The 144,179-nt window shown below is 38.6% G+C and overlaps 6 protein-coding genes and 5 pseudogenes across 11 annotated transcripts; 1 reads left to right on the top strand and 10 right to left on the bottom strand.

The window, feature by feature from the left end:
- Nucleotides 1-19,305: 19,305 nt before the first annotated feature.
- On the bottom strand, nucleotides 19,306-19,863 carry LOC308424839 (interferon alpha-12; the record flags this gene model as incomplete). The annotated part of the gene is made up of 1 exon (XM_080922027.1): nucleotides 19,306-19,863. One exon carries the CDS (start codon nucleotides 19,861-19,863, stop codon nucleotides 19,306-19,308), a length of 558 nt encoding a protein of 185 aa, XP_080778153.1.
- An 8,694-nt stretch (nucleotides 19,864-28,557) lies between these two features.
- Nucleotides 28,558-29,130, bottom strand: LOC308424951 (interferon alpha-12-like; annotated as a pseudogene). Its single transcript has one exon. The product of its transcript is annotated as an interferon alpha-12-like (transcript).
- A 17,596-nt stretch (nucleotides 29,131-46,726) lies between these two features.
- Nucleotides 46,727-47,299, bottom strand: LOC308424949 (interferon alpha-12-like; the record flags this gene model as incomplete). Its single annotated transcript, XM_080922122.1, has 1 exon — nucleotides 46,727-47,299. The coding sequence occupies one exon, from the start codon at nucleotides 47,297-47,299 to the stop codon at nucleotides 46,727-46,729; it is 573 nt and encodes a 190-aa protein (XP_080778248.1).
- A 7,884-nt stretch (nucleotides 47,300-55,183) lies between these two features.
- Nucleotides 55,184-55,756, bottom strand: LOC308424946 (interferon alpha-1-like; the record flags this gene model as incomplete). Its single annotated transcript, XM_080922119.1, is given in 2 exon segments — nucleotides 55,184-55,600; nucleotides 55,604-55,756. Coding segments are annotated over 2 exon segments (570 nt in total).
- Nucleotides 55,757-61,343: 5,587 nt separating this feature from the next.
- Nucleotides 61,344-108,525, bottom strand: LOC308424003 (interferon alpha-12-like; annotated as a pseudogene). Its single transcript has 3 exons — nucleotides 108,343-108,525; nucleotides 104,657-104,937; nucleotides 61,344-61,442 (listed from the first exon to the last, which is right to left on the bottom strand). The product of its transcript is annotated as an interferon alpha-12-like (transcript).
- Nucleotides 90,902-91,450, bottom strand: LOC308424894 (interferon alpha-1-like; the record flags this gene model as incomplete). The annotated part of the gene is made up of 1 exon (XM_080922100.1): nucleotides 90,902-91,450. One exon carries the CDS (start codon nucleotides 91,448-91,450, stop codon nucleotides 90,902-90,904), a length of 549 nt encoding a protein of 182 aa, XP_080778226.1.
- On the top strand, nucleotides 93,925-94,752 carry LOC308424173 (transformer-2 protein homolog alpha-like; annotated as a pseudogene). The gene has a single exon. The product of its transcript is annotated as a transformer-2 protein homolog alpha-like (transcript).
- Nucleotides 108,526-112,267: 3,742 nt separating the features above from the next.
- Nucleotides 112,268-112,821, bottom strand: LOC308424004 (interferon alpha-12-like; annotated as a pseudogene). The gene has a single exon. The product of its transcript is annotated as an interferon alpha-12-like (transcript).
- Nucleotides 112,822-121,557: 8,736 nt separating this feature from the next.
- LOC308424619 (interferon alpha-1-like) lies at nucleotides 121,558-122,106 on the bottom strand (the record flags this gene model as incomplete). Its single annotated transcript, XM_080921683.1, has 1 exon — nucleotides 121,558-122,106. The coding sequence occupies one exon, from the start codon at nucleotides 122,104-122,106 to the stop codon at nucleotides 121,558-121,560; it is 549 nt and encodes a 182-aa protein (XP_080777809.1).
- A 5,816-nt stretch (nucleotides 122,107-127,922) lies between these two features.
- On the bottom strand, nucleotides 127,923-128,478 carry LOC308424945 (interferon alpha-12-like; annotated as a pseudogene). The gene has a single exon. The product of its transcript is annotated as an interferon alpha-12-like (transcript).
- Nucleotides 128,479-139,497: 11,019 nt separating this feature from the next.
- On the bottom strand, nucleotides 139,498-140,043 carry LOC308424944 (interferon alpha-11-like; the record flags this gene model as incomplete). The annotated part of the gene is made up of 1 exon (XM_080922118.1): nucleotides 139,498-140,043. The coding sequence occupies one exon, from the start codon at nucleotides 140,041-140,043 to the stop codon at nucleotides 139,498-139,500; it is 546 nt and encodes a 181-aa protein (XP_080778244.1).
- Between the last annotated feature and the right edge of the window lie 4,136 nt (nucleotides 140,044-144,179).

Genomic DNA, 144,179 nt, shown 5'->3' with positions numbered 1-144,179 from the left:
ACAACTCTTTAGCTAAGCCAGAGTCACATGTGCTGCTTGACCGTTCAAACTGCCGTATTCGATCTTGAGCCGACACCCCCAGCAGCTGTGAGTTCCTGAGTGCAGTATTCTGCCTCGGTCCTCCCTGACTTCTGGCTCTTAGTACTTGCCCCCCCCCCCCAGAGGTGTTTCCTGAGACTTTTAGGAAAGGTGTGTTATGCAGATGTCCCATTAGTGGGTAAGCATTCCACAAACAGCTTTGCTTGCAAATGCGACAAGTTCAAGGCCTCTGGCTTCTACTACACTGTCAATACTGGATCCTCCATGGGACTCCTCTCAGATATCCCATTGTAGCCTTGTGCCATGAGATCTGCAGGACCGGCCCCTTCATGCGTACCGGCAGATCATAGATGGGGTTAGACCTCTCAGAGCCCCGGATTAGGCCTGGGTGGAAGCTGAGCTGGTCAGGCCTTCAGCTCTCCTGTACCTGCAGGCCAGCAGCAGCCTGGCTTTGCCCAGAGAAGGGAAGGGCCAGCTCTCCTGCGCTCAAGCCTCAGGCCTTGGAGCAGACTCATTGACTCCTTCTTCCCCATCTCCACCTAGGACCAGCTCTACTCTGCTGGTTAAATAAGGTGCAGTGACAGCTCCCTGGAGTGCTGCAGGCAGCAAGGGGCAGACAAGGAGCAGGACTAGCTTTCCTGCACTCCCACCTCTGGAACCAGAGCCAGCTTTCTCACACTGCCAGGCAAGTGGAAGGGCAAGCTCTGCACAGTGCTAGGACATCCACATAGCCTCAGATCACAGCCTGGACCAGGCACATCTGCATGGCCTTTGGCGCTGTCACCGACGCTGGACATCAATGCAGACTCTGGATCCAATAGGACCATAGGGCCCGACATGGCTCCAGATGTGACCTGTAATGGAAACATGGGACTTGATGTCACCGTGGCCTCAGGTGGCAACACAAGCCCCTCATATCAGTATGTCCCTAGACATCAGCATGCTCTCAAGCAACACTGACATCCAGATGGCCTGCAAGGTAACAGAGGCCACAGACAACAGCACAGACCCTGGCTGTGGTAAGGGCCACAGACCCAGACATTGCTCCTGGATATCTAGTTCCAGCTCTTGCCACAGGGCAGTGAACTCTTGGATTCTCCTTCTCTCCCATCTCTCCAACAACACACTCTGTCTTCCCCATCTCTACATCACAAATTTGCTCATCTTAGTGGTTCTCCTCCAGCCAGGGCAGGTGCTTGAGTATCTTCCCCACCCCACCCTTTAGTTACTTTTCTATCTCGATGATAGAATACCAGAACCAAAAGCAACTTTTAAAAAGAAGGCTTTATGTGAGCTATTTACCAAGGGATAAGAGTCTATCATGATGAGAAGCATGTCAGCAAGTGGCAGGCAGGATGACGGTAGCAGGAAGCTGAGGGCTTACATTTTTAATGACTCAGAGAGAGCAAACTGAAGTAATCAATAACTCAAGAAGTATGCAGATTGTCCCAAAGCTGTTTGTATTTTAATATTAATTTCACTTCCCCAAGAAGGGCTGCCTCATCGGGTACTTTGGACTTCATCAAAACCTTCCCATTTTAATGAGTAAAATAAAGGTGAGAGCCAGTGATTGGGCGGGGGTGGGGAAGAAGAGAGAGAGGGTCAGAGGTCAGAGGATGGAAGAGGACCAGGAGAGGAATTCCAAGATGAACCTCAGGAAGTATGAATTAAATCCAGGTGGAGTTAATTGGCGTTAAGTAGCTATGAACATTAAGGATTTTATAGGTCTTATATCTCATATAGAAGAGCAGTTTGTATCTTTGTCTATTTGATGCAATCTTGTTGTGTAGAGGGTTTGTGGATTGAGAGTTGAACATATAAACCTGAGTGAAAAGCTAACTGGCCTTAGAGTTGCGTTTGTGTTGGGATTTGGGGTAAAGAAACACCCTGGGACAGAGGCAGTAGGGCAGGCGAAATAGAACTGCCAGGGAAGAGAGTTGGGCGGAGGGAGCGAGAACGTGGGGGTTGCTTGGATCGAGCCACTGAGTCTGCGCACAGCTCTGTACCAAAAGCCACGCCTTCAAGCTCACCAATTTGCTTAGGCTACTGGACAGATCATTGTGTCTGATTGCCTGCCTCCCAGTTACTGTGTTTCTGGGTCCTGCTCTACATCAGTGCTTACTGGCCACTGTAACCCAGGAATCAGCAGATACAAGCAATTTGTGGCCATGTTCACGTTACTAATCCCGAAGCCTGACAATCTTGCCCGTCTTCAGTTTGCATTGTGTGCACCGCTATATCTCGTGGACAGCTGCATGGTGCACCTTTGACACTTACGGCTGTTCTCTCATGGACCAGATGCTCCTGTGTGGACTGCGCGTGCGGTGAATAGTCTGGTCACGTGTGAAGGAATGATAGCTCAAGACGTACTCTCCACACCCTATGCTTCTGTCTCAGTTCTTCCATTTTGTCTCTTGGTTCTCAAAATCTGTTGTATGAAAGCGAGTTATTAAATTTGGTTCTGAAGCACATACCATACATATTTTCTGGATACGGTGATAGTACGGAGCTGCTTCATAGCGTGTGTTTCATTATATAACCATAAAAGTGATAGAAATTACATTAAAAGTGATCACCAGGGAAAGAATATAGGAAGTCATATCTGAAAGATGTTGAGCAGTCACACAGAGAGACAAGTTTATCAAATAATCACAATCTCCCCATCCAGAGTCCACTTTAGTTATAAGATCTGAAGGTTACCTTGGCATCATTCGATTTTCCCCAAATACACAGATCACGTATGTCTGTCCCTATATAAAACATTAAAGTCTTTTACCTATGTCTGTACTCCCTTGAGAACTCAGAGATGGGAACGCTTAGGTAAACATATTTCTCATTCAAATTGATGGTGACAACTTTCTCCTGACCATGGAGTCAAGAGACAGGACCTGAAATCAGAGAGGAATTTGCAATCGACAGCTAACTCTTAGTAGCTCGTAGTAGAAGCTGATGAAACTCTAGGATTTCTTTGGCAGCTCTACATACAGGCGCCCATTGTCTTCCTCCCTTCAATGTCCTGCTGACTCAAAGGGGCAAAAGGGTCAAGAGTCCATAGCTACTGAGCTATGCCCCCTATAAAGCACAGGTATCACCCCAATAGGAATAAGAACCAGGTTATTCTTCACCAGTTGTGACCATATCCTGGTACCAGGGTTTGCATTACCCCATGTGGCATGGTCTATTTTGGAAGTCATAAATTAGTGCACTTACCAAGCTTATTGTCCTAGCATCAACGGGTGGAGATGCTGTGAGTTTGGATGCTGTAAAACAGCATCCTACTCAGCATTGGTTCCCTCAGTTTGCTCAGTTTTAGGATGTATGCTTGCTGATCCAAAAGATATAAGGTCCAACATAGAACTTGGTTGCTGAGCAAAATAATGTGAGCTTGGTTGTGAATTGCTCCTAACAGGACTGTACATAGACCCCACCGTCTCTGGAGAGCGTTCCTTGTAGAAGCCTAGAGGAAAAGGACACACAGTGACCTTTTTGCTTACATTGATCTCCTCATTGTTCAAAAGACATGGCCTGTTGGACCTGAGGGAATTTCCTCTCTCTCACATGAGAACTGCAGGGAATGGAGTTTTCCAAATGGAAGGAGTTTCCTCTAGGGAAAAGCCTGGTTTAGTGTGGAGACGACAGAATTCTGTAGAGAACTTGTCAGAGTTGAACTCTGTTTGTTCTTCGCAGGCCATGGCCAGTAGGGGGCTCTCTTCTTCTTTAATTGTTTCTCAGTATTGAATATTTAGTCCCCTCTCCTTTTACTCTTTTTTGTTTGTTTGTTTGTTTTGTCCTTCCTTCCTTCCTTCCATCCTTCTTTCTTTCTTCTTTCTTACTTTCTTTCTTCTTTCTTTCTCTCTTTTTCTTTTTTGGCACATCATTTCATCATTACAAGAACATTCTTTAAGTTACAAAAATAGGCTGGTGGGTTCTCAGAAATTTGTACAGTGTACTATCTGAAAACTCAACCACTCCACTCCTGGGCATATATCCTAAAGATGCTCCAACATATAACAAGGACTCATGCTCCACCATGTTTATAGCAGCCTTAGTTATAATAGCCAGAAGCTAGAAAGAACCCAGATGTCCTTCAACAGAGGAATGGATACAGAAAATGTGGTACATTTACACAATGGAGTACTACTCAGCTATTAGAAACAATGACTTCATGAAATCTTAGGCAAATGGATGGAACCAGAGACTATCATCCTGAGTGAGGTAACCCAGTTACAAAAGAACACACATGGTATGCACTCACTGATAAGCCCCAGAATGCTTGGAATACCTAATACCCAAAAAACAATTCACAGACATTATGAAGCTCAAAAAAGAAAAAAAAAAAAAAAAAAAAAAAAAAAAAAGAAGAAAAAAAAAAAGAAAAAAAAGAAAGGTCAAAATGGAGATGCCTCATTTCTTCTTAGAAAAGAGAACAAAACTCTCATGGGAAGAAATGCAAGGTCAAATAGAGGAACAGGAATTGAAGAAAAGATCACTCAGAAGCCGCCTCACCTGGGGATCCAACACATATGCGGTCACCAAATCCAAGCACTATAGCTGATCCCAAAAAGTACTTACTGGCAGGAATCAAAGAGAGATGCCCCCTCAGGGACTATGTTAGAGTCATATAGATACAGCTGAGCATGCTTGCAGCTAACCATCGGTCTGAACTCAGGTATCTCAATGAAGTTGCTAAAGAAAGGACCTAAGGAGCTGAAAGGAGTTGCAACCTCATGAGAAGAACAACATTATCAATCAACCAAATCCTCCAAAACTCCTATTGAGTAAAACACCAAAGTTTGTGCACTTTGAGACACCTATTGATTCAGTTTTGTATTATCTTAAGATAGCAGTGTCTGGCACCAATGTGAGAAGAGGCTTTGGTTCTAGAGAGGGCACTTTGTCACATGCAGGGGAATGACAAGGCAATGGGGTGGAGAGGGTGATTAGAAGGGAGTTCACCTTTGTGAAGGCAGTTGGAGGGGGAGGGGGATGGGAGCAGGGATAACATCTCAAATGTAAATACAGAGTATCTAATAAAAAATAAAATGTTATAAGAGTACAATGTTAGCTTCAAAAAAGTTACAAAAATAGGAATAAACTCTCTCATATTAGAGTTTTTAAAAAAGTAAATTTTAAACTGCTTCATTTTTTGTTTCCATTAGTGGTTATGTATTTTCAGGGGAAAAACTCCCACCAGGAGTCCAAGGGTGATAGACAGCAGTGGGACAGTGAGAGAGATGTAATGAGGAGAACAAGGAGCACACACTGGGGCTTCAACATCAGGGATGGGGAAACGGGGCTTTGAGACTGGAAGATGGGGTCTGAGACAGCAAGAAGGCACTGGGAGTCTATCAGAGATAAAGCTGTGTGTGCGTGTGCATACACACACACACACACACATATAATTAAATGTATGTACATTACATACTTTATTAATGTAATTATAAATGTAATTCTATCTATGATTCCATTTTCAGTTTCAGTCTAGGACACCAATTTAATATGAAGTATTTGTCACCAATCAATTCTTATTGAATATTCAATTCAGTGATTAATGTCTAGTGTCCAATGTGTCTAGTGGCTGAAATGTTCAGGTAATAGTGACAGACAGCAAGGGCTTTCAGAGCTTCAATGTCTGTAATTTACCCTTTACGTTTTCATCTTTCCTGAGGTGTTGGTTTGATGGTTGAAGTCCCAATTCTGTTTTATTTCTCTTCTTTACTTTCCAAGAAAGAAAACCCTGATGTTGGTTTGTGACACTAAACCAAAAATATGATGTCTTCGAAAGGAAAGCTAAAAAAGAAACTGATGTGTCATCCAAACAACAAAGTATCAGCAGCAATATTAGATAAGGTAAAATGGACACGATCTATAATAATTAAATAAAAGAATGTTATGAAAATGACTGTTTTTCAGTGATCTTCAGGTTCAACGTAGTCAAATAAAAACTTTCAATAATGTTTCTCCCAGCGGTATTACTTTTAAAATATATGTAGAACCATGTAATACCAAAGAACCAGGAGTGTTGCATTTATAATGTAGTAATACTTGATTTCAAATTACAGTTTACATCTGACAAAATGTTCCTGCACTGACCAACCCTTAGCACAGAAAGCTTTTGCAGTCCATGCCAATAAACACAGAGACCCACAACTACTAACTGAGCAGGAAATAGAAGGCTGACTACCTGGATTCAGGGATCATTGCAGAAGAGAGAGTGGAAGAATAAAAATTGATAGAGGCAGTGAATGACTATAATAAAGCTATGTTATTAGTCACAACATGACATGAATGATCTGAGAGTGGCTGTGACTGAACCAGAATAACCAAGGAAGACAAAATATCAGCTTGGAAAATAGAGACAGTTCCACCTGTAGCTGAGGACCTATGGGAGCCGGTAGCTCCTGGGAGAGAAAGATGCAATCATCCTCAGGGATGAGGCTCTTGAGAGAGGCTACCCATGCTCCAGAAGATGGTACTGTACCATGCACACCTGGAGGACCAAGAAGAAGGAGAAAATGGAGTAGGAGGAGCAGGAGGAGAAGAAGAAAGATGAGGAGGAGGAAAGGGAGAAGAAGGAAGAGGAGGAGGACTAGGACTAGAACTAGAAAAATGAAGGGGGGAGACGAGGAGGAACAGAAAGAGTAAGTGGAAAAGAGGAAAAAGAAGGAGAAAAACCCATGACATTCAGAGTGAATATTGGTGTTTAAAATAATTAATTTTAAAGACATTTCACTCCCCTAGTGGGATTTATTCTGAGGACTGGTTCTTGAGGCTATTATGAATGTGGTTAAACCTTCATTATTCTTGGCTGGTTTGTCTGGGCTACTTAGGCAATCTGGTCATGTTTTAAATCTATTTTGTATTGCTGTACATGATCTCAGCCAGGTGTGGAAACCAAAATTGTTAAGCTCATCAAAGTTGAGAGTAGATGATGCGTACCAGAGGTCAGGGAAGTCAGATGGGGATTACTCTAGGGAGTTCTGGGTCAGAGAGGATGGAGACACAATGAGACCTGAGCAATACTCTGTAGCTTTCTACTGCACAGCATTATCCAGAAGGCACCTTATAGTGGAGAGAAGTAGAGCAAAGACGTTAGGGGTTTCTAAACGCTGTGCAGTATTCATGTGTATGAAGCCTGATTCTTGGACACAGTTCACTTGTACAATTTTTATGGTGTAGCGTATACTGTTAAGAACACTTAAAAAGAACAAAGCATTTTATAAAGCAAATTTATTTGAACAAGCAATTGTTTTAATTACACATGATGGTTTGCTACATTAAATAAAATATAAGACTGTAGGATTGAAAATAAATACCTTAAGAAAATAAATAAATATATAAATAGGTATGACATTATTACAAAACAAATGTCTTTAAATACAGAAAAACTTTGCTGAAAGATCTCAGCAGGTTGGGGGTATTCATACCAAAATAAATGGTACTTTGTAAAGGAGAACTTATGAAGGGAGATGGAATGTCCTCACCCAGGAGAGTCCTTTCTGCTCTCAAACTTTAGCACTCATTTCCCTGATGGCTAAGGATGTTGAGCACTTCCTTAGATGTTTCTCAGCCATTCGATATTCCTTGATTGAGAACTTTTTGTATAAGTCTGTACCCAATTTTTAATAGGGTTGTTTGATTCTCTGGTATCTCGCTTTTTGAGTTCTTTGTATACCTTGGATATTAGGCCTCTATCTGATGTGGGGTTGGTAAATACTTTTTCCCACTCTGTTGGCTACCATTTTGTTTTCATGATAGTGTCTTTAGCCTTACAGAAACTTTGCAATCTCATTAAGTCCCATTTGTCAATCTTTGACCTTAAAGCTCGAGCTATTGGTGTTCTGCTTAGGAAATTTTCTCCTGTGCCTATGAGTTCTAAGGTTTTCCCTACTTTCTCATCTAATATTATCAGTGTACCTGGTTTAATGTGGAGATCTTTGATCCACTTACACTGGAGCTTTGTACAAGGAGATAAGAAAGGGTCTATTTTCATTCTTCTGCATGCTGAGTGCCAGTTGGACCAACACCATTCGGTGAATAGGCTGTCCTTTTTCCATTGAATGTTTACTGCTCCTTTGTCAAAAATCAGGTGACCATATACTTGAGGGCTCATTTCTGGATCTTCTATTCTATTCCATTGATCCACATGCCTATTTCTGTACCAGTACCATGCAGTTTTCAGCACAATTGCCTTGTAATATAGCTTGAGGTCAGGAATAGTGATTCCCGCAGATGTTTTCTTGTTCTTGAGGATGGATTTCGCTATTCTAGGTCTTTTGTTATTCCAGATGAAATTGCACATTGCTCTTTCCAACTCAGTGAAGAACTGGGTTGGAATTTTGATGGGGATTGCACTGAATCTGTAGATTGCTTTTGGTAAGATGGCCATTTTTAAAATGTTGATCCTTCCAATCCATGAGCATGGGAGATCTTTCCATTTTCTGAGATCTTCCTCAATTTTCTTCTTTAGAGATTTGAAGTTCTTGTCATACATGTCCTTCACTTGCTTAGTTAGAGTCTCACCAAGGTATTTCATAGTTTTTGTGACTATTGTGAAGGGTATCTTTTCCCTAATTCCTTTCTCCACATGTTTGTCCTTTGAATATAAGAAGGCTACTGATTTGTTTGAGTTAATTTTATATCCGGCCACTTTGATGAACTTTTTTATCAGCTGTAGGAGTTCTCTGGTGGAATTTGTGGGGTCGCTTAAGTACACTATCATGTCATCTGCAAATAGTGATGTTTTTACTTCTTCCTTTTCAATTTGTATCCCTTTGATTTTCATTTGCTGTCTAATAGCTCCGGCCAAGACTTCCAGTACTATGTTGAATAGGTAGGGGGAGAGCAGACAGCCTTGTCGAGTCCCTGAATTTAGTGGGATTGCTTCAAGTTTTCCACTGTTAAGTTTGATGTTGACTGTTGGTTTGCTGTATATTGCTTTTATTATGTTTAGGTATGGGCCTTGGATTCCTGTTCTTTCCAATACTTTTAAAATGAAGGGGTGTTGAATTTTTTCAAATGCTTTGTCAGCATCTAGTGAGATGACCAGGTGTTTTTTCCTTTGAGTTTTTTAATATGGTTGATTACATTGATGGATTTCCTTATGTTAAACCATCCCTGCATGCCAGGGATGAAGTCTACTTGATCATGGTGAATGATCGTTTTGATGTGTTCTTGGATTCGGTTTGCAAGGATTTTGTTGAGTATTTTTGCATCAATGTTCATAAGTGAGATTGGTCTGAGGTTCTCTTTCCTTGTAGGGTCTCTGTGTGATTTAGAAAAGAGGGTTATTGTAGCCTCAAAAAATGAGTTAGGTAGTGTTCCTTCTGATTCTATTTTGTGGAATAGTTTGGAGAGTATTGGTATTATATCGTCATTAAATGTCTGATAAAATTGTTCACTAAACCCATCTAAACCTGGCTTTTTTTTGGTTGGGAGGCTTTTGATGACTGCCTCTATTTCTTTAGGTGTTATGGGATTATTTAGATTATTTACCTGGTCCTGATTTAACTTTAGTATCTTGTATCTCTCTAGGAATTCATCCATTTCCTCCACATTTTCCAGCTTTGTTGAATATAGGCTTTTGTCGTATGATCTGATGATTTCTTGAATTTCCTCAGTTTCAGTTGTTATTTCTCCACTTTCCTTTCTGATTTTGTTAATTTGAAAACTCTATCTTTACCCTCTAGTTAATCTGACTAAGGGTTTATTAATCTTGTTGATTTTCTCAAAGAACCAGCTCTTGGTTTTGTTGATTCTTTCAATGGTCCTTTTTGTTTCTATTTGGTCTATTTCTGCCCTAAGTTTGATTATTTCTTGCCGTCTATTTCTCTTGGGTATATCTGCTTCCTTTTGTTCTAGAGCTTTCAGCTGTGCTGTCAAGTTGCTAGTGTATGCTCTCTCCAGTTTCTTTTTGGAAGCACTGAGAGCTATGAGTTTTCCTCTTAGCACTGCTTTTATTGCATCCCATAGGTTTGGGTATGTTGTGTTTTCATTTTCATTGAATTCTAGAAAATCCTTAATTTCTTTTTTTATTTCTTCTTTTTACCCTGCTATCATTTAATAGAGCGTTGTTTAGTTTCCATGTGTATGTGGGCTTTTTATTGTCTTTGTTGTTGTTAAAGACCAGCTTTAGACCATGGTGATCTGAGAGGATGCATGGGAGTATTTCAATCTTCTTATATCTATTGAGGCTTGTTTTGTGACCCATTATGTGGTCAATTTTTGAGTAGGTGTCATGAGGTGCTGAGAAGCAGGTGTATTCTTTTTTTTAAGATGATATGTTGTGTAGATATCTATTAATTCCAGTTGGTTTATAACCGCTGCTAGTTTTACAGTATACTTGTTCAGTTTTTGTTTCCATGATCTGTTCATTGGTGAAAGTGGGATATTGAGGTCTCCCACTATTATTGTGTGGGGCACAATGTATTTTTTGAGCTTTAGTAGGGTTTCTTTAATGAATATCGGTGCTTTTGTATTTGGAGCATATATGTTATGGATTGAGAGTTTCTCCTGACAAATTTCCCCTGTAATAAGTAAAAAGTGCCTTTCCCTTTTTTTTTTGGTAACTTTTGTTTGAAAATCTACTTTGTTCCATATTAGAATGGCGACTCCAGCTTGCTACTTGGGGCCATTTGCTTGGAAGTTTTTTTTCCCAACCTTTTACTCTGAGATAGCGTCTTTCTTTGTCTCTGAGATGAGTTTCTTGTGTGCAGCAAATTGCTAGGTTTTGTTTATGTATCCAGTCTGATAGTCTATGTCTTTTTATTGGGAAATGAGTCCATTTATGTTAACAGATATCAAGGAATAGTGGTTCCTGTTTCCTGCTATTTTTGCTTTTGGAGGTTGAATTGTGCCTGTATGTCTTTCTTCTTTTGGTTTTCTTGCTTAGGAGTTTTCTTGTTTTTACTAGGATGTAGTTCCCCTCAGTGTATTGGGTTTCCCTCCTATAATTCATTGTAGTGCTGGGTTTGTTGTCAGATATTGTGTAAATTTAGTTTTGTCTTGAAATATCTTAGTCTCTCCATCTATGGTGATTGATAGTTTTGCTGGGTATAGCAGCTTGGGCTGGCACTTGTGCTCTCTTAGGGTCTGCATGATGTCTTTCCAGGCTCTTCTAACTTTCATAGTCTCTGTTGAGAAATCGGGTGTGATTTTGATTGGTCTGCCTTTATATGTTACATGGTCTTTTTTCCTTACTGATTTTAATGTTTTTTCTTTACTTTCGGCACTTGGCGGTTTGACTATTATGTGTCGGGAGGAATTTCTTTTCTGATCCAATCTATTTGGAGTTCGGTAGGCTTGTTTTATGCTCATGGTCAGTCATCTCATTCTTAAGGTTAGGGAAGTTTTCTTCTATGATTTTGTTGAAGATATTTACTGTGCCTCTTAGTTGATATTCTTCGCTCTCTTCTATTCCTATTATCCTTAGGTTTGATCTTCTCATTGTGTCCTGGATCTCCTGCACATTTTGGGTTAGGAGCTTTTTGGTTTTTGCATCTTCTCTGACTGTTTTGTCTGTATTTTCAGTGTTGTCTTTGGCCCCGGAGATTCTCTCATCCATCTCTTGTAGTCTATTGGAAATGCTTGCATCTGTGACTCCTGCTTTCTTTTTTTAGGTTTTCTACCTCTAGGGTTTTCTCTTTTGGTGTTTTCTTTATTGTGTCAATTTCCATTTTAAATTCCTTCTTCCATTCCTTCATCTCTTTGTTTCTGTTTTCCTCTAGTTCTTTGAGTTCTTTGAGTGTTTTTTTTTTTTTTTTTTTTTTTTGTTTAAGGATCTCTACCATCATCTTGAAGTATGATTTTAGGTATGTGTCTTCTGTTTCTGGAGTGTTTGGCATTCTGCTGTTTGCTGTGATGGGAGAGCTGGGTACTGGTGTTGCCAGGTTTTCTTGGTTTCCCTGGGGTACATTCTTTCCCTTTTCTCTTGCCATCTTGTTGTCAGTCTTGTGTCCCTGGATCACTGCTGGCTCACCACTGGTTCACCGCTGGCTCACTGCTGTTCCAGACCTGTGTCCCTGGATCACTGCTGGCTCACCGCTGGCTCACCGCTGTTCCAGTCTTATGTCCCTGGCTCACTTCTTGCTCACTGCTGGCTCACAGCTGGCTCACCGCTGGCTCACCGCTGGCTCACCGCTGGCTCACCGCTGGCTCACCGCTGGCTCACCGCTGGCTCACCGCTGGCTCACCGCTGGCTCACTGCTGTTCCTGGTGGCAGATGATCTGATTGTGCGTTCTGCACTCCGTGTTGTCCAGCTGGGAATAGCCGGATGTGGGGTTACTGGTTCCCTGAAGCAAGCTGGGGCGGGGAGGGGGAATTGGGGGACCGCAGTTTTTTCTGGGCTCGGCAGAGATCTCTCTGCACCCAGGATAGTCGGAATGAGAGTCCTGTGTCCCTGGCTCACCGCTGGCTCACCACTGGCTCACTGCTGTTCTTCAATTTTACTATTTAAACTTGTAAAATTTAGTTCTTCATTTTGCCTTCATTAGGTGTAATATAAAGTTATATAAGAGCTTAATTTAATTATCACTGTATTTTATCTGTTAATTCCACGATTTTCATGCAATTCTCTGGGCTTAATGTATAAAATGGCTTGTTGTTCAAGCTTGATAAGCCCAGTTATTCCTTGAACCCTGGTTACAGTAAAGATCAAACACCTGTAAGGTAGCCTCTGATCACAATATTCACAACATTGCAGGCTTGTGTGTGCTATCTCTCTCTCTCACACACACACATACACAAACACATTGACACACTCACTTATTTGAGACAAAGACGCCTTGTGTGTGCTGTAAACCTCTTTCTGCATTTTTTTGACATATTGAATTCTTCCATCCTAAGATCTTTCTGTATTTGTGGGACCCCTTCACTGATTCTCTCTTTCATTGCATGGATAGTTATTCTGATTTTATTTGTTAGAGTTATACGTGATCTTGTGGCTACCTGTGTCTCTGACTACCTGTGTCTCTGACTACCTGTGTCTCTGACTACTTGTGTCTCTCTCTGACTACCTGTGTCTCTGACTACCTGTGTCTCTGACTACCGCTTCCAAATCTTTTTCAAGTAATTTAGTATTTTGCCTTTCCTCTCAGAAATCTGCCAGGCTGGTGCACTTTCTAGACTCCAGAGGACCTGACAAATGAAACCTAGGCTGATTTATAAGCCCACTTAACAATGATCAATACCACAGTGTCTGTGGCAAGGCCATTTTTTCCTTTCTCTTCTCTGTCTTTTAATAGGTTGAAAATAAGGCACAACTAGTCCCACTTCTTTCCATCTTATTAACAACCACAACTTCTTTCCTGACTCATTTCATCTCCTGGAGCAAACTGCACAATCCCCCTTTATTCAAGTTCAACATCATTGTAACTATCTGTCATCTCTTTTTTCTGAAAACCATTATGGCATATATCAGTTTTCAAACACAAATATTGTAAAGTTTTGGAGACTTACTTAATAAATAAAATATGCAATTGGAGATATTTTACAAGTTTTTTCTTAATAGAGTTGTCATTAACCATTACAATACAGATATTTAACCAATAATTAAAATTTTCATATTTATGTCTAGATTAGTTTTATTAAACAGTATATTTAAAAGTTATTGAATTTCATATTCAATTAATTTTTGTTTTGTGTATATCAATTACATCATTATTTAGCTTATAATCTATTGTGTGTTGCTAATTAAAATTTTCTAAATTTAAAATATTGATTTAGTGATATTCTTTAAAAATTTTAAACATTTAAAGGTTGAAAATTATTTTCTTCCAATTTCATTCATTATTTTGTATTGATTAGCTATGTAAAACATTAATTTAATAATCACTGTGTGTTAGCTCTTCATATAATAATTTTTATGCCATTTTGAGGGTTCATTTGGGTAAAATATTTTGTACACCTTAGACCACAAGTCAGGTAGAGGTCTACTGCTCTACAGCCTCCCATAAGGTAATCCCAGCCAAGACCCCTCCCATAATTCTTCAACACTCTTTAGAGCCAGACCAGTTCACCCAACAGCACCTCATCTCCGATATCCCTTCTAAATCCTACAACACAGGTAGGAGCTCCCTGTTCTATCAAAGGCCATGCTGGCACCTGGAACCCCAGAGTCCACACCTGTATCTAGAACTCCAGAGGCTATGCCAGATACCAGAACTCCAGAAACCCAGAACTCAAAGGCAATGCTGGCAATCCCAAACCCAGCAAAGACAGGGATATGTTGATCACCAGTAGCACAGGGCACTCAGGCCAGAAGAATAGAAAGAAAACAAGAGAAAATCATCCTTCCAACAAAGATAAACCCAGAAATCAGTGCTTAAATGTAATAGTACCTCAAACCCATGGGACTAGAGGCTACCATAACAACCCAATCAATGATATCGAGAGCAATTTCACATCACCAAAGCCTAGCTATCCTACTATAACAAGCCCTGGATATTCTAACACACACACACATACACACACACACACACACACACACACACACAATGACCTGAAGTCAATTTAATAAAGACGATGGAGGCCCTCAAAGAGGAAATGAATACATCCTTTAAGGAAATCCAGTAAAACACAAACAATGAGGAATGCACGAGTCCCTTCAGGAAAGCAGAGAAAAAAACAGTTATACAGGAGAAGGAAGTGGCTCAAGAGAGAGATCAGACACAGATGCAATAAAGAAAACACAGACTGGGGGCAACTTTGAGATGGAAAATCTAGTTACACTAACAGAAAATACAGATGCAGGCATTGAGACTAGTGTACAAGCAGCGGGGCAGAGAGTCTCAAGTGTGGAAGATACCATAGAAGAACTTTATGCATAATTTAAGGAAAATGATAAATCTAAAAAAATTCCTGACACAAACATCCAGGAAATATGTTAAAATAATGAAAATATTAAATCTTAGAATAATAGGAATGGAAGGAGAAAAAGCCTGGTTCAAAAACTTAGAAAATGTATTTTTATCTATTTATTGATTTTTTTTTGTGGGTGTCACATCATACACCCCAATTTCACTCATCTCCTCTTCCTTTGTAACTGTCCTATACCCCTTTGGACCCTCCAAAAGAAGATACAAAGCAAAAATAAAAATATAAAGAAAACTAAACTAAGAGAACATCTCATCACAGATGCTGCAATGTATCATGATATGTCCCATCGTGTCTAATTTCCAGTTTTACTTCCAAATGTTCACTGCAATGAGTCACTGGTCTGGCCTCAGGCCTCTGGTTTCTGCTATACCATCAATACTTAGCACACTTAGGACTTCCCTCAGACTGTATCATGGAGACCCTACAGCTTTGGATCTGCAGAACAGCTGCTTTCCAGTAGTTCATAGATGAGGCAGGTTTGGAGTAGGAAAGCTAAAGACTTAGATCTGCATCTGGGTGGTAGCTATGTTGGTCAGCCTGCAAGCTCCTCCACTCCCACACCAACAAGGTGAGCTGTCAAGAATTATCCAGGCTAAGTCATCTTACAGCCCGCAAGGGGCAGGAAAAGCTCTCTTGCTTATGAACTGAGGCCAGCTTACCCACACCACCGGAGGCAGCTTCGCTGTACTGTTCTGATGAGGTAGAGAAACTCCCAAGTGCTGCAGCCAGCTAGGAGCTAGCCCAGCTTTCATGACTTCGGGGATGGCTACTATGCTGTTGGGGAGGCACAAGTCTCATTTTCCTGAGGGCTGCACAAATGAGGGGCATGGCCTGTTCACCCACTATCTTGACCCTAGAGACAACTCTCCTTACTGCTGCAGATGGTGAGAGGTGAGAAGGCATTTTCACTGCACCCTCACCAACTCACAGATGGAGACATATCTCCATTGTTCATACCCTTGATGCTGGCTCACCTGAGTTGCTGCCCTCAGAGCCATCTCTTCTGTGCTGCTCTGGTGAGGTGCAGGGCCTGCTTTCTTCAGGCGATGAAGCTGGGGACAGGTGAGGTCAGCTCTGCACAGCCCTTGGATGCTAGCATGGTACCAGGAGGCAGCACAGACTAGGAATGTCAACGTGGTCTTTAGTGATAATATGAGCCATGGAAATCGACAGATTTCTGCATGGAAAAGTACCCAGACATCGCCTTCAGTGGCAGCATGGGCTAAGCCTGCCTCATGGCCTCAGGTGGCAGGGCGAGCTACTCACAACAGGTTCCTCCTCTCTTTACAGTACTCAAACTGTTCTCTTTCTTTCCCTTCTGTCCACCATATACTTAGACATTCCAGTTACTCCAGGTACCAGCAGGTCATGTATCTGGCAGGTTTTTCAATATCTTCTACCTGCCCCTAATGTGTGGTAGAGTTGCTGGTGGGCCTTTGGGTTCCCACTGTCTGCCTGTGCTGCATGGTGGTGGGCTGGTCTCTGAGTATCTTCCATTCACTTGTGCTGCATGATTTGGTGAAGATCAGGTCTCTCAGTGCACACTGCACACCCTCCACTTGCACCTTACAGTGTGGCATCAGGCAGGCCTTTGGCAGAACACATTTATAACAAAACAATAGAATAAAAGGTCCTAACCATAGGTAGGGCATGCCTATATAGGTACAAGAAGCTTGCTGAAACCCAAAAATATTGGGCTAGGAAAGAAAGCCCTTATGTTGCCACGTAAAAATCCAATCACTAAACATGCAGGACAGAGAAAGAATATTAAAAAGCTGCAAGGAAAAAGGCCAAGTAACATATAAAGGAAGACCTACAAAAATTAATTCTAACTTCTCAACCGAGTCGTTAAAAGCCAGAAAAGCCTAGAGAGATGCACTAAAGTGAACAGAGTCTTCAACAGGAGAGCCATGAAATAGGCAGTCATTCCTGAGGCTGCCATGGCAGCGACCCATCGTGGGAACTAGATGAACAACTGCTGATGGAGCTATCCATGGCAGCAAGATTGCCCATAGGTCCAGAGAGTAGCCAGAGGTAGCTTGGCATGGTGATCTTTTATGTTATTTAATACTTACTACTACAGATGACTATGTGAATTTGATTCTGTTTAAGTTTGGCATAGATTAATAAATCAAAAGTTATTTTCTACTATTTATATCAAACTTGGCATTCTATAAAAGTTCAGTTCTGACCCTTATTTAATTCTTCCTTCCCTTCCTCTATATTTCTTATATTTGTCATAAGACCACCATACATTTTCTTTGATTCTTAAAATATTGTGCAGCCCTTTGCTTAAGCAAAGGAGGTCAACCAGAAAAGTTCTGGTCTCACAACTCTGTTCAGAAAGGCAGGCCATTCACTGAGCAAGGTTGTCTTCCTCTGTGTCTCTGTCATGATCTTTAGTTTCAATACAATTTCTATTTTTATTACAATTCTGTAAAGAATAGAAGAACATCAGGATTCCTAAAATTGCTTACTTTTGCCTTGAGGAAGGTACCAAGGCTTGTCATTAACTATATGTCCAAAATATTTTCCTATTAATACATCTTCCTAAAGTCGAACATAAAAACAAAAAATCTAGCCATTCAATTACAGTTGATCCACTCCTTTCTCCCATTATATTCAGAGAAGAGGAGTCCCTCTTTGTTACCACCATACTGCAGGATATCTAGTCCAACCAGGGCTAGGGAGAGATGAATGTGTATTTATATGATAAAATCAAACCATCTAGGAGTGTTTCCTGAACTTACAGAAGATGACTCAAAGAATGTTCAGAAGTAGAGAAGTCAATAATGTACTTGCATTTTTTAAAATTAATTTGTGAAAGATTTTACATGTATTTTATAGTACATAATGTATAGCAAATATGCATTAACTCACCACAAAGTTATTTTTTAAATGGAAGATAACACACAAAATTGTGAGGGAATGTAGTATTCCAAGGGATTGCTTTTATTCACATTTCAACTCCCTGGTGAGGTTTGTTACAAGGGACATTACTTAGGCTGTTGTGGTGGTGTCCGATTGCCAGATTGCATTCTTAGAATGCATGTCAGTTGTCACTACATAGACAGGAGAGTTATTACAGTGTGCTGTAATTACATACTGAATATATGAATTCACTGATATTTGTTCTTCTAAATACTTAAATTCCTATAAGTTGAGTGTAGGAACCAGAGTCAGTGGCTGCTAGCAACTGGGGAAGAGTTGGTCAAGGAGTTCCAAGTCACAATGAAGGGACTCTAGCAGGCCTGGGCAGCAAGACTGGGCATGGCAGACCTTGCCCTACTCTTTCATGCCTTGCTGAAAAGCATTAGGTTACACTCCTAACTCTGGTTACCAAGGGCTATTCCTTTATTTAGCTACTTTGTTCACCTGAGGCTGATGACCAAGATCTAGCTATCAAAAAATTAAAAATCAGCAAACCAAAGCCTCCTAGTTGCTATGGTAATTAAACTGTCCAATCAAAATTAAACACCTACTCCTAGCACAGGGTTCTATCTTTTATCTGTATAAATTGAAGTTTGCCTATGGGCTGTGTCTGCTATCTCTCTCTTCAGAGATAGTCCTTTTCCCTCATCCTCATGACAAGTATCTCTCTATGTCCCCCTTATTGTATTCCTTGTCTCCCTATCCTCTATGATCTCCTTGTGTCTCATATCTGCCTTTTGTTTCTCCAGGTCAAATAAATCACCTTTGTGCTGAGTACTTGGTCTTGAAGTATTTTGTGCCAACACCAGCCTCTTTACACAGTGTAATAGGAGCATGTAATTCTGGCTTACTACTGTACATCATTCTGATTGTGTTTACAGAAGAATGTGATACAATGGAGAAAAAGAAAGAGTCAAAATTTTACCACCAGTGAATGAGAACACGACATGAGTGTATCTTCTCTCTGAACACTATGAGATGTCACATAAATAAGCAATACTTCGCAGCCTAGTTATGTATATTATTAACTTTACTTCAGAATATCAGTATAGCATTATAAATTTAAAAAGAAGTAAGAAATGAACAATTTAAAGAAAAATCATTTAGCAACAATTTACAGATAAACTATTCCAAATAATGCAATTTATATTACATCACACAAACAGTTAAATAATAATGAATTAAATAAGCAAACTATTAAATAGATAGATAGATAGATAAATAAATAAATAAATAAATAAATAAATAAATAAATAAATAAATAAATCTGAACGGAAGCAAGACAAATGTCTTTACAGATAGACACAGCATTGTTTGTTGTTGTGGAAATATTTGGGTAACTTGATTGAATTACTGCCAAAATGAGTGACAGTTTTAAGATGTCAGAATCTGAGCAGTGAGCTGCAGTGTCCTAGTTCAGGAGAGTCATCTCCACTTTGGGCCAGGAGTCACTCTTCTTTTCACAGTCTTGCCAACAACTTGTCTGAGGAAGACAGGGCTCTCCAGACTTCCGCTCTGACCACCTCCCAGGCACAGGGGCTGTGTTTCTTCTCCCTCAGGAAAACAGTGATCCTGTGGAAATATTTCCTCACAGCCAGCAGGGAGTCTTCCTGGGTCAGGGGAGGTTCCTGCATCTCTTTCTGCTGCATCAGACAGGCCTGCAGGTTGTTAAGCTGCTGGTGGAGGCCAGTGCAGAATGAGTCCAGGAGAGTTTCCTCCCAAGCAGCAGATGAGTCCGTTGATGTGAAGATCGTCAGGACCTGCTGGGTCAGCTCACTCAGGACAGGGATGGCTTGAGCCTTCTGGATCTGCTGAGCATCCACTTTCTCCAGAGGGAATCCAAAGTCCTTCCTGTCCTTCAGGCAGGAGACAGGGGAGAGTCTCCTCATTTGTGCCAGGAGTGTCAAGGCTCTCCTGTTCCTGAGGTTATGAGTGTGAGGCAGGTCACATCCTAGACAGCAGGTTGACCAGTAGCTCATCACTACCAGGGCCATCAGGAAAGCACAGAGCCTAGCCATGGTGAATGTTGCCAATGGTTCTGGTCCTCAGAGCTGTTTGGTCCCAATTCCTTCCCTCTAGGTTTTCTGAAGACCATCCTGTGTGGATGTGTCTTAAATAGGGCAAACACTAGTTTTCACTTTTGAAATCTCTTCCCTTAATTCCCAATAATCTTTTCACTTTCTTTAATTAATTTTCTGTTTATGTCTGGGCAATTTTTTTTTGGAACCAGTTTGGTTTTCACTATTGCTTCCTGTTTCACTGTTCCTCTCTGAAAGCAGTTTTACATAGTCTTTGTTAAGAATCATACACAGTTATTTTAAAGATAAAATTTCTTGTAAAACACATTTATAAAATTTATTGAAATTTATTTCATATTTAATTTCTTATATATTTTACAAATTTTTATATCTTTTAAAATATAAAAACATTTATAGTTGAAGGTATAATGAGAGTTTTGAAATTAAAATATATTGAAGTAATTGTATACTTTAAACATTTCTAGTAGTTGAAGTCCTAAAATTGAGTTCTTTATGTTGCCTCCATTAAGTATAATATAAATTATATAGAAAGATAATTTAATCGTCACTATATATTAGGTTAAAAGCCTTAATATTCGTGTTTGATGACGTGAGTTTGATTCCCTAGAATCTATAGTTGCAGTAGAGAACCAATTTTCTCTCCATCAATCCCTCTCTTTCTTCTTCTCTCCCTTCCTCCCTTCTGCCCTCTTTCCCTTCTCTCTTTTCTCTCTCTCTGTTTCTCTCTCTCTGTTTCTCTGTCTCTGTCTGTCTCTGTTTGTGTCTGTCTCTCCCTCTGTCTCTCCCTCCTTCCCTTCCTCCATCCTATCCTCCCTCCTTTCCTTCCTCTCTCCCTCCCTCCCTCTGTCCCTCCCCCCCCACCTCCTCTTTCCTCTTTCTCTCTGTCCTCATTTTGGACATAGTCAGCATTAGGTCCTTAAAAGAGCATTCACTAAGTTCCAAAAACAAAAGTAAATTCTCTTACATGAGAATTTTTTCAAACCTCGAACTGTGTCAATATTTTAGTTCAGTTGGTGGTTATACTTTTTCAAGAAAAACATCCAGTCAGTAGTCAAGGTGTAATAGATAGCAGTGGTACTACATACAGTGAGCAAAGTTGGGGAGTGAGGAGAGAACAAGGAGCACACACTGGGGCTTCCTACATCAGGGAGAGGGAAACAAGGGCTTTGAGGCTGGAAGATGGGGTCTGAGACAGCAGGGAGGTTCTGGAAGACTATGAGAGAGAAAACTGTGCATGCACACATATGTACAGAATTAAATATAGTATGTATTTCTATTATACATCATATTTACAGTAATCATGTATAACATATGCATTTATCTGTAATTCTAATTTCAGTTCTAATCTAGGACACTGATCCCTATATAATATTTGTTTGTTGTGGTTTCTTATTGAATATTGAGTTCAGTGGTTAATATTGAATGTCCAGTGTTTACGATGGCTGAGGTATTCAGGATATTCTGACAGACAGAAAGGGCTTTAAGTGCCTCAACTGTCTGTAATTTTTCATTTACTCTTCTATCTTTCCTGAGGCGTTGGTTTGATGGTCCAAGTCCCCACTTCTGCTTTATTTATCATTTCTACTTTCCTAGAAAGTAAACTCGGATGTTGGTTTGTGGCATGAACCAAAAAATAAAATGTCATTGGGAATCAAAACTAAAACAGGAACTGATACGTCATCTAAATGACAAAGTCGTAGCAAAAGTGTTAGAAACTAAGACAAAATGACAAGATCTATGGTAATTATAGAAAAAAACATCATGAAAGTGACTATATTGTCAAGTGATTCTCAGTATCAGTACAATCCAAGTAAAATATTCAACAATGTTTCCCTCAGATGTAGCACATTTAGAATACATATGGAACCATGTAGATACCAAAGAATAAAAACAATGTTGTATTCCTAATGTAACAATACCCGATTTGAAATTATAGCTTACATATAAGACAAAGTTACTGCACTAACCAACCCTTACCACACAAGGCTCTTGCAGCTCAAACCAATAAACACAGAAACCCATAACAGGCATAAAAGTTTTATTTCCTGACCCCAAGGATCATTGCAAGAGAGGAAGCAGAATTGTAAATGCCAGAGACAATGGATAATTGCAGCAAAGCCATGTTCTTGGACACAACAGGATAGTTACTCAGTTACTCATGTGAACTGAATGTGGCTATAACTGAATGAGAATGACCAAGCCAGACAAAATATCATCTTGGGAAATGGAGGCAACTCCACTTCCATCTGAGGAACTATGGCAACTGATAACTGCTGAGAGACAGAGATTCAGTTATTCTCAGGGGTTGGGCCCCTGAGAGAGTATACCCATGTTCCAAGAGATGATCCTATACAATGAACAACTAGAAGGACCAAGAAGAATCCAAATCAGATGGAAGAAGAGGAGGAGAAGCAAATAAAATAAAATAAAATAAAAAAGAAGAAGAAAGACAACTATTATGATAAAGAGGAGCAGAAGAGTGAATACATGGGAAAGGAGAAGGAGAAAAGCCAGTGAAATCGAGAAAGAATAGTGGTGTTTCATAGGATTAATTATAGAGGTATTTCACATCCCTGGTGAGATTTATTCCAAGGGCTGGTTCTTGGGCTATTACAAGTGTGGCTGATTTTCAGTTTCTTAGTATGGTTTGTGCTATATAGGCAGGCTAGTCCATTTTTAATTGGATATTTTATTTATTTACATTTCAAATGTTATCCCCTTTTCTGGTTTCCCCTCTGGAAACCCTTATCCCATCCACCCTTCCCCTGCTGCTATGAGGATGCTCCCCCACCCACCCACCCACCCACCTATCCACTCCCACCTCCCCATCTTGGCATTTCCTAACACTGGCACATCGAGCCTCTACAGACCCAAGAGTTGTATCCTCTTTTTTTTTTTTTTTTTTTTTTTTTTTTTGTTCTAGAGCATTCAGCTGGGCTGTCAAGCTGCAGGGCCAGCTCTATCAAGTTTCTTTTTGGAGGCACTCAGAGCTATGAGTTTTCATCTCAGTACTGCTTTCATTGCATTCCATAAGTTTGGGTATGTAGTGGTGTAATTTTTGTTAAATTCTAAAAAATTCTTAATTTCTTTCTTTATTTCTTCCTTTACCCAGCTATCATGGAGCAAAGCATCGTTCAGCTTCCAAGTGTATGTGGGCTTTTTGTTGTTTTTGTTGTTATTAAAGACTAGCCTTAGTCCATGGTGATCTGATAGGATTCATGGGAGTATTTCAATCTTCTTGTATTTGTTGAGGCCTGTTTTGTGACTGACTATATGGTCAATTTTTGAGGAGGTACTATGAGGTGCTAAGAAGAAAGTATATTGTTTTGTTTTTAAAATGAAATGTCCTGTAGATGTCTGTTAATTCACAGTTGGTTTTTCTGTGTCTCTGTTCAGTTTCTGTCTCTATGATCTGTCCATTGATGAGAGCAGGGTGTTGAAGTCTCCCACTATTATTGTGTGTGGTGTAATATATACTTTGAACTTTATGTTTGTTTGCTTTTCTTCTTTTGTTTTTTTTTTTTTTTTGAGTGATTATTATTATTTATTTATTTATTTATTTTTGTTTTTCCTTCAGTATAGTTTCTGTCTTTGTGTTGGATTTTTCCATTTATCATCTTTTCTAGGGCTAGATTTATGGACAGATATTGTGTAAATTTGGTTTTGTCATGGAATATCTTGATTTCTCCCTCTATGGTGACTGAGAGTTTTGTTGGATATAGTAACCTCGGCTGGCATTTGTGTTCTCTTAGGGTCTGTATGACGTCTGTCCAGGATCTTCTAGCTTTCATAGTCTCTGCTGAGAAGTCTTGAGTAATTCTGATTGGTCTGCCTTTATATGTTACTTGTTCTTTTTCCATTACAACTTTTAGGATTCTTTCTTTTTCTCTCCCTCCCTCCCTTCTGCCCTTTTTCCCTTCTTCTTTCTTCTTTCTCTCTGTTTCTATCATTTTCTGTCTCTCTGCCTCACTCTCTGTCTCTCTCTGCCTCTCTGTTTCTCTCTGTCTCTCTGTGCCTCTCTCTGCCTCCCTCCCCTCTCTCTCTCCTTCTCTCTCTCTCACACACACACCCCCACACAAAGAGATTTACACACTCACACATTTGTGACAAAGGCAACTGATGTGGCCTGTAAATCCCTGTTAGCAATTTTTTTTGACATATTGAATTCTTCAATCCTAAGACTTTTTTCCTGTCTTTTTAAAAATTAGATATTCTCTGAATTTACATTTCAAATGTTATTGCCTCCCACTACTTGTCTCCAGGGAAGGTGCTCCCTCTCCCAATCACCCTCTTCACCTCAGTGCTTTGGCATTGCCCTACATTGGGAAAATGTAACCTCACTAGACCAAAGGCCTCTTCTCACATTGATGCTAGACACTGCTATCTTCTGCTACATATGCAACTGGAGCCATGGTTCTCTCCATGTGTGCTCAGTGGTTGGTGTTTTATTTCATGGGAGTTGTGGAGGGTTTGGTTGGTAGATAACGTTCTTCCTATGAGGTTGCAACCCCTTTCAGTTCCTTCATTTTTTTTCTATCTTTATAGGGCATCTTCACATGCAATGATTTTCTATTTCATTGCATGGGTAGTTATTTTAATTTAATTTGTTTTGTTTGTGCATGATCTTGTAGCTACCTGTGTCTCTGACTATTCCCTTCAAATTTTTTCTCAAGCAATTCAGTGTTTTGCTTTTCCTCTCAGAAATCTGCCAGGCTCATGCACTTTTGTAACTACAAAGGATCTTACAAATGAAATCGAGGTCGATTTATAATTCCATTTTACAATGAGTAACACCACAGAGTCTGCTGAAAGACCCTCATTTTATTTCTTTTCTCTTTTTTGTTATCTAACATAGTTGAAAATCAAACACAACTAGCCATATTTTTTATTCTAACTCAAGAAACTAAAAACCACACTCTTTGCCTGACTTAATTCATTTCCTTAAGTGAACAACAAAGTCTGCCTAATATTCAAGTTCAATATCAACGTAATAATTTGTCACGTCTCTTTTCTAAAAATTACTCTGGCTGTTATTTTCTCAAACATAAATATTGTAAAGCTTTGGAGACTTGATTAATAAATGAAATAGTCAGTGGGGAGTTTTCCAAGGCAGGACCATGCTTTTAGTAAATGCAGAAAGACACAATTGTTTTCCCAGGTTCAGTGGTAAAGCCTGTATGAGGGTTGATTCTTAGCTGGTAATGAGTATATGTGAGAATCCAAAAGGAGTAGAGTCTAGAGTGCTAGCAAGTGGAGAACACAGAGGCAAAAAGGAAGAAAAGCTTCCTACATTCATATACCTATGTAGGCTTCCAGCAGAAGGCCTGGCTCAAGGTAGAGGTGAGTCTTCACATCTCAAATATCAAGAATACTGTTGTGCCTTCCCATCTTGAAGTGGATATTCCCTCTCTAAATTAAGAGAAGCTAGCTCACAGGAGTGCCCTATCTTTTGGGGTTTCAGGTAACGCTGCATGTAGTCAAGTAGACAAGCAAGAATAAGAATCACATTCTCAAGGGCCAGTCAATCAAGCCGAGAGCGTGAGGCCTTGCTTAAGTGAAGAACCTGACACAGAAAATGAGGTAGAGTGACAGATAAAATTCTGTCACTGATGGACATATGGTACCTCTGTGTGCATATGCCAATAAAAGCACACAATTATGTGTACACATAGGGATTTTACAAACAAAAGTATCTGCTATTAAAACTCTGAAGGGAAACCTTGTCAGAGTTGGACTTTGTCTGCTTTTTGCAGGCCTTGCCAGTAGTTGCCTCTTTTCTTCTCTAAATATTCTTTAGCACTGAAGATTCTACATCTTTTCTTTTTGCCCTTCTTTCTTTTCATCAACACAATTAGCAGACTCTCATTAGAAGGACATTCTCTAACTTCTAAATGGGAGGATATTCTCAAGCGTGAGAGACCATTAAAAACATTTGAGCTACTTTGTTTACGGTGATTATACATTTTCAGGAAAACGGACTCAGGCAGAAATCAAGAAGCAATGGATAGCATCTGAGCAGTGGGCGGAGCTTGTGATTGAGCAGCACACGCTGGGACGCTCTGCTTCAGGGAGGGGCAACTGTTAGTTTGTGGCACTGAACCAAACATACGATGTCATTGGAAAGGAAAGCGAAAGAAATAGATGTGTCATCCAAATGACAGAGTAGTAGCAACAGTGTTAGCAATTAAGAAATGGACCAGCTGTATAGTCATTAAAAGTGACTGTTTTCAAGTGATCCTCAGGTTCAGTGCAATTTAACCCAAAATTTTAATCATGTTTCTCCTAGATGTATCACTTTAAAAATACACGTGGAGCCATGAAACTACCGAAGAATAAAGCAGGGCTGTGTTAATAGTGTCACAATGCCTGAATCGAACTTCTAGGGACACGTCTAGGAGAGGGTTACCGCACTAGCCAAGCTTTACCACAGAATCCTCTTGCAGCCTATGCCAATAAACACAGAGACCCACGGCTGTTCACTGAGCAGAAAATAAAAGGCTAATTTCCTCAACTCATGAATGGTTGAAGAAGAGAGAGTAGGGAATAAGACACAGAGACAGCGGACAACAACAGAGAAGCCGCATTCTTGAACACAACAGGGTGGTTACCCATACGGACTGAGAGCTGCTATGACCCAATGAACAAGACAAAGCCAGACAAAATCCAAGCTTGGAAAATGGAGGCAATTCCACCTGTATCTGAAGAACTATGACACATGACAGCTGCTGTGCAAGAGCGATCCAGTCACTCTCAGGCCAGGGACCCCTGAGAGAGGCTACCCAGGCTCCAGGAAATGCTGTTATACCATGCACAACTAGTAGCTCAAGGAAGATGGAGCGAAAGTAGTAGCATAAACATAAGCACATTAAATTATATTAATAAGAGAATACACACACAGATATGAACATTTACATGCAAAACAAATGTTTTTAAATGTAACCAAAATTTGCTCAGTCTTGCTGAAATATCTAGGCAGGTTTATTGTATTCATGCCAAAAAAATTCGAGTTTTTAAAGGAAAGCTTATAAAGTGAGGTACAATGTTCTCATCCAGTAAATTCTTCTTCACTTTGGCTCAGGACTAACTCCTTCCTGATTATTTAAAGAACAAATAGAACTTCTTATATTTTGCTTGTCTTATTGCCAAGAAATGGAAACATGTCTCTTAAACCATTTTTGTTAACATAATTTTTTTAATGAAATTCCAAGGCTTTCTACAGAGTTCCTATTAACAATTGATCAATCTCTTTATTTTTGCCCAGGAAATTTATTTGAGATAGATAGAATATGGTATATATATATATGGTAATTCTGTTTTGAATTTTTTTGTAGTTGTCTAATTAATGATACTAACTCCAAATAATCAGGAATAAGTACAGCACATGTGTATATTTGTAACAATCCTCTCTGCATATAGTCAGTCAGTAATTGTATTAATAGGTTCATACAATTCTAATAAAATGTGAGAATTGCATATAGTTCATACTTTTGAAACAAAGCATATGAGCTTTGAATTGCTTTCCCTATATTTCTTGACTTATAACTTGGCATTTCTGATTTATTTGCATCAGGATAAAATTAAGAAACTTCATAAATCAGGGTCCCTTTTATTATAAGAAGAGAGTCAAAGGCCTTGCTAAAAAGTATTGGCTTACAATTGTTAGTCTAGCCTGCAAGGGCTATTTCCTTATTTAGCCACTTCATTCACCTGAGGCTGACTACCAAGGTCTACCTAACAAAGTGTTACAGATCATTAATCAAAAACCAATTTGCTGTTGCCTTAATTAAGCTCTTCATTCAAAATTAAACACCTCATATTTACACGGATTATCTCTTTTTAACATTGTAAATTGCCATTTGCCTATGATGGTCCATGTCTGTCTCCTCTCTATCCAGAGGAAGTCCTTTGTAACACCACCCACAGGACAAGTATCCTTCCCTCTTCTCCCTAGACCCTTCCCCCATTCCTTAGTCTTTTATTTTATATATTTGTTTCTTATTCCTTGCCTTTTGCTCTCAAGGGCAAATACAGCTCCTTTGTGCCAAGAACTTAGTCTTGTAATGTTTTGTGCCAATACAAGTCCTCATAAATAAGATATTCTGGCTTACTACTGCATAACATACTAGTTGTCAATACCGAAGAATAATAATACACTGGAGAAAAAGAAAGACACAGGATTTTACCATCAATGAATGAGAAGAACAAAATGGGTTCATGTGCTTGTCTGAACACTATGCAATATCACATCCATATTACCGTGCAGCCTGATTATGTACATATTTTCTTTACTGCAAAATACCATGTTAAACATTAAAACATTTAAAAAGAATGAAAAATTGAATCAGATTTATTTGGTAATAATTTATAGAAAAGCTAAACAATACCAAATTGTGATTCAGTGTATGTTACATCAAATACTTAGTTACATAATATGTGAATAAATAAATACATAAATACACAAATGGAAAACAAATAAATACATGAATAAATAAAACTGAATGGAAGGAAAACAATTGCCTTGGCAGAGACATGGCATCGCTGATTACTGCTGAATCGTCTGGACAACTTTTAAAAATTTATATAAAAATGAGTAACACTTTTTGAGATAGCTGAATTTGACAGTGAGGTGTGGTGTCCTAGTCCAGGAGAGTCCTGTCCACTTTGTCTCAGGACTCACTTCTTATCCTCACTCATTCCTGCCAGCATCCTGGCTGAGGAAGACAGGGCTCTCCAGATGTTTACTCTGACCACCTCCCAGGCACAGGGGCTGTGTTTCTTCTCCCTCAGGTACACAGTGATCCTGTGGAAATATTTCCTCACAGCCAGCAGGGAGTCTTCCTGGGTCAGGGGAGGTTCCTGAATCCCAACCTCCTGCATCAGGCAGTCTTGCAGGACATTGAGCTTCTGGTAGAGGCCGGAGCAGAATGAGTCCAGGAGAGTTTCCTCCCAAGCAGCAGATGAGTCCTTTGATGTGAAGATGGTCAGGACCTGCTGAGTCAGCTCACTCAGGACAGGGATGGCTTGAGCCTGCTGGATCTGCTGAGCATCCACTTTCTACTGAGGGAATCCAAAGTCCTTTCTGTCCTTCAGGCAGGAGACAGGGGAGAGTCTCCTCATTTGTGCCAGGAGTGTCAAGACTCTCCTGTTCCTGAGGTTTTGTTGCTGAAGCAGGTCACATCCTAGACAGCAGGTTGACCAGTAGCTCATCCACAGCAGGGCCATCAGGAAAGCACAGAGTCTGGCCATTGTGGATCCTGCAGATGCTGCTGGTCCTCTGAACTATGTGGTCCTGATCCTTTCAGTCTAGGTTCTATGAATACCATCCTGTGTGGATGTGTCTTAAATAGGGGGAAAACTAATTTTTACTTTTTGAATGCTCTCTCCTTACTTTCTATTGTCTTTTCACTTTCTTTACCACATCCTCTGCGTAGGTCTGGGCTTGATTTTCTAATTCACTTTGGTTTTCACTATTGCTTCCTCTTTCTCTGCTACCCTCTGAAGGTTGTTTTATAGATTTTCATTTCCTAATTAGAATTTTCATGAACTGTTACATCATAGGTAAAAAGTCTTTGTTTAAAAGTTTACACATCCATTTGGAATACTATTTTTGTAAAAGTATCCTATAAAAGTTACAATTAAATTGTACAATTAATTTTCATTTTATGCATATCATTTATAAATATATTTAAATCATGATGTAAGGTTTGTGGCAAAATTTTCTAAATCAAAATATATTAAAGTAACGGTATATTTTAAACATTTTCTAACATGTAAAGTCCTAAAATTAAGTTTTGCAAGTGCCTTCAGTAACTATAATATAAACACACTCTGTAAAAGGCTTGCTGTTGACACTTGATGAGGAGAATCTGATTCCTGCAAGCATGGTTGCAGTATTAAACCAAGCCTGAAAGGTGGTGTCCAGGACAGCATTCACTGTGTGGCAAACTTGTTCATTCTCTCTGTCTCATTGTCTCTGTCTCTCTGTTTCTCCCTTGTCTCTTCCTTCTCCTCCTCCTCCTCCTGCTCCTCCTCCTTCTTCTCTCTCTCTCTCTCTCTCTCTCTCTCTCTCTCTCTCTCTCTCTCTCTCTCTCTCTCACACACACACACACAAACAACACACACACATACACACACACATTCACACATACCTGCACTAGCACACAGACTATACATGCACACACACATATTCATGATCACTCATTCATATACTCATTGATTTGCGACAATAACACCTCATACCTCATGTGTGTTGTGAAGCTCTTCCTGTATTTTCCTTTGACTTTCTGAATTCCTCAAGTTTAAGATATCTTCTCTTTCTTTTACTGATTTCCTGACATGGCATAGATAGTTTTTCTGATTTTATTTGTTATATTTGTACATGATCTTGTAGCTACTTGTGTCTCTGTCTATTCATTCAAATCTTTTTTTCAAACAATTCAGAACTTTGTTTTTCCTCTCAGAAATCTACCAGGCTCTTGCACATTCTTGAATTCAAAGCACCTGACAACAAAAGAGATCCCGGTTGACTTATAATCCCAACTGACCAATGTGAACACCACACTGTCTACTTGCAGACCCTCATTTTCCTTCTTTTCTCTCTATGTCATTCCATGTGGTTGAAAATCGAGCTCAACTAGTCATATTTTTTATTCCATCCCAGTAAACTGAAGAATCAGAAGCTCTTTGCTTTACTTATTTCGTTGCCTTGTGCAAACAGCACGATCTCCCTGTTTTATTCATGTTCAATGCCAATGTCATTATTTGGCGTCTCTCTTTTTTGAATGAGACTGTAGGTAGTTCTTTTTTCAAACATGATTGTCTTAAATTTTTGGATACTTACCTAATAATTTAAAACAAATGTGGAGAGATAGACAAGTCAGGAACATACTTGCAGTAAATACAAAAATAAATAGCTGATTGGTTTCCTAGAATTTGTATAAAGCTAAGTACATGAATATATGCCTGAAATCTGGACAATGAGGAGACATAGACATGTACCTGGAGTACTGTGTTTATCAGTGTTATTTAGAGTAACAGAACTTATCAAAACACACACACATGCTTTCTCTCACTTTATATATACATATATGATATTAGATATAAGATATAATATTAGATATATCTAATTATATATATATATATATATATATATATATATATATATATATATATATATATATATATATATATATATATATATATATATATATATATATATATGAGGTATTAGAAAGACCTATAAACTATGGTCCAACTAATCGAAAAATAGCTGTCTAGGTATAGAAGGTCTAAGAATACAGTAATTGTTCACTTTATAGGGGTACATTTCTTAGCTGGTATTCAATGTATGCTGGAATCCTAAATAAATAGGCTCTAATGGGAGTAAAGGAGTAAACTTAATAAGTGGAGAACACACAAGAAAACAGTAAACAGTTCCTTCCTTCATGTCCTTACATAGGCTTCTAGCAGAAGGCCTGGCTTAGAGTAGAGGTAAGTTTTCACACCTCACAGATACAGATTAAAGTTCTGTCTTTTGATTTTAGATTACAATTCTCATTAGAAGTGGATTTCCCCCACTCTAAGTTAGCTCACAGGTGTGCACTTATCTTTTGGACTTTTAGTTAATCCTACATATACTCAGGTTGACATCCAAGAACAGCCATCAGAAGCTCATAGGCCAGACAGTCTGGCTACACTGGTGATCCCTTGCTTAAGTGGGATCCTGCCACAGAAATTGAGGTAGAGAGTGGCTGAGGTAAAAACCTGACATTGGTTGACATCTAGCCCTACTGTATGCATATGCAAATTTGATTACACGACATGTACAGACAACAGGGATTTTCTAATCTAAAACAATATAACAATTATATGTTGTGGTTAATTAAAATAAACTTTATTATTCATAGGGTGAGTACAGGGTCTACAGCAAAATACTGGAAAATAAAAGAAATGGTGTAGGTATCACCATCTCAAATCTCACAATGCAAAGAGTAGTGATAAAACAGCATGAGTTTTGAATAAAAACAGATATCTAGTCTATAAAATAGAAATCAATACCCAGACATAAGACCTCACATATAAAAAACATCTCATATCTAACAAAGAATATGAAACTACACACTGGACATACTGGTCATCTTCAAAATATGGTGCATATACAACTAGATGATTATTTGTAGAAGGATGAAAAAAGATGCACATTTATAATCTTGTGAAACTCAGCAGCATAGGGTCAAGGACCTTGACATATGATGAAGGACACTGATTCTGATAGAAGAGAAAGTGGCTTCAACTCATTGGCAAGTGCAAGCCCTCTATACAGGATACTGAAACAGAAGCATTAAGACCAGCAGTCCCTAACCTAGAAGTCAAGAAGCTAAAAAACTTCAGTGTGAGAAAGGATGCCATTACTCAGGTAAATTGCATAAGCATGCTACATTGATTTTATAAACACAGTTAACTGATGTCAGAACATGGTCATGGTAAGATGCTAGCTTACCTGTCTATGTTTACAAATACAGGGTAGCTCAGTGCTTTTCCTCCGGCCCCACACTGCATTCTCACTTTCCATGTGTATGAAGAATCACACTGTTTAGGAAACATGGCACTAAGCAGGATCCATGACTGTGGATGATATTTAAAATAGTTCTCCAGAGCTGTTGTGGGTACTGTTAAAATGTTACCTAATTTTTAAATTATATTTGTTAACTTGAAAGATTTATCCTTATACACATAATATTGTGGTGTGGTCCAGTACCCATACAAATGTTTCTATCAAATGATAACAGAAGCAGTTCTAGTTTATCAACATCTCTTCAAAGCAACTAGGGATTTGCAGTAACTAGGTTCCATGACCTTCCATCTACCCAGAATCTCAGCATGGAGAGACTGTGGTGACCATCTAAGGCTCCACTTGTGTTCTCTTCATCAAACAATAAAATTCTCTGTCTGGTCCTCTCTCTCCCCTCCTTCCTCCCCCTTCACCTCCTCTCTGTGGGGGTGTATTTAGATGTGCTGGCACGTGCACATGCATGTGTATATGGAAGACAGGGGTGGGTGTCAAGTACCTTCTATGATTCTCTGCTTGATGGCTTCTTGACATTGACTCACACTGATCTTAAAATTCACTGGTTTGGCCTGATTTTGGCCAGATCATTGAGGTTGACTGTCTCCCTTCATTAAGATGTTTCTGTGTTCTGCTTTACATAATTTGGTACTGGTCACTGCAACTCAGGAATCAACAGACATGGAGAGCCAGATATGACAATGTTTACTAACACTCTCAGTTCTGAAGCTCACAAACTTAGCTGTCTCCAGCTTATGTGGTATTACTGTACTCAATTATATTCTCACGGACAGTTGTGTGATGCTCTCTAACTCTTACAGCCTTGTCACATGGACTAGATATTTCTGTGTAGACTGGTTATGCATTGAGTAAAGTCTGGTCATGTGTACAGGAATGATACCTCAGTGTTTGTCTCCTCTCCCTATGTTCCTGTCTCAGTCTTTCCATTCCTGTCTCGAATTCCCAAATTCTGCTGAATAAAAGCAAGTTCTTATATCTAAGATGTAAAACATAGTATGACAATACCAATTTTCTGATCAAGATGATATATGGAGATGTTTCATCACATTTTTTATTATATAACCATAAAAGGGATGAAAACCAGGTTAAAAATAACTAATAAGAAAAGAATACAGGGAGTCATATTTGAAAGATGTTAATCAGTCATACAGAGAGCCAAATTTATTCACTAATCACAATCTATCCCAGTCTACCTCAATTACAAGATCTGCAGGTCACATTAGTATCACTTGATTATCCCCAAATGCACAGATCACAGTTGTCTGTCCATGAGGACAGAAACATGCCCACACCCATATGAGCACATTTCTCATCCAGAAAGACAGTGAGAACTTTTTTCTGACTCATGAGGCAGGACCCAATATCGGGAGAGAATTCTAATTGACAGCTTACTCATTAGAAGGAGCTGATGAAGCTCTGGGATTTCCTTGGGAGCTCTACATACAGATGCACATTGACTTTCTCCTTTCACATGTCCTGTAGAACCCAAAGGGGTTGATGGGTCAAGAGGTTCTGGGCTCTTGAGCTGTGCCCCCAGGTAAAGCACAGATCTTGCTCCAATAGGAATAAGTACTTGGTTACTATGTATCATTTAAGAACACCCATGACTTAGAACATAGACTCGGATCATATTAAGTAGCATTTGCTATTGTGGAATAGGTTAACTGAAGTCTTGACGTCACAAATCATTTACCGAACGCTGTTGCTGGTATCAGCAGAGCATCAGGTGGAGAATCTCTTCTGTAGGTTCAGATGCATTCTTAGAGCATTGCTAGCTCAGGGGTTAGTTGGTCAGTTTCATGATTCGTACCACATGTTTTACACAATCATCAAAAAGTTGTGAGCATGGCTGTGAAAAGCTACTAAGGGGACTGCACACAGACTCCTCTTTCTCCAGAGAAATCGCATTATAGAGGCTATAAGGAAAGGACACAAATGACCATTTTGTGCACATTTAACTATCCATTGCTCAGGAGACATGATCTCTGTGGATCTGAGGGATTTTCCTTATGTATGATGAAAATTGATGGGAATGGAGTCTTACAAACTGATGTTTGCATGTGGAGAAAATCTGCCAGGAAACAGAATTCTGTAGAGAACTTGCAGCGCTGGACTCTGTTTAATCTTTAACATTCATGGTCAGTAGGTGGCTCTCATCTTCTCTAAATTTGCCTCAACATTGAAGATTTGGTTTCTTTTTGCTCTCCCTCCCCCCCCCTCTTCCATACAGTCATCTTTAGACCACTAGAAGAACATTCTCCAAGTTCCAAAAAGAAGAAGAAAATTCTTACACCCGAGAGTTTCTTTCAAACTCTGAACTTCTTCATTTCTGGCTTTAACTGGTAGTTATTTTCAGCAAAAACCTCCAGTCAGGAGTTAAGATGTAATAGACAACAGTCTCACAGTGAGCAGAGCTGGTAGGAAGGAGTTAATAAGGAGCACACACTGGGCTTTCTGCATCATGAAGGGGGAAACAAGGGCTTTGAGGCTGGAAGATGGAGTCTGGGACAGCAAAGAGGTACTGGGAGTCTATCAGAGAGAAAGATCTGTGTGTGTGTGTGTGTGTGTGTGTGTGTGTGTGTGCACATATGTACATAATTGTATATAGAATGTATTGCTATTATACATCACATATGTAATACATCATGTATAATATATGCATTTATCTGTAATTCTACTTTCAAATTTTAGTCTGGAATACTGATTCCTATAAAAAAGTATTTACCACCAACTCTTACTGAATATTTCATTCAATGGTTAATATTTAGTTTCCAATGTGTCCAATAGCAGATGTGTTCAGGTAATTGTGATAGACAGCCAGGGCTTTTAGTGCCTCAACTGTCTATAGTTTTTATTTACTCTTTCATCTTTCCTGAGGTGTTGGTTTGATGGTCAAAGTCTCCACTTCTGTTATATTTCTCTTCTTAGCTTTCCTAGAAAGAAAATCCTGATTTTACTTTTTGGTATTGGACCAAAAATATGATGTCATTGGAAATGAAAGTCAAAGAAAGAAACTGATGTGTCATCCACATGACAAAGAATGACAAAAATAACACAACAAAGATATATGCACCACAATGTTCATTGCAGCTCTATTTATAATAGCCAGAAGCTGGAAAGAACTCAGATGTCCTTCAGAAGATGAATGGATACAAAAATTGTGGTACATATACACAATGAAATACTACTCAGCCACCAGAAACAATGACTTAACCAAATTCTTAAGAAAATGGCTGCATCTAGAGAATATCATCCTGAGTGAGATAACCCAGTCACAAAAGAACAGACATAATATGCAGTCACTGATATTGGGATGCTAACCCCAGAGGCTTGCACTCCCCCAGAAACAACTCACAGACTGTATGAAGTCCAAGAAATAAAGAAAACAAAAAAATATACATATATTTACAAAACAAGAAGACTTTGACTATTTCCATGTTGCGTTTTGTTTTGCATGTACTTTATGCTCATTGTAACTATTAGGTTTTCAATGCATACTGTCAAGCCTTTGAAAAAATCAAGTACTGACTAAAAAATATATTCACATAGTTTTATGTAAAAATTATTTTAATATCTAAAAAAACAGTACTGACAAAAATGTATAATTTTAAGCAAAAAATGTTTAAAATCTGTACATTTATCTTTGTTTTGTAAAATAAAGTTGTTTAAAAAAGAATATATACATATATATAACATATATATGATTGCATATAATATATGATATGATATATAATAAATAGAATAATAGATATAAAAAAGAATGACAAAAATGTTAGCTACTAAGCTAAAATGGATAAGATCTATGGTCATTATATGAAATAATGTTATAAACATGACTACATTTTTAGTGACCTTCAGGTACAATACAATCCAAATGAAACTTTTAATAATGTTTCTCATGGAAGTAAGAGTTTTAAAATACATGTGGAACCATGAAGATATCTAAGAATAAAAGCAGTGTTGTATTCATAGTGCTAACTGGCTAGCTCTTTGTGGCTTTTTCAACTTGCTTTCTTATAGAATCAAGGACTGATTTGGTGGCCTGAGATGGTGCCACTCACCAAAGGCCCTTTCAAATTGACCAGTAAATGGAAGAGCCTTAGAGCTGGAATCTCATGGAGACATTTTGCCAACTAAGGCTCCTTCCTCCCTGATGACTCTAGTTTTTGTCAAATTGACACGAAGCACAGCTAGTCCAGTATCCAACATCTTACAATACATGTTGGACCCTCTTCCTATGCCTGTAGGAAGAGGTAGAGAGACTCCTCCAGCCATTATGACCCCTCAGTGCACTTGCATAGCTGGAAGCCCTTCTCCAGATGACTTAATGGCCCAAGATTCTCTAGTGGTCTTTTTCCAGAACCTTCTCTTCTGCCATTTTCCAGTACTCTCCCTAAGACAGGAGAACATGTGATCCACTTTTGATTGTATCTCCCTATTTTGCCTCAGTGGGCCTAGAACACCCAATTCTATTGCTTTCACTTTGGATTCCAATCCTAACCAACCATACCCATCAAATTTGGTTTTGATTTTGGTTTGTGTTTTTCAAGACAGGGTTTCTCTGGGACACTTGGACAGCCCTAGGTATCCTAGACTCCTTTTGTAGACCAGGCCTGGGCTCATCAAATCCATATTGTAACATTTGTTTTTAGTTTTATTTTTTTTTTTGTATTTTACTCAAACCAAATGTTAATGGTTTTTATCTGGGGAGACAAAAGAAATAAATGTTCTGTGCACCAACTTGGGCTACTGTAATCTCTAGATATTGGCTGAGGATGGACTGGGTTTCTTTGGGGATCATAAGTTATCACATATGGACCAGATGGCAGGACATTCAAACCAGCACAAGACTGCAGCATCCCTCACTGTACATGGCTGATGGCTACAGTGACTAGTCCAGGACTCTTAAAAACCATTGAAGTCATAGCTCCCCTAATCAAACACTGATCTCCAGTCCCAGCATGCGACAGATCAGATCTGTCGACACTCACTATGTTTATCCACATGGAATCCTAGATGGTCTTAGATGGTATCAAATGTGCCATCACTAGGTGACAGATATTAGGGGTGTGGTAAACTAGGAGCACCTTGAACATACACATCATGAGCGCTGACTGACTATTACTGACAAGTGGGTAAATGATTATACAATAGACAAGTTGTTAAAGTTTTTTTCCCTATGCATGCAATTGCTGTATTTATAGATGGTTCATCTATGGAAAATCAGTATATACATTTGGATCACATGTTCATTCTCTTAAATTTTCATCTGCTGCAACATAGATTTTTAGATTACGTTCTATAGCCACTGTTTTTAGATGTTAAAAAATTAGCTAAACTTTAAATGTATATACTGATAGCTGATATATAGCTTATGGTTTAAAGTTGCTTGAAATTGTTCTGTTTTTAAATACTGCTAATTCTTGAGTTTTGCAATTGTTTGTATAAATACAACTTAATTTGAGATAATGTACTGTCCCTTATTTTATAAGATATTTAAGAAATACTGGGTTGCCTGGATCCCTTAGTAAAGGCAATGCCACAACATATTTGTATAACAGGCAGACTATAATCTTATTTTTTTACCATCAAAATAGTAATAGCCTGAGACAACAATTTAATATTTCTAGAAAATGTACATGTCAAATTATAAAGATTTGTCCTAAATGTCCTCAGTTTCTTTCTATACTACATAATGGTGTTCACCCTCAAAAACTTATACCTAATCAATTATAGCAAATGGATATTACTCATTTTTTATTTTAAAATTTAAAATATTTATTTAAATATTAACACCTTGTCAGGCTTTCTAGTTGCAACTGCTTTAACAAAAGAAGCAACTAAAATATAATTTTCATGTCCTATGTTGTTTTCCTATGGCGGGTGTTCCAAATCAGATTATAACAGATAATGGAACTGGCTATTACAGTCAAGCATTTGAGATGCTTTTTAGACAATTTAATATTACTTATATTACTGAGATTCCTTATAATTCTCAAGGACAAGATATTGTAAAACAAATGCTATAAAACTTAAAAAAATCTTCATAAAACAAAGAGGGGGAGTTACATTCCCATTTTTTTACTTTTTTTATTTAAAAATTTTACAATTTAGATGTTAAGGAGCTCTTTGCTGAGTGTCTATAGCATTCTACAACTGGGCATACTTATGCCTAGGTAAAATGAAAGGATTCACATACTGACATATGTTATGGTCCTGATCAAGTATTAATAATGGGAAGATGGTGTGTTTGTGCTTTTTTCCGTAGAATGCTGCAAGAGCATCCTTGCTGCAATTACATGAGTTTTTTTTTTTTTTTTTTTTTTAATGAACCAGTGCACTGGGGCTGAGACTCATATTCCACGCAAGGTAGAGGAGCCTGACCCCAAGTGGCTTGAGAGACGAGGTTTTTAAGAAAAACAAATTACAACCCGGCAGGGGCAGGGTAGGCATCATTGGAGAATACCAAAAATACCAGTGAAGAGTCATAGGGAAATAACTGGTTTCTCAAGATTGCCTGTAAGGTGAAAATTACCACTGAAGAATCGTGAAGGGAACATCGGTTTCTCAAGATTGTTTATAATGTGTTATTTAACTTTTATGTTTTTATGGACGGTCAGTTTCTGAAACAGAGTCACTCTGTCCTTAGGGCCATAAATTCTTTTGTGGTCAGCCAGTTCCTAGAATAGAAGGATAGTATTGCAGAACTGGCTAGCCTACATTTTTGGATCTACTCTACCTGCTAGGTGTCTTCTACTTTACCTGTCAGGCTCTATCCTGGTCTTTCAAATTCTGACATGTTTGTCATGGTGGTTTATCAACCAGCTTTTGTTTTATTGTCAGTGAGTATTACAAGACCCTGATATTCTAAAAAATGGTTTGCAAATACTAAAATTTAGTCAGGCTTTATACAGAAGCAAAAGGGTGTTGGGCTTGATTATTGCTGGTATAGCCACTTTAATTGTATCCATAGCTAGCACTACTGCTTCTGGTATTGCCTAGACAGAAGTTAAGACAGCGACTTTTGTTAATCTAGCAAAAAATATTACTAATGTTTTGAATATTCCAGAGGACATAGATAGGCATTTAAAACAACAGATTGGTGTTATGTATAATACTATTTAAATTATTAAAGAGGAGGTTTCAAGTTTAAGAGTAATAACCCATTTCAAGAGTCATGCTAAGTACTAATGGATTTGTGTTACTTCTTAACTTTACAATGATAGTTACTATTATTAAAAAAAGATTCAGAGATACTTACAGGGTATTTGACATAGTTCTAACACCTCTAGATATTTTAGCCTTGCACACTGAGGTTATTAATTTAAAAAATGCTGCCCTGCTGAGCTTTGATTCCGCACATATTGCTGATACATTTATTCCTGGCCTGAAGTCAGTATTTCCTTCTTGGTTCAGCTTCAAGAATGGCATATATGGCTTGATTTTGCTAGCCTTTGTAGTCCTGGAAATACTTTTATTCCTCCCTGTTGTGATAAGGCTTGCTTTTAACAACAACTTGCTGGCTGTCAAAATACATGGCTTAAAGCTGAAAATGGACCCCCATACAGAGTTATTAACAGGCTGATAGTCTACGATGGGCAACTTCTGTACAGTACCTTACTGACCTAATCCAGAAATGCATTGATATTAAATATCAGACATTGACTTTAAATATCAGACACAGACTACATGCAGTCACATGGTCACTCATTAACAGCCCTGCCTGCTACCTCATTCTCCTGATTAGTATAATAGTGCCCAGTGTCCCACAGTACCTTCCATTTCCAAATGGAAATGAGATTCAAAGAAGTATGGTTTGGTACCTATGGGACAAAGGTTAATTGTGTCTGTGCCAGTTTTGTGAGAGATCCCATATGCTGAGTGATGAGTGTTTGGACTTGAGCGCACTAGAGAGTACAACAGGGCACATTGAGATTTTACTATTGCAGAGAGATTCTGGCCTTCTGGTGGTTCCTGGGATGAGACTTACAGTTCCTAAGCTTTAGCATGACACCTGAGTGCTTTATCAGGTTCCTTCTGACTAGGGTGTGTCCTTGTGGACATCTATGCTGAATGGTGTCCTTGAGAGAGCACAGTTTTGGGTTCAGACTTCATCTTAGAGAACCTAAGTTTGAACTTGGGTAAACAACCAGCCTAAGGCAAGGCCACTGCTGCCAGAACATCACTAGCAGTTCTTGACATGTTTCTCTCAATGGTGGCATTATTACAAGTTGAGCTCAACAATGGCATGAACCAATACACGCATGCTGTTAGCGAAGAACAGTGAGGTGGAGAAAAGCAGACCATGTTCAGTGCTCACCGCCCCCTGTCTGTGGGTCACGCTTACCCCTTATCAAGAGTTTTCTTTTTTTTCTCACGTGTCTGCTATATCAAAACAGTCCCTTAATCTGTGTCTGCTTCAGGAAAACATTTTTTTTTTTGTGTTGTGTGTCTGCTTTAGCAAGACATCTTTCACCTGTGTGCCCCTGCAAAACATAATTTAATATAACTAACTTTAGAAAGAAACTAGAAGTTTCCATGTCACTTGGGAAGCAGAACTCTTTGCGTTCAAGGCCAGCCTTTTCTACAGTGTTCCCAGATAGCCAGTGCTACACAAATATACTGTTGAGAGAGAGAGAGAGAGAGAGAGAGAGAGAGAGAGAGAGAGAGAGAGAGAGAGAGAGCAAAAACAAAAACAAACCAACAACAACAACAACAACAAAAACATTTCTAAATGAAAGGCCTTTGTGAACATTTAATCAAAAAGTTGCACCAGACTGCTTCACATAAAATACTGCTTAGAAACCATCTTCATTTTAATTTTAGTGCATTTCTTCTTTAAAGGCCTTCATCATCTTTATAAGACTGGATTTGAAATCATCTTCTTGTGCTTTAGTTTTGTTAGAAAATTGTTAGAATAAGTTAGGCCTTACTGTACTGGGATAACTGGGCTCTGGTGGTGCCATATTGCCCTTACCCTTGTTAACTGTGATTTTTAAGTTGTCTTTTAGCCACCTGATTCTTCCATGGTGTTGTCTAGATGATCCTGATGCCAGAAGAAGGCAGAGGAAGCTCTGGGCTAGACAATGGATGTCAGGGGACCCAACTTTGCTGGCTGTGCCTCAGGCTGACCAGAATGGGAATGGATTGGTGGAGGAGGGTTTCAAACTGATTGTTCTTGAGTTTCTGCAGGCCTCCATAAGAAAGCAGAATGAATTTTGGCATCCTAAGGGACTCCTTTAGATAGCAAAACAAGCTCAGAACAGGACAATAGAGGTCAGGGGACCATGAGTGGGCAATTCACCTCTGCTGGCTATGCCTCCTTTGTTGTTTTGAATCAAGCTTAGTCTATGCCATCTTGATGTCCTGGAGCTGACTTTGAACTCACATAGCTCCTGCTGCTTCTACCTCCAGGGAGAAGGGATTAAAGGCTTGTGCAAACATGCCATGCTAATTTTTATTTTGAGATATAAATTTATTTTAATTAAATAATAAACTTATAAGTGTATACTAGCTCAAAAAGCTTAAATACCCAAGAAACCATCCACAGAACTTTTGAAGCTCAAAGAGAAGGAAGGCCAGAAAATGGATCCCTCAGTCTTTATTAGAAGGAAAAACAAAATATTCATGGGAGGAAATAAAGGGACAAATAAAGGAACAGCAACAGTGATTGGAGAAAAGATCATACAGAGACTGGCTCACCTGGGGATGTACCCTATATGTGCTCAGTAAACACAAGCACTATTACGGATTCCAAGTAGTGCTTACTGGCAGGAACATAATATAGAGGCTCTTTCAGAGTCATACTAATACAGAGGAGGATGCTTGCAGCTAAACATCAGACTGAGCACTCAATGAAGGAGCTAGAGGAAGGGCTGAAGGAATTGAAAAGGTCTGAAACCCCATGGGAAGAACAAAATTATCAAATAACCAAACCCACCACAATTCCTAAGGACTAAAACATCAACCAATGAGTTTGCATGGAAAGGCCCCATGGCCCTAGGTACATATACAGCAAAGGATAGCATTTTCTGACATCAATGGGAGTAGAAATTATTGGTTCAGTGAAGGCTCATTTTCCCAGTGTAGGGGAATGCCAAGGTACTGAGGTGGGAGAGGGTGATTGGGAGAGGGAGCACCTTCATGGATACAATGGGATGGGGAAAGAGGGTGGATGTAGAAAAGGGATAACATCTGAAATGTAAATGTAGAAAATTTCCAATAAAAATTGGGGGAAATATTTTAAAGTAATATTTTATATAATTTAAGTTAATTTCAGATATAAAACAAAGTCTTTCCTGAGAAAAGATCCTTATTCCCAGCCTGAAACTCACATAAATACCCCCTCATCCCAGTGCTGAAATTAAAGGTGTGCACACATTAAAGGTGTGGATTCCTGTGGCAGGTTTTACTCCATGAATATAGACATAGACAGGTCCAGGTCCCAGCTTCATCTCTTTTTGTGTTGGAAGAATTGTTACTGGTCCATAGATCTCTTCCAGCTGTTCAGAAAATTATGGGTATAATTTTGAGCTTGATCTAAGTCTCTGAGATGCATTCATCAGTAGCCACAGCATAAATAGTAGGTTCTCCTGCTCCTTATTGGTGGGAAAAAGCACCCAATGTGTGTCCTGGCTTGAGGAATAGCTCTGCAGCTGCCACCTACATATTACAATGCTTAGACTCATCTCCCGGGGGCCATGGCAGAACTCTAACTTTGTTGTATGTAAGAAATAAAGTATAAACTATGACAGCACTTTGTGCATTTTCCTGTTTGTGTTCAGTTGGTTGAAAGCATAATATGTGTAGTTTAGGTGATTAGTATCTCTGTTACCTATATTTGAGGACACTGTGGTGTAGTGGATATCCCTTTGCTAGAAAAGGCAAAGTTCATTACCAGGTTCCTGCATAGGCCTGACCAGTGTGGAATGGCTTGAGAGGACCAGAGGTTGGGATTGGATGGGAGATCAGGCAATGTGTATCCATGTAGGTGCCTATGACACTGAAGACTGTGTGTCAATCATTCTGCCAGAGAGGTAATGAGGGTGAACTGAAACCTTCTCCATCTAGAGAGCAGTATCTATGGTGTTGAGTGCTTTCTATGATAGGAAGAAATACTTTCTAAACCTTTGCTTTAAAATGAACTCAACAGGATACTTCGATTGGATCCTTCTGACTGAAATTCCCTCAGGATGAGGAACCAGGCCTCACCCTCACTCAAGTAGATCCTAGTGAGGGATAAGCCTTTGAGGAGATAAGGCTTTGATTATCACTGCTCTGTCAGATTTCGCCTGTGCTGTCTACCCACAACTATTCAAGAGAAAACTTGCTTCCCGAGAGAGATGGTGGTAACCTTGTGCTTCTTTGACGTCCCTCTGGTGTCTCTGATGATGATCACCTCTCTAGAAACCTTGGCATCCCTGCTGAAAGTGTAGACATTTCATGGTCACAGAAGGTACAACTCAGGTTAGCTAGAGGAAAGTAGGGTCAATCCAAAGATTGGTGTACAGCTAACACACACACACACACACACACACACACACACACACACACACACACACATACAGACACACACACACATATATGTAGATTTATATTAAGTCAATACATGATTGGACATGACAGAGATAGGTGGAGAAAGGTCTAGGCAGGTGGAATAAGAGGAGAGGAGTAGGCGATTGTGGGAGGAACGGAGATGGAGGCAGATGTGTATTTTTCTCTTGGCACATATCTAGCTTGATGAGGTTGTTATTATTGTTTTTAAGGGTTTTCTAAGGGTCTTTTTATCCCATAAAGAAGGGCAGTTTGTATCTTTGTCCATTGGTTGTATAAGCTTATTGTGTAGAGGGTTTGAGGATTGAGAATTTGCCATATAAACCTGTCTGATAAGTTACCGGGCTTTGGAGTCATGTTTGTACCAAGCGGTGGAGGAAAGGAACACACTAGGGCAGTGGTATCAACCCGGGACAGAAGCAACAGGGCAGACAGAGTGAATTTCCCAGGAAAGAAACCACATCAGAGTTCCTAGAGGTGTCATGGAGCACCAAGAGGAGAGAGACCATATGGTGTTTCCTGGTCTCCGCACTACTAGAGTGGTGTCTGTGGAGTGAGACTTAGGGGTCCAACAAAAGGTTACACCATCATTTAATATTTGCCACTATATATATATATATATATATATATATATATATATATATGTTTAGGAGGGCTGTGATTAAAGGTGTATCAGAGCCTTCTGGTGACACAACGTAGAAGAATGTAGGTGCTCTGATCCTAATTAAGCCCTAAATAAAGAATAGACAGACATGGATGATAGTTTAAAGCAACTGTAGACACAGTGGGTTGAGTTTTATTCTCGTTCTTCCTAGAATAGAAGCAAAAAAAAAAAAAAAAAAAACGAAGCTTGAAGAGTAAGTTGATGTAGCAAGTCTGCTTTCAGACGCAGCTCAGGCAAAAAGTCTTTGCATGACAGTTGTGTGATGCTTGAAGCAGACTGAGCACTGGGGAAGATAAACATGTACTAGACAGAACAGGGCAGGGAATAGCTGACATCACAGATGGGGTGGAAAAGTTGGCTCTATGTGGGATCTCATCTTCTGTTCTAAGCACTCGCTATTTACTGGTCCCTTCTAGTGTCAGGAATTAGGTCTTGCTCATGGATGGATCTCAAGTTGGGCCAGTCATCAGTTGGCTATTTCCTCAGACTCTACTCCATCCCCCATTCCTGAATTCTTCTTTTAGACAGGATAATTTGGGGTTGGAAGTATTGTGGGTAATCTGGTGTCTCTATCACTCCACTGGGATTCCTGTCTGGCTATAGAAGGTGGCACATGGCTGTGCTTTACTGGTCCCCAAATGTTGAATCAATGAAGAAACCATCTTTCTGCACACCAGTTTCTATTGGGTTCTACCGTGTCCTTCAACTTAAAACAATCACCACAAACCTCAGTACTTGTTCTTCCTTGGAGTGAGAGTGTGTGGAGTCTGATACCAATCTCAGGATGATGTTACTGCTGCAATGCCATGGGACTGAGGGAAGTCAGAGGCTGGTAAGTCTGGGGAAGAGTTGGTGAAAGAGGACTAAGGCATATTTTGACAGGAACTTTCCTGCTTTCCTTCTGCACAGTATGCTGGTTGCATACACATGCAGAACACTATACTGGAGAAATGTAAAGATACAGACTTTGCCATCAATGAAGAACAAGTATGGGTTGAGTAGATTTACTCATGGAAAAATCTAGGCAATGTCACATGCAGCTATAACATTTGCAACCTGGCCAGGCAGATAATTGTTGTACTGCAGAACATCAGTTTAAAACATTAAAATTATCTGAAAAGATGAAAAGAAGGAAAAACTTAAGACAGATTCGTTTAGGAATAATTTATATTCCTAAATAATAGAAAATTAACTAGCTACATGTGTATTTGTTACATTAAAGTAAATACAAAAATACAAAGTAATGGAAGTACAGAAACAGTACACTAAATAAATGAATGAATGGATAGATGGATGAATGAATGAATGAATGAATGGATAAATAACCAAATAAATAAATCTGAATAGATGGACAACAAATGTCTTTACAGATAGACAAAATATTGCTCATCACTGCTGAAATACTTAGGCAGCATGTTTGAATTTGTGCCAAAATGAGTGAGAATTTTGAGATGGCAGAATCTGAGTAGAGAGGTGCAGTGTCCTTGTTCAGAAGAGATCTCTGTCCACATTCTGGCTCACACTGTGACATGAGCAGCATTCTCTAGCTTTCTGTCGCAGATACTTTATACTGGAGAGAAGTAGAGGAAAAGCTTTGTCTAAACCCTGTGCAGTGTACATGTGTATGAGTGTGATTTGGAGCACAGTTCATTTTTAAGCTGTGGAGTATACGTTTACGAACATTGGAAAATTTGAAGAGATACTGAATTAACAAGCAAAGTGTTTTATAAAGCAAATTTGTCTTAATACACAATCATTTTATTTACACATGATGGTTGCTACAATAAGGAAAAGATAAGACTGCAAGACTGAAAATAAATACCTTAACTTATATTAATAAAAAAATAAATATATATATGTATAAATAGATTTGACAAGATTACAAAACAAATGCTTTTACATACAGAAAAACTGCACAGTTTTGCGAAACATCTAGATAAGTTGATTGTATTCATATAAAAATAAATGAGACTTTTAAAAGAAAAGCTTCTAAAGTGATATTCAGTGTCCTTGTCCAAGAGAATCCTCTCCACTTTAGCTCAGGTATCCTCCTCACCCAGATTGGCCAGCAAGTTAGCTGAGGAAGACAGGGCTCTCCAGACTTCCGCTCTGACCACCTCCCAGGCGCAGGGGCTGTGTTTCTTCTCCCTCAGGTAGACAGTGATCCTGTGGAAGTATTTTCTCACAGCCAGCAGGGAGTCTTCCTGGGTCAGGGGAGGTTCCTGCATCTCTTTCTGCTGCATCAGACAGGCCTGCAGGTTGTTAAGCTGCTGGTGGAGGCCAGTGCAGAATGAGTCCAGGAGAGTTTCCTCCCAAGCAGCAGATGAGTCCGTTGATGTGAAGATGGTCAGGACCTGCTGAGTCAGCTCACTCAGGACAAGGATGGATTGAACCTTCTGGATCTGCTGAGCATCCACTTTCTCCAGAGGGAATCCAAAGTCCTTCCTGTCCTTCAGGCAGGAGACAGGGGAGAGTCTCCTCATTTGTGCCAGGAGTGTCAAGGCTCTCCTGTTCCTGAGGTTATGAGTGTGAGGCAGGTCACAGCCTAGACAGCAGGTTGACCAGTAGCTCATCACTACCAGGGCCATCAGGAAAGCACAGAGCCTAGCCATGGTGGATCCTGCAGATGCTGGTGGTCCTGTGGGCTATTTGGTCCTGAACCTTCCTCTCTAAGATCTCTGAAGACCATCCTGTGTGGATGTGACTTAAGTAGGGCAAACACTAGTTTTCATTTTCTTTAGATCATTCTCTGCCTGTTTGGGTGGTTTTTTTTTTTTTTCTAATGAATTTTGGTTTCCACTATTGCTTCCTCTTTCTCTGCTACACTCTGAAAGTTATTTTATAGGTTTTCTCTTTTTTCAATTTTATTGGATATTTTGTAGGTATTTACATTTCAAATGTTATCCCCTTTCCAGGCTTGCTGACCTAGGCATATGTATGTTTAAGTCAGATGTGTATATATGTATCCTCTATTTCTCTCTGCCTAATGACTTCCTGAATGTGCCTTACACTGGCCTTGAAGCTACAATGTTGGCCAGATCATTGTTGCAGATTGTCTCTATTATGGACTATTTTTTCCTGTGCCCTGCTCTGCAGCACTGGGTCCTGGTCATTGCAACTCAAGTTCTTAGAGGACTGGATATGGCCATTTTTCACACTCTCAATGCTGAAGCTTGACAAACTTAGTTGTTTCTAGCTTACATGATATTACTCTACACAGTCTTCATTAATAGTTTTGTGGTGCTCCCTGATATTTGTGGCTGTTCTTATATAGACCTGTGTGGAGTGGCTGTGCCTGAACTAAAGTCTAGTCATGCGTGCAGAAATGATAGCTCAATGCTTGGTGTCCTCACCCCTTGCTCTTGTCTCAGTCTTTCTATTCCTCAACCCCTGTTCCAAAATTCTGTAGGATAAAAGAAATAACAGATGTGAAACACAATATGACAACATATATTTTCCGAAAAAGATGATATCTGAAGTTGTTTCATAAAATTGTTCTATCATATAACCCTAAAAGTGATGAAATTTACATTTAAACTAACTACCAATACAGAGAGTCATATCTGAAACATTGTAAACATTCACACCAATAGCCATTTACCCAATAATTACAATCCCTGGCAAAGTCTACTTCAATTACCAGATCTTAAGTTCACCTCAATAGCACTTGGTTTTCTGCAAATACACAGATCACCAATATCTGTCCATGTCATATCTAAAATTCTTTACCTATTCCTATGCCCCCTGTGAGGAATCAGACATGGCATCACTCATGAGAGAGCATGTTCCTCATCCAAAGAGACAGAGACATCTTTCTCCTGATCATAAAATCAAGAAGCAAAACCCAACAACAGGGAGAAATTAATAATTGACAGCTGACTCTTAAGAAGGAGCTGATGAATCTTTAGGATAGATGAGCATTGTCATTCTCCCTGTAATTGTCCTGTAGAAGCCAAAGGGGCTGATAGGTTAAGAACTCTTTTGATATGTTGAGCTATATCCTTGTATACACGCATCTGCCTTCAAAAGGAATAAGAACTAAGTTACTACACATCGATTAAGAGTGACCTTGGACTGGAGCACAGATTTGGAATACACCATGTGGTATGTGCCAGGGCAGAATAGGATACTTGAACTCTTGGAAATCACATTAAAAACAGTCGTAAGATGGTCATAAATTAACATATTTACCAAACACACCATTGCTGGCATCAGCAGGCCAGTCAGCAGGTGGAGAATCAGATTCATCCTTCAGCAGATTCAGATGCTATTTTATAGCATTCCTAGCTCAGGGGTGTTTTTCTCAGTTTCACAGTGGATTCCATATGGTTTATCAACTGCTCAAAATGATGTGAGTTTCATTGTAAATCACTGCTATGGGGACTGCACACAGACACCCTCTTCTCCAGAGAACTTTTATTGCAGAAGACTAGAGAGAAAGGACACAAATGAATATTTTTTACACATTTAGCTGTCCATTATTCAGAAGAAATGACCTGTGAGGACTGGAGATGTTTTGTTTCTCCCTTAGAGAATTGAAGGAAATGGAGCTTTCTGATCTCAAGTAGATTCTTCCCCGGAAAGGTCTGTCCTAGTGTGGAAGAAACTGCCAGGAATCAGAATTCTGTAGACAACTATCAGTTAGACTGTTTGTTCTTTGCAGGGCATGGCCAGTAGGTGGCTCTCTTCTTCCCTAAATTTTTCTAGTAAATTGAAGATTTGGTTTCCTTTTGCTTCCCCCCACACCTTTGTTTCTTACTTTCGTCATTCTTTCTTTTCTTTTCCTTTCCTTTTCTTTCCTCTTTTTTGAAACAGCATTAGGTCATTACAAGAACATTCTCTAAGCTCTAGATATCAGGGGAAATTCTTACACATGGGAGTTCCATTGAAAACTTAAACTCCTTAATTTACGGTTTCATCTGGTGGTTATGCGTTTTCAGAAAAAAATTCTAAGATTTAATAAAAGCAGTTGCACAGTGAGCAGATATGATAATGGAGAGAGAATGAGGGGCACACACTGGGACTTTCTGCATCAGCAAGGATGAAACAAGGGTGGTGAGACTGAAAGATGGGGTCTGGGACAGCAGGGAGGTACTGGCATCCATGAGAAAAAGCTGTGTGTGCACTCATATGTGCAGAATTAAATATAGCTTGTACTGCTATTATACACCACACATACACTATATCATGTATAATGTATGCATTTATGTGTAATTTCACTTTTAGTTTCGGGCAAGGATACAGATACCTATAAAATTTGACAGCCAACTCTTCTTACTTAATATTGAATTCAGTGATTTGTCTTCAGTGTTTCTAATGGCTGAGATGTTTAGGCAGTTCTGATACACAACAAGGGCTTTCAGTACCTCCACTATCTGGAATGTTCATTTACTCCTTTATCTTTCCTGAGAAAAGAAAAGTGTTAGTGATAAAAAAAAAAAAAGTGTTGATTTGATGATAGAAGTCTCCACATCTGTTATTTTTCTTTTTTTATTCTTTTTTTATTAGATCCTCTGTATTTACATTTGAGATGTTATCCCTTTACCCTGCCCTGCTCCCACCCACCCCCAGTTGCCTTCACAGAGGTGCACTCCCTTCTGATCTCTTCTCTACCCCATTGCCTTGTCATTCCCCTACATAGGGAAAATATGCCCTCTCTGAAACAAAATCTCACATCGATGCCAGACACTGCTATCTTCAGCTACATACTCAACTGGATCAATAGGTTTCTCTAAGTGCACACAGAGGTTGGTGTTTTACCCCATGGGAGTTTTGGAAGGTTTGGTTGGTTAGTAGTGTTGTTATCTTCCCATGAGGTTGCAACCCTTTTCAGCTCCTTAGGTCCTGTTTTTAGAAATCTCATCAGGATGGTTAGCTGCAAGCATGTTCAGCTGTATCTATATGACTCTAGCGTAGTCCCTTAGGGGTATCTCTGTCTGGTTCCTGGCAGTAAGTACTTTTTGGGATCAGCTACAGTGCTTTGATTTGGTGACTGCAAATGTGGTAGATCTCCAGGTGAGGCACTTTCTGAGTGATCTTTTCTTCAATCCCTGTTCCTCCATTTGACCTTGCACTTCCTCCCATGAGAGTTTTGTTCTCTGTTCTAAGAAGGACTGAGGCATCCCCATATTGGTCTTTCTTCTTTTTGAGCTTCATAATCTCTGTGAATTGTTTCTTGGGTATTGGGTATTCTGAGCTTTCTGGAGCTAGTATTCACTTATCAGTGAGTGCATACCATGTGTGTTCTTTAATGACTGGGTGTCTGTTCTATTTCATTTTTACCTTCCTAGAAAGAAAACTGTGATGTTGGTTTGTGGCACTAAACCAAAAATATAATGTCATTGGAAATAAAAGCAAAAAGAGGAACAGATACATCATCTAAATGACAAAGCAGTAGCAACAGCTTTAGGTATTAAGATAAAAAGTACAAAATCTATGGTAATTATAGAATAATGTTATGAAAACTGATTATATTTTTAGATAATGTTCAGGCTCAATACCAACCAAATAATGCCTTCAATAATGTTTCTCCCAGAAGTATGACTTTAAAAGAATACATGTGGGATTATGAAGACACCAAAGAAGAAAAACATTTTGTGTTGTATTAGTAACATTATAATACCTGATTTGAAATTACAGCATATATCCAAGACAACGTTTCTGCACTGACCGACTTGTATCACAAAAAGCTCTTTGACCCATGCCAATAAACACAGAGACCCACCGGTGGTCACTGAGCAGAAGGTAAAGGTTGATTTTGTGGCATGAATGCTCATGGCAGCACAGGTGGAAGAGTGATATACCAGAGGCAGCGGATGACCACAGCAAAGTCGTGTTCCTTACCAAATCAGGGTTGTCACAGATGTACTGAGAGTCACTATGGTGGAATAAACAACACCAAGACAAAAATCACAGCTTGAAAAATGAAGGCAGAGAGCTGGCCCACCACCATCAAAACTCACGGACTGCCTACAGAGAATATCCAAATTAACAAAATCAGAAATGAAAGTGGAGACTGAGGAAATGCATGAAGTCATTAGATCCTACTACAAAAGACTATACTCAACAAAACTGGAAAATCTATTTGGAATGGATGATTTTCTAGACAGATACCAGGTGCCAAAGTTAAATCAGGATCAGATTAGCCATTTAAACAATCCCATAATCCCTAAAAAAGAAGCAGTCATCAGAAGTCTCCCAACCAAAAAAAAAAAAAAAAAAAAAAAAAAAAAAAAAAAAAAAGCCCAGGACTAGATGGGTTTAGTGCAGAATTCTACCAGAACTTCATCGAAGACCTAATACCGGTACTCTCCAAATTATTCCACAAAAGAGAAACAGAGAGAACACTACCTAATTCATTCTTCAAAGCCATAATTACCCTCATTCCTAAACCATACAGACCCTACAAATAAAGAGAACTTCAGAACAATTTGTCTCATCAACATCAATGCAAAAATACTCAATAAAATTCTTGCAAACCGAGTCCAAGAACAGATCAAATCAATCACTCACTATGATCAAGTGGCTCCATCCCTGAGATACAGGGATTGTTTAATATATGAACATCCATCAATGTAATCCTCCATGTAAACAAACTCAAAAGACAAAAAATCACAGAAGATCATCTTATTAGGTGCTGAGAAAGCACTTGACAAAATTTAACATCCCTTCATGTTAAAAGAGCAGGAATCCAAGGTCCATATCTAAACAGTAAAAGCAATAAACAGGAAACCAGTAGCCAACATCAAACTAAAGGGTGAGAAACTTGAAGCAATCCCACTAAAATCAGGGACTAGACAAGGCTGCCCAATCCCGTACTACCTATGCATTATAGTACTGGAAGTCCTGGCCAGAACAATTAGACAACAAAACGAAGTCAAAGGGACACAAATTGCAAAGGAAGAAGTCAAAATATCACTATTTGCAAATGATATAATAGTATACTTAAGTGACCACAAAAATTCAAGCAGAGAACTTTTACAGCTGATAAACAACTTCAGCAAAGTGGCTGGATATAAAATTAACTCAAACAAATCAGTAGCCTTCCTCTACTCAAAGGATAAACAGGCAAGAAAGAAATTAGAGAATAGACACCCTTCACAATAGTCACAAATAATATAAAATACCTTGGTGGTACCCTAACCAAGTGAGTAAAAGATCTGTATGACAAGAACTTCAAGTCTCTGAAGAAAGAAACTGAAGAAGATCTCAGAATATGGAAAAATCTCCCATGCTCATGAATTGGAAGGATTAATATTAAAAAAAATGGTCATCTTGCCAAAAGTAATCTACAGATTCAATGCAATCCCCATCAGAATTTCAACTCAATCTTCATAGAATTAGGAAGAGTAATTTGCAAATCCACTTGGAATAACAAAAAAAAAATAAGAATTAGCAAAAATTACTCTCAACAATAAGAGAATTTACAGGGGAATCACCATCCCTGACCTCAAGCTGTATTACAGAGCAATAGTGGTAAAAACTGCATGGTATTGGTACGGAGACAGGGAGGTAGATAAATAGAATAGAAATGAAGACCCAGAAATGAACCCACACACTTATGTCCACTTGATATTTGACAAAGGAGCTAAAACCATCTAGTGGAAAAAAGACAGCATTTTCAATAAATGGTGCTGGTACAACTGGCAGTCAGCATGCAGAAGAATGCAAGTCAATTTATTTTTATCTCCTCATACAAAGCTCGAGTCCAAGTGGATTAAAGACCTCCACATAAAACCAGGTACACTGAAACTAAAAGAATGGAGAATGGGGAAGAAATTACAGAACTAAACAAAGAATTCTAAACTCTGAGGAATACTGAATGGCCAAGAAGCACCTAAAGAAATGCTCAACATCCCTAGTCATTAGAGAAATGCAAATCAAAACAACTCTGAGATTTCACCTCACACCAGTCAGAATGGCAAAGATTAAAAACTCAAATGACATCAAATGCAGGCAAGGATGTGGAGAAAGAGGAACACTCTTTCATTGTTGATGGGATTGCAAGCTGGTACAACCACTCTGGAAATCAGTTTGGCAAGTTCATCAGAAAATTGGACATAGTATTGAGGACCAAGCTATACCACTCCTGGGCATATTCCCAAGAGACACTCCAACATATATAAGGACACATGTTCTACCATATTCATAGCAGCCTTATTTATAATAACCAGAAGATGGAAAGAACCCAAATGTCCTTCAACAGAAGACTGGATACAGGAATTGTGGTACATTTTCACAATGGAGTACTATTCAACTATTGAAAACAACAACTTTGTGAAATTCTTAGTCAAATGAATCGAACTAGAAGCTATCATCCTGAGTGAGGTGACCCAGTCAGAAAAGAACATACATGGAATGCACTCATTGATAAGCAGATACTAGCTCAAAAAGCTCAGAATACCCAATTCAATTGGTATTCACAAACCTTATGAAGCTCAAAAAGAAAGAATGCCAGAATGTGGATGTGTTGGTTCTTCTTAGAAGGAAGAACTAAACACTCATGATAGGAACTACAGGGACAAATCAAGGAGCAGAGATTGAATAGAAGATTATCCAGAGACTTCCTCACCTGAGAAACTAACCCATAAGCAACCATCAAACCCACAAACTATTGCTGATGCCAAGAAATACTTACTGGTAAGATCCTGATATAGATGTCTCCTCAGAGGCTCTGCAACAGCCACACTGATGCAGATAAGAGTGCTTACAGCTAACTATTGGACTGAACACAGGGACCCCAATGAAGGAGCTAGAGAAAGAACTGAAGGAACTGAAAGGGCTTGCAACACATGGTAAAAACAAAATTATCAACCGATCAAACCCTCGAGAGCTCCCAGAGACTAAAACACCAATCAATGAGCACACATAAAGAGACCCATGGCTCCAGCTGCATATGTAGCAGAGGGAAGCATTTTTTGACATTAATAGGAGGAGAGGCCTTTGGTCCAGGGAAGGCTCATTTTCCCACTGCAGGGGAACACCAAGGTGCTGACATGGGAGAAGGTGGTTGGGAGAGGGAGTATCTTCATGGAAGCAAGGGGAGAAAGAAAGAGGATGGGATTGGTTGAAAGGGTATAACATTTGAAATGTAAATACAGAGGATATCCGATAAAAATTTTAAAAATGGAAAAATGAATAAAGAAACAAAATATGTTAGATTTAGTTGTAATTTATGGAAAAACATATCTATACCAAATTATGCTACAATATATGTTACATCACATAAATAGTTAAATAAGTGAATAAACACATAATAAATAAATAAATGGGTACTTGCATACATACATATATGTGTACATACATACACACATAAACACATACATACAGGTGTACATATATAACTGAATGGAAAGAGAACAAATACTTTTATAGAAACATTTTGAAAAATTGTTTGAATTCCTGCCAAAATGAGTGACAGTTCCGAGATGGGGAAATCTGAGCAGAGAGCGACAGAGTTCTAGTCCAGAAGAATCCTCTCCGCTTTGGCTCAGGGTTCACTTCTTCTCTTCTCTGAGTCTTCGCAGCATCCTGGCTGAGGAAGACAGGGCTCTCCAGACTTCTGCTCTGACCACCTCCCAGGCACAGGGGCTGTGTTTCTTCTCCCTCAGGTAGACAGTGATTTTGTGGAAGTATTCCCTCACAGCCAGCAGGGAGTCCTCCTGGGTCAGGGGAGGTTCCTGCATCTCTTTCTGCTGCATCAGACAGGCCTGCAGGTTGTTAAGCTGCTGGTGGAGGCCAGTGCAGAATGAGTCCAGGAGAGTTTCCTCCCAAGCAGCAGATGAGTCCTTTGATGTGAAGATGGTCAGGACCTGCTGAGTCAGCTCACTCAGGACAGGGATGGCTTGAGCCTTCTGGATCTGCTGAGCATCCACTTTCTCCTGAGGAAATCCAAAGTCTTTTCTGTCCTTCAGTCAAGAGACAGGGGAGAGTCTCCTCATTTGTGCCAGGAGTGTCAAGGCTCTCCTGTTCCTGAGGTTATGAGTGTGAGGCAGGTCACAGCCTAGACAGCAGGTTGACCAGTAGCTCATCACTACCAGGGCCATCAGGAAAGCACAGAGCCTAGCCATGGTGAATGTTGCCAATGGTTCTGGTCCTCAGAGCTGTTTGGTCCCAATCCCTCTCCTCTAGGTTCACTGAAGACCATCCTGGGTTGATGTGTCTTAAATAGGGTAAATACTTATTTTTACTTTCTGAATGCCTCCCCTAACTTTTTAATTGTTTTTTTTTTTTTTTTTTTTTTTTTTTTTACTTTCTTTAACTCATTCTCTACTTGTATCTGGATATTTTTCTAAATTGTGGTTTCTGTTATTGCTTCCTATTTCACTGCTCCTCACCAGAAGCTGTTTTACAGCGATTCTTTTTAGAATTTTCATTAACAATTACATCACCCTTCATTTGAAATTTACACATTTAATGTAAATCAAAATTTTTCACATAATATTCTTTAAATGTTAACTAAATTGATTTTACAATTAATTTCTGTTTTATTTATATTACTTACAAAGTATTTAAATCAAAATATAAGATATGTTTGCAAATTTCTCTTAATTAATATTCATTGAAGAGAAGGTATACTTTAAAATATTAAAAGTCTTAAAATTTGGTTCATAATGTTGCCTTCATTAAATGTAATATAAATTCATATACAACTTGATTTAATAATCACTGTATATTAGTCATTTATTTGATAATTTAGTGCCCTCAGGAGGATACAGGGTGCAAAAAGGTTTGCTGTTAGACTTGATGAACTGAGTGTGATTCCTGGAACCCACAGTTGCAGTAGAGAATCAATGCATGTGCAGGAGCCCTCATCACTGCATTCACAGCACTGCAGGCTTGTGCATCCTTCTATCTATCTATCATCTATCTATCTATCTATCTATCTATCTATCTATCTATCTATCTATCTATCATCTATCTATCTATCATCTATCTATCTATCTATCTATCATCTATCTATCTATCTATCTATCTATCATCTATCTATCTATCTATCTATCTACCTATCCATCTATCCACATTTCTCCCTTTCCCACACATAAACAAACACACAATGACATATTCACACACTCATTTGTGACAAAAATACCTCAAATGGGATGTGAACCTCTATCTGCATTTTTCTTTGACATATTGAATTCTTCTACACTAAGATTTCTTCTCTGTATTTATAGCAACTTCTCCATGATTTTAACTTTCACTGCATGGAATGTTGTCTGATTTTATTTGTTCAATTTTAACATGATCTTGTGTGACCCACTATTGCTTTCAAATTTTGTTCAAGGAATTCATAACTTTGCTTTTTCTCTCAGAAATCTACCAGGCTCTTGCACATTATTAACTTTGAAGCTCCTGACAAAAGAAATCCAGGTTGATTTATAATCCGAACAGATCAATATGCACACCACAGTGTCTGCTTGGAGATCCTCATTTTCCTTCTTTTCTCTTTGTGGCATTTCACAGAGTTGAAAATCCAGCACAACTAGTCTATCTCAATAAACTGAATAATTCTAAACTCTGTCTTCCTTATTTCATTTCCTGAAGCAAACAGCACAATTTCCCCTTTTACAATTTAAATATCAGTGTCAATATTTGTCACTTTTTGTTTCTGAATGTCACTGTATCTTGTGTGACACTTGGAGATTTAATAATTAAAATGATCAGTAGGGAGATGGCTGAGTCAGGAACTTTCTTGCAGTAAAAGCAGAAATAGAGGATTGGTTTCTCAGAATCTATGTAAAGGCCTGTAGAGTAGCACATGCCTGTAATCCTGACATTGAAGAGGAGACACAGAGATGTACCTGGAATATTCTACCAGTCAGTCTTTTCAAGAGAAGTTGAATTTATAGAAAGAAGTCACTCTTTTACTCTGCCTATGAGTGCAAGTTCAAAGAATCCAGTAATTGTTCACTAGGGTGGATTTCTTAGCTGGTATTCACTGTGTGCCACATTGCAATAAAATTAGGCTCTAATGCCAGTGAAGGAATTAATTGCTAGCAAGGAAAAAGCACACAGGCAAAGAGCAAAAGCATGTATTCTTCATGTACATATATAGGCTTCCAACAGAAGGCCTGGCTCAGAGTAGAGGTGAGTCTTCACACCTTAAAGATCCTACCTAAAGTTGTGTTTTTCCATAGTTCTACCTGAGGACCCAGCTATAACATTCCTGGGCATATTTCCAAAAGACAGTACAACATAATAACAAGGACACATGCTCCACCATGTTCATAGCAGCCTTATTTATAATAGCCAGAAGCTGGAAAAACCCAGATGTCCTTCAATATAAGAATGGATACAGAAATTGTGGTACATTTAACAATGGAGTACTACTCAACTATTAAAAACAATGACTTCATAAAATTTTTAGGCAAATGGATGGAACCAGAAGCTGTCATCCTGAGTGAGGTAACCCAGTCACAAAAGAACACTCATGGTATGGACTCATTGATAAGCCGATACTAGTCCATAAACCTCAGAATATTCATAAAACTATTCTCAGACTTTATGAAGCTCAAGAGGAAGGAAACCAGAATGTGGGTGTCTCAGTTGTTTTTAGAATTGAGAAGAAAACACTTATTGGAGGAAATAAAGAAACAAATAAAGGGATTGAAGAAAAGATCATCCAAAGAATGCTTCAGTTTGGGATCCAATTCCATATTCAGCCATGAGACCCACGAACTATTGCTGATGCCAAGATATACTTACTGGCATAATGCTGATGTGGATGCCTCCTCAGAGGCTATGCCAGAGTCATACTGATACAGACGAGGAGGCATACAGCTAGCCATTGGACTGAACACAAGGACCCCAATGAAGGAGCTAGAGAAAGGACTGAAGGAGCTGAAAGGGTCTGCAACACCATGGGAATAACAAAATTATTAACTAACCAAACCATCTACAGCTCCCAGGGACTAAAACACCAACCAATGAGTACACATGGAGAGACCCATGGCTCAAGTTACATGTGTACCAGAGGATAGCATTGTCTGAGGTCAATGGGAGAAGAACCCTTTGGTTCAATGAATGCTCTGCACACAGACCCCTCCTTCTCCAGAGAACTTCCATTATAGAAAGCAAGGAGAAAGAACACAAAAGACTTTTTTAAACAATACTCATCTTCTTTTAAGTTTTCTCATAATTGAAGATTTGGTTTACGTTTTCTTTCTTTCTTCCTTTCTTCCTTTCTTTTTGTTCCCTACTTTATTATTTCTTTTTTCCTTTCTTTTTCTTCCTTCCTTCCTTTCTTTCTCTTTTACTCCTGACTTCTTTTTTCTTTTTTCTTTCTTGACACAGTCAGCATTAGTTCATTGGAAGAACATTGTTTAAGGTCTAAATTAAGAAGAAATTCTTACACATAGAATTTCATTCAAACCTTGAACTCCTTCACGTTGGTTTCAATGGTGGTCATATGTTTTCAGAAAAAAAAAAAAAAAAAAAAAAACCTCCCATCAGAGAGCAGGGTGTACTCTACAGCAGCGGGACAGTAAGCAGAGCTGTAATGAGAATGAGGAGCACACACTGGGGCTTCAACTTCAGAGAAGAAACAAGGACAGTGACACTGAAAGATGGGGTCCATGACAGCAGGGAGGTGCTGTGAGTCTATCAGAGAGAATATGTACATATGTATACAGACACACACACATATATATACATATATAAAAGTAATCGTATTATAAATCATACATTTAGGACATCATATATAATATATACACTTATCTGCAATTCCACCTTCAGGTTAAATCTAAGTCACTGAAGCCCATATATTCCTCAGCCATCAGTTCTTATTGAAAATTGAATTCAGTGATTATCTTCCGTGTCCAATGAGTCTAATGGCAGAAGTGTTCAGTCACTGCTGATAGACAGCCAGGACTTTCAATGCCTCACTGTCTGTACTTTCACAGTTACTCTTTCATTTTTCCTGAGGCGTTGGTTTGATGGTTGAAGTCCACAATTCTGTTCTATTTCTCTTCTCTACTTTCCTAGAAAGAAAACGCTGATGTTGGTTTGTGGACTGAACTAAAAAATATGTCATTAGAAATGAAACCTGAAAAAGGAACTGATGTGTGATCTAAGTGACAAAGCAGTAACAAAAATGTAAGAAACTAACACAAAAAGGCCCAGATCTATGGCTATCAATAAGATGACGTTGTGGAAGTGACTGTGACCAGATGATCTTCAGTGAAAATGTAATGCACATACAGCTTTCAGTACTATTTCTCTCAGAAGTATCTTCTTTAAAATACATGTGGAACCATGAAGATAACAAAGAAAAAAAGCAATGCTGGACTCAGACTGTCACATGACTGATTTGAAATTAGAACTTACATCTAAGAGAGGTTCCTGCACTGCCCAGAGCTTACACAGAACTCTCTTGCCATCCCTGCCAATGAACAGAGACTCACAGCTGGTCACTGAGAAAATGAAGGCTGATTTCGTGGCCTCGGGAATCACTGAAGAAGAGGGAGAAGAAGAAGAAGAAGAGGAAGAAGAAGAGAAGAAGAAGAAGAAGAAGAAGAAGAAGAAGAAGAAGAAGAAGAAGAAGAAGAAGAAGAAGAAGAAGAAGAAGAAGAAGAAGAAGAAGAAGAAGAAGAAGAAGAAGAAGAAGAAGAAGAAGAAGAAGAAGAAGAAGAAGAAGAAGAAGAAGAAGAAGAAGAAGAAGAAGAAGAAGAAGAAGAAGAAGAAGAAGAAGAAGAGTTGTAAGAGCCAGAGGCAGGGCATGATGGCAGCAGAGCCATGTTCTTGACCACAACAGGGTGGTTACTCCTGTGGGCTATGAGTGACTATGAGTGAATGAGACCAAGTCAGACAAAATATCAGCAGAGAAAAATGGAGGCAACTCCACTTCCAGCTGAGGAACTGTGGCAGCAGATGGCTGCTGGGAAAAGAGATTCAGGGATCCTCAGGGATGGGGCCCCTGAGAGCTGATACCCATGTTCCACAGGCATGGTGCTGTGCCATAAACAACTAGTAGTTCAAAGGACATGGAACAAAAGTAGAAGGAGAATGACAAATAGGAGAAGAAGCAAGAGGAGGAGGGAGAAAAGGAGGAGGAGGAGGGGGAGAAGGAGGAAAACAAAAAAAAGGAAGAGCAAGAGAAGGAGGAGAAAGTGTAATAGAGAAATAGGAAATAGGAAGAGGAAATTTCCAGGAAATAGAAAAGCAATACTGGTGTTCCAAAGGATTAATTTTAGAATCATTTTATTTCCCTACTAGGATTTTTTTTCAGGACTGATTTATGGGGCTATTATGAACAGAGTTAATTCTCAGGTTCTTCTTGTTTTGCATTTCTGTCCTATATAGGCAGGCTAGTCATTTTCTTGATCTGTTTTGTGTTGCTATATATGTTCTCACTCATATTTAGAACCCAAAGCAATTAAACTCATCAACAATAAGTGTAGATGACAGGTATGTGAGATCATGGAAGTCAGATGCTAAATAATCCAGGGCATATTTGGTCAAAGTGGACAATGCAATGTGAGGAGCAAATTTCTCTGGCTTTGTACTGGACAGCACGCTGTCCACACATTCAGAACAATGGTATATAATGGAGTTGATTGTGTTCATACTGAAAGTAATGAGCATTTTTAAAGGAGAGCTTATAATGTGAGAGGCAGTGTTCTTGTGTAGGAGACCCTCTTCACTTTCCCACAGGACTCATTCCTTCTCACTCAGTCTTGCCAGCAACTGGACTGCAGAATACAGGGCTCTCCAGACGTTTACTCTGACCACTTCCCAGGCACAGGGGCTGTGTTTCTTCTCCCTCAGGTAGACAGTGATCCTGTGGAAGTATTGCCTCACAGCTAGAAGTTCCTGGGTCAAGGGAGCTTCCTGCATCTCCATATGTTGCTTCAGACAAGTTTTGAGGTCACTGAGCTGCTGGTGGAGGTCATTGCAAATTGTCTGGACAAGAGTCGACTTCCAAGCAGCAGATGAAGACCTTGATGTGAAAATAGTCAGGATATGCTGGGTCAGATCCTGCAGGACAGGAATGGCTTGAGCCTTCTGGATCTGCTGGGCATCCATCTTCTCCAAGGGGAATCCAAAGTCCTTTCTGTCCTTCAGGCAGGAGACAGGGGCGAGTCTTCCAACTTTTTCTAGGAGTCTCAAGGCTTTCCTGAAGTTATGAGTCTGAGGCAGGTCACATCCTAGACAGCAGGTTGACCAGCAGCTCATCACTATCAGGATGCTGAGGAAAGCACAGAGCCTGGCCATTGTGGGTCTTGCAGATGCTGATGGCTCTCTGGGCTGTGAGTTTGAGTCTCCTCCTCCTGGTTCTCTGATAATGCTTTGTGTGTATCTATTTTAAATAGAGACAAACACAAGTTTCTCTTTTCTGAATGCCCTTCCCTTGCTTCCCAATTTTCTTTTCACTTCTTTTACCTCACTTTCTTCTGTGTGGGTATTTTCTTCTCAAGAATTTGGTTCCATCATTGCTTTCTCTTTCACTGCTGCCCTCAGAAAACTACTCTCCAGGGTTTCTCTTTATTTTACCCTTAAACTGTCATTAATTACAATTACACAGATATACAGTCTCTATTTGAAATTTACACATCCATTGCATCAAGTTCCTCTTAGCTTATATTTTAAAATTATTATAATTCATTTTCCAAATATTTTAAAATTTCTTTTATACTGTTTACATTAATATTTGTATTAAAACATAAACTATGCTGTAAAATGTTTCTAAATTAGAAGTATTTCTGTGGCCTAGTAGTGGTGCTGTCCAGGTTAATCACAGAAGAGGCAAAACAGTATCTGAGTTCAAGTCCAGCCTAGGCTACAGAACCATTTCCAGGACAGTCAGGAGTCCACAGAGAAACCCTGTTTCTGCAAAAATCATACTGTTGTAATGGTATACTTCAATTTTTTTCATTGTCTATAGGCTAAAAATTAAGTTTTTTTTCTACTTTTAGGGTAGACACTGTCAGACGCTCTGGAACCATATCCCCTCACCATCTACGTCTGCTCACACTGGTGATGGTTCCCTTGGCTTTGCAGAATTTCTCAGTGCTCTTCCATCTGCTGGGTCCCTATAGCCTTCTAATGCCTCTGTTTCTGTCATTCCTGTGGATCCACATAGGTGACCAAAGTGTGATTTTCAAATGAAAGAAATGTAGGAATCCAGTAAGCATGTTCATGGGGCTAGTACAGAGAGAACAGGACCCTTTACCTTGTATCTCTGTCTGAAAAGTCCATTACTCCTTCTTCAGGAGAATATATCATTCCCACACACACAAGCACACACACCACAGATATACCCATGTATATTCACACACAGTCATTTAATTAATTTACTATGTGTGCATTGTTCTTTAAGAGACAATTCAGCCTCAGCTGCGTTTTTTTTTTTTTTTTTTAACTTTAAGTAGAAATGATACCCATAGCTCCTTGTGCTTATATAACTAGGCAATGATGGAGAAGAAACTTTTTATCATGGGGTCTCTTCAGGATGGAGAATCAGAGGGTGCTTTTCCTCTTTCTTTCCACAGGTACTCATTACAGACAAAATGGTTTCTCTGACATTGCTCTATTTCTAAGACACAGATTCCTGTGGGTCCCATGGCTGTGCTCCACTGGTCCCTCAAATTCAGGATCAATGACTCTCCCTTTGTGCCCACCACTTTTGTAGTGCAGTCTGCAGACTTCTTCAGCCTCTAACTAATACCCTGACCCTCATCACTGGTTCATCCTTGGTGTGAATGTGTAGGGAAGTCACAGGAGCCTGCTGGACTTTTGGGGTTAGAGCTGAAGTGAAACACAGGGTTGAGCAAAGGCTATAGACAAAATTATCCTTGGCCTTATAATCTTACTTTTAATGCTTTATTAAGCATTGCTTTATTTTTTTTCTTTAACCCTCTGTGCTTTATTGAATGCCCTGTCTTTATTTTATAAATCACTGTGTCATATGCAATTCTGTATTTGTATTTTAACTCTTAGCTTTTATTCAACTCTGGGAACTTGTCTCTTTACTTTTGTTCTGTGCTTAAGTGAGCTCTGAAACTGTGTATTGAGTGTTACTGCTCTGTGTTTCAATAAGGGCTACAACTTAACCACTTATGCTTAAATAAGCCCTGGGGAAACTTAACTTTATCTCTCTTATTATTTGTGCTTAAGTAAGTGCTGATATCTGATGGTTAACACATGCTGTTTAGCAGCAGGGAATCACGTAAAAGAATTTATGGTCAGAGCTCCTTTCTTTGGCAAGTAAGCCAGGAGCCTCTCACAGGCCAGGCAGGAAGCTCAGAACTACTTAACTCTTTTAGCCAGGGAGAAAAGGGAAAGAAAAGAAGTCAGTCAGATAACACACACACACACACACACACACACACACACACACAGGCTGCACCACATTTTTGCTTGGTTTTTTTTTGTTTGTTTGTTTATTTTAGTGTCTTATAATTTTTGACGAAATGCTACAAAAATGAGAGACTTACTGAAAGGTATCAGTATCAAGTCCAAAGTGCTGTTGCACACATAAGTTCAGAGAAACAGTTTTCTTGCTTTATCAAACTACACACCCTTGGCTTAATCCTAATACCTGAATGTTTTTGGGTTTTGTTTTGTGTTAACACAAAATTTTCCCAAGCCTATTTCCTCTTTAGTGTACTTATGAAAGCTCATTTTGTTTCTTATTATGTAGCCTTTACTTACTTATGATGAGTAGGCACATTCTATTCTTGATTCTAATTACTACATCTTTCTAGCAAAATAACTAAAACCATCTCTTAAAATGTCTTTCTGCAGTCCCTACCTCTTCTGGGAGTACAGCCCTGGTCCTGGACCTGATCTCACACAGCCCACACCCAGGTACAGCTTAACTCACTAGGTATTCTGACACATCCAGGATCACAGCATCTCAGGATCAAAGGCTCAAAGGAAGGACAGGCTTCAGTCAGAGACAGGGAGGCCAGATAACACCAGAGATAACCTGATGTGGAGGCCCAAGCTTAATAACATAAGCAACAAAAACCAGTTTGACGTGGCAACATCAGAACCCAGTCCTCCCATTACAGCAAGTCCTGGATGCTCCAACACACCTATAAAGCAAGATTCAGATCTAAATTCTCATTGCATGAAGATGATAGGGGGCTTTAAGAAGAACATAAATAAGTTCCTTAAAGCAATACAAGAGAACACAAATAAACACATAGAACACCTAAAAGAGAAAATAAATAAATCCTTAAAGAAATAAAATAGAACACAACTAGACAGGTGAAGAAATTGTACAAAACATTCCAGGATCTAAACATGAAAATAGAATCATTAAAGAAAAGTCAAAGGGAGACAGCCTTGAAGATGGAAAACCTAGGAAAGAGAACAAAAGTCACAGATGCAAGCATTACCAGCAGAATACAAAAGATAGAAGAGAGAATCTCAGGTGCAGAAGATAGAATGAAAGGAACTGATAAAACTGTCTAGTAAATTCAAAATGCAAAATACTCCTAACCCAAAACATCAGGAAAATCCAGGGCACAATGTAAAGGATAAACTTAAAAATAATTGGTATAGAAGAGAACAAAGATTTCCAACTCAAAGGACCAGTAAATATCTTCAAAAATTATAGAAGAAAACTTTCCTAACCTAAAGAAGGAGATGCCCATAAATATACAAGAATACTACAGAATACCAAGTAGATTGGACCAGAAACAAAACTCCTCCCATCACATAATAATCAAAACACCAAATGCATAAAACAAAGAAAGAATATTAAAAGCAGTAAGAGGAAAAAGTCAAGTAACATATAATGGCAGATCTATCAGAATCATACCAGACTTCTCAACAGAGTCTATGAAAGCTAGAAGATCCAGGGCAGATGTCATACAGACTCTAAGAAAACACATATGCCAGCCAGGCTATAATACCTCAATTACCATAGATGGAAAAACCAAGAAATTCCATGACAAAAACAAATCTAAACAATATCTTTCCACAAATCCAACCCTACAAAAGATAATAGATGGAAAACTCCAAGTCAAGTAGGAAAACTATACCCTAGGGGAAAAAAGAAAACAAGAGTGATCTTCTCACAACAAACATAAAAGAAGATAACCACACAAATGTAATTCTACCTCTAACAACAAAACTAACAGGAAGCAACAATCAGTGGTCCCTAATACCTTTTAATGTCAATAGATGCAATTCCCCATTAAAGAGACATAGTCAAAAAGACTGGATATGTTAATAAGACTCAACACAACTCAGTGAAAAAGATAGACATACCTCAGAGTAAAAGGCTGGAAAAATATTTCCGATATGATGTGTACATAGTACATGTGATATGTGGGGCAAAGTACACAGATTGGGAAAAGGCAAAGCCATAGACTGGTCACCCTGCAGAGTAGCAAGACAACAAAAACCATGACCAGAAAGTGTCCTTTTCTTCAAACCCTATGCTCCTCCTGGCTAGGATCACCCAGTGGATTGCTTTGAGATGATAACAGCTGTAAAGCTCCAATTGAGCCTTACCTACCTGGAGAGTCCCTTAAATGAGAGGTGAGATCAGAGATGGATGCAAAAGCAAGTGGTTTATTGCTGTTCCAACATGCTGGGGTTGACCTACATCCAGAGGAGAGGCGACCCTGAGCTATTCATTAGTACAGTTTTTATACATTTTGTAAGGGAGGGGTTTAGCAATGGTGACTGGGCATGTAAGCATTGGTGGATTCAATTGACCTTTAAGATAATTGGCTGCCACCAACATTTGCTACATCAGGGCCTTGAATCTACATTTCAGGAGCTCTGTTAGATAAGGATGAGACACTACTTCCTGGAAGTAAGGCCTTCTTGGCACCCTGGAGACATTCCAGGAACTGTGGCTACATCAGATTGAAGCATCCCCCTGGAGGGTTTGGTTACTCCTTGGAAGGGTTACTCAGTGCCCTAAGGTCAGCAGAAATTTTCTAGCATTTTTCTATCACAGCAAGGCCCAGTCCTGTAAGGATGGATGCAGGTCCAAAAAAACAGAGCAGAGCACATTTTGGTCTCTTCTCTTGGGATTGAAGCTCCCAAGTGGCATTAAATATTGTCAGCAACATGATATCTACATAAGTGACCCTAAAAATTCCACCAAAAAACTTTTAAATCTGATAAACAACTTCAGCAAAGTGGCTGGATATAAAATTAACTTAAACAAATAAGTAGCCTTTCTCTACTCAAAGTATAAACAGGCTGAGAAAGAAATTAGGGAATCAACACCCTTCACAATTGTCACAAAGAATATAAAATGCCTTGATGTACCCCTAACCAAGCAAGTGAAAGAATTTGTATGACAAGAACTTCAAGTCTCTGAATAAGGAAATTGAAGATCTCAGAAGATGGAAATATCTCCCATGCTCATGCATTGGAAGTATCAACATAGTAAAAATGGCCATCTTGCCAAAAGCAATCTACAGATTCAATGCAATCCCCATCAAAATTCCAAATATCTCATAAGACCAAGTCCTATGCCCACCCATGCTCTTTCTTCTCTGCTCCCTCAAAAATAACCAAACAAGAAAAAAGAAAAGCTGGGGGATGCCCCTTCGCGCCCCCCCCCCCCGTGGGTTTTAGGAAGGAAATAGAAGTTTCTCACCCCGCAGGGTCTTAGAAAGAAAATGGAAGTTTCCAGCCCCTGCAGGGTCTTAGGAAGGAAATGGAAGTTCCCTGCCCTCTGCAGGGTCTTAGGAAGGAAATGGAAATTTGTAGCACAAAGTGCTTTAACCTTTCTTTCCAGTTCTCTGATAGTTCTGTGGACTCTCTGTTTCATTTGTGGTAAAGACAATGATTCTGGCCCAGCCATGTCTCTAGAGAAAGCTGTGCAGAGACAAAGACAGACACTAACTCAGAGTAAAACGCTGGGAAAAAAAACTTCCAAGAAAATGGTTTCAAGAAACAAGGTGGAGTAGGCATTCTTATATCGAATAAAATAGATTTTCAACCAAAAATATTTAAAAAAGACAAGGAAGGACACTTTATACTCATCACAGGAAAAAAATCTACCAAGATAAACTCTCAATCCTGAACATCTATGCTCCAAATACGAGGGTACCCACATTCAAAAAAAAAACAAAACAAAACAAAAAAAAAAAAACCAAAAAACTACTAATGCCCAAAACCTATATTGCACGACACACAATAATAGTGGGAGACTTCAACACCCCACTCTCATCAATGGACAGATAATGGAAGCAGAAACTTAGCAGAGACAAGGTGAAACTAGCAAAGGTTATGAACAAATTGGAATTAATAGATATCTACAGAAAATTTCATTTTAAAATAAAACAATATATCTTCTTCTCAGAACCTCACAGCACCTTCTTCAAAATTGATCATATAGCCAGTCACAGAACAAGCCTCAGCATAAGAAGATAAAAATACTCCCATAAATCTTATCAGATCACCTTGGACTAAGGCTAGTGTTTAATAACAACAAAGACAGCAAAAAGCCCACATACATATGGAAGCTGAACAATGTACTACTCAATAATAGCATGGTCAAGGAAGAAATAAAAAAAGAAATTCAGGATTTTTTAGAATTTAATCAAGAAAGCACAATAAAACCAGACCTATGTAATGCAAGGAAAGCAGTGCTAAGAGGGAAACTCTTAGCTCTGAGTGCCTCCAAAAAGAAACTGGAGAGAGCATATACCAGCAGCTTGGCAGTACAGCTGAAAGCTCTAACACAAAAAGAAACACATGTACCCAAGAGGAGGAGACAGCAGGAAATAATCAAACTCAGAGTAGAGATCAACCAAGTAGGAACAAAAAGAACTATACAAAAAATCAACAAAACAAGGAGCTGGTTCTTTGAGAAAATCAACAAGATTGATAAACCCTTAGCAAGACTAACTAGAAGATACAGAGAGGGTACCCAAATTAACAAAATCTAAATGAAAGGGAAGACATAACAAGAGACACTGAGGAAATTCAAGAAATCATCAGATCCTACCACAAAAGCCTATACTCAACAAAACTAGAACATCTAGAGGAAATGGACAAATTTCTAGACAGATACCAAGTACGAAAATTAAATCAGGATCAGATAAACTATCTAAACAGTAGTATAACACCTAAACAGATAGAAGCAGTCATCAAAAGCCTTCCAAAAAAAAAAAAAAAAAGCCCAGAACCAGATGGGTTCACTGCAGAATTCTATCAGACTTTCATAGAAGACCTAATACCAATACTATCCAAATTATTCCACAAAATAGAAACAGAAAGAACACTACCCAACTCATTCTTTGAAGCCACAATTACTCTCATACCTAAACCATACAAAGACACTACAAAGAAAGAGAACTTCAGACCAGTTTTCCTCATTGATTCAAAAGTACTCAATAAAATTCTTGACAACTGAATCCTGGAACACATCAAAACAATCACTCACCATGACATCCAGCAACATAATTTAACACATAAACAAACTCAAAGAAAAAAAGTAGCACATGTCATCTCATTGAGAAAGCATTTGACGAAATTCAACACCCATTCATGTTAAAAACCTTGGAAAAAGCAGGAATCCAAGGCCCATACCTAAACTAGTAAAAGCAATATACAGCAAACCAGTAGCCAAGATCAAGCTAAATGTTGAGAAACTTGAAGAAATCCCACTAAAATCAGGGACTAGACAAGGCTGCCCACTGTCCCCCTACCTATTCAACATAGTACTGGAAGTCCTGACCAGAGCAATTAGACAACAAAAGGAAGTCAAAGGTATACAAATTGGAAAGGAAGAAGTAAAAATATTTGCAGATGACATGATAGTGTACGTAAGTGACCCCAAAAATTCTACCAGAAAACTTTTACAGCTGATAAACAACTTCAGAAAAGTGGCTGGATATAAAATTAACTCAAACAAAACAGTAGCCTTCCTCTACTCAAAAGATACATGCTGAGAAAGAAATTAGGGGGAAAAGATACCCTTCAAAATAGTCATCAACAATATGAAATACCTTGGTGTGATCCTAGCTAAGTTCTGTATGACACAAACTTCTAACAATTGAAGAAGGAAATTGAAGATCTCAGACAATTTTACGATCTCCCATGCACATGGATTGAAATGATCAACACTATAAAAATGGTTATCTTACCAAAAGCAATCTACAGATTTAATGGAATCCCCATCAAAATTTTAACTCAATTTTTCATAGAGTTAGAAAGAGCAATTTGCAAATTCATTAGGAATTGTTGCATCTTTAATCAGCCCTGCTTGCTTGGCCTTCGAGAAATTTCCTTCCTTGAACATGAATTTACAGAGAAGCTCTGCGCTCACTCCCCTGAGCCTCGATTCTCCTAATCTCCTCTCATTTTCTTACATCTGCCCAGGTCACCACTGAACCAACCACCCACATGCTGCAGTCAGGATCCTGGGCTTTCCCAAGGATGTGGAAGTTAGCATGTAAATCATCAGTATAGAGACAAGGCCAGGCTAGGATACGGAAAGCCCCTTTGGAGGTCACAAGTCAGATATGATACTGAATATCAGATTTGACACTGTGATTCAAAACAGTAGCAAAATTAGTTATGAAGTAGCAACGAAATAGTTTCATGGTTGTGGTCACCGACCAGTCAGCCCTTCTTAGAAGGGAGAACAAAACAGGAGAGAAAATACAATCCCAAATAGAGGAGCAGGAATTGAAGAAAAGATCTACAGAGACTGCCTCACTTGGAGAACCACCACATATGCCACCAAACCCACGTACTATTACTGATGCCAAGCAGTGATTACTGGCAGGAACCAGACATATATGTCTCCTCTGAGGCTCTCCCAGAGTCATACAGATAAAGATGACGATGCTTGCAGCTAAACATCAGTCTGATCATGGGGACCCCAATGAAAAAGCTAGAGAAAGGACTGAAATAGCTGAAAGATTTGTACCTTCATATGATGAACAACATCATCATCAGCCAAGGCACTGAGGTAGAGAGGGTGATTGGGAGAGGAAGCACCTTCATGGAAGGAACTTGAGGGGGGGGAGGGAGGGGAGTGGTAGTGGGAAGAAAGGTATAACATTTGAAAAGTAAATACAAAGAATATCCAATAATTTTTTTAAGATGCAACAATTATCTTGATTTCCTTAAGGGATGATTGAAACTTCTCTAGTCTAGACAAATGTTGAATAAAACTTGTTTTTTCTATAGTATCATTAGTAGAGAATGAGGTTGCAATCCTAACCTAAACATATGCTGAAAACACTTTTCTAGTTATAATGTCAAGAGACCTCTTACACAAATGAATTTTTAATGCTTAGAAGTTACTCTTAAAAGATATTTTATGTACCATCAAACTTGAGGCTTATTGAAAACTCCTTACAATTTCATCTCTAGGTTTTCAGATTCTACCTCTGTCCCAGTTTAGTGTAGATAGTCATTCATCAGGGTTCTTGGTTCAGTGGAGCAGACTGCAGAAAAGAAACTCATTTGGAGCCCTCATATCTGCATGTGCAGGAGCCCTCATCACTACATTCACATCATTGCTGGCTTGTGCATCCTCTCTCTCTCTCTCTCTCTCTCTCTCTCTCTCTCTCTTTCTGTGTGTGTGTGTATCTCTATATTTCTCCCTTTCCCACACACACACACACACAATCACACATTCACACACTCACTCATTTCTGACAAAGTTGCGGCAAGTGAGCTGTAATCCTCTATCTCTATTTCTTTGTATAATGAATTCTTCAAGTCTAAGATTTCTTCTCTGTATTTAGAGCAACTTTTCTATAATTTTATCTTTCATTGCATGGAAAGTTGTTCTGATTTTATTTAAACATGATCTTGGTGCTACCTGTACCTCTGACTATCATTTTCAAATCTTGTTCAAGCAATTCATAGCTTTGCTTTTCCTCTCAGAAATCTACCAGGCTCTTGGCACATTCTTGACTCCAAAGCACCTCACAAAAGAAATCCAGGTTAATTTATAATCCCCACAGACCAGTATGCACACCACAGTGTCTGCTTGGAAACCCTCATTTTCCTTCTATTCTCTTTGTATAATTTCACAGAGTTGAAAATTCAGCATGACTAGTCCATCTCAATAAACTGCAGAATCAGAACTGCCTTTCTCATTTCATTTCCGGGAGCAAACAGCATATTTTTCCTTTTTACAAGTTAAATACCAGTGTCATTATTGCCTATATTTTTTCTGAATCTCACTATGTCTTGTAATTTTTCAAACACAAATATTGTAAAATTTTGGAGACTTAATAATTAAAATGCTCAATGGAGAGATGGCTGAGTCAGGAACTTTCTTGCAGTAAAAGCAAAGATAGCTGATTGGTTTCTCAGAATCCTTGTAAAGGCCTGTAGAGGAGTGCATGCCTGTAATCCTGACATTGAATGGAGACATGTACCTGGAATATTGTATTAGTCAGTGTTTTCAGGAGATGTTGAATTTATAGGAAGAATTTCTCTCTTTTACTCTTTCTAAATATGTATATATGCATACACACATGTATATGTGTGGTATTAGAATGGTTTACAGAATGAGGTCCACCCAATTCAGAAAATGTCTGCCTATGAGTGTAAATTAAAATAATCCAGTAATTGTTCACTAGGGTGGATTTCTCAGCTGGTATTCACTATGTGCCACATTACACTAAAATTAGACTTTAATGCCAGTGAAGGAATGAATTTCTAGGAAGGGTGAAGCACACAGGCAAACAGCAAAAGCATCCTTCCCTCATGTACTTAAACAGACTTCCAGCAGAAAGCCTGGCTCAGAGTTTAGGTGTCTTCACACCTCAATGATTTTACTTAAAGTTTTGACTTCTCATTAAACAGCTCCTGATTAGAAGTAAAATTTCCCACTCCAGATTAACAATATGAGCTCATAGGTGTGCACCTATATTAGGTCTTTCAGTTAATCCCACATTTACTCAGGTTGACATCCAAGAACAGTCATCATTAGTACTCAGGACAGTCTGTCTAGCAACCATGATGAGCCCTTGCTTAAGTGGGAGATCCTGTCACAGAAAATGAGGCAAAACCTGACATTGATTGACATCTTGCCCAACTGTACACACATGCAAACATGGACACATGTGTGTAAAATATGTGTTCGAGACCAGCTTGGACCCCAAGAGGTCCACCAGGAGCTGGAGCAAGGATTGAAAGAAAAAGACAAGTTAGTTAAAGCTGCAACATGACTTCAGCCTGACTTGAGGCCTAAGCCTCATGACCGAAGCAAAGCTTTTTTATTATTTGCCCTCTCTTAAACCATTTTAATTACATGCAAAAATGGTACCAACTGTTCAGAGACAGGGATCAAATGAGTTAACAATCTTGGAGATCAGGTGACAAGATCAGAGATAAAAATGGATACTGCTGTGCTTACATTCTGAAATCCACACTGCCCTGAGCTGCATTTCTAAGGATGCTGCCTAGAGCTACAAATATGAATGTACTTCCCTGTGCCGCATTCTAAAAGGCTCTGCCCTGAACTTCAGATATAGATGTGCTTCCTTATAGCCTTATTCTTAGAGCCTGCCTATAGCTACAGATGTAGATGTACTTCCTTATAGCCTTATTTTTAGAGCCTTCCTAGAGCTACAGATGTGGATGTGCCTTGGCTCGCCCCAAATGTCCTGGAATAATATTAATATTACTCTGCCATCAACTGTTCAGAGGTGCCAAAATGGCTCTCCACATCTCCCACTTTTTAATTATATAAACCAGAGTGCATCTGTTTTAGGTCGTCTGACAGAAACACTTCCTTTATCTGAAGTTTTTTGAATCATATAATTTCTATTAGTATTCCCTATTAATATTGTGAATTAACATGGAATATAATATCAATGCAATTCTGGCTCAGGTCGGTAAGGTACTGTTCAGAAGTTGTCCATCCTTGACTGACAGCCTGTTAATAATTCCGAGTGGAGGTCTGTTCTCAGCATCAAGCCATGCACCCTGGCAGCCAACGAGTTGATGTGGCTAAAGGCAAGCCTTGCCACAACAGGCAGGAGTAAAAGTATTCCCAGGACTAGAAAAGCTAGCACGATTAGGCCATATACTCCGTTCTTGAAGCTGGACCAAATAGGAAACTCTGACCTCAGGTCACGATTAAATTTACCAGCAACATCTGCAGCACTGAAGTTCAGTGGGGGCAGCATTCTTTAGTTTAATAATCTCACTGTGTAAGGCTAAAACATCTAGAGAGGTGTTAGAACTATGCCAAACACCCTGCAAGTGTCTCTGAATCTTCTCCCAATTATGATGACTATCAATGTAAAGCTTAGAAGTAACATAAATCCATGGGTACTTAGCATGGCACTCAAGGTGGCTTCTTATTTTTAAACTATGGACCTCCTCTCCAATAATTTGAACAGTATTATAAAGCTCATCAATAGGTTGTTCTAAATGCCTGTCTAAATCCTCTGGAATATTCAGGACCTTAGTAACGTTTTTGGCTAAATGATTAACAAAAGTGGCAGTCTTTACCTCTTGAGACAAGGCAATTGAAGAAGCAGTGGTACTAGCAATTAGTGTGATTAGGGCAGCTATAGCAGCAACGATCAAGCCCACCATCCTTTTGCTTCTGCTTAAAGCCTGACTAGCTTCTAGTATCTGCAAACCTTCTTTCAGAATATCAGTGTCTTGTAATACTCCTTGGCAATAGAACAAAAGCTGTTTGATAAACCACCATTACAAACATGTCAGATCAGAATTCAACAATAACACAGTTGGAAAGTGTACAATACAACTTACAATAAGTATCAATAAAGACACATAAGTAGTTTTAACATGACCAAATAATAAAAGATTAGGAGCTTAAATATATGTCCTAACATTCAAAGTCTAGATCTTCTCCCAATTTTATCCAATGTAAATTTAGCTTCACAATGTAATTGTGAATTTTAAAATGTCCTTTAAAATGCCCAGAATCCATCTTCCCAGTGAAGACTATTATTTCTAATATTGATTTCTAAACCAGTCCATGCTTGAGTCAAAATAACTGGTCACATTAAAGTTAAGAGAAAAGTCATTACAACTTCTCTATTTGATTAATTTTTCTAAGTCAGTTTCCAGTCTCTATTTTCTCTGTCCCACAAGGTCTAAAAACTTGAGTCAAAGCTGCTTGTCCAATCTGGGTTAAAGACAAGCAAAGGTGGGCCAGGAACAGATGTTCAATGCAACTTCTTGGTCACCATTGTCAGGGCACTCAGGAAGCATGATTCTTTATCTCAGCATCAGCATGTCTCACCAACCACTCTGGCAGCTAGCATGCTCTTGCAGCATCCTGTGGGAAAAAACAAACACACCCTTTCCCGCATATTAATTGGTCCCCTTGATCAGGACAATACCATATGCCAGGATGTGGATCCTTTCATTTCACCTTGGCATAAGTTTGCCCAGATGTAGAATGCCATAGACACTCAAAGAGTTACTTGACTTCCAAATTTTAAAAATTTTAAATAAAAAGCATGATTCAAGTTGTTGGGGATGTAATTCCCCCCCCCTTTAATTTATGAAGATATTGTTTTAAAGTTTCACAGTATCTGTATTACAATATCCTGTCCTTGAGAATTATGAGGAATCTCAATAGTATGGGTAATATTAAATTGTTGGCAAAGCATCTCAAATGCTTGACTGTAATAGCCAGTTCCATTATCTGTTATAATCTGATTTGGAATACCAACCACAGGAAAACAACATAGGGCATGAAAAATTATACTTTTAGCAGCTTCTCTTGTTAAAGCAATTGCTACTAGAAATCTTGAAAAGGTTTTACAATTTGACCTGTATATTCTTTAGAAGTATCAAAATTGTTGTCTCAGGCCATTGCTATTTTGATGGTAAAAAGATTATAATCTGCCTGATATACATATTTGTTTTGGCATTGCCTTTACTAAGTGATTCAGGCAACCTAGTATCTTTTAAATATTTAAGTATGGTAAGTTCTCTTAAGTAAGTTCTCTTAAGTTGTATTTGTATAAACAATTGCAAAACTCAAGAATTAGCAACATCTAAAAGTGAAACAATTTTAAGCAATTGCAAACTATAAGCTATATATATCGGCTATTAGTATATAAATTTAAGGTTTAACTAATTTAACATATAAAAACAGTGGCTATCGCATGTAATTCAATAATCTCTGTTGTAGCAGGGGGAAACTCAAGAGAATGAACATGTGATCTAATTTTATATGCTACTTTCACATAGATGAACCATCTATAAATATAGCAATTGCATTATCTATGGGGTGCATGTGTAAAATTTACAGGAAATAAAAACGCACACACAGGGAAAAGAATGAACATTTCATCTTTTGGATAATGATTATCAACTGACAATTTTGCCTGAAAAGTTTGCACATGCAATAGACCAAATATCAGTATTCAGAAATAGCCAATCCAATTGTTTGGAATAAGGAATAAATATTCCATCAGGTAAAGACATTACCTTTTAAAAATATATACATATACCTTTACTATTTTACCATGCGATTCTGTTTTAACACAGTAAAGGCTTCATAATAGGATGCTAAAACTTTACTTAAGGAGGAAAAAGGATGAATTCACATTAATGGTTTCTTTTGCCAGAATAACTGCTGTGGGTGTGAGGCAAATACAGACAACCAACAATTGATTATAACCTATATAGTATCTGCTGTTAACTAACTGCTTTCTCTATATTCTCTGCAAAACTTTTCATCTCTCAGTTAACTGCAGAGGGACTAGAATTTGCATTTCTAGAGAACAGCAAACTAAGGTTTGAGATCTCCTGTGGTGAACTTAAGGAGAGGTTTTATTCAGTTAGCATCTGACCACTTTTGAAAAATCATATTAAGTATAAATTTTCTATGCCATAATTTTACTGGGATGACTGATAACCCAATTATTTGGCTCCTTTTTTTGGAGCAATAACCACTCTCTAAAATTAAAATGCTCTTCGTAAAAGCAAAAACTCCAGCTAACAAAGCAAGTAAACATTGAGGGTTAAGTCTCAACTTCTTGCCACTGAGGAAGTGGTAAATCTCTCGCAATACAAGGACATCACCCACTCCCTGAGGCAAAGCCTTCCGATGACACCCATTGCCTCAATGGCTTTCAAAACCATAAGCAGACACACCAAAAGCAAACCCTTTACAATCATGAAAGTGCAAAGGAATGTATGAAAACGATCTTTGAAAAATCTATGATAACTCTTTGGAATGGCAACTGAAGCAGTAAACCAGGCTGTAAATTCCACAGCCTCAACCCTTCACAAAGTTGCAGCTATTTTTACTGTTGTCAATGTGGCCAGCTTGCAATTGCTCCTACACTAGCTATTGAGTGGCAAAAATTTTTCTGAAGTAAGAGACCACTGATTAACTCTAAGTAATTTTACCTGCATGTGCAGGCTTGTCAATGGAATGTATTAAAAATATCTTACATCTGTTTTTTTTTTTTTTTCCTTTTTTAGGGGTAACTGCAGCGGGCTCTAATTTAGCCCTGATTTTGTTTTCTCAACCCTTGGTTAGCTTTGTTATTTGGATTATATAGAAAGACTCCCATTAACAGGCAAATTAGAAATATAAGGCTGGAAATATCCCTGGTGACTTTCCTCATCTTCCCAATGTAAGAGATCACTGCTTTGCTCAGAGCTCTGACTTTGCCCTATCCCTAGAGTAACTGGGTAACACTAACCGTTTTAGGCCAAGATTTTCCTATTTATTTCTAAGGCTAATTCAAGTCTTTTAGCTTTTGTAGCTTGTACTCAGTTAGTACCTGAAGAACCAAATCCTTTAGCTTCTCGAGCTCGGGTTTTAACCTGATTTTGGTATAACCAACGGCACAAGGATCAATTGAGCAACTCGTTGCCTGGGTTGGATGACCGAAATTTCCTCAGTATAATCTGTATATATAACTGCTGGGGCAATCTTTAATCCCGCCATAGTGGCGCTGTTTCTTTCTAGTAACAATCTTACAGTTTGATAAAAACAGACCATATGTTCTAGTAGGAAAAGCCTGCACCCCCATTTCGGGAGTTAATACTGTGCAGGTGGAGACCGAGGTCCAATCCTGCGCTGCCTGAGGTGGCTCTGAAGAGGTACCGAAAGGACTGTTTGTTTTTTTTTCCCCCTGGGGAACGAACTGCATTGCTCCATAATATTGTTCTGGGGCCTGGGGCTGGCCCCCTCTCCCGTTTCCCTGGGGGAAAGGATTCCCTAAGCTATATCTCTTAGACCTTCATTCACTAGCCCAATGCATCCCTCTCTGGCATCTAGGACAAAGTCCCAGTTTCTTTTCATTACTAGATCTAGTCTTTCTATTAGGTCTTATGGCAGCCTGAAAGCCATGCTCACATTCTCATAAACCAATTGTTTCATCAAAATCATTCCAACATTAGCAGCTCCAAAGACTCTCTCACACATTTTAATCAGCCTCTCAACAAACTCTTAAAAAGGTTCAGAAAGCAAAACTTGACCTCTAAACAATCTAGTCTCTCCAAAATCAACACACAGTGCATCAGAGTGCATCAGCTTCATGCTACAAAGTTTGGCTGCTAGTTTCCCACACAAAAACAAACTACAGTATGCTGCCAATACCTCAGGAGAGGTATTGAATCCTAGCTTATTACATAAAATATGACCCAATATAGAGGTATTTTATAACCTGTTTCCCTAGGTTGGCTTATGCCAAGTGGTATTGTTTTGAGTGACTTTAACCAAGTTACTATTTTTTTTAATGAAACAACTTTATTTTAAAAAACAAAGATAGATGTACAGATTTTAAGCATTTTTGCATAAAAATATACGGATACATTTTTGTCAGTACTTGGTTGGTTTTTAAAGGTTTCATAGTGTGCATTAAAATCTTACAAGTTACAATGAGCATAAAGTATATGTAAAACAAGATGTGACCTGGAATTAGTCAAAGTTTTCTTGGTGTGTAAAGATTAAGCATAATGGTTTTTCATTTTCTTTTCTTTTTTTTTTTTCTTGAAGTTTATATTGTCTGTGAGTTGTTTCTGGGGTGTTCAGAGATTTCTGGGATTAGTATCCAATTATCAGTGACTGCATATTATGTCTGTTCTTTTGTGACTGGGTTATCTCACTCAGGATGATATTCTCTAGATGCAACCATTTTCTTAAGAATTTCATAAAATCATTGTTTCTGATAGCTGAGTAGTACTCCATTCTGTAAATGTCCCACAATTTTTGTATCCATTCATCTACTGAAGGACATCTGAGTTCTTTCCAGCTTCTGCTTATTATAAATAGGACTGCTATGAACATTGTGGTGCATGTGTCTTCTTTGTATGTTGGAGCTTCTCTGGGGTATATGCCCAGAAGTGGAATAACTGGGTCATCAGGTAGTACTATGTCTAATTTTCTCAGGAATCGCCAAACTGATTTCCAGAATGGTTGTACCAGTTTGCAACCCCACCAACAGTGGAGAAGTGTTCCTCTTTCTCTACATCCTCACCAGCATCTGCTGTCATCTGAATTTTTGATCTTAGCCATTCTGACTGGTGAGAGGTGGAATCTCAGGGTTGTTTTGATTTGCATTTCCCTGATGCCTAATGATGTTTAGCACTTCCTTAGATGCTTCTCAGTCATTTGATATTCCTCAATTGAGAACTTTTTGTTTAGCTCTGTAGCCCATATTTTAATAGGGTTGTTTGATTCTTTGGTGTCTAGCTTCTTGAGTTCTTTGTATACCTTGGATATTAGGCCTCTATCTGATGTGGGGTTGGTAAAGATCTTTTCCCAATCTGTTGGTTGCCGTTTTGTTTTCTTGACGATGTCCTTAGCCTTACAGAAACTTTGCAATCTCATTAAGTCCCATTTGTTAATCTTTGACCTTAGAGAACGAGCCATTGGTGTTCTGTTCAGGAAATTTTCTCCTGTGCCTATGTCTTCTAAGGTTTTCCCTACTTTCTCATCTAATAGTTTCAGTGTATCTGGTTTAATGTGGAGATCTTTAATCCGCTTACACTTGAGCTTTGTACAAGGAGATAAGAAAGGGTCTATTTTCATTCTTCTGCATGCTGAGTGCCAGTTGGACCAACACCATTTGTTGAAGAGGCTGTCCTATTTCCATTGAATGTTTACAGCTCCTTTGTCAAAAATCAGGTGACCATATATGTGAGGGCTCATTTCTGGATCTTCATTTCTCTTTCATTGATCAACGTGCCTATCTCTGTACCAGTACCATGCACTTTTTAGCACAATTGCCTTGTAATATAGCTTGAGGTCAGGGATAGTGATTCCCGTAGATGTTTTCTTGTTGTTGAGGATGGATTTTGCTATTCTAGGTTTTTGTTATTCCAGATGAAATTGCCAATTGCTCTTTCCAACTCTATGAAGAATTGGGTTGGAATTTTGATGGGGATTGCATTGAATCTGTAGATTGCTTTTGGTAAGATAGCCATTTTTACAATGTTGAGCCTTCCAATCCATGAGCGTAAAAGACCTTTTTATTTTCTGAGATCATCCACGATTTCCTTCTTTAGAGGTTTGAAGTTCTTGTCATACAGGTCCTTCACTTACTTTGTTAGAGTCACACCAAGGTATTTCATATTGTTTGTGACTATTGTGAAGGGTATCTTTACCCTAATTTCTTTCTCCATATGTTTGTCCTTTGAGTAGAGGAAGACTACTGATTATTTTGAGTTACTTTTATATCCGGCCACTTTGCTGAACTTGTTTATTACCTGTAGAAGTTCTCTGGTGGACTATTTTAGGTCACTTAAGTACACTGTCATGTCTTCTGCAAGTAGTAATGTTTTAATTCTTCCTTTCCAATTTGTATCCCTTTGATTTCCTTTTGCTGTCTAATTGCTCCAGACAGGAAATCCATTACTATGTTAAATAGGTAGGGGGAGAGTTGGCAGCTTTGTCCTGTCCCTGATTTTAGTGGAATTGTTTCGAGTTTCCCACCGTTAAATTTGATGTTGACTGTTGGTTTGCTGTATATTGCTTTTATTATGTTTAGGTATGGGCCTTGGATTCCTGTTCTTTCCAAGACTTTTAACATGAAGGGGTGTTGAATTTTGTCAAATGCTTTCTCAGCATCTAGTGAGATGACCATGTGGTTTTTTCTTTAAGTTTGTTTATATGGTAGATTAAATAGATAGATTTCCATATATTAAACCATCCCTGCATGCTAGGGGTGAAGCCTACTTGATCATTGTGAACCATATTTTGATGTGTTCTTGGATTCGGTTTGCAAGGATTTTGTTGAGTAGTTTTGCATCAGTGTTCATAAGTGAGATTGGTCTAAAGTTCTCTTTCCTTGTAGGGTCTTTCTGTGGTTTAGGAACGCGGGTTATTGTGGCCTCAAAAAATGAGTTAGGTAGTGTTCCATCTGATTCTATTTTGTGTAATAGTTTGGAGAGTACTGGTATTAGGTCGTCAATAAATGTCTAATAAAATTCTGCACTGAACCCATCTGGACCTGGGCTTTTGTTGTTTGGGAGGCTTTTGATGACTGCTTCTTTTTTTTAGGTGTTATGGGATTATTTAGATGGTTTACCTGGTCCTGGTTTAACCTAGTATCTGGTATCTGTCTAGGAATTCATTCATTTCCTCCAGATTTTCCACCGTTGTTGAGTATAAGCTTTTGTAGTAGGATCTGATGATTTCTTGAATTTCCTCAATTTCAGTTATTTTGTCTCCACTTACATTTATGGTTTTGTTAATTTAGATACTCTCTCTTTGCCCTCTGGTTAATCTGGCTAAGGGTTTATCAATCTTGTTAATTTTCTCAAAGAACGAGCTCTTGGTTTTGTTGATTCTTTGAATCGTTCTTTTTATTTCTATTTGGTCAATTTGGCTTTAAGTTTGATTATTTTTTGCCATCTACTCCTCTTGTGTGTATCTGCTTCCTTTTGTTCTAGAGATTTCAACTGTGCTGTCATGTTGCTAGTGTATGCTTTCTCCAGTTACTTTTTGGAAGCACTCAGAGCTCTGAGTTTTCCTCTCAGTACTGCTTTCATTGCATCCCATAAGTTTGGGTATGATGCGTTTTCCTTTTCATTAAATTCTAGAAAATCCTTAGTTTCTTTATTTCTTCTTTTACCCTGCTGTCCCTTAATGCGGCATTGTTTAGTTTCCATATGTATATGGGCTTTTTGTTGTCTTTGTTGTTATTAAAGACCAGCCTTAGACCATGATGATCTGATAGGATGCATGGGAGAATTTCAATCTCCTTATATTTATTGGGGCTTGTTTTATGACCTAGGTGATGAGAAGAAGGTATGTTCTTTTGTTTTCAGATGATATGTTTTGTAGATATTTATTAATTCCAGTTGGTTCATAACCTCTGCTACTCTCACTGTGTCCTTGTTCAGTTTCTGATTCCATGATCTGTTCATTGGTGAGAGTGTGGTGTTAAGGTCTCCCACTATTAATGTTTGGCACGCAATGTAATTTTTAAGTGTTAGTAGGGTTTCTTTTATGAATATGGGTGCTCTTGTATTTGTAGCATATATGTTAAGAATTGAGAGTTCCTCCTGACAAATTTTCCCTGTAATGAGTAAAAAGTGTCCTTCCTTATCTTTTTTGATAACTTTTGCTTAAAAATCTACTTTGTTCAATATTAGAATGACCACTTCTCTTGCTTTTTGGGGCCATTTGCTTAGAAGTTTTTTTTCCCAACCCTTTACTATAAATAGTGTCTGTCTTTGTCTCTGTGAGATGAGTTTTCTGTATGCAGCAAAATGCTGTGTTTTGTTATGTATCCAGTCTGATAACCTAAATCTTTTTATTGGGGAATTGAGTCCATTTATGTTAACAAATATTAAGGAATAGTGGTTGCTGTTTCCTGCTATTTTTGCTTTTGAAGGTAGAATTGTGCCTGTGTATCTTTCTTCTTTTGGTTTTCTTGCTTAGGTATTTTCTTGTTTTTACTAGGATGTAGTTTCCCTCCTTGTATTGGGTTTTCCCCCTATAATTCGTTGTAGTGCTGGGTTTTTGGTCAGCTATTGTGTAAATTTAGTTTTGTCTTTGAATATCTTAGTCCCTCTATCTATGGTGATTGAGAATTTTGCTGGTTATAGCAGCTTGGGCTTACACTAGTGTTCTCTAGGGTCTGCATGATATCTGTCAAAGATCTTCTCGCTTTCATAGTCTCTGTTGAGAAATCGGGTGTGATTCTGATTGGTCTGCCTTTATATGTTACATGACCTTTTTCCCTTACTGCTTTTAGTATTTTTTCTTTGCTTTGGGCACTTAGCATTTTGACTATTATGTGTCGGGAGGAATTTCTTTTCTGGTCCACTGTATTTGAAGTTCTGTAGGCTTCTTTTATGCTCATGGTCATCTCATTCTTAAGGGTAGGGAAGTTTTCTTCTACGATTTTGTTGAAGATATTTACTGTGCCTCTTAGTTGATATTCTTCGCCCTCTTCTATTCCTATTATTCTTATGTTTGGTGTTCTCATTGTGTCCTCGATCTCCTTGACATTTTGGGTTAGGAGCTTTTTGGTTTTTACATCTTCTTTTTTCTATATTTTCAATGTTGTCTTCGGCCCCCGAGATTCTCTTTTTCATCTCTTGTAGTCTTTGACTCCTGATTTATTTATTAGGTTTTTCTACCTCTAGGGTTGTTTCTTATAGTGTTTTCTTTATTGTGTCCATTTCCATTTTAAATTCCTTCTTCCATTCCTTCATTTCTTTGCTTCTGTTTTCCTCTAGTTCTTTGAGTTCTTTGAGTGTTTTTCTTGTTTCCTCTTTAAAAGCTTCTGATTCTTTTTGCTTTTCCTCCCGTTCTTGTTTAAGGATCTCTATCATCGGTCTGGTGAGATGGCTCAGTGGTTAAGAGCAGTGGTTGCTGTTTCAGAAGTCCTGAGTTCAATTCCCAGAAACCACATGGTTGATCATAAGGGGATCTGCTGCCCTCTTCTAGCCTGTAGATGTATGTGCAGCATTCATACATTAAATAAAGTTTTTAAAAAAAGGATCTCTATCATCATCTTGAGGTATGATTTCTGGTCTGAATCTTCTTTTTCTGGAGTGTTTGGCATTCTGCTGTTTGCTGTGATGGGAGAGCTGGGTTCTGGTGTTGCCAGGTTGTCATGGTTTCCCTGGGGTCCGTTCTTTTGTTTTCCTCTTGCCATCTTGTTGTCAGTGATTGGTTCTTGTCTCTCCCTTGTACCTTGCCTATGTCCCTGGATCTCTGCTGTTCCTGGTTGTAGATGGCCTGAGCACCTGTTCTGTATGTACGGGCTGCCGGGTGGAAACAGATACCCTAAGGCAGGGTTCCTGCTCCCCTGAACCAATCAAGGGGGGGCACGTTCTGCATGCTTAGCAGAGACCTCTCTGCTCCCCGGCAACTCGGAACGCTGTCTCATGAGGCCTGTGTCCTTGGATCTCCCCCAAGTTACTATTTTTTTTTTCTTACCATTTTACTTTTTTTTAAAAGAGGGATACATATACAGATTTTTAAAGGCATTTTGGCATGACACTATATTAATATTTTTTGTCAGTACTTAATACTTTTAGAGGTTTGATAGCATGCATTGATATCCCTTTAGTTACCATAAGCATGAAGTACATGTAGGACAGAACGTAACATGGAAACAGATTTCTTTCTTTTTTTTTTTTTTTTTACAACTTTATTTTACAAAGCAAAGATAAATGTACAGATTTTAAACATTTTTTGCTTAAAATTATACAATTTATTGTCAGTACTTTTTTTCAGATTTTAACATAATTTTTACATAAAACTATATGAATATATTTTTTAGTCAGTACTTGATTTTTTTCAAGGTTTGATTGTATGCCTTGAAAACTTAATAGTTGCAATGAGCTAAAGTACATGTAAAACAAAATGTAACATGGAAATAGTTAAAGTTTTCTTGTTTTGTAAATATTTTTTGTTTTGTTTTGTTTTCTTTATTTCTTGGACTTCATACAGTCTGTGGGTTGTTTCTGGGGGAGTGCAAGCCTCTGGAATTAGCATCCCACTATCAGAGACTGCATATTATGTCTGTTCTTTTGTGACTGGGTTATCTCACTCAGGATGATCTTCTCTAGATGCAGCCATTTTCTTAAGAATTTGGTTAAGTCATTGTTTCTGGTGGCTGAGTAGTATTCCATTGTGTATATGTACCACAATTTTTGTATCCATTCATCTTCTGAAGGACATCTGGGTTCCTTCCAGCTTCTTCTATCCTTCCTTTCAAACACAGGGCACTGTAAAACATATCCTGTATGTCTTCCCCTTGTTCTGCAGCCTGTTTTAATCCTGCTTGGAAAGGCAACAACCGAGTAACACTAGGAATTAAGTTTCTAGTAACACTAGGAATGAAGAGGTTTCCCCTCATTCATGTTACTCTTTAGGGTCACTGGTGGAGGCAAAGTCTTTATTTTTAGTGTCACTATTGATGTGTCCTCATCGGAATCTGAACTTGAGCTACTCTTCTGTTCTCTAAGGACTTGCTCAAACCTCTCTACAAGCTGAACTAGGAGCTAGGGGAAGTTCTTGTCATACAGGTCTTTCACTTGCTTAGTTAGACTCACACCAAGGTATTTCATAGTTTTTGTGACTATTTTGAAAGGTATGTTTTCCCTAATTTCTTTCTCTGCATATTTGTCTTTTGAGTAGAAGAAGACTACTGATTTGTTTGAGTTAATTATATATTCAGCCATTTTGCTGAACTTGTTTATCAGCTGTAGATGTTTTCTGGTGGAATATTTAGAGTCACTTACCTACACCATCACATCATCTGCAAACAGTGATGTTTTTACCTCTTCCTTTCCAATCTGTATCCCATTGATTTCCTTGTGCTGTCTAATTGCTCCAGCCAGGACTTCCTATAGTATATTGAATAGGTAGGGGGAGAGTTGGCAGCCTTGTCTTGTCCCTGATTTTAGTGGAATTGCTTCAAGTTTCTCACCTTAAAGTTTTATGTTGGTTATTGGTTTGCTGTATATTGCTTTTATTATGTTTAGGTATGGGCCTTGGATTCCTGTTCTTTCCAAGATTTTAATCATGAATGAGTGTTGAATTTTGTCAAATGCTTTCTCAGCATCTAGTGAGATGACCACGTGTTTTTTTTTAAGTTTGTTTATATGGTGGATTACATTTATGGATTTCTGTATATTAAACCATCCCTGCAACCCAGGGATGAAGCCTACTTGATCATGGTGAATGATCATTTTGATGTGTTCTTGGATTCGGTTTGCAAGGATTTTGTTGAGTATTTTTGCATGAATGTTCATAATTGAGATTGGTCTGAAGTTCTCTTTCCTTCTAGGGTTTTTGTGTGGTTTACGAATGAGGGTTATTGTGGCCTAGAAAAATGAGGTAGTGTTCCATCTGAGTCTATTTTGTTGAATAGTTTGGAGAGTATTGGTATTAGGTCGTCAACAAATGTCTGATAGAATTTTGCACGGAACCCATCTGGACCTGGGCTATTTTTGGTTGCGAGGCTTTTGAAGGCTGTTTCTATTTCTTTAGGTGTTATGGGATTATTTAGATGGTTTACTTTTAGTATCTAGTATCTGTCTAGGAATTCATCCATTTCCTCCAGATTTTCCAGCTTTGGTGAGTATAGGCTTTTGTAGTAGGATCTGATGATTTCTTGAATTTCCTCAGTTTCAGTTATTATGTCTCCACTTTCATTTCTGATTTTGTTAATTTGGATACTCTCTCTTTGCCCTATAGCTTGTCTGCCTAAGGGTTTATCAATGTTGTTAATTTTCTCAAAGAACCAGCTTTTTGTTTGGTTGATTCTTTGAATGATTCTTTTTGTTTCTATTTGGTCAATTTCTGCTGTGGGTTTTATTATTTTTTGCCATCTACTCCTTTTCGTTTTGGTGTATCTGCTTCCTTTTGTTCTAGAGCTTTCAACTGTGCTGTCATGTTGCTATTATATTCTCTCTCCAGTTTCTTTGTGGAAGCACCAAGAACCAAGAGTTTTCCTCTCTGTACTTCTTTCATTGCATCCCATAGGTTTGGGTATGTTGTGCTTTCATTTTCATTAAATTCTAGAAAATCCTTAATTTCTTTCTTTATTTCTTCATTGACCATGCTATTTTTTAACAGAGCATTGTTTTGTTTCCATTGTATATGGGCTTTTTGTTTTCTTTGTTGTTATTAAAGACCAGGCTGAGACCATTGTGATCTGTTAGGATGTATGGGAGTATTTCAATCTTCTTATATCTATTGAGGCTTGTTTTGTGACCTATTATATGGTCAATTTTGGAGAAGGTGCTGTGAGGTTCTGAGAAGAAGGTGTATTCTTTTGTTTTCAGATGATATGTTTTATAGATATCTATTAATTCCAATTGTTTCATAACCTCTGCTACTTTCACTGTGTCCTTGTTAAGTTTCTATTTCCATGATCTGTCCATTGGTGATAGTGTGGTGTTGAGGTCTCCCACTATTATTGTGTGGCATGCAATATATTTAGAGCTTTAGTAGGGTTTCTCTTATGAATATGGGTGCTCTTGTATTTGGAACATACATGTTAATAATTGAGAGTTCCTTCTGCCAAATTTTCCCTGTAATGAGTAAAAAGTTTCCTTCCTTATATTTTTTTGATATCTTTTGGTTGAAAATCTACTTTATTTGATATTAGAATGGCCACTTCAGCTTGCTTCTGGGGGCCATTTGCTTGAAAGTTTTTTTCCTAATTTTTTACTCTGAGAGAGTATCTGTCTTTGTCTCTGAGATGAGTTTCTTGTGTACAGTAAAATGCTGAATTCTGTTTATGTATCTAGTCTGATAGCGTATATCTTTTTATTGGGGAATTGAGTCCATTTATGTTAACAGATATTAAGGAATAGTGGTTGCTGTTTCCTGCTATTTTTGCTTTTAGAGATAGAATTGTGCCTGTGTGTCTTTCTTCCTTTGGTTTTCTTGCATAAGTATTTTCTTGCTTTTATTAGGATGTAGTTTCCTTTTTCCTCCTTGTATTGGTTTTTCCACCTATAATTCACTGTAGTGCTGGGCTTGTGGTCAGATATTGTGTAAATTTAGTTTTGTCTTGGAATATCATAGTCTCTCCATCTATGGCGATTGAGAGTTTTGCTGGGTATAAGTTTGGCCTGACTGCTTTTAGTATTCTTTCTTTGTTTTGGGCACTTGGTGTTTTGACTATTATGTGTCGGGAGGTATTTCTTTTCTGGTCCACTCTATTTGCAGTTCTGTAGGCTTCTTTTATGTTCATGGTCATCTCATTTTTAAGGGTAGGGAAGTTTTCTTCTATGATTTTGGTGAAGATATTTACTGTGCCTCTTAGTTGATATTCTTCACCCTCTTCTATTCCTATTATCCTAAGGTTTGGTGTTCTCATTGTGTCCTGGATCCCCTGGACATTTTGGGTTAGGAGCTTTTTGGTTTTTGCATCTTCTCTGACTGTTTGTTCTATGTTTTCAATGTTGTCTTCAGCCCCTGAGATTCTCTCTTCCATCTCTTGTAGTCTGTTGGAGATGCTTTCATCTGTGACTCCTGATATCTTTTTTATGTTTTCTACCTCTAGGGTTGTCTCTTATAGTGTTTTCTTTATTGTCTTTATTTCCTTTTTAAATTCCTTCTTCCATTCATTTATCTCTTTGGTTCTGTTTTCCTCTAGTTCTTTGAGTTCTTTGAGTGTTTTTCTTGTTTCCTCTTTAAATGATCCTATTTATGCTTTTCCTCCCTTTCTTTTTTAAGGATTTCTAACATGAACTTCAGGTATAATTTTGGGTTTGAGTTTTCTTTTCCTGGAGTGTTTGGCATTCCACTGTTTGCTGTGATGGGAGAGCTGGGTTCTGGTGTTGCCAGGTTGTCTTGGTTTCCCTTGGGTAAGTTTTTTCACTTTCCTCTTGGCGTCTTGTTTTCAGTGATTGATCTCATCTCTCCCTTGTACCTGGCCTGTGTCCCTAGATATTCACTATTTCCAGTGGCAGATGTCCTGAGTGTTTGTTCTGCACGCAAGGGCCCTTCGGGTGAAAACCGAGTCCCCATGGCAAAGTTCCTGCTCCCCTGAACCAGTGGGTGAGGTACTCTTTGTGTGCACTCAACCCAGACCTCTCTATGCTCAGGCAACTTACATCGCAGTCTCATCAGGCCTGTGTTGTGGATCTCAGCTGTGTCTGGTGGCAGATTGCCTGAGCGCCTGTTCTGCACACATGGGTCCGCCGGCTGGAAACCAAGTCCCTGTGGCAGAGTTCCTGCTTCCCTGAACCAATCAGGGATGGGGGTGTGCTTTCTGGGCACTCAGCCCAGACCTCTGTGCATACCAGTTACTCTCAGCCCAGTCTCACCAGTCCTGCGTCCCTGGATCTCTGCTGTTCTTGGTCCAGCCATCAAGTCTTATTAAATATTGTATTCAGTGATTATTATCTGTACCCATTGTGTGTAATGGCAGAAGTGTTCAGTCACTGCTGATAGACAGCCAGGGCTTTCAATGCCTCACTGTCTGTACTTTCACAGTTACTCTTTCATCTTTCCTGAGGTGTTGATTTGATGGTTGAAGTCCACAATTCAGTTCCATTTCTCTTCTCTACTTTCCTAGAAAGAAATTGCTGAGGTTGGTTTGTGGATTGAACCAAAAATATGATGTCATTAGATATGAAACCTGAAAAAGGAACTGATGTGTCATCTAAGCAACAAAGCAGTATCAAAAATGTAAGAAACTAAAACAAAAAGGCCAAGATCTATGGTCATCAATAAGATCATGTTGTGGAAGTGACTGTGACCAGCTGATCTTCAGTGACAATGTAATGCACATACAGCTTTCAGTACTATTTCTCTTAGAAGTATCTTCTTTAAAATACATGTGGAACCATGAAGATAACAAAGAAAAAAAGCAATGCTGGACTCAGACTGTCACATGACTGATTTGAAATTAGAGCTTACGTCTAAAAGAGGTTCCTGCACCGGCCAGAGCTTACACAGAACTCTCTTGCCGTCTCTGCCAATGAACAGAGTCTCACTGAGAAAATGAAGGGCTGATTTCATGGCCTCAGGAATCATTGAAGAAGAAGGAGAAGAAGAATTGTAAGAGCCAGAGTCAGGGCATGATGCAGAGCCATGTTCTTGACCACAACAGGGTGGTTACTCCTGTGGGCTGTGAGTGACTATGAGTGAATGAGACCAAGTCAGACAAAATATCAGCAGAGAAAAATGGAGGCAACTCCACCTCCAGCTGAGGAACTGTGGCAGCAGATGGCTGCTGGGAAAAGAGATTCAGGGATCCTCAGGGATGGGGCCCCTGAGAGCTGATACCCATGTTCCACGAGGTGGTGCTCTGCCTTAAACAACTAGTAGTTCAAAGGAGATGGAACAAAGTAGTAGGAGGAGGAGGATGAGAAAGTGAAGAAGGAGGAAGAGGAGGAAGAGGAGAAAGAGCAAGAAGAGGTGGAGGAAGTATAACAGATAGAGAAGTAGAAAATGTGATGAGGAAATGTCCAGGAAATAGAGAAGGAATATTGGTGTACAAAGGGTTAATTTTAGAGTCATTTCATTTTCCTACTAGGATTATTTCCAAGACCCTTTTATGAGGCTATTATGAAAAGAATTAACTCTCAGGTTCTTCTTGACTTGCTTTTCTGTCCTTTATAGACAGGCTAGTCTTTTTCTTGATCTGTTTGTCCTTGCTATACATAATCTCACTAATATTTACAACCCAGTAAAATTAAACTCATCAATGCTAAGAGTATATGATAGGTATGTGAGATCACAGAAATTAGATGTTAAATAATTCAGGGCATATTTGGTCAAAGTTGACTAAGTAATGTGAGGAGCAAGATTCTTTGACTTTCTATGGCACAGCATGCTGTCCATACATTCAGAACAATACTATATACTAGAGAGAAAATGATGAAAATATTTTGGGTTTGGCTAAATACTATGCATTGTATGTGTCTGTCCTCTGTGATATTTGGACACTGTCATTTGTTCAATATTTACAATGTAAACTCTAATGTAAAAATAATGTTAAAGAGATACCAAATCAAATAATCCGAATTGTCTTATACGCCAAATTTATTCGAATACAAAATAATGTAATTACAAATGATGACTAGTTATATCAAAAATATAAGACTGCAAGAGATAACATAAATATCTTAAATTATACTAATAACACATAAATAGATAGATAGATAAATAAATAAATAAATAAATAAATAAATAAATAAATAAAGCAAACGGTTGCAGATACAAATCAGGTTTACATGTTGAAAATAATTTCTCAATATCACTGAAACATTTTGGCACGTTGACTGTATAATACTGATGTAATAGGCATATTTAAAAGAGATTGTATAATGTGAGCCACAGTGTTCAAGTGTAGAAGATCCTCTCCACTTTGCCTCAGGACTCACTTCTTCTCTCTCAGTCTTTCCAGCAACTCGACTGCAGAATACAGGGCTCTCCAGACGTTTACTCTGACCACCTCCCAGGCACAGGGGCTGTGTTTCTTCTCCCTCAGGTAGACAGTGATCCTGTGGAAATATTGCCTCACATCCTGGGTCAAGGGAGCTTCCTGCATCCCCACAGGCTGCATCAGACAGACTGTGAGGTCACTGAGCTGCTGGTGGAGGTCACTGCAAAATGACTGGACAAGGGGAGCACTCCAAGGAGCAGATGAGTCCTCAGGTGTGAAGATGGTCAGGATGTCCTGGGTCAGATTTTGCAGGACAGGGATGGCTTGAGCCTTCTGGATCTGCTGGGCATCCATCTTCTCCAAGGGGAATCCAAAGTCCTTTCTGTGCTTCAGGCAGGAGACAGGGGAGAGTCTCCCCATTTCTACCAGGACTCTCAAGGCTTTCCTGAAGCTATGAGTCTGAGGCAGGTCACATCCTAGAGAGCAGGTTGACCAGCAGCTTATCACTATCAGGATGCTGAGGGAAGCACGGAGCCTGGCCATTGTGGGTCTTGCAGATGCTGATGGCTCTCTGGGCTGTGTGTTTGAATTTTCCCTCTCAGTTCTCTAATAACCCTGCTGTGTGCATCTATCTTAAATAGAGACAAACACAAGTTTCTCCTTTCTGAATGCCCTCCCCTTGCTTTCCAATTCTCTTTTCACTTCCTTTACCTCACTTTCTTCTGTGTGGGTATTTTTCTCAAGTGTTTGGGTTCTATCATTGCTTTCTCTTTCTGTTCTGCCCTTCGAAAGCTACAGTACAGGTTTTCTTTTTATATTACCCTTAAGCTCTCATTAACCATATCCCACAGAAATACAGTCTCTGTTTGAAACTTACACATCTATTGCAAACATAAGTTCCTCTTAGTTTGTATTTCAAAATTAATGTAATTCATTTGACAATCATTTTAATATTTCATTTATACCATTTACATAAATATTTTTATCAAAATGTAAAGTATGATGCAAAATATTTCTAAATTAAGAAGTATTGTTGTGGCCTGGAAGTGGAGCAGCCCAGGTTAATCACAGTGCAGGTGAATCCGTATCTGAGTTCAAGGCCAGCCTAGCCTGCAGATCCAGTTCCAGGACAGTCAAGACTACACAGAGGAAACTTTTCTCTACAAAAGTTGTACTGATGTAATGGTATATTGCAAAGTTCTTCATTGTTAAAAGGCTAAAACTTAAGTTATTTTCTTTATATTACATTCACTAACTCTAATATTAATTTTCATCAAAAGTAAATATAGTCATCAGTGTACAGTAGCTATTTATTTTATGATTTTCATATCATCCAGAGGGCTGTGTGTGCAAGAATCTGTACGTTCATGCTTGATAAGTTGCTTTTAATTTCTGGAATTCATGATTGCATGGACCAACAAGGCCTGTATTGTGCTTCTAACCACCTCATCAAAATAAAGTAAGATTCCATTTGTGTGCACACTCTCTATGTGTGCTACATTTTCAGAGTGTGTCTGCCTGTCATTCTCTCTCTCTCTGTCTTTCCTTCCTCTATGTCTCTCTCTGTGTCTCTGTCTCTGTATTCTGTCTCTCTATCTCTGTCTCTCTCTCTCAGACAAACACATTCATACACTCACAAACACACACATTTACACCTACTCACTCATCATGCATATATATATATATATATATATATATATATATATATATATATATATATACACACGCACACATGCACACAGACCCACTCTTATATACAGATGCACAGAAATAAACAAAGACATTCACACAGTACACATTTAACCACAACTCCCCAAACACACTTATATAGAGAGATAAATATTAACACACATAACTACATACACTTTCACATACATAAACAAATATACACAGAGACACACAAATAAGCATTCTCACATGTATACTCACACACATACTCACACAGAGGTATGCACACTGACTTACACACATATACAAATGCACACATACAACAATACACACACTTAAGGACTCCCACATGCACACACACTCACACATTTCCACAATACTTAGACATGTATAAAAACCCCCAATTTTGCATTCAAACCACATCTTGTTCTTACTCCTCCTCCTCCTCCTTCTCCTCCTCCTTCTCCTCTTCCTCCTCCTCCTCCTCCTTCTCCTCCTCCTCCTCCTCCTCCTTCTCTTCTTCTTTTTCTTCTTTTTCTTCTTCTTCTTCTTCTTCTTCTTCTTCTTCTTCTTCTTCTTCTTCTTCTTCTTCTTCTTCTTCTTCTTCTTCTTCTTCTTCTTCTTCTTCTTCTTCTTCTAATCCTCCTCCTTCTCCTCCTCTTCTTCTTCCATAGGTCAGGGAGAATGAGAAAACACACCTCCAAATCGTTTAATTGAATGTAAGAAAATAGAGCATGCTCATACACCTCTACCTTGAGAAAAATATGAGAACTGCCCTTTGTTAATGTTGGCCTGAGGAAATACCTGAATCCTTTCAAATGGGTAGACATCAGCTCTACCCACACTTTGCCCATTTTCCAGAAAGAAGTTGTATTGCATTGAATTAGGAGTTCTGCATTGAGTCCTACATGGTGAGTCATGGGTGAATTCTTTAAAAGTGTACTAGATTTCTGTTGTTATTTTACATCTATTTTTTATTTGCAATTTTTTTCTGTGTACTTGTGTTTTTCAGTCATGTTTATACTGACTGTTGGCTTTAATCTAATTTGTTTTCTTGCCTTGGTTTTATGAAAAAGAGATTTTTCAGATGCAGATCCACTTTCATGTCAAATAAAGGAATTGTCTGTTTTATATTCATGGCAGTGTGGTTCTTGTGCAAACCACAAATCTTAACAAAAAAAAGCAACACTGGCATTTTGCCTGAACGTGCGAACTAGTGGGAGAGGAGCGCACCGCCGTTGTAGCCGCCGCCTTCTTCCTCCCCACAGTCCAAACAGCGCGGTGACTAGGCAGATGGTCCCCAAGCCGAGACATTTCTCTTATTTAGTTCTCGGGAGCACTTGGCCAACATGAGTGATGTAGAGGAGAGCAACTTCAAGGGCAGAGAGTCTCGCTCTCAGTCAAAATATCTAACTGGAACTCCTGCTCGTGCAAAATCAGAGAGCAGGTCAGGATCTCGTAGTCCATCAAGGGTTTCCAAACATTCTGAATCCCATTCTCGATCAAGATCAAAATCCAGGTCAAGGTCAAGGAGGCATTCTCATAGACGCTACACGCGATCCAGGTCGCACTCTCATAGGAGACGATCTCAAGTAGGTCCTACACACCAGAGTATAGGCGGCGGAGGAGCCGGAGTCACAAATGTGTAACCGCAGAAGGCACACTGGCAGCGGGGCAAACCCAGATCCTCACACTTGCCTGGGAGTATTTGGCCTCAGTCTGTATACAACAGAGAGAGATCTTCGTGAAGTGTTTTCTCGATATGGACCTCTGAGTGGTGTGAATGTTTATAAGCAGTGAACTGGGAGGTCACGTGGATTTGCTTTTGTGTATTTAGAGAGGATAGACGACTCTAAGGAGGCTATGGAAAGAGCAAATGGGATGGAGCTGGATGGTAGAAGAATTCGCGTGGATTTCTCTATCACCAAGAGAGCGCACACCTATGCCAGGCATTTACATGAGACCAACTCATAGCGGTGGTGGTGGAGGTGGTGGAGGAGGAGGAGGTGGTGGCGGCGGCGGCAGCAGACTGACGAGATTCTTACTACGATAGAGGATACGATCGAGGCTATGACAGATATGAAGATTATGATTACCGAAGAAGGTCGCCCTCTCCTTACTACAGTCGCTACAGGTCACGATCAAGATCCCGTTCCTATAGCCCAAGATGCTATTGATACTGGAGTGATTATGCCCGAGGACTTTGCTGTTTCTTCTTTTTGAGTTTTGGATTTCCAAGCTTCCATTGCTTCCTAGTCCTTTAAAAAACAACAACAACAACAACAACAAAAACCTGGTTTATTCTAATCTATTCATGGGCAGTCGTGTTGCTGTTTCCCACCCTTTGTTATACTCTTAAAGATGTGATTGTCTTTTCAGTACTTGAACATCTTGAGTACAAAGGAGCGCCATGCTTTGTGCTTCTTTGCCAACCATCTTTTGAAAGCTTTCTCTGATGGATATTGTAGTAGATATTAGAAGTCTGTGGTTATGACAAACTGCTCTTTAATCTTTGGGAAAAGATAAATAATACTTTAGGTCAGTCATGTCAGGTTTGTCTGGAGCGGCATGGAACAGTTGAATAGTTGAATGTAGAAAGTTTGAAGCTCTAGGAAAAAACGTGGGACATTTCTTTTGAAGATAACTTTGAACCTAAAAATTGTGTCTGTGTCTTTTTCTTCTTTTAGTTTTCTTGTTTAGGAGTTTTCTTGTTCTTACTAGGCTGTATTTTCCCTCATTGTATTGGGTTTTCCACCTATAATTCGTTGTAGTGCTGGGTTTGTGGTCAGATATTGTGTGAATTTTGATTTGTCTTGAAATATCTTCGTCTCTCCATCGATGGTGATTGATAGTTTTGCTGGGTATAGCAGCTTGGGCTGGCACTTGTGCTCTCTTAAGGAGTGCATGATGTCTCTCCAGGCTCTTCTAGCTTTCATAGTCTCTCTTGAGAAATCGGGTGTAATTCTGATTGGTCTGCCTTTATGTGTTACCTGACCTTTTTCCCTTACTGCTTTTAGTATTCTTTCTTTACTTTGGGCACTTGATGTTTTTACTATTATGTGTCGGGAGGTATTTCTTTTCTGGTCCAACCTATTTGGAGTTCTGAAGGCTTCTTTTATGCTCGTGGTCATCTCATTCTTGAGGGTAGGGAAGTTTTCTTCTATGATTTTGTTGAAGATATTTACTGTGCCTCTTAGTTGATACTCTTCTCCCTCTTCTATTCCTATTATCCTTAGGTTCAGTCTTCTCATTGTGTCCTGGATTTTCTAGACATTTTGGGTTAGGGGCTTTTTGTTTTTTGCATCTTCTCTGGCTGTTTTGTCTATGTTTACAATGTTGTCTTCTGCTCCCGAGATTCTCTCCTCGATCTCTTGTAATCTATTGGAAATGCTTGCTTCTGTGACTCCTGATTTCTTTTTTAGGTGTTCTACCTCTAGGGTTATCTCTTTTAGTGTTTTCTTTATTGTGTCAATTCTCATTTTAAATTCCCTCTTCTATTCCTTCGTCTCTTTGGTTGTGTTTTCCACTAGTTCTTTGAGTTCTTTGAGTGTTTTTCTTGCTTCCTCTTTAAAAGCTTCTGAATCTTTTTGCTTTTCCTCCCGTTCTTGTTTAAGTATCTCTATCAGCATCTTGAGGTATGATTTCAGGTCTGCGTCTTCTTTTTCTGGAGTGTTTGGCATTCCAATGTTTGCTGTTATGGGAGAGCTGGGTTCTGATCTTGCTAGATTGTCTTGGTTTCCTTGGGATATACTCTTTCGCTTTCCTCTTGCCATTTTGTTGTCAGTGATATGTTCTCGCCTTTCCCTTGTATCTGGTCTGTGTCCCTGGGTCTTCACTGGTCCAGGTTGCAAATGGGCCGAGCCCTGTTCTGTGCCTCAGAGTCGCCGGGTAGGAACAGAATTTCTAAAGTTCTGTTCCTGGTCCCTGGATCAGGGAGGGCAGGGCGGGGAGTGTGCTTACCGTGTGCACTCCGCAGAGATCTCTCTGCTCCCTGGCTGCCCAGGTCTCCCACTCACCAGTCTTTAAAGCTTTAGGCGCTGCTGATCCGTGTGGCAGACGGGCCGAGCCCTGTTCTGCGCCCTGAAGTCTCCACCGGGTGGAAACAGAAGTTCCAAAGTTCTGTTCCTGGTCCCTGGATCAGGCAGGGCTGGGGTGTGCTTACAGTGCACACTCTGCAGAGATCCCTCTGCTCCCTGGCTGCCCAGACCTCCTACTCACCAGTCTTTAAAGTTTTAGGAGCTGCTGATTCGTGTGGCAGATGGGCCGCGTCCTCTGAACCTAAAAATTAAGTCACCTTTTAGAAATTAAAAACTTGTAATTCCTGTAAGACATGTTGTATTGAATTTACATGTTAAACCTTATAAACTTAAAGTGTGATCTTTATGCTAAATTTACGGAAACTTAAGTATTCTCTTAATCACTGAATGACAACCTTTATTTATTACCTAGAACAATTGTATAACTTGCTGTTAGAATTTTGGTATTGGGACATTGGTTACATGGGTTATTGTATAGGATCCTGAAATACATGTGGGAAAGAGTAATTTCAAATAAAAGTTAATTTAAAAAAATAAATAAAAGCAGCACTGACAACTGTACAAAGCCCAAACAATTCCAATGTAATCAAGAATAGTTAAAATCATATCAGGAATAAAAAAGAAATATTCCAGACTATATATACCAATAAGAACATGAATTTCTACTATATAAAATAGCAAAATGGGGCTGAGAAGATGGCTTCATTCATTAAAAGGCTTTGCATATAATCAGGGGGTCCTGAGTTCAGATCCTGACATCCGTGTAAAAGAAAAGATAGTGTGGCCTTGCATACAGAAGGCAGAGATGGGAGAATCCCTGGGATTACTGACCAGCTATTTCACCTAACTGGTGAGTTCCAGGTACACTGAGAGACTCTGTCTCACACACTATGAAAACAACTGAAAAGAACATCTAACATTGGCTTCTGGTTCCCAAAGACACATTCACCCAGTCTTGGTTAGTGTTTCTACTGCTATGAAGAGACAACATAACCATGGAAACTCTTATAAAAGAAAGCATTTAATTGGTTCAGAAGTTTAGTCCATTACTGTCATTGGAATAGGCAAATAACAATAAATGATAGTAATGCTTGGTTTAGAAGTCCTGTGGTTTTGGATAAATAATTAATATTCTATGAATGTGATTATATATTTAAAAGTTAACTGCAGGACCAATGTGATGACAATCAAAATTTCAGTAATGAGATTCCAGCTATGTCAATATTAAAACACATATGGAACAGAAAGGTATAAATAGCAAAAACACTATGAAATGAAATGAGCCCCAGTGGAGGTGTCCTATCGCCTGATCTCAAATCACAGCCGTACTTGTGAAGGATTATTGTATCACTCAACCCTCACCAGAGAAACTTACTTTTGAATTAGGTGGCTATTAAAAGAGACACTGAACTGATAATCATGCAGAAATGGACACTGGGGAACATCCCTATTACACAAGCCCCTCCCAAGGCTCAGGGTTCAGAGGATCTAGTGATTGTAAGAGTCAGAAGGAGAGGATGTTGACAGCAAAATTGTTGACACTCACTCCAGGACACTTGGAGACATGATAGTGGCTATGGCTTCAAACTTAACTACTTCAAGACACACAATTCCTTCTTCAAGCCGAGAGAAAGTCAGGTATTTCTTCCCCAGGATGAGTTCATATTGGCAATTGAGGTGTCTTGTCAAAGGGAATGACTCAGTCTCAGGCACTGAGTCATTTACAGACTACCCATGTTCTGTTACATGGCCCTATACTCCTGTACATACGTGGACAATGAACAAGCTTGTAGATGACAAGGACTCCTTTGCTTTCTCTGCTCCTAACACTTTTATCTCATTTATGTCCTGTGGTCTTTCATGTTGGTGAAAAGCAGTGTGTGGTTCAATCCTTTCTGTGAAACACTATGCATATATAAATGCTACATTGTTCATAGCTGCATTTTTCTCATGGTTTTATACATTTGGACTGAGTGCTGCAATAGTGTGCAATTTTTTTTTTCTTTCAGACACATTGTGCATTCTAGAGATACACAACGCAGTAGACGGGCTGCAATTTTCTCATCATAACCTTCTCTGTGGAGAATGAGCGCAGCCATATCCACTAGTCATGAAGCACAGTTACTGACACAGGTCCAGTGAGCTGACCGAATGCTGCAATTGCTGACATTGTATCTCTCAGTTGGGTTTTGTTTCTCTGTGTGCTGCATTCTTCAGGATTATCCACGTCATCATTCATTTTATGCAATATATTGAATTGGGAGAGAATACTGGAATCCTAAAGAATACATATTATACATACTATACATGCATCAAAGTCTTGTTTAGGTTTGCCCCAAAGGGTATTTCTTGAGGCTCTTATGATTGGTTTTGACTCCAGATTTATTCTCAAGATATAACTCATTTGTCACTGTAGAGACAGGATAGTTCTTGCAGTGTGCTGTGTTTTCATAGTGTTCATATGGCTTCACTGATATTTGTTCTTCTAAACATTAAAACACTCCAACAAGTTGAGAGTAGATAGAGTCAGGGAACACAGAGGCTAATAAAGTCTGGGGATGCTTTTCAAAGCACACCAAGTCACAATGAAGGGATTCTCAGCAGTCCCAGCATGGCAAACAGGGCTCTGGAGACTTTGCTCTTCTACGTTAATCCCTCTGCTTTGCTATAAAGCATAGATGAGAATTATAAAGCTGCCCATCAAGGGCTTCTCCCTTATCTGTCCACTTCATTCCCCTAAGCATAATTACAAAGTTCCAGCTATCAAAGCACTAAAAAAAAAAAAAAAAAAAAAAAAAAAGCAAATAATAGTTCATTGTACCTTCCCTAATTAAGCTGTACAATCAATACTAAATGCCTCATCCTAACAGAGGTTTCTCCTCTGTTACTTTTATAAACTGCCATTTGCCTATGAGCCATGTTTGTCTCTACTCTATCCAGAGGCAGTCCTATGTCCCCCACCTTCAGGACAAGTATCTCTTCCCATTCTCCTTGTCCCCTTCCCCTTCTTCTTTGTCACCTATCACCTGTCTTTGTCTCTTATTCTTGGTCTTTTTTCCTTTGCAGGTCAAATAAATTACCATTGTGAGTACTTGGGCTTGGAGTGTCTTGTACAAATACCAGTCTCTTTACACAGTTTGACAGGAGCACGATATGATGCCTGATCCCTGCACAGCGTGCAGTCTGTACAGGAGAAAAATAAAGACTAGGAATTAATTTTGAATGAAAGAGAAGGAAAAAACAGGTATTTCTAATTGCCTGAATGCAACAAGAGACAGGTATATCTAATCTCCTGAACGCAATGTAACGTCATATGCATCTACAATACTTGACAGCTTGATTATGTATATAATTTCTTTACTGAAAAATACCAGCTAAAACAATAAATTTTAGGGGTAAAAAGGTTTATTTCATTTTTATTGGATATATTTTGTTTACATTTCCAATATTATCCCCTTTCCCAGGTTTTCCCTTCATAAACTCTCTATCCTATCCCTCATTCCCCTGTGCCTATGAAGGTGCCCCCTACCCTCTAATTTCCTCCCACCTTCTCACCCTGACACTCTCCTACACTGGGACATCGAGCATTGGCAGAAAAAAGGGCTTCTCTTCCCATTGATGCCCAGTAAAGCCATTCTCTGTTACATGTGCAGCTAGAGACATGGCTCTGCCCATTTCTCTTTGGATAGGTATTTAGTCCCTAGAAGCTCTGGTTGGTTGGTTGGTATTATTGTTCTTTTGAGATTACAATCCACTTTAGCTCATTCAATCTTTTCTCTAATTCCAATGGGAACCCCATTTTCACTTTAATGGTTGGCTGCAAGCATCTGCCTCTGTATTTGTGACACTCTGGCAGAGTCTCTCAGGAGACAGCTATATCAGAGTCCTCTCTGCATCCATTTCTTGGCACCTGCAATATTATCTGTGTTTGGTGACTGTATATGGGCTGGATCATCATCCTGGGATTTTGTTATTCCAAATGAATTTGCAAACTGCTCTTTCTAACTCTATGAGGAATTGAGTTGGAATTTTGGTGAGGATTGCATTGAATCTGTAGATTGCTTTTGGCAAGGTGGCTGTTTTTATTATATTAATCCTGCCAATCCATGAGCCTGCAGATCTTCCTATCTTCTGAGAACTTTAATTTCTTTCTTCAGAGACTTGAAGTTCTTTCTCCCCATAAAGATATTTCACTTGCTTTGTTAGAATCACACCAAGGTATTTTATATTGTTTGTGACAATTGTGAAGTGTATCGATTTTCTAATTTCTTTCTCAGCCTTTTTATCCTTTGAATAGAGGAAGGCTACCGGTTTGTTAAGTTAATTTTATATCCAGCCACTTTGCTGAAGATGTTTATCAGCTGTAGAAGTTCTTTGGTGGAATTTTTCAGTCATATATCATCTGCATATAGTGATATTTTGACTTCTTCCCTTTCAATTTGTAGCCCTTTGACCTACTTGTGCTGTCTAATTGCTCTGTCGAGGACTTGGGGTGTTATATTGACTAGGTAGGGAGAGATTGAATATCCTTCTCTAGTCCATAATTGTAGTGGGATTGCTTCAAGTTCCTATTCATTTACTTTGATGTTGACTACAAGTTTGCTGTATTTTGCTTTTACTAAGTTTAGGTATGGACCTTGAAGTCCTAATCTTTCCAAGACTTTTAACATGAAGAGGTGTTGAATTTTTTCAAATGCTTTCTCAGAATCTAATGAGATGATCATGTGGTTTTTCTTTTTTTAGTTTCTTTATATAATGAATTACATTGATGGATTTTCATATAATGAACCATCCTGGCATCTTTGGAACAAAGCCTACTGGATCATGACAGATAATTGTTTTGATGTGTTCTTGGATTAGTTTGGAAGAATTTTATTGAGTATTTTTGCATTGATATTTATAAGGGAAATTGGTCTGAAGATTACTTTGTTTGTTGGGTCTTTGTGGCTTTGGTGTAAGAATAATTTTGTCTTTATAAAAGTTCTGTTTCTAAATTGTTGAATAGTTTGGAAAGTATTGTTATTAGGTCTTCTATGAAAGTCTGATAGAATTCTGCACTGAACCCATCTGGTCCTGGTCTTTGTTTGGTTGGGAGATTTTTAGTGACTGCTTCTATTTCTTTAGGGTTTATGGGACTGTTTAAACGGTTTATCTGATCCTGATTTAACTTTTGTACCTGATATCTGTCTAGAAAATTATCCTTTTAATCCAGATTTTTCCAGTCTTGTTGAGTATGAACTTTGATAGTATGCTCATATGATTTCTTGAATTTTCTCAGTTTCTGTTATGTTAAAGGGAGCTTTTCATTTCTGCTTTTGTTAATTTGGATACACTCTTTATGCCCTCTAGTTAGTCTTGCTAAGGGTTTATCAATCTTGTTTATTTTCTCAAAGAACCAGCTCCTGGTTTTATTGATTCTTTGTATAGTTCTTTTTGTTTCTACGTGATTGATTTCAGTCCTGAGTTGATTATTTCCTAACAACTCCTTTGGGTGTATTTGCTTCTTTTTGTTCTAGAGCATTAGATGTGATGTCAAGATGCTAGTTTATGATCTCTTTCCTTTCTTTTTGGAGGCAACCAGAGCTAAGAGTCTTCGTCTTAGCAATGCTTTCACTGTGTCCCATATGTTTGGGTTTATTGCGTCTTCGTTTTCATTAAATTTTAAAATGTCTTTAATTTTTTATTTCTTCCTTGACAAAGTTATTTTTGAGTAAAGATGGTTCAGCTTCTATTTATGTGTGTGCTATCTGTTGTTTTTGTTGTTATTGAAGACTAGTCTTAGTCCATAATGATCTGATAGGATATATGGGATTATTTCAATCTTTTAGTATCTTTTCAGGTCTGTTTTATGACTGATTAGATGGTCAATTTTGGAGAAGATGCCATGAGGTGCTGAGAAAAAGGTATATTCTACTCCTCTAGCTTGTTTTTGGGACTATTTACTTAGAAAATAGTTTTTCAGCCTTTTAATCTGAGGTAATGTATGCCTTTTTCAGTGACATGTGTTTTTTTGTATGCAGCAAAATGTTGGGTCCTCTTTATATATCTAGTGTGTTAGTGTACATCTTTTATTGGGGAATTAAGTTTATTGTTGTTGAGAGATATTAGAAACCAATAATTGTTGCTTCCTGTTATTTTTGTTGTTAGGTGTGTAATTATGTTTATGTGACTATTTTGGGGGGTTTAGTTGAAAGAAGCTTACTTCTTGCATTTTCTAGGGTGCAGTTTTCCTATTTGTGTTAAAGTTTTCTTCCTATTATTCTTTGTAGGGCTGGATTTGTGAAGAGATATTGTGTAAATTTGGTTTTGTCATGGAATATCTTGATTTCTTTATTTATATTAGTTGAGAGTTTTGGTGGATATAGTAGCCTAGGCTGGCATTTATGTTCTCTTAGGATCTGTATTACATCTGCCCAGAATCTTGCAGCTCTCATAGACTCTGTTAAGAAGTCTGGTGTAATTCTGATTAGTTTGCCTTTATAAGTTACTTGACCTTTTTTCCTTCATGCTTTTTAATATTCTTGGTTTTGTGCATTTGGTGTTTTGGCTATTATGTGACAGGAGAAATTTCTTTTCTGGTGCAATCTATTCTGGTTTCTGTAGGATTCTTGTGTTTATGGGAATCTCTTTTTTATGTTGGGGAAACTTTCTTCTATGATCTTGTAGAAGATATTTACTGGCCCTTTAAGTTGAGAATTTTTGTTCTCTATATATCTGTTATCCTTAAGTTTGATCTTAAAATTGTGTCCTGGATTATCTGGATGTTTTGGGTTAGGAGCTTTTTGCATTCTGCATTTTCTTTGATGTTTTGACAATGTTTTCTATGTTATCTTCTGACCCTTAGATTCTCTCTTATCTCTTTTGATGCTCATGTTTATGACTCCTGATCTCTTTCCTAGGTTTTCGATCTCCAGGGCTATCTCCCTTTGTGATTTATTTATTGTTTCTATTTCCGTTTTTAGTTCCTGGATAGTTTTGTTCAATTCCTTCATCTGTTTGGTTTATGTTTATATTTCCTTTTTAAGGGCATCTACCTGTTTACCTGTGTTATATTCTATTTTTAAGGGAGGTATTTATGACCTTCTTAAATTACTCTAACATCATCTTGAGTTGTGATTTAAAACAGAATTCTGCTTTTCCGGTGTCTTGGGGTATCTAGGACTTTCTGCAGTGTGGGAACAGGGTTCAGATTATGCCAAGTGACATTGGTTTCTGTTGCTTAGGCTCTTGGAATTGCCTCTGGTCATGTGCTTATCTCTAGTGTTAGCTAGTCTTGCTGATTCTGACAGTGACTTGACCCACCTGTAAGCATTTGTGTCAGCAATACTGGGGAACCAGCTATCTTCCAACAGGTTCTAGGTACAGAGAGTTGTGGCACAGGGTGAGCTCAGGGCACAGAAAGAAACAGAAAGGATCATGTTTCAAGTTGCATGTAGATTCCTGTGTCCTGAAGGCTCCAGAAGGGTTCCTACCTGTGCTCTCAGATATGTCAGCACTTCTGGGTTACCAGTTCTCTACCAACATGGTCAGAATTCAGAGCACTGTGGCACATGGTCAGCTCAGGGAGCAGGTAGAACCAATATTTTTTTTTTAATAATTAAAGAATGAACAAACAAGCAAGTTACATTTAGTAATGATTTATAAAAAACATATTTGTACCACATTATGATACAATATATGTTACACCAATTAAATGGTTAAATAGGTGAATAAACACATAAATAAATATAAAAAAGTACTTGCATACATATATACACACACAAACACATACATGAATACATACAGAGAACTGAATGGAGAGAGAACAAATGCCTTCACAGAAACATTTAAACAAATTGTTTGAATTACTGCCAAAATGAGTGACAGTTTTTAGATGGCAGAATCTGAGCAAAGAGATACAATGTTCTAGTCCAGAAGAATCCTCTCCACTTTGGATGAGGACTCACTTTTTCTCTTCGCTGAGTCTTTGCAATATGTTGACTGAGAAAGATAGGGATCACCAGACTTCTGCTCTGAACACTTCCAAGGCAAAGGAGCTATGTTTCTTCTCTCTCAGGTAGACAGTGATCCTGTGGAAGTATTTCTTCACAGCTGGCAGGGAGTCTTCCTGAGTCCGGGGAGCTTCTTGCACCCCCACCTGCTGCATCAGACAGGCTTGCAGGACATTCAGCAGCAGGTGGAGAGCATTGCAGAATGTGTCTAGGAGGGTGCATCCCAAGCAGCAGATGAGTCCTTTGATGTGAAGATGGTCAGGACCTGCTGAGTCAGCTCACTCAGGACAGGGATGGCTTGAGCCTTCTGGATCTGCTGAGCATCCACTTTCTCCTGAGGGAATCCACATTGCATTACCTATTGATAAAAATGATGTGAGTTTGGTGAATCACAACTAAGGTGACTGCACACAGACACCTCCATCTCCCGAGAACTTTGGTTATTGAAGGTGAGGGGGAAAGACATAAAAGACCTTTCTATTCATATTTATCTGTCCATTCTTCATTAGACATGACTTGTGGATGTGACACAATTTCCCATTCCAAGATGACTTTGAAGGAAATGGAGTCTTTCTGAATTCAGTTCTTCTGGGGTAAAGTCTGATTCAGTGTGGAGGACCCTGCAAGGAAACAGAATTCTGTACAGAACTTGCCTGTTTGTTCTTTATAGGCCAGAGCAGTAGGTGTCTCTCTTTTTCTCTTAACTTTTCTCATAATTGAAGATGTGGTTTTCTTTTTCTTTCTTGCCTTCCTTTTTTCTTTGTTTTCTACTTTATTCTTTTTACCTTCACTCCTCTTCCTTGCTTCCTCTTCCTTCCTTTCTTCCTTTCTCTTTTTTTTTTCTTTTTCTTTATTGAAACACTCAGCTTTAGGCCATTAGAAACACTTTGTCTAAGATCTAAAATTAAGAGAAAATTTGTATACATGAGAGTTTCATTCAAACCTTGACCTCCTTGACTTTGGTTTCAATGGTGGTTATATGTTTTCAGAAAAAAAAAATGTTCACAAGGAGTCAAGGTGTGATGGTCAGCAGTGGGACAGTGAACAGAGCTGTCATGAAAAGAACAAGGAGCACACACTGGAGCTTCCTGCACTAGACAGAGTAATAAGGACAGTGACACTAAAATATAGGGTCTGTGAGAGTAGGGACTGTGAGTCTATCAGAGAGAATATGTACATATGTACAAAACCAACTACACATATATAAAATTAATGGTATTTTAAATCAAACATTTAGAATATCATATATAAAATATGCATTTATCTGTAATTCCACCTTCAGGTTCAGTCTAAGTCACTGAAGCCCATATATTCCTCGGGCATGAGTTCTTATTGAAAATTAAATTCAGTGATTATCTTCTGTGTCTATTGTGTCTAATGGCAGAAGTGTTCAGTCACTGCTGATAGACAGCCAGGGCTTTCAGTGCCTCACTGTCTGTACTTTCACAGTTACTCTTTCATCTTTCCTGAGGAGTTGGTTTGATGGTTGAAGTCCACAATTATGTTCTATTTCTCTTCTCTACTGTCATAGAAAGAAAACGCTGAGGTTGGTTTGTGGATTGAACCAAAAAATATGATGGAATTGGAAATGAAACCTGAAAAAGGAACTGATGTGTTATCTAAGCGACAAAGCAGTAACTAAGAAACTAAGTTGAAAAGGCCAAGATCTATGGCCATCAATAAGATGATGTTGTGGAAGTGACTGTGACCAGCTGATCTTCAGTGAAAATGTAATGCACATACAGCTTTCAGTACTATTTCTCTTAGAAGTATCTTCTTTAAAATACATGTGGAACCATGAAGATAACAAAGAACAAAAGCAGTGCTGGACTAGGACTGTCACATGACTGATTTGAAATTAGAGCTTACATCTAAGAGAGGTTCTTGCACCGGCCAGAGCTTACACAGAACTCTCTTGCCATCCCTGCCAATGAACAGAGACTCACAACTGGTCACTGATGAAATGAAGCGCTGATTTCATGGCCTCAGGAATCACTGAAGATGAGGGAGAAGAAGAATTGTAAGAGCCAGAGGCAGGGCATGATGGCAGCAGAGCCGTGTTCTTGACCACAACTGGGTAGTTACTCCTGTGGGCTGTGAGTGACTATGAATGAGAGCAAGTCAGACAAAATATTAGCAGAGAAAAATGGAGGCAACTCCACCTTCAGCTGAGGAACTGTGGCAGCAGATGGCTGCTGGGAAAAGAGATTCAGGGTACCTCAGGGTTTGTGCTCCTGAGTGCTGATACCCATGTTCCATGAGGTGGTGCTGTGCTGTAAACAAATAGTAGATCAAAGAAGATGGAGCAAAATAGTAGAATGTGATGGAGGAGAAAGAGAAGAAGAGGACATGGAGGAGGACAAGAGGAAGAGGAGGAAGAGGAGGACAAAGAGGAAGAGGAGGAAGAAGTGCAATAGACAGAGAAGTAAGAAATGGGAAGAGGACATATCCCAGAAATAAAGAAGTTTTAGTGGTGTATCAAAGGGTTAATTTTAGAGTCATTTCATTTCCTGACTGGAATTTATTCCCAGGACTGGTTTATGTGGTTATTATGAATGGAGTTAATTCCCAGGTTCTTCTTGACTTGCTTTTCTGTCCTATATAGACAGACTAGTCGTTTTTCTTGATCTGTTTTTTTTTTTTTTTTTTTTTTTTTTTTGCAATACATGATCTCACTCATATTTAGAACCTAAAAAAATAAACTCATCAATGGTAAGTGTTGATGACAGGTATGTGAGAACACAGAAATTAGATGTTAAATAATCCCAGACATACAGACATATTTGGTCAAAGTTGACTAAGTAATATCAGGAGCAAATTCTTTGGCTTTCTATGGCACAGCATGCTGTCTATACATCCAAAACAATAATATATACTAGAAGGAAAATGATGAAAATATGTAGGGTTTGTCTAAAGACTGTTCAATGTATGGGTCTATCATCTGGAATTTTTGAAAACTGTTCTATTGTACAATATTTAGAGTTTGGACCCTAATGTTAAAAATATTTATATTAAAAAGATACCAAATAAAATAATCCAAGGTGTCTTAAAAAATTTATTTGAATACAAAATAATTTAATTACAAATGATGACTTGCTATATCAAAAATATAAGATGGCAAGAGATAACATAAATATCTTAAATTATACTAATAAAACATAAATAAATAAATAAATAAATAAATAGAGAGAGAGCAAGAGATAAAACAAATCGTTGCAGATACAAATCAGGTTTACATGTTGAAAATAATTTCTCAATATCACTGAAACATCTTGGCATGTTGACTGGAAGAAATGAGCATATTTAAAAGAGATTGTATAATGTGAGCCGCAGTGTTCTAGTGTAGCAGATCCTCCCCACTTTGCCTCAGGACTCACTTCTCCTCTCTCAGTCTTTCCAGCAACTCGACTGCAGAATACAGGGCTCTCCAGACGTTTACTCTGACCACCTCCCAGGCACAGGGGCTGTTTTTCTTCTCCTTCAGGTAGACAGTGATCCTGTGGAAATATTGCCTCACATCCTGGGTCAAGGGAGCTTCCTGCATCTCCACAGGCTGCATCAGACAGACTGTGAGGTCACTGAGCTGCTGGTGGAGGTCACTGCAAAATGACTGGACAAGGGTAGCACTCCAAGGAGCAGATGAGTCCTCTGGTGTGAAGATGGTCAGGATGTCCTGGGTCAGATTCTGCAGGACAGGGATGGCTTGAGCCTTCTGGATCTGCTGGACATCCATCTTCTCCAAGGGGAATCCAAAGTCCTTTCTGTGCTTCAGGCAGGAGACAGGAGAGAGTCTCCCCATTTCTACCAGGACTCTCAAGGCTTTCCTGAAGTTATGAGTCTGAGGCAGGTCACATCCTAGAGAGCAGGTTGACCAGCAGCTCATCACTATCAGGATGCTGAGGAAAGCACAAAGTCTGGCCATTGTGGGTCTTGCAGATACTGATGGCTCTCTGGACTGTGTGTTTGAGTCTCCTCCTCCTGGTTCTCTGATAACCCTGCTGTGTGCATCTATCTTAAATAGAGACCAACACAAGTTTCTCCTTTCTGAATGCCCTCCCCTTGCTTTCCAATTCCCTTTTCACTTCTTTTACCTCACTTTCTTCTGTATTTTCTTCTCAAGTGTTTGGTTTCATCATTGCTTTCTCTTTCACTTCTGCCCTCAGAAAACTACTCTCCAGGGTTTCTCTTTATATTCCCACTATCTGTCATTAACTACAATTCCATAGATATACACTCTGTTTGAAATTCAAACATCCTTTTCATCAAGTTCCTCTTAGTTTTTAAAATTAATGTAATTCATTTTACAATTATTTTTAAATTTTAGTTATATCATTTATATAAATATTTGTATCAAAATGTAAAGTATAATGCAAAATATTTCTAAATTAGAAGTGTTGTTTTGACCTGGTAGTGATGCAACCCAGTTTAATCACAGAAGAGGTGAAAACATATCTGAGTTCAAGGCCAGCCTAGCCTACAGAGCCAGTTCTAGGACAGTCAGGACTGCACAGATGAAACCTCTCTCTACAAAAGTAATATTGATGTAATGGTATATTTAAATATTTTTTCATTGTTAAAAGGCTAAAACTTATGTTATTTTCTTATATTACATTCACTAACTCTAATATTAATTTTCATCAAAAGTAAATATATATATCAGTGTACAGTAGCTATTTATCCTTTGATTGTCATGGCAACTTGAGGGCTGTGTGTACGAGAATATTTATGATCAAGCTTTATAAGCTGGTTTAATTTCTGGAACTCATGACTGTGTGGACCAACAAGGCCTATATGGTGCCTCTGACCACAACATCAAAATAAAGGAAGCTTGCCCCTGTGTACACACTCTCTGTGTGCCACTGTTTCAGAGTGTGTCTGCCTCACATTCTCTCTGTGTGTCTCTCTGTCTCTCGGTCTCTGTCTCTCACACTCATACAGATTCACACACTCAAACATTTACAACCACACACTTATCATGCATATACATACACACAGACCCACTCTTATATACAGATGCACAGAAATGAACAAACACACTCACATAATACACACATTCCCACAAACCCCCAAATATGCTTATATACAGAGATAAACATTCACACAAACAAATATACACAGAGACACACAAATAGACATTCTCACATGTAAATGCACAGACATACTGACACAAAGGCATGCACACAGACTTACATACATACACAAACCCACAGATACAATACACACACTCACATACATAAACAAATATACAGAGAGACACACAAATAAACATTCTTGTATCTATACGCACACATACTCACACAGGGGATTACACACAGATTTGCACACATAACAAACACACAGATTCATCCATATACACACTGGCAGACTCACACATGCACAGACACTCACACATTCCCACAATAGTTAGACATGTATAATAACCCCCAATTCATGCACACACATTTTTACTCTCTCATATAAGACAGTTTTCAATACATGAAAACACAGTGGACAAATACTTAAACACACACTCACCCATGTATTCACAGATTTCCACATACACACATCATTGAAACATAAACACTCATACAGGCATAGAAAAATACACATATGCACGAATTTTCAGACATTCTCACAAACACTCACAAAACTTTGCAAACATGCACATGCATATCCTTAACAAATTCACATGAATACATACTCAAATATATGGAAACCAACACACACTTATACAGGCACACACGCAATTACATATAAACATGCTGAGTGACTCACAGGCACATAGACATACTCACATAGATAAACACATGCAGGCACACACACAGACACAGGCACACACAGAGACACTTATAAACAAACTCAAGAGTAAGTAGTAAGATACTTAAAGTTTCAAGGCTTAAATTTTTATGTATTTTGTCTCATAACTTTAGACTATTAACTCCATGGATTTCTGAATCCATTGCATAGTGGGAAGACCATGTGTCCAAAATTTCCTCATTACATTGTCTCCAAGAGGCAGACAGGCAAAGTTTGTAATTAGGATGGAGGCTCCTACCCTTCCTTCAGCAAAGCCTTACCACCTAGTAGACTACTCATCTGAAATCAATAACTTTTCATCAATAAATTTTGTTCCTGGAGGATGTGATGAAGTCTCCGGTGTCCTGTGAATGCTGCTGTCCTGAATACCAACCTCTGACATGTAGAAACCAAATGGTATTTTTTATCCAAGCCAAAACATATGGTGAGTATCTGAAATTTTTATTTCAATGCTTGAAATCTCAGAATCTGTGGCTTGAGTACTATTAAAACCATACAAATCAACATGCAATGTTTATAATTATGCTCAGGATAGTGTATATGAGTCAATCCCATTCTCAATGCCCTTATCGAATCACAGTAGAGCAGTTCTAGCTTCTCAATATGACCTCACAGCAGTAAGGGATCTGCAGTCATTAACATGTACCTCAGATACCAAAGTCATTGTACTCACTTTCAAAGTTTGGAATAGATTTAATTTATTTAACTGCAACAGTAAGTCTTCTATGTGTGATTTTATATATTTAGAACAGCCCTTCTCACTATGAGAATGAAAAAGTCACTTGTTTGCTTGTGGAGAAAGAAATTGTATCTAACTGGAATATTTGCTTTCAAGCTGTTGATAACCGTAGATTTTTATGTGTCCAGGGTTTACACTGACATACACTTGGGTTCAAAGTCCCCTTGCCATCTAAGTCTGCTAACAGTGGTGATGGTTTCATTAGCTTTGCAGACTTTCTCAGTGCCCTTCCATCTGCTGGGTCTCCATAGGCTTCTAATACCTCTGTTTCTGTCATTCCTGACAATCTACATAGGTGACTGAAGTGTGATTTTCAAATGATTAGGAAGATGAAAGAAATGTAGGAATCCAGGGAGTATGTCTATTTTGCTAGTACAAAGAGAACAGGGTCTTTATCCTTGTGTCTCTGTCTGAAATCCCATTACTCTTACTTTGAGATATAGCATGCACACACACAAACACAGACACCTCAGATACACTCATGCAAATACCAGTCCCTTTACACAGTTTGACAGGAGCAGCATATGATGCCTGATCCATGCACAGTGTGCTGTCTGTGCATTCAGAAATATACGAAAGACAGGAGAAAAAGACTTAGGAATTAACCATAAATGAATGAGAAGCAAGAGACAGGTATAGCTAATCGCCTGAAGGCAATGCAATGTCATATACATCTACAATACTTGGCAGCTGGGTTATGCAAAGACTTCTTTGCTGAAAAACACCAGTTTAAACAATTTGTTAAAAATAATTAAAGAATGTACAAACAAAACAAGTTGCATTTAGTAATAATTTATAGAAAACAGTTCTGTAACAAATTATGCAACAATAAATGTTACATCATATAAATAGTTAAATAGGTGACTAAATAAACATGGAAATAAATAAATAGATAGATAAATAGATAGATAGATAGATAGATAAATAAATACATGCATACAAACTCACACGTACATATCTGAATACATACAGAAAACAAAATAGAAAGAGAACAAATACTTTTACAAAAACATTTTGACAAATTGTTAGAATTCCTGCCAAAATGAGTGAGAGTTCTGAGATGGCAGATTCTGAGCAGAGAGCGACAGAGTTCTAGTCCAGAAGAATCCTCTCCGCTTTGGCTCAGGGTTCACTTCTCTTCTCTGAGTCTTTGCAGCATCCTGGCTGAGGAAGACAGGGCTCTCCAGACTTCTGCTCTGACCACCTCCCAGGCACAGGGGCTGTGTTTCTTCTCCCTCAGGTAGACAGTGATCCTTTGGAAATATTTCCTCACAGCCTGGGTCAAGGGAGGTTCCTGCATCCCCACAGGCTGCATCAGACAGTCTTGCAAGAGATTCAACTTCTGGTGGAGAGCATTGCAGAATGTGTCTAGGAGGGGTGCATCCCAAGCAGCAGATGAGTCCTTTGATGTGAAGATGGTCAGGACCTGATAGGTCAACTCACTCAGGACAGGGATGGCTTGAGCCTTCTGGATCTGCTGAGCATCCACTTTCTCCAGAGGGAATACAAAGTCCTTTCTGTCCTCAGGCAGGAGACAGGGGAGAGTCTCCTCTTTTGTGCCAGGAGTGTCAAGGCTCTCCTGTTCATGAGGTTATGAGTGTGAGGCAGGTCACAGCCTAGAGAACAGGTTGACCAGTAGCTCATCACCACCAGGGCCATCAGGAAAGCACAGAGCCTAGCCATGGTGAAAGTTGCCAATGGTTTTGGTCCTCAGAGCTGTTTGGTCCCAATCCCTCCCCTCTAGGTTCTCTGAAGACGATCCTGGGTTGATGTGTCTTAAATGAGGTAAACACTTATTTTTACTTTCTGAATGCCTCCCCTAACTTTCCAATTATCATTTCACTTTCTTTAACTCATTCTCTGCTTGTGTCTGCACATTTTTCTAAATTGAGGTTTTTTTTTATTGTTTCTTCTTCCCTGCTCCTCACCAGAAGGTTTTTTCCAGGTTTTCTTTTTCTAATTTGAATTTTCATTAAATGCTGTAGCACTGTTAAACTGTCTTTGTTTCAAATATTCATATTTTTGGAAATCATAATTTCCTTAAAAATATTCTATAAATATGAACTAAATTGATCTTGCAATTAATTACTTTTTATTTATATCATTTACAAAGTATTTAAATCAAAATATTTGACAGGTTTGCAAATTTATTTTAATTGATATACATTAAAATAAAGATGTTCTTTAAAATATTTAAAGTACTAGCATTGGGTTCTTAATGTTGCCTTCATTAAATATAATATAATACTATATACAACTTGATTTAATAATCACTGTATATTAGTCATTTATTTGATAATTTAGTGCCATTAGGAGGACACAGGGTGCAAAAAGGTTTGCTGTTAGACTTGATGAACTGAGTGTGATTCCTGGAACCCACAGTTGCAGTAGAGAACCAATGCATGTGCAGGAGCCCTCATCACTGCATTCACAGCACTGCAGGCCTGTGCATCCTTCTATGTATCTATCTATCTATCTATCTATCTCTCTATCTATCTATCTATCTATCTATCATCTATCTATCTATCTATCTATCATCTATCTATCTATCTATCATCTATCTATCTATCATCTATCTATCTATCATCTATCTATCTATCTATATATCTATCTATCTATGGATCTATGAATCTATGGATCAACTATCTATCTCTCTATGATTATTTCTCTATTTCTCCATATTTCTCCATTTCTCACATATACACAAACACACAATTACACATTCATACACTCATTCATTTGTAAAAAAATTGCCTCTAGTTGTCTGTAAACCTCTGGCTGCATTTGTCTTTGACACTGTGAATGCTTCAGGACTGAGCTTTTTTGTTCAGTGTTTATAGCAGCTTTTCCATGATTTTAACTTTCAGTGCATGGAATGTTCTTCTGATTTTATTTGTTCTATTTGAACATGATCTTGTGGCTACCTCTGCCTCTGACTATCACTTTCAAATCTTGTTCAAGCAATCTGAAGTTTGCTTTACCTCAAAGAAATCCACCAGGCTCTTGCACATTCTTGACTCCAAAGCACTTCACAAAAGCAATTCAGGTTGATTTATAATCCCAACTGACCTGTATGCACACCACAGTGTCTGCTTATAGACCCACATTTTTCTTCTTTTCTTTGTATCATTTCAGAGAGTATAAGATTCAGCACAACAACTCCATCTCACTAAACTGCAGAATAAGAAAATCTGCCTTCCTTATTTCATTTCCTGTATCAGACACCAGAATCTTCCTTTTTACAAGTTAAATACCAGTGTCATTATTTGTCACTTATTTTTTTCTGAATGTCGCTGTAGCTTGTACTTTCTCAAACACAAATATTGTAAAATTGTGGAGGCTTAATACTTAAAATGCTCAATGGGTCAGGAACTTTCTTGCTCAGTCAGGAACTTTCTTCCAGTAAAAGCAGAGATAGCTGATTGGTTTCTCAGAATCCATGGAAAGGCCTGTAGAGGAGCGTATGCCTGTCATCCTCACATTGAATGGAGACACAGACATGTATTTGAGATACTGTACTAGTCAGTGTTTTCAAGAGAAGTTGAATTTATAGGAAGAATTTCTCTCTTCTACTCTTTCTAATCATGTATACATGCATACACACACATGTGTATGTGTGGTATTAGAATGGCTTACAGAATGAGGTCTATTCAATTTAGAAAATGTCTGCCTATGAGTTTAAGTTCAAAGAATTCAGTAATTTTACACTAGGGTGAATTTCTTAACTGGTATTTACTCTGTGCCACATTGCAATAAAATTATGCTCTAATGTCAGTGAAGGAATGAATTGCTATCAAGGAATAAGCACACAGGCAAACAGCAAAAGAACCCTTCTTTCCTATATTGACATAGGCTACAGCAGAAAGCCTGGCACAGAGTAAAGATGAGTCTTTATACATCAAAGATCCTACTTCAAGTTTTGTCTTCCCATTAAATAGATTCTCATTAAAGGTGGATTTTCCCACTTCATGTTTAGCAAAGCAATCTCATAGGTGTGAACCTATGTTAGGGCTTTTAGGTAATTTCGCATGTACTCAGTTTTACATCTAAGGACAGCCATCACTTGGAAACAGGACAGTCAGTCTAGCTGCAAGGATGAGCCCTTTGTTAAGTGGGAGATTCTGTCACAGAAAATGAGGTAAAAACCGGATATTGATTGACATCTGGCCCCACTGTACACACACACAAATTTGGACATACAGCATGTAATAGAGATATTTTGTAGCTCATTAAATTGACTATTATTATAAAGAAAGAACAAGCTGTGTAGCAATACCGAAAAACAAAAGAACAAGTACAAGAATCTTCAGCCTTGGACTCACAATATTACAGACTTATAATTGTAAGTAGAGCACAGTTTTGGGACGTAAACAGATGGTTGGAATTTATTATGAAATAAAATTATTATGGAATTTAATAGAAAACCTGAGACCCAGCTCACTTTCATCATGACCAGTGGTCTACCTGCCCATAGGTCCCAGGGAGCTTGGAAAAGCTGTAGGAGCTTTTTGCATTCTAAGTGGAAGGGTGAGTCAACATCTTCTGTCCACATTCTACCCTGGAAGAGGCCACACAGAACTCCGGGTACAGGCAGAGGTACTGCCTGGAAGTGCACACTACTGGACCAGGGCCAGACCAGGGCCAGGTACATCAGGACTGGGATCTGCCATAGGAATTCACAACCTACCCTGAGAGAGATATACTCAGAAACAATCTTCCTCTAAGAGACCATGGTCCCACAGACCCACAAGAGAGACAAGCTCCAGTAAGAGACAGCAAGGTCACCTATAACAAGATGGCAAGAGTCAAGCACAGGACTCTAAGAAACGGAAACCAAAACAACCTGGCAATATCAGAACCCAGTTCTCCCACCACTGAAAATACTGGATATCCCAACTCACCAGAAAAACAAGATTTAGACTTAAAATCATAATTCATTGTAATAATGGAGAATTTTGAGAAGCACATAAGCAACACACTTAAAGAAGTACAGGAAAATACACAAAAGCAAGTTGAAGCCCTTTAAGAGAAGACACAAAAATCACTTAAAGAGCTAAAGGAAAGCACAAACAACAGGTGAAGGAACTGAGAGCAGAAATGGAAACAATGACGAAAAAACTAAAGGAGTCAAAACTAAATTTGGAAAACCTAGAAAAGTAATCGGGAGGTGATGCTAGCATCACCAACAAAATACAAGATATGGAGGAGAAAATTCTCAGGAGCAGAAGATAACATAGAAATTACTGATACAACAATCAGAGGAAATGCAAAATTCAAAAATATTTTGGGAAAATCATCCAGGATATCCAGGACACAATCGGAAGACCAAACCTAAGGATAAATAGGTATAGAAGAGGGATAAGTATATCAACTGAAAGGCACAGTAAACATCTTCAACACAATTATAGAATAAAACTTCCCTAACCTAAAAAAAGATGACCATGAACATTCAAGAAGCCTACAGAACCCCAGTTAGACTGGACCAGAAAAGAAATTCTTCCCAACACATAATAGTCAAAATAACAAAGGATCGAAACAAAGAAAGAATCAATATATCAATATACAGCAAACCAGTAACCAGCATCAAAGTAATTGGTGGGAAACTTGAAGCAATCCCACTAAAATCAGGGACTGGACAAGGTTGTCCACTCTTTCTACCTATTCAATATAGTCCTTTAAGTAATAGCCAGAGCAATAAGACTACAAAAAGAGGTCAAACAGATACAAATTGGAAAGGAAGAAGTCAAAATATCACTTTTTGCAGATGATGTGATAGTATACTTAAGTGCCCAAAAAAAATTCCACCAGAGAACTTTTACAGCTTATAAACACATTCAGCAAAGTGGCTGAATATAGGATTAAGTCAAACAAACCAGTAGCTATCCTCTACTCAAAGGACAATCATGCTGAGAAGGAAATTAGAGAATTAACACACTTTACAATAGCCACAAAGAATATAAAATACCTTGGTATGACCCTAACCAAGCAAGTGAAGGGTCTATACAACAAGAACTTCAAGCCTCTAAAGAATGAAATTGAAGAATACCTCAGAAGATGGAAAGACCTCCCATGCTTATAGATTGGCAGGATCAGCTTTATGAAAATGGCCCTCTTGCTTAAGGCAATCTACAGATTCAATGCAATCCCCATAAAAATTCTAATTCAATCATTAATAGAGTTGGAAAGAGCAATTTGCAAATTCATTTGGAATAATAAAAAACCCAGGATAGCAAAAACCATTCTGAACAATAAAAAAACTTTTGGAGGAATCACCATCTCTGAGCTCAAGCTGCATTATAGGTCAATAGTGATATAAAACTGCCTGATATTGGTACAGAGACAGGCAGGTAGATCAATGGAACCAAATTGAGGACCCAGAAATAAACCCAAACACCTATGGTCATGTGATCTTTGACAAAGGAGCTAAAAACATTCAATGGAAAAAGGACCTCTTCAACAAATGGTGCTGGTTCAACTGGCAGTCAGCATGCAGAAGAATGCAAAGTGATCCCTTCTTATCATCTTTTACAAAGCTGAAGTCCAAGGGGACCAAAGACCTCCACATCAATTAAAGTACACTGAAACTATTAGAACAGAAAGTGGGGAAGATCTTAAAACACATAGGCACATGGGAAATTTTCCTGAGCAAAACACCAATTGCTTATGCTCTAAGATCAAGAATTGACAAATGGGATTTTATGAAACTGCAAAGCTTCTATAAGACCAAGGACACTGTCAAAACGACAAAAGGGAAACAAATAGATTGGAAAAAGATCTTCAACAATCCTACATCTTATAGATGGCTAGTATCTAATATATACAAGGAACTCAAGAAGCTTTTCCCTAGTGAATCAAAGAATCCTATTTAAAAATGGGGTACAGAGCTACACAGAGACTTCTCAATGGAGAAATATCAAATGGCTGAGAAGCACCTAAAGAAATGCTCAACATTCCTAGTCATCAGGGAAATTCAAATCAAAACAACCCTAAGATTTTACCTGACACCAGTCAGAATGGCTAAGATCAAAAACTCAGGTGACAACAGATGCTGGTGAGGATGTGGAGAAAAAGGAACACTTCTCCATTGTTGGTGGGATTTTAAACTGGTACAACCACTCTGGAAATCAGTCTGGCAGTTCCTCAGAAAATTGGATATAGGACCTAGCTATACCACTTTTGGGCATACACCCCAAAGTAGCTCCAATATCTAGGAAGGGCACATGCTCAATAATGTTCATAGAAGCCTCATTTATGATAGCCAGAAACTGGGAAGAACCCAGATGTTCCTCCACAGAGGAATGGATTCATTAATTGTGATACATATGCCCAATGGAGTACTACTTAGGTATTAAATACAATGAGATTCCTAGGCAAATGGGTGAAACTTGAAACTATCATCCTGAGTGAGATAACCCGGTCACAAAAGAAAACTTTTCGTATGTACTCACTCCGCCTTCTCCAGAGACTTTGGTTATAGAGGGAAAGGGATAAGGACACAAAAGACCTTTTAATTCATGCTTATCTGACCTTTGTCCATTAAACATGACCTGTGCATCAGAGAGCATTTCCCTTCCTAGGATGATGTTCAAGGGAATGGAGCCTTCACACTGAAGTCAGTTCTGGGGGAAAGTCTGATTCAGTGTGGAGGACCCTGCAAGGAAAGAGAATTCTGTAAAGAACTTGCCTCTTTGTTCTTTGCAAGACGGGCCAGTAGGTGGCTCTCTACTTAAGTTTTCTCTGTAGATTTGGTTTTATTTTTTTTTCTTTCCTTCCTTCCTTTCTCGTTTTATTCTTTGTTCTTTGATCCTCCCTTCTTCCTCCTTGCTTTATTTCTTCCTTCCTCCTTCCTTTCTTCCTTTCTTTCCGTCTCTTTTATTCTTGAATTACTTTTCTTCTTTTTCTTTATTGAAACAGTCAGCATTAGTTCATTGGAAGAACATTGTCTTAGGTCTAAAATAAGGAGAAATTCTTATATATAGAGTTTCATTCAAACCTTGAACGCTTTCATTCTGGTTTGAATGGTGTTTACAAGTTCTGAGAAAAAAAAGTTCGCCCGAAGTCAAGGTGTGATAGACAGCAGTGGGACAGTGAGAAAGAATTAATGAGGAGAACAAGGAGCACACACTGGGGTTTCAACTTCAATAAAAGAGAAATAAGGACAGTGACACTGAATGATGGGGCCTGTCACAGCAGGTAAGAAAAGTTAGTCTATCAGAGAAAAAGCTGCATGTGCACAATATGTACATATATATACATACATATGTAAAATTCATGGTATTATACATTATGCATTCAGATAATATATACACTTATCTGTTATTCCACCTTAAGGTTCAGTCTAAGTCACTAATGCACATATATTCCTCAGCCATCAATTCTGATTGAAAATTAAATTCAGTGATTATCTTCTGTGTCCAATGTGTGATGTCATAAGTGTTCAGTCACTGCTGATAGACAGCCAGGGCTTTCAGTGCCTCACTGTCTGTACTTTTACAGTTACTCTTTCATCTTTCCTGAGGAGTTGGTTTGATGGTTTAAGTCTACAATTCTGTTCTATTTCTCTTCTCTACTATCATAAAAAATGATGTCATGGAAATGAAACATGAAAAAGGAAATGAGGTGTGATCTAAGCAACAAAGCAGTAACAAAAATGTAAGAAACTAAGATACAAAGGCCAAGGTCTATGGCCATCAATAAGTTAATGTTGTGGAAGTGACTGTGACCAGCTGATCTTCTATGACAATGTAATGCACATACAGCTTTCAGTACTATTTCTCTCAGAAGTATCTTCTTTAAAATACATGTGGAACCATGAAGATAACAAAGAACAAAAGCAGTTCTGGACTCAGACTGACACATGACTGATTTGAAATTAGAGCTTACATCTAAGAGAGGTTCCTGCACTGACCAGAGTTTACACAGAACTCTCTTGCCATCCCTGCCAATGAACAGAGACTCACAGCTGGTCACTGAGAAAATGAAGGACTAATTTCATGGCTTCAGGAATCACTGAAGAAGAAGAAGAAGAAGAAGAAGAAGAAGAAGAAGAAGAAGAAGAAGAAGAAGAAGAAGAAGAAGAAGAAGAAGAAGAAGAAGAAGAAGAAGAAGAAGAAGAAGAAGAAGAAGAAGAATTGTAAGAGCCAGAGTCAGGGCATGATGGCAACAGAGCCATCTTCTTGACCACAACAGGGTAGTTACTTCTGTGGGCTGTGAGTGACTATGAGTGAATTAGACCAAGTCAGACAAAATATCAGCAGAGAAAAATGGAGGCAACTCCACCTGCAGCTGAGTAACTGTGGCAGTAGATGGCTGCTGGGAAAAGAGATTCAGGCATCCTCAGGGAAGGGGCCCCTGAGAGCTGATACCCATGTTCCATGAGGTGGTGCTCTGCCTTAAACAACTAGTAGTTCAAAGGAGATGGAGCAAAGTAGTAGGAGGAGAAATAGGAGAAAGAAAAGAAGAAGGAGGAGGAAGTGTTACAGCCAGAGAACAAATGGGAAGAGGACAGCTCCAGGAAACGAAGAAGTAATACTAGTGTTCTAAAGGGTTAGTTTTAGAGTCATTTAACTTCCCTACCGGGATTTATTCTCAGAACTGGTTGATGAGGTTATTGTGAATGGAATTAATTCCCAGGTTCTTCTTGACTGCTTTTCTGTCCTATATAGAAAGGTTAGTCATTTTTCTTGATCTGTTTTTACTTGTTATACATGATGTCACTTAGATTTAGAACCCAAAACAATTAAACTCGATAATAGTAGATGATAGGTATGTGAGATCACAGGAATAAGATACTACATAATCCAGGGCATATTTGGTCAAAGCTGACTAAGACATGTGAGGAACAAGATTCTCTGGCTTTCTACTGCACAGCATGTTGTCCATACACCCAGAACAATACTATATACTAAAGAGAAGATGTTGAAAATATTTAGGGTTTGTCTAAATACTGTGTAGTGTATGTGTCTATCCTCTGGGATATTTGGAAACTCTTTATTTGCACAATATTTACAGTGTAGACTCTAATTTTAAAATTTTGGATAATGTTAAAGAGGTATCAAATTAAATAAACAAAAGTGTCTTATAATCCAAATTTATTTGAATACAAATAATTTATTTACAAACGACGATTTGCTATATCAAAAATATGGATTGCAAGAGATAACATCAATATCTTAAATTGTACTAATAAAACATAAATAAATAAATAAAACTATAAATAAATAAAACTATAAATAAATAAACCAAATTCATGAAGATAGAAAACAGTTTTACATATTGAAAATAATTGCTCACTATCACTGAAACATCTAGGAAGGTTGATTGTATCCATACTGAAAGAAATGAACATATTTAAAAGAGTGCCTATAATGTGAGCCGCAGTGTTCTAGTGTAGAAGATCCTCCCACTTTGCCTCAGGACTCACTTCTCCTCTCTCAGTCTTTCCAGCAACTCGACTGCAGAATACAGGGCTCTCCAGACGTTTACTCTGACCACCTCCCAGGCACAGGGGCTGTGTTTCTTCTCCTTCAGGTAGACAGTGATCCTGTGGAAGTATTTCCTCACATCCTGGGTCAAGGGAGCTTCCTGCATCCCCACATGCTGCATCAGACAGGCTTTGAGGTCACTGAGCTGCTGGTGGAGGTCACTGCAAAATGACTGGACAAGGGGAGCATTCCAAGGAGCAGATGAGTCCTCAGGTGTGAAGATGGTCAGGATGTCCTGGGTCAGATTTTGCAGGACAGGGATGGCTTGAGCCTTCTGGATCTGCTGGGCATCCATCTTCTCCAAGGGGAATCCAAAGTCCTTTCTGTGCTTCAGGCAGGAGACAGGGGAGAGTCTCCCCATTTCTACCAGGACTCTCAAGGCTTTCCTGAAGTTATGAGTCTGAGGCAGGTCACATCCTAGAGAGCAGGTTGACCAGCAGCTCATCACTATCAGGATGCTGAGGAAAGCACAGAGCCTGGCCATTGTGGGTCTTGCAGATGCTGATGGCTCTCTGGGCTGTGTGTTTGAGTCTCCTCCTCCTGGTTCTCTGATAACCCTGCTGTGTGCAGCTATCTTAAATAGAGACCAACACAAGTTTCTCCTTTCTGAATGCCCTCCCCTTGCTTTCCAATTCTCTTTTCACTTCCTTTACCTCATTTTTTTCTGTGTGGGTATTTTCTTCTAAAGTGTTTCGTTCCATCATTGCTTTCTCTTTCACTGCTACCCTCAGAAAACTACTCTCCAGGGTTTCTCTCTATAGTCATCCTATCTGTCATTAATTACAATTTCACAGATATACAGTTTCAGTTTGAAATTTACACATCTATTGCATCAAGTTCCTCTTAGTTTGTTTGTTAAAATTAATATAATTCATTTTACAATCTTTTTCAATTTTATTTATACCATTTACATAAATATTTGTATCAAAATGTAAAGTATAATGCAAAATATTTCTAAATTAGAAGTGTTTTTTTGACCTGGTAGTGGTGCAACCCAGTTTAATCACAGAAGAGGTGAAAACATATCTGAGTTCAAGGCCAGCCTAGCCTACAGAGCCAGTTCTAGGACAGTCAGGTCTGCACAGATGAAACCTCTCTACAAAAGTCATAGTGAGGATGGTATATTTTAAATTTTTTCATTGTTAAAAGGCTAAAACTTAAGTTATATTCTTTATATTACATTCACTAACTCTAATATTAATTTTCATCAAAAGTAAATATATTCATCAGTGTATAGTAGTTATTTATCCTATGATTGTCATGGCAACCTGAGGACTGTGTGTACAAGAATCTTTATGAATAAGCTATATAAGCTGGTTTTAATTTCTGGAACTCATGACTGTGTGGATCAACAAGGCCTGTATGGTGCCTCTGACCACAGCATCAAAATAAAGGAAGCTTGCTTCTGTGCACACACTCTCTGTGTGCCACTGTTTCAGAGTGTGTCTGCCTCACATTCTCTTGTGTGTCTCTCTGTCTCTCTGTCTCTGTCTCTCATACTCAGACAGACTCACACACTCAAACATTTACACCCACTCACTCATCATGCATATACATACACACTGACCCACTTTTATATAGATGCACAGAAATGAACAAACACACTCACAGAATACACACATTCACACAAACCCCCAAATACACTTATATGCAGAGATAAACATTCACACAATCGAATATACACAAAGACACACAAATAGACATTCTCACATGTATATGCACAGACATACTGACACAAAGGCATGCACACAGACTTACATACATACACAAGCCCACAGATACAACAATATACACTCACATAAATAAACAAATATACAGAGAGACACACAAATAAACATTCTTGCATCTATATGCACATATACTCACACAGGGGAATATACACTGATTTGCACTCATAACAAACCCACAGATACATCCATATACACGCTCACAGACTCACACATGCACAGACACTCACACATACCCACAATAGTTACACATGTATAATAACCCCCAATTCATGCACATACATTTTTTAATTATATAGAATGCTTTATTTGTAGAGTGTTTGTATTTAATATTACATGGAATTTTAGTATTGCATGGACTATATTAATATGATCCATTTACTATGTTGTAAATCCTTGAGGCATATATCTTAAAATACTTATAATCAAAAATTAAATTATAGAGTCGACTTTACTCTTATCCTTGTTCTAGACATACTGTCCACTCTGTGTTTTCTAGATTAGAAATTGCTTTATGCCAGAAGAAATGCTTTACTGATATCCAACTCAACCATGTATATCATATCAGAAAATGGAATTCAACAAATATTAATAAGTCTATACATAAACATCCATAGCATAGAGAAATGTATGTTCTTATATTTAACAAGTATACCACATTACTGTTTCTAGTTACCCAGAGGTAATTATTTGCAGATATATGAGTATATATAACATGCTAATTTTCTAAACAACCTATTGTTTTTTCTCCATATAATAACAGAGTACCTAAGACAATTTTCTATGAAAATCGTGTATGACTTCCTTTTGAATATTCTAAGGATCATTAGACAGGGATCACAAAACTTCTATATAGGTGCATTGTCTAAAAAAGATCCTTTCAATGTTATTCTTAAGCAAATATCATTAAATATTTTCTAATACATGACAATGTAATTTACAGGAGAAGCACTTAACTGACATGATCAGATGGTACCCATGACCTCTGCCTCTCTTACAGCTCAACCTTTTCACTAAACTTTATTATGCTTGTCACTGTAATTTTAAAGTCTAGAAAGGTCTTTTCAACTGTTTTTTTTTCTAAGAAAGGTGTATCTTTAAAATTAGGGTACATGTAAAGAAAATACCTTGTGCAATCCATCTAGCTTTAGTAGCAAATACTGCGTAAGTACAACTGAAATCATCTTTTTCTTTAATTGTTTTTCAGGCCCAGTCAAGGGAAGCCCTGTGACTGTTCCACATTCAGTACTTCCTTTCCTCCATCTCCAAGAGTATGTCCGTACCCTCACTCTCCACCCTACCAAGCCTCCCCATTCCCTGAAGCCTCAAGTCTCTTGAGGGTTAGGTGCATCATCACTCACTGAGTCAAGACAAGGCTGTCCTCTCTAGCATATGTGTTGAGGACCTCATATCAGCTGGTTTATGCTGTCTGCTTGGTGGCTCAGTGTCTGTCTCAGGCGTCAAGGTTGGATAAGGCTGCTGGTCTTCCTATAGCATCACCCTTCTCTGCTTCTTCAAGCTTTTCCCTAATTCAGTCAAAAGGATCACCAACTTCTGTCCATTGCATGGGCGTAAATCTCTGCCTCTAACTCTTTCAGCTGCTTATTGGGTCTTTCAGCTGGCAACTATGCTTTCCTCCTGTTTGTAAGCACACCATAGTAGACATAGTGGTGTCAGGCCTTAGGGCCTTCCCTTGAGCTGGACCCCAATTTAAGCTGGTCATTGTATCTCATTTTCCTCACATTCATGTCCATTTTTGTCCCTGCATTTATTTCAGACAGAAACAATAATTGGTTGGAGTTTTTGACTGTTGGATGGCAACCCCATCCCTCAAAATTGATTTCCTGTGTTTCTACTAGAGATGTACAACTTCCTTCTCTCAACTTTAGAGCATTTCATCTAAGATCCCTCCTTTTTAGTTCTGAGAGTCTCTCACCTCCCAGGTCTCTGGTACATTTTGGAGGATCCCCTCAGTTCCTATCTTTCAAAGTTACCCATTTCCATTTTTCTGCTGGCCATCATGTCCTCAATCTTGTTGAGCCAGTCACCCAATACCTGATCATGTTCTACTCTTCCCTGTCCCCTTTACTACCTAGTTCCCTCTCTTCCTCTCCCCTCTTAAAGGTATTATTAACTCCCCCTATCTTATCACCTTATCTTTAAGTAAAATTTATTTCTTTACAAAGTGTCAAACTCAATAGGGTCTAAGAAAAACAAGAATGCACACTCATTGCTGGCAACACAAGCTAATTTGCATAAAATGACACTACCAAGGCAAGGCACTCTACTGTCACTCTCATGTAGCAATGAGCACATGTGGAATGGGTACGATATAGTTAGTAACTGTGATGCACATACATTCTTATTCTATCATATAAGACAGTTTTCAATACATGAAAACACAGTGGAAAAACACTTAAACACACACTCACCCAGGTATTAACAAATTTCCACATAAACACATCATTGAAACATAAACACTCATACCGTCATAGAAACATACACAATGCACGAATTCTCAGACATTCTCACAAACACTCACAAAACTTTGCAAACATACACATACATACCCTTAAAAAATTCACATGAATACATACTCAAATATATGGAAACCAACACACACATATACAGGCACACATGCAATTACCTATAAACACACTGAGTGACTCACAGGCACATAGACATACTCACATAAAAACATGCAGACACACACAGACACAGGTACACACAGAGACAATTATAAACAAACTCATGAGTAGTAAGATACTTAAAGTTTTGAGGCTTAAATTTTCATGTATTTTGTTTCAAACCTTAGATTATTAACTCCATGGATTTCTGAATCAATTGTATAGTGGGAAGACCATGTGTCTCTAAACTTTCCTCATTACATTGTCTCCAAGAGGCAGACAGGCAAAGTTTGTAATTAGGATGGAGGCTCCTACCCTTTCTTCAGCAAAGCCTTACTACCTAATAGACTACTCATCTGAAATCAATGACTTTTCATCAATAAATTTTGTTCCTGGAGGATGTGATGAAGTCTCCAGTGTCCTCTGAATGCTGCTGTCCTGAATACCAACCTCTGACATGTAGAAACCAAATGGTATTTTTTATCCAAGCCAAAACATATGGTGAGTATCTGAAATTTGTATTTCAATGCTTGAAATCTCAGACTTTATGAATTGAGTACTTTTAAAACCATACAAATCAACATGCAATGTTTATAATTGTGCTCAGGATAGTGTATATGAGTCAGTCCCATTCTCAATGCCCTTATCGAATCACAGTAGAGCAGCTCTAGCTTCACAATATATCTTCACAGCAGTAAGAAATCTGCAGTCATTAACGTGTACCTCAGATACCAAAGTCATTGTACTCACTTTCAGAGTTTGGAATAGATTTAATTTATTTAATGCCAAAAGTAAGTGTTCTATGTGTGATTTTATATATTTAGAACAGCCCTTCTCTATGAGAATGAAAAAGTCACTTGTTTACTTGTGTAGAAAGAAATTGTATCTAACTGGAATATTTGCTTTCATGCTACTGATAACTGTAGATTTTTATGCTTCCAGGGTTTACACTTACATACACTTGGGATCAAAGTCCCCTCCCCATCTACGTCTGCTAATACTGGTGATGGTTTCCTTGGCTTTGCAGACTTTCTCAGTGCCCTTCCATCTGCTGGGTCTACATAGGATTCTAATACCTCTGTTTCTGTTATTTATGTGGATCCCATAGGTGACTGAAGTATGATTTTCAAATGATTAGGAAGATGAAAGAAATGTAGGAATCCAGGGAGTATGTCTATGTTGCTAGTACAAAGAGAACAGGGTCTTTATCCTTGTGTCTCTGTCTGAAATCCCATTACTCTTCCTTTGAGATATAGCATGCACACACACAAACACAGACACCTCAGATACACTCATGCAAATACCAGTCCCTTTACACAGTTTGACAGGAGCAGGATATGATGCCTGATCCATGCACAGTGTGCTGTCTGTGAATTCAGTAATATACAAAAGACAGGAGAAAAAGACTTAGGAATTAACCATGAATGAATGAGAAGCAAGAGACAGGTATAGCTAATCGCCTGAAGGCAATGCAATGTCATATACATCTACAATACTTGGCAGCTGGGTTATGCAAAGATTTCTTTGCTGAAAAACACCAGTTTAAACAATTTGTTAAAAATAATTAAAGAATGTACAAACAAAACAAGTTGCATTTAGTAATAATTTATAGAAAACAGGTCTGTAACAAATTATGCAACAATAAATGTTACATCATATAAATAGTTAAATAGGTGACTAAATAAACATGTAAGTAAATAAATAAATAGATAAATAAATAGATAGATAGATAAATAAATAAATAAATACATGCATACAAACTCACACGTACATACCTGAATACATACAGAGAACAAAATAGAAAGAGAACAAATACTTTTACAAAAACATTTTGACAAATTGTTAGAATTCCTGCCAAAATGAGTGACAGTTCTGAGATGGCAGATTCTGAGCAGAGAGCGACAGAGTTCTAGTCCAGAAGAATCCTCTCCGCTTTGGCTCAGGGTTCACTTCTTCTCCTCTCTGAGTCTTTGCAGCATCCTGGCTGAGGAAGACAGGGCTCTCCAGACTTCTGCTCTGACCACCTCCCAGGAACAGGGGCTGTGTTGCTTCTCCCTCAGGAAAACAGTGATCCTTTGGAAATATTTCCTCACAGCCTGGGTCAAGGGAGGTTCCTGCATCCACACAGGCTGCATCAGACAGTCTTGCAGGAGATTCAACTTCTGGTGGAGAGCATTGCAGAATGTGTCTAGGAGTGGTGCATCCCAAGCAGCAGATGAATCCTTTGATGTGAAGATGGTCAGGACCTGCTGAGTCAGCTCACTCAGGACAGGGATGGCTTGAGACTTCTGGATCTGCTGAGCATCCACTTTCTCCTGAGGAAATCCAAAGTTCCTCCTGTCCTCAGGCAGGAGACAGGGGAGAGTCTCCTCTTTTGTGCCAGGAGTGTCAAGGCTCTCCTGTTCCTAGGTTATGAGTGTGAGGCAGGTAACAGCCTAGAGAACAGGTTGACCAGTAGCTCATCACCACCAGGGCCATCAGGAAAACACAGAGTCTAGCCATGGTGAATGTTGCCAATGGTTTTGGTCCTCAGAGCTCTTTGGTCCCAATTCCTCACTTCCAGGTTCTCTGAAGACCATCCTGGGTTGATGTGTCTTAAATGAGGTAAACACTTATTTTTACTTTCTGAATGCCTCCCCTAACTTTCCAATTGTCATTTCACTTTCTTTAACTCATTCTCTGCTTCTGTCTGGACATTTTTCTAAATTGTGGTTTTTTTATTGCTTCCTCTTTCCCTGCTCTTCACCATAAGTTCTTTTCCAGGTTTTCTTTTTCTAATTTGAATTTTCATTAAATGCTGTAGCACTGTTAAACTCTCTTTGTTTCAAATATTCATATTTTTGTAAATCATAATTTCCTTAAAAATATTCTATAAATATGAACTAAATTGATCTTGCAATTAATTACTTTTTATTTATATCATTTACAAAGTTTTTAAATCAAAATATTTGACAGGTTTGCAAATTTATTTTAATTAATATACATTAAAATAAAGATTTTCTTTAAAATATTTAAAGTCCTAGCGTTGGCTTCTTTATGTTGCCTTCATTAAATATAATATAATACTATATACAACTTAATTTAATAATCACTGTATGTTAGTTATTTATCTGGTAATTTAGTGTCATTATGAGGATGCAGGATACAAAAAGTCTCACTGTCAAACTTGAAGAACTGAGTGTGATTCCTGGAACCCACAGTTGCAGTAGAGAATCAATGCATGTGCAGGAGCCCTCATCACTGCATTCACAGCATTGCAGGCCTGTGCATCGTTCTATCTATCTATCTATCATCTATCTATCTATCTATCTATCTATCTATCTATCTCTCTCTCTATCTATCTATTTATCTATCTATCTATCTATCTCTCTCTCTCTCTCTCTCTATCTATCTATCTATCTATCTATCTATCTATGGATCTATGAATCTATCATCTATCTATCTATCATCTATCTATCTATCTATCTATCTATCTATCTATCTATCTATCTATTGATCTATGAATCTATGGATCTACCAATCTATCTCTCTATGATTATCTATTTCTCCATATTTATCCCTTTCCCACATATACACAAACACACAATTACACATTCATACACTTATTCATTTGTAAAAAAAAAAAAATGCCTCTAGTTGTCTGTAAACCTCTGGCTGCATTTGTCTTTGACACTGTGAATGCTTCAGGACTGAACTTTTCAGCTCAGTGTTTATAGCAGCTTTTCCATGATTTTAACTTTCAGTGCATGGAATGTTCTTCTGATTTTATTTGTTCTATTTGAACATGATCTTGTGGCTACCTCTGCCTCTGACTATCACTTTCAAATCTTGTTCAAGCAATCTGAAGTTTGCTTTACCTCAAAGAAATCCACCAGGCTCTTGCACATTCTTGACTCCAAAGCACTTCACAAAAGCAATTCAGGTTGATTTATAATCCCAACTGACCTGTATGCACACCACAGTGTCTGCTTATAGACCCACATTTTTCTTCTTTTCTTTGTATCATTTCAGAGAGTATAAGATTCAGCACAACAACTCCATCTCACTAAACTGCAGAATAAGAAAATCTGCCTTCCTTATTTCATTTCCTGTATCAGACACCAGAATCTTCCTTTTTACAAGTTAAATACCAGTGTCATTATTTGTCACTTATTTTTTTCTGAATGTCGCTGTAGTTTGTACTTTCTCAAACACAAATATTGTAAAATTGTGGAGGCTTAATACTTACAATGTTCAATGGGTCAGGAACTTTCTTGCTCAGTCAGGAACTTTCTTCCAGTAAAAGCAGAGATAGCTGATTGGTTTCTCAAAATTCATGTAAAGTCCTGTAGAGGAGCGCATGCCTGTAATCCTGACATTGAAGAGGAGACACAGACATGTATTTGAGATAATGTACTAGTCAGTGTTTTCAAGAGAAGTTGAATTTATAGGAAGAATTTCTCTCTTTTACTCTTTCTAAACAGGTATACATGCATACACACACATGTGTATGTGTGATATTAGAATGGCTTACAGAATGAGGTCTATTCAATTTAGAAAATGTCTGCCTATGAGGTTAAGTTCAAAGAATCCAGTAATTTTTTACTAGGGTGAATTTCTTAATTGGTATTTACTCTGTGCCACATTGCAATAAAATTATATTCTAATGTCAGTGAAGGAATGAATTGCTATCAAGGAAAAAGCACACAGGCAAACACCAAATGAATCCTTCCTTCCTGTATTTACATAGGCTACAGCAGAAAGTCTGGCTCAGAGTAAAGATGAGTCTTTATACATCAAAGATCCTACTTCAAGTTTTGTCTTCCCATTAAATAGATTCTCATTAAAGGTGGATTTTCCCACTTCATGTTTAGCAAAACAATCTCATAGGTGTGAACCTATGTTAGGGCTTTTAGTTAATTTCACATGTACTCAGTTTTACATCTAAGGACAACCATCACTCGGAAACAGGACAGTCAGTCTAGCTGCAAAAATGAGCCGTTGGTTAAGTGGGAGATTCTGTCACAGAAAATGAGGTAAAAACCGGATATTGATTGACATCTGGCCCCACTGTACACACACACAAATTTGGACATACAGCATGTAATGGAGATATTTTGTAGCTCATTAAATTGACTATTATTATAAAGAAAGAACAAGGTGTGTAGCAATACCGAAAAACAAAAGAACCAATACAAGGATCTTCAGCCTTGGACTCACAATATTACCGACCTATACTGGTAAGTAGAGCACAGTTTTGGGACGTAAACAGATGGTTGGAATTTATTATGAAATAAAATTATTATGGAATTTAATAGAAAACCTGAGACCCAGCTCACTTTCATCATGACCAGTGGTCTATCTGCCCACAGGTCCCTGGGAGCTTGGAAAAGCTGTAGGAGCTGTTTGCATTCTAAGTGGAAGGGTGAGTCAACATCTTCTGTCCACATTCTACCCTGGAAGAGGCCACACAGAACTCCGGGTACAGGCAGAGGTACTGCCTGGAAGTGCACACTACTGGACCAGGGCCAGACCAGGGCCAGGTACATCAGGACTGGGATCCGCCATAGGAATTCACAACCTACCCTGAGAGAGATATACTCAGAAACAATCTTCCTCTAAGAGACCATGGTCCCACAGACCCACAAGAGAGACAAGCTCCAGTAAGAGACAGCAAGGTCACCTATAACAAGATGGCAAGAGTCAAGCACAGGACTCTAAGAAACGGAAACCAAGACAACCTGGCAATATCAGAACCCAGTTCTCCCACCACTGAAAATACTGGATATCCCAACCCACCAGAAAAACAAGATTTAGACTTAAAATCATACTTCATGGTAATAATGGAGAATTTTGAGAAGCACATAAGCAACACACTTAAAGAAGTACAGGAAAATACACAAAAGCAAGTTGAAGCCCTTTAAGAGAAGACACAAAAATCACTTAAAGAGCTAAAAGAAAGCACAAACAACAGGTGAAGGAACTGAGAACAGAAATGGAAACAATGACGAAAATCTAAAGGAGTCAAAACTAAATTTGGAAAACCTAGAAAAGTAATCGGGAGGTGATGCTAGCATCACCAACAAAATACAAGATATGGAGGAGAAAATTCTCAGGAGCAGAAGATAACATAGAAATTACTGATACAACAATCAGAGGAAATGCAAAATTCAAAAATATTTTGGGAAAATCATCCAGGATATCCAGTACACAATCGGAAGACCAAACCTAAGGATAAATAGGTATAGAAGAGGGATAAGTATATCAACTGAAAGGCACAGTAAACATCTTCAACACAATTATAGAATAAAACTTCCCTAACCTAAAAAAAGATGACCATGAACATTCAAGAAGCCTACAGAACCCCAGTTAGACTGGACCAGAAAAGAAATTCTTCTCAACACATAATAGTCAAAATAACAAAGGATCGAAACAAAGAAAGAATACTAAAAGCAGTAAGAGAAAAAGGAGAGGTAACATATAAAGGCAGACTGATCAGAATTATTCCAGACTTTTCAACAGAGACTATGAAAGCTAGAAGATCCTGGACTGACATCATACTGACCCTAAGGGAAAACAAGTTCCAGTCTAGGTTACTATATCCTGCAAAACTCTCAATCACCATAAGTGGAGAAACTAAGATGTTCTATGACAAAAACAAATTTACACAATATCAGTCCACAAATCCAGCCCTACAAAGGATAATAAATGAAACACACCGCCACAAAGAGGGAAACTTCACCCTATGAAACTCAAAAAAACTAGTCTTCTTGCAACAAACAGCAAAAAAAAAAAAAAAAAAAAAAGCACACAATCATAACTCTACCTGGAAATACAAATATATCAGGAAACAGCGATCACTTTCCTTAATATCCCTTAACATCAATTGAATTAATTCTCCAATAAAAAGACATGGACTATCAGACTGGATACACAAACAGGATCCATCATTTTGCTGCATACAGAAAACTCATCTCAACAACAAAGACAAGCACTAGCTCAGAGTAAAAGGTTGGGAAAAAATTTTCCAAGCAAATGGTCCCAAAACATAAGCTCGACTAGCCATCCTGATATCAAATAAAACTGATTTTCAACCAGAACTCAACAAAAAAAGGCAAGAACAAACACCTTTTACTCATCAAAAAAAAGTGTATCAAGATGAAATCTCAATAATAAACATTTATGCTCCTGATAGAAAAGTACCCACATTCATAAAAGAAACTCTACTAAAGCTCAGAGCATATTTTACACCACACACAATAATAGTGGGAGACTTAAACACCCCACTCTCATCAATGGACAAATCATGGATGCAGAAACTTAACAGAGACACGGTGAAACTAACAGAAGTTATGAAACAAATATATTTAAAGAACATCTATTAAATATTACATCCTAAAACAAATGAATCTACCTTCTTCTCAGCACCTTATTGCACCTTCTCCAAAATTGATCATATACTCGGTCACAAAACAGGCCTCAACAGATACAAGAAGCTTGAAATATTTCCATGCATTTTATCAGATCACCATGGACTAAGACTGGTCTTTAATAACAAGAAAAACAACAACAACAACAACAAAAAGCTCACATACACATGGAAGCTAAACAATGCTCTACTGAATGACAGCTTGGTCAAGGAAGAAATAAAGAAATCAAAGACTTCTTAGAATTTAACAAAAATGAAGGGACAACATACCCAAACTTTTACAATGAAAGAAATGCTAAGAGGAAAACTCAAGGCATGGAGCACCTCTAAAAAGAAACTGGAGAGAGCATACACTAACAACTTGACAGCACACCTGAAAGGTCTAGAACAACAACAACAAAAAGCAGATACATTCAAGAGAAGTCAGGAGAAAATAATCAAACTCAGAGCTGAAATCAACCAAATAAAGACAAAAAGGGCTATACAAAGAATCAACAAAACCTAGAGCTGGTTCTTTGAGAAAACAACAAGATTGATAAACCTTTAGCCAGACTACCAGAGGGCACACAGAAAGAGTATCCAAATTAACAAAATCAGATATTAAAGGAGAGACATAACAACAGAAACAGAAAATTCAAGAAATCATCAGATCCTATTACAAAAGCCTATACTCAACAAAACTAGAAAATCTAGAGGAAATGGACAATTTTTTTAGACAGATACCAGGTATCAAAGTTAAATCAGGACCAGATAACCCATTACCTGTAAGGAAATAGAAACAGTCATCAAAAATCTCCCAACCAAAATAAGCCCAGAACCTGACGGATTTAGTGCAGAATTCTATCAGACCTTCATAGAAGACCTAATACCAATACTCTCCGAACTATTCCACAATATAGAAAAAGCGGAAATACTACCAAACTCATTTTTTGAAGCCACAATTACACTTATTCCTAAACCACATAAAGATTCTACAAAGAAAGAGAACTTTAGACCAATTTTCTTCATGAACATTGATGCAAAAATACTCAACAGAATTCTTGCAAACCGAATCTAAGAATGCATCAAAGCAATCGTTTACCATGATAAGGTGGGCTTCATCCTAGGGATGCAAGGATGGTTCAATATACAAAAATCCATCAATGTCATCTACTACATAAACAAACTCAAAGAAGAAAATCACATGAGTATCTCTCTAGATGCTGAGAAAGCATTTGATAAAATTCAATACTCCTTCATGTTAGAAGTCTTGGAAAGGTCAGGTATTCAAGGCACATACTTAAAAATAGTAAAAGCAATATACAGCAAACCAGTAACCAGCATCAAAGTAATTGGCGAAAAACTTGAAGCAATCCCACTAAAATCAGGGACTGGACAAGATTGTCCACTCTCTTTCTACCTATTCAATATAGTCCTTTAAGTAATAGCCAGAGCAATAAGACTACAAAAAGAGGTCAAACGGATACAAATTGGAAAGGAAGAAGTCAAAATATCACCTTTTGCAGATGATATGATAGTATACTTAAGTGCTCAGAAAATTCCACCAGAGAACTTTTACAGCTGATAAACACATTCAGCAAAGTGGCTGATTATAAGATTAAGTCAAACAAACCAGTAGCTATCCTCTACTCAATGGACAAACAGGCTGTGAAGGAAATTAGAGACAACACACTTCACAATAGCCACAAAGAATATAAAATACCTTAGTGTGACCCTACCCAAGCAAGTGAAGGGTCTATAAAATAAGAACTTCAAGCCTCTAAAGAATGAAATTGAAGAATACCTCAGAAGATGGAAAGACCTCCCATGCTTATAGATTGGCAGGATCAGCTTTGTGAAAATGGCCCTCTTGCTTAAGGCAATCTACAGATTCAATGCAATCCCCATCAAAATTCCAATTCAATTATTAATAGAGTTGGAAAGAGCAATTTGCAAATTCATTTGGAATAATAAAAAACCCAGGATAGCAAAAACCATTCTGAAAAATAAAAAAACTTTTGGAGGAATCACCATCTCTGAGTTCAGGCTGTATTACAGATCAATTGTGACATAAAACTGCCTGATATTGGTACAGAGACAGGCAGGTAGATCAATGGAACCAAATTGAGGACCCAGAAATAAACCCAAAAACCTATGGTCATGTAATCTTTGACAAAGGAGCTAAAAACATTCAATGGAAAAAGGACCTCTTCAACAAATGGTGCTGGTTCAACTGGCAGTCAGCATGCAGAAGAATGCAAAGTGATCCCTTCTTATCATCTTTTACAAAGCTGAAGTCCAAGGGGATCAAAGACCTCCACATCAATTAAGGTACACTGAAACTATTAGAACAGAAAGTGGGGAAGATCTTAAAACACATAGGCACATGGGAAATTTTCCTGAGCAAAACACCAATTGCTTATGCTCTAAGATCAAGAATTGACAAATGGGATTTTATGAAACTGCAAAGCTTCTATAAGACCAAGGACACTGTCAAAACGACAAAAGGGAAACAAATAGATTGGAAAAAGATCTTCAACAATCCTACATCTTATAGATGGCTAGTATCTAATATATACAAGGAACTCAAGAAGCTTTTCCCTAGTGAATCAAAGAATCCTATTTAAAAATGGGGTACAGAGCTACACAGAGACTTCTCAATGGAGAAATATCAAATGGCTGAGAAGCACCTAAAGAAATGCTCAACATTCCTAGTCATCAGGGAAATTCAAATCAAAACAACCCTAAGATTTTACCTGACACCAGTCAGAATGGCTAAGATCAAAAACTCAGGTGACAACAGATGCTGGTGAGGATGTGGAGAAAAAGGAACACTTCTCCATTGTTGGTGGGATTTTAAACTGGTACAACCACTCTGGAAATCAGTCTGGCAGTTCCTCAGAAAATTGGATATAGGACCTAGCTATACCACTTTTGGGCATACACCCCAAAGTAGCTCCAATATCTAGGAAGGGCACATGCTCAATAATGTTCATAGAAGCCTCATTTATGATAGCCAGAAACTGGGAAGAACCCAGATGTTCCTCCACAGAGGAATGGATTCATTAATTGTGATACATATGCCCAATGGAGTACTACTTAGGTATTAAATACAATGAGATTCCTAGGCAAATGGGTGAAACTTGAAACTATCATCCTGAGTGAGATAACCCGGTCACAAAAGAAAACTTTTCGTATGTACTCACTCCGCCTTCTCCAGAGACTTTGGTTATAGAGGGAAAGGGATAAGGACACAAAAGACCTTTTAATTCATGCTTATCTGACCTTTGTCCATTAAACATGACCTGTGCATCAGAGAGCATTTCCCTTCCTAGGATGATGTTCAAGGGAATGGAGCCTTCACACTGAAGTCAGTTCTGGGGGAAAGTCTGATTCAGTGTGGAGGACCCTGCAAGGAAAGAGAATTCTGTAAAGAACTTGCCTCTTTGTTCTTTGCAAGACGGGCCAGTAGGTGGCTCTCTACTTAAGTTTTCTCTGTAGATTTGGTTTTATTTTTTTTTCTTTTCTTCCTTCCTTTCTCGTTTTATTCTTTGTTCTTTGATCCTCCCTTCTTCCTCCTTGCTTTATTTCTTCCTTCCTCCTTCCTTTCTTCCTTTCTTTCCGTCTCTTTTATTCTTGAATTACTTTTCTTCTTTTTCTTTATTGAAACAGTCAGCATTAGTTCATTGGAAGAACATTGTCTTAGGTCTAAAATAAGGAGAAATTCTTATATATAGAGTTTCATTCAAACCTTGAACGCTTTCATTCTGGTTTGAATGGTGTTTACAAGTTCTGAGAAAAAAAAGTTCGCCCGAAGTCAAGGTGTGATAGACAGCAGTGGGACAGTGAGAAAGAATTAATGAGGAGAACAAGGAGCACACACTGGGGTTTCAACTTCAATAAAAGAGAAATAAGGACAGTGACACTGAATGATGGGGCCTGTCACAGCAGGTAAGAAAAGTTAGTCTATCAGAGAAAAAGCTGCATGTGCACAATATGTACATATATATACATACATATGTAAAATTCATGGTATTATACATTATGCATTCAGATAATATATACACTTATCTGTTATTCCACCTTAAGGTTCAGTCTAAGTCACTAATGCACATATATTCCTCAGCCATCAATTCTGATTGAAAATTAAATTCAGTGATTATCTTCTGTGTCCAATGTGTGTAATGTCAGAAGTGTTCAGTCACTGCTGATAGACAGCCAGGGCTTTCAGTGCCTCACTGTCTGTACTTTCACAGTTACTCTTTCATCTTTCCTGAGGAGTTGGTTTAATGGTTGAAGTCTACAATTCTGTTCAATTTCTCTTCTCTACTGTCATAAAAAATGATGTAACTGGAAATGAAACATGAAAAAGGAACTGATGTGTGATATAAATGACAAAGCAAAGCAGTAACAAAAATGTAAGAAACTAAGACAAAAAGGCCAAGGTCTATGGCCATCAATATGATCATGTTGTGGAAGTGACTGTAACCAGCTGATCTTCAGTGACAATGTAATGCACATACAGCTTTCAGTACTATTTCTCTCAGAAGTATCTTCTTTAAATTACATGTGGAACCATGAAGATAACAAAGAACAAAAGCAGTGCTGGACTAAGAGTGTCACATGACTGATTTGAAATTAGAACTTACATCTAAGAGAGGTTTCTGCACTGCCCAGAGCTTACACAGAACTCTCTTGCCGTCCCTGCCAATGAACAGAGACTCACAGCTGGTCACTGAGAAAATGAAGGCTGATTTCATGGCCTCGGGAATCACTGAAGAAGAGGGAGAAGAAGAAGAAGAAGAAGAAGAAGAAGAAGAAGAAGAAGAAGAAGAATTGTAAGAACCAGAGGCAGGGCATGATGGCAGCAGAGCCGTGTTCTTGACCACAACAGGGTGGTTACTCCTGTGGGCTGTGAGTGACTATGAGTGAATGAGAGCAAGTCAGACAAAATATCAGCAGAGAAAAATGGAGGCAACTCCACCTCCAGCTGAGGAACTGTGGCAGCAGATGGCTGCTGGGAAAAGAGATTCAGGCATCCTCAGGGATGCGGCCCCTGAGAGCTGATACCCATGTTCCATGAGGTGGTGCTCTGCCTTAAACAACTAGTAGTTCAAAGGAGATGGAGCAAAGTAGTAGGAGGAGAAGGAGGAGAAAGAGAAGAAGGAGGAGAAGGAAGTGTAACAGCCAGAGAACAAATGGGAAGAGGACAGCTCCAGGAAACGAAGAAGTAATACTAGTGTTCTAAAGGGTTAATTTTAGAGTCATTTAACTTCCCTACCAGGATTTATTCCCAGAACTGGTTTATGAGTTTTTTATGAGTGAAGTTAATTCCCAGGTTCTTCTTGACTTGCTTTTCTGTCCTATATAGAAAGGTTAGTCGTTTTTCTTGATCTGTTTTTACTTGTTATACATGATGTCACTTAGATTTAGAACCCAAAACAATTAAACTCGATAGGAGTAGCTGATAGGTATGTGAGATCACAGGAATAAGATACTACATAATCCAGGGCATATTTGGTCAAAGCTGACTAAGACATGTGAGGAACAAGATTCTCTGGCTTTCTACTGCACAGCATGTTGTCCATACACCCAGAACAATACTATATACTAAAGAGAAGATGTTGAAAATATTTAGGGTTTGTCTAAATACTGTGTAGTGTATGTGTCTATCCTCTGGGATATTTGGAAACTTTTCATTTGCACAATATTTACAGTGTAGACTCTAATTTTAAAATTTTGGATAATGTTAAAGAGCTATCAAATTAAATAAACAAAAGTGTCTTATAATTCAAATTTATTTGAATACAAATAATTTATTTACAAATGACGATTTGCTATGTCAAAAATATGGATTGGAAGAGATAACATCAATATCTTAAATTGTACTAATAAAACATAAATAAATAAATAAATAAATAAATAAATAAATAAATAAAACTATGAATAAACAAACCAAATTCATGCAGATACAAAACAGTTTTACATATTGAAAATAATTGCTCACTATCACTGAAATATCTAGGAAGATTGATTGTATCCATACTGAAAGTAATGAGCTTATTTAAAAGAGAGCATATAATGTGAGCCGCAGTGTTCAAGTGTAGAAGATCCTCCCCACTTTGCCTCAGGACTCACTTCTCTCTCAGTCTTTCCAGCAACTCGACTGCAGAATACAGGGCTCTCCAGACGTTTACTCTGACCACCTCCCAGGCACAGGGGCTGTGTTTCTTCTCCTTCAGGTAGACAGTGATCCTGTGGAAATATTGCCTCACATCCTGGGTCAAAGGAGCTTCCTGCATCCCCACAGGCTGCATCAGACAGGCTGTGAGGTCACTGAGCTGCTGGTGGAGGTCACTGCAAAATGAATGGACAAGGGGAGCACTCCAAGGAGCAGATGGGTTCTCTGGTGTGAAAATGGTCAGGATGTCCTGGGTCAGATTCTGCAGGACAGGGATGGCTTGAGCCTTCTGGATCTGCTGGGCATCCATCTTCTCCAAGGGGAATCCAAAGTCCTTTCTGTGCTTCAGGCAGGAGACAGGGGAGAGTCTCCCCATTTCTACCAGGACTCTCAAGGCTTTCCTGAAGTTATGAGTCTGAGGCAGGTCACATCCTAGAGAGCAGGTTGACCAGCAGATCATCACTATCAGGATGCTGAGGAAAGCACAGAGCCTGGCCATTGTGGATTTTGCAGATGCTGATGGCTCTCTGGACTGTGTGTTTGAGTCTCCTCCTGGTTCTCTGATAACCCTGCTGTGTGCATCTATCTTAAATAGAGGCAAACACAAGTTTCTCCTTTCTAAATGCCTTCCCCTTGCTTTCCAATTCTCTTTTCACTTCCTTTACCTCACTTTCTTCTGTGTGTGTATTTTCTTCTCAAGAGTTTGGTTCCATTATTGCTTTCTCTTTCACTGCTGCCCTCATAAAACTACTGTACAGGGTTTCTCTTTATTTTACCCTTAAACTGTCATTAACCACTATTCCACAGATATACAGTCTCTGTTTGAAATGTACACATCCTTGCAAACACACACCTGTTAGTTTGTCTTTTTTAATTATTGTAATTCATTTTACAATCATTTTTAAATTTTATTTATTCCAGTTACATAAATATTTTTATCAAAATGTAAATTATGATGCAAAATGTTTTCAAATTAAGAAGTATTGTTTTGGCCTGGATGTGGTGCTGCCCAGGTTAATCACAGAAGAGGTAAAACCATATCTGAGTTAAGGCCAGCCTTGTCTACAGAGCTATTTCCAGGACAGTCAGGACTACACAGAGAAACCCTGTCTCTACAAATATCATACTGATGCAATTATGTTATTTCAAACTTCTTCATTGTTTAAAGGCTAAATGTTAAGTTATTTTTTATATTACCTTCACTAAGTCTAATATTAATTTTCAACAAAGTGAATATAGTTTTCAGTGTACATTAGCTATTTATCCTATGATTGTCATGGCATCTAGAGGGCTATGAGTGTGTGCACGAATCTTTATGATCAAGCTTGATAAGCTGGTTTTGATTTCTGCAACTCATGACTGCATAGACAACCAAGGCGTCTATGGTTCCTCTGACCACAACATCTAAATAAAGGAAGCTTGCCCCTGTGTACACACTCTCTGTGTGCCACTGTTTCAGGGTGTCTTCCTCTCGTCCTCTCTTTCTCTGTCTCTCTGTCTCACTCTCTGTTTCTCTCTCTCTCTCTCTGCCTCACTGTCTCTCTCTCTGTCTCTCTCTCTGTGTCTCTCTCTGTCTCTGTCTCTCTCTCTGTCTCTCTCTCTCTCTCTGTCTCTCTCTCTCTGTCTCTCTCTGTCTCTGTCTCTCTCTCTGTCTCTCTCTCTCTCTCTCTCTCTCTCTCTCTCTCTCCCTCTCTCTCTGACAGACACACACACACACAAATACATGCACACATTTACACCCACTCACTCATCATTGCATATACATACACACAGACCCACTCTTATATACAAATACACAAAGATTAAGAAACACACTCACACAATACACACATACACACAACCCCCCAAACACACTTATATGCAAAGATAAACATTCACACACACACAAATTCGCACACTCACATACATAAAGAAATATACACAGAGACACACAAATAGAAATTCTCACATCTATATGCACACACATACTGACACAGAGGCATGTATACAGACTTACACACATATACAAACCCACAGATACAACAATACACACACTCATGTACTCACACATGCACACATACTCACACATTTCCACAAAGGCATCCTTTCCTGGTCCAGGGGCTGTTTGCAGCTTTGCTGAGTCCAGGGTCACAGTCAAGGGAGAGGCCACAGCAGTCTCAGCAGAATTGGTGCCTAATAAAGGGCACCCTGTAGGAACACAGTGCACTCTCAGGTGCTCCTCTTGTGGGTAAATTATCTTAGCAATCACTCTGCCGAATGCCCTGTGACAAGAAACAAGCACGTAATAGTATCCACAGGCTTCCTGCACCTCACTGGAAGAAAATTCTGAGGCTCTATTCTCAGGGACAGGGTAACTGTCCTCCTTCCACCATGTGAGCACCCTCATGGTTTACATTCTCTAACAGATAACAGTTCCCAGATTAGGCACATGAGGGAGTACACAGCCTGGAAAGTCAAGAGTTGCCCCCCCCCCAAAACTCCCGCACTCCGTCTTCAGCCCTGCCATGCTCTCTGGGATCTTTCAGGCTAATAGAAGCACAACAGGCTCTAGATCAAGCTACTGTTTGCACTGGTGCTCTGTCAGAGACTTTCTCTTCCCCTCCCTTTCCTCTCAAAGGCAGAAGGCTCCACTGTCCACTCCGAACACGCCACAAAATTGGCTCCATCTGACTTACACGTTATAATTCAGTATTTTCATGACAGTGTACCTTCATAGACACCCACAAGTTCCTAAAACACTTTCTGTGCTTCAGATATGCTCTTAAAATTGACCCTTCACGGCCCCTCCTTTATATATTTATTCAAATATCCATGAAGCTTTGGGTTCTTATTGGCCCGCAATAAGATGGTAACCAGGATAGAGGCAGGAGCGAACACACTCAGCCAGGCAGCTAAGGCTCAGAGAGAGTTCAAAGCTTAGAAGGCAAACGGAAATAGTCCAAGAGACATGACAAGATCCCAGCATATGGGAGGATACGCAACGATGAAAAGGCTCTTTGCCCGGCTGCCTTCTTTGCTGCCTGACGCAGCCTGTTGGAATTTGCTCGTGGGTTAAGTCGATGATGAGAATCCGGACATTAGTGATATAGGGTGATATCAAGATGGTTGAGGAAAAAGAGAGTCTGGGGAAGGATATATTTTATATCTTATATATTAGTGGTGCAGTGTAATATCAAGATAGTTTTAGGGAAGAGAGTCTGGGGAAAAGATATATTTTAAAGACACAGTATTTTAACACCTAAAAAAACAGGAAGGGGGAAATGTGGGTGATTTAAACTTCCATTTTTTTTTTTTTTTAAGCAGGATATGAAACGCTTGAAGCGCCCTCCTGTTATTCAGTGGGTTTACCCCTGCAAGACAGGAAAATAACACCAGACCTTATGCTCTCTTCAGCTGTGTGCGTTTCTTTGGGGTACTGCTTTTTGTTTTTGGGCAATTCTAAAAGTGTGAAATGAATCAGAATGGTACCGTGGGAGGAAAACTGGGTGAATTTAAAAAGTGGAGAGTGTTACAGTGTTTCCAACATCTTTCCAAAGGGCCTACTTACCATCATTGTGTGCCAGAATCATTCGAGAATGGATCCAGGCTGGCTGGAAGCTATTTCTGACATATGTGTTCTTCATACTGGAAAAATCACCATGTCCTACCAGGTGATTAACTGTACCTTTTCCCTGTTCCAACCGGGACTCACGAACCCAAAGCCCCCATTGCAATGTGACAACACATAGTTGCACCCGATTCTGGTGTAAGCCTTACCTGGATGTCTGTATTGTGGCAAACACTAGAGACACTGTGGCTATTATTTCACTACATTTCCTTTTTTGCTTTTCTCAATGCTCTCTCTCTCTCTCTCTCTCTCTCTCTCTCTCTCTCTCTCTCTCTCTCTCTCTCTCTTAGATACACTGTATTTACATGTGAGAGGTTATCCCCTGTCCCACTCCCATCCCCCTCCCCCTCCAGTTGCCTTCACAGAGGTGCGCTCCCTTCTGCTCCCCCCTCCACCCCATTGCTTATCATTCCCCTGCATTCTGTTCCACTTATCTACTTGCCTATTTCTGTACCAATACCATGCAGTTTTTAACCACAATTGCTTTATAATAAAGCTTGAGATCAGGGATGGTGATTCCCCCAGAAGTGTTTTTATTCTTGAGAATAGATTTAGCTATTCTAGGTTTTTTGTTATTGCAGATGAATTTGCAAATTGCCTTTTCCAACTTTATGAAGAGTTGAGTTTTTTGATGGGGATTGCATTGAATCTGTAGATTACTTTTGGTAAGATGGCCATTTTTACAATGTTGATCCTTCCAATCCATGAGCATAGGAGATCTTTCCATCTTCTGAGATTTTCTTCAATTTTCTTTTTCGGAGTCTTGAAGTTCTTGCCATACAGATTCTTCATTTGCTTGGTTAGGGTCACCCCAACGTATTTTATAGTCTTTGTGACTATTATGAAGGGTGACTATTCCCTATTTTCTTTCTCAGCCTGTTTATTCATTGCATAGAGGAAGGCAGTTGACTTGTTTGAGTTAATTTTATAGCCAACCACTTTGCTGAAGTTATTTATTAGTTGTAAAGTTCTCTGGTGGAATTTTTGGGGTCACTTAAGTATACTATCATATCATCCGCAAACAGTGA

This window comes from Micromys minutus (genome assembly GCF_963924665.1).
Source record: "Micromys minutus genome assembly, chromosome: 9".
NCBI classification, from domain to species: domain Eukaryota; kingdom Metazoa; phylum Chordata; class Mammalia; order Rodentia; family Muridae; genus Micromys; species Micromys minutus.
The sequence above is the reverse complement of the archived record's forward strand: the minus strand, read 5'-3'. Positions and strand labels throughout refer to the sequence as shown.